The sequence below is a fragment of the Macaca thibetana genome, chromosome 12 (genome assembly GCF_024542745.1).
Source record: "Macaca thibetana thibetana isolate TM-01 chromosome 12, ASM2454274v1, whole genome shotgun sequence".
NCBI classification, from domain to species: Eukaryota; Metazoa; Chordata; class Mammalia; order Primates; family Cercopithecidae; genus Macaca; species Macaca thibetana.
Window position 1 is genome coordinate 55,314,163 of NC_065589.1, and position 144,179 is coordinate 55,458,341.

The window sequence follows — 144,179 nt, forward strand, 5'->3', positions numbered from 1 at the left end:
CAAGCTTTTTCTTCCTAAAGTTAAATATCCCAGCTTGCTTCATATTTCTTTTGAGGTACATATATTTTTAAGGTGTCTAAATGTGTATCCTTTAAATAACATGACTTTTGACTCACTCCCCTGAACACACTGTGATTTGACAAGGCTTTCCTAATGTTTGGTCCACAGATGGAAGCAACAGATTGCAAAGTGCCGTAGGAATATTACTCTTCTTATGCTAGATGATTTTTATCAATTATTGTGACCTAAGAGTCTGTGATACTTTTATAACAGGTATGTCATTTGTACAGGACTTACTTATCAGAGGTAAGCATATAGGAAACCCTTGTTATACACCTTTAAAAAGTCAATCAATTTATGTATATCAATTACCTCTTGATTTACATTTCAGAGATACAGATATACCTATGAGGTTCTCACAGAAAGAGGTAGAGAAATAAATGCATAGTATTAGGAAAAAACTACATTAATATAAGTGATATCTAAATAATATCACCATACTATATAGAAGAATATCTGGTCATAGAAAACCAGAATTTGTTTAATGTAATATCTCACACTAAATATTTTTTTAGTCCACAGAAAAACTTTTTTCTTCTTTGTGAGACATTACATTAAAAAATAAGTAGTAATATTTTATTGTGAAAACCTTAATGCGATTTATGACTAATACTTCCTTGAAAAATTTTCCGTGAGAGCTAAGTAACCCTCAAACCATGACTAGAGTTTTATAGTCCCACATGCTGCAACTACTTCTCAAAAACCATTCTCATTTTCAACTTAGCAAGAAATATCTTATTAATAATAAATATGACATAGATCAAACAAAAATTACAACAATGCTGGCACTCAACCTTTGCATGTATGTATTTATTTTGATATCCATGTGAAAATTTAACCAGTTGAGAAGATGGAATTTTCCTACAGATGGACTCGGCTTGCTTGTGAATAGAAAATTCCTGAAAACCCTTTTGGCACTACTAGGCTGCTTAACAATAATTTACTTTAATCTGCAACATATTTCAAATTGATCCTTGTTTAATTAATTGTTGAAGGCTGCTGCTTACCATAGGTAAATTCAGGAAGGGATTCTCCCCCAAACTACTTCATATGCTGCAAGGAATGTGTAGGAAGAAGATGAGGCGCAGGGAGACGGAAGACGTGGGGTCTAGCAGTCCAATTTAGTCCAGTGGTTCAGGGTTACATAATGTCATTATATGCATGCAGTCGAGATAGTGTATTGTTCATTTCTGCCTAACTTAGGCTTGGTACCAAACTACTCCCAAATGTACAGAGCTTTCACCAACAAAGCATTCATTTTCAGTCACCTTTGTGGGTCATCTATGTTTGTGCTTCTTTTCCTCTTTATTATGATTATGAAAGAATAGTCCTTATCTCAAACATAACAATCATCTGGCAGAAACAATGGAAAAAATATAGAACATAAAACTCATACACTTGTCATGAAGCTCATAAAAATTCTACCCAGCTGTTGTGTACATTTATTTCTGCTCATTGTATTTGCCAAAGCCAGTAATGCAGCAAAATCTGACGTTAGAGAGGAGAGAAATATTCTCTTTTCACTGGTTACCAAAGAGGCACCAAAAGGGAGGGGAAGGAAATACGTATGTTTGAACAAATTATATAATCTACCACATAGAGCAGTAGGAAAAGAAGCTAAGTATGTCCCTTCTCCTTCACGTGTATCTAAATGTCCCTCATTCCCTGTGAGATGGATTTTTTTAAGTTCTTAAGAAATATAAAAAATTGAGATACTTAATGGTTGAAAAAACTATCTAAAGAGAAATTAATCATGCAGATAATGCATGATATGCTTAATATTAGATATCTCAACTATTGTTAAAATGAACATGATATTAAATTTAGCTAAAAATAAGGTGGCTGAACTATAGTTGGTAGTATTTTGATTTGCCACATGATACATTTTTCCATTTATTTTTGTCCTTACCCTTTATCCCTTGCAGATAAAGATAAGAGCAAAAAGAACTTCATGTGACTTGCCGAATGGAGGTTTCAACCCACAGGAAAGAAGATTTTCTTGAAAGACAAGGCTTTAAATTGCAAGAACTATGATCTGAAGTGAGAACATATTTTTAATTTTAAATCTTGCCTGTAATAGACACAACCAAGCTATAAGAGCCCTCTTAGTAGAGGGCAGTCAGGACGGAGAGGAGAAAATGGGGCAGGGTCCTTCCCCAGTCCTCCCAAAGGTTCAGGTGCTCTCCAGAGAAGGGAAGGAGTGAGAGCAGGACACATCTGAATTGCCTAAATTTTCCCCAAAGTGACCACATTTTAACTGATAATTTAGCTAGTAATAAATTACCCGCAAAAAGCAAGATTGCACTTTCCACATCAGTAAACATAGGGACTACAGAGCTAAATACATTTCAGTAATAATTAAATAAATATAGAGGCATGTTTAAAATCATGTTTGCATGTGTCTTACCTATTACATAGAGTTTTAATAAATATAATCTGATATAGCCTAGAGGCCATTCTTTTTTACATCTGAAATCTGAAAATGTCCATTATTTTCATTTGCTGATCCGTTTTCAGAAATCCATTTTCAGAAATCCATTTTCAGAAAAAGTGAACTAAAAACAGTATATGGCTTAGATTCTATATATAAAGATGAAGACTGGAATGAAAAGTAAAGCTCAAGGACTCACCCTTCACCCAATCCAGGTAAACATCTTTGCAGTCACATTTTGTACGAAAAGTAATTGTTTGAAATACGAAATAATGGAATGTCTAATATTTACCCACTTTAAAGTAGACAAAAAAGCATGAAATGAATATTTGATGTGATAAAATTTAATTTTGTTTTGGATATTTATGAAAACCTCTGTTGAATCTGAAGTTTTAATATGTTGGTGTGCTCTGTCCTGCAACCATGTGTGACCTTCTCACCATGATCAGTTAGAATTACCTGAACTTACTGAAACATCAAATATGTTTTAACAGCCAACATTCTTAAAGGTTAGAGTTAGGAAATGTCTCCTGATAGGTAGGGCAAGTAAAGGAAACATGATTATTTTTATATCTTAGTCAAGAAATATTAAACCTTATATTAAAAACTGATAATATTTGACACGTGAGAGTTGGAAAGAAAAAATAACAAAACATGGTGAGAAATGAAAAGATCCAGATACTTACTAGACACAGAGAGGTTTGAGATACAAAGGCAGATAGACAAATTGTTGGTGAGAATATCTGTTTCATCCAAATAAATTAGACTTAGAGTTATACACAATGAAATGGTAAACTAGCAAAAAAAAAAAGAAAAAAAAAAAAGCACAGAAAGGAACTTGCACAAGCCTTTGGGAGGGAGGAGCTGAGTCTACAGAGTCCATAGTTACAACATCAGGCTGATTTTACAATATCATAACATCGAGTTCTCACATTTTCTTTAGCACAAGAATACTGAAGGTTTTGCAAGTTACATTTTTTTTTTTTTAATGATGAGAAGTTTTCAATGATGCCAAGCACAGCTTAACTATGAAATTGATCATCTCTGGTGTTAAAATAAAACCACTCAGTGATGGCTCTTTCAGATAGGGTTCTTAACATTTTAAGAAAAACATTTTTAAATGACTTTAGGACAAAAAGGGGTTTATTGCAAGGATGCATGTTCCTGAGTACTTTGGAAAACTTGAGCTAGGCCTGGGCATGTGCTGCCGCTGTAGAGCTCAGGCATCATGCTCACATCATTTGCTCTTCCTCTTGCTTTCATTCTTTCCCTGGTTCTCTCTTAGAAGTTACCTGTTTTCCTTTATTCTTGTCCTCAATATCCTATCAACCAGCTTTCACCACATAACCATCTTGCTTACAGACACTGTGGCTATCAGCCCTTTCTCTATCCGGCTTTTTAGTTAAGAGCCTGAAATTTACCATTGTTAACCTAAAATAACTAAAAGAGTCAGAATCTAGTTTAAAGAGAGTTTATTCAAGCACAACGTTTGAGGACAAGCTGTTCAGGAAGGACAAGTTCCAAAGAATGGAAGTCAGATTTCAGAAGTACAGAAGTTTGGGATCACGGCCGGGCGCGGTGGCTCACGCCTGTAATCCCAGCACTTTGAGAGGTCGGATCGCGAGGTCAGGAGATCGAGACCATTCTGGCTAACACGGTGAAACCCCGTCTCTACTAAAAATACAAAAGATTAGCCGGATGTGGTGGCGGGCGCCTGTGGTCCCAGCTACTACTCGGGAGGCTGAGACAGGAGAATGGCGTGACCCGGGGAGGCGGAGCTTGCAGTGAGCCGAGATCGCGCCACCGCACTCCAGCCTGGGGGACAGAGCCAGATAGAGGGAGACTCCGCCTCAAAAAAAAAAAAAAAAAAAAAAAAAAAAAAAACCAAAAATTGGTTTGGGATCACTTATAGGGGCAAAGTTTAGGAAAGCTTAACAAAATGTCAGCATCTTTCTTCATAAGCCTTAATGGCATAGTTACAATTGGCTGATCGGTCCAGGTGGTGCTTTGTTTTGAGAAAGGTATATTTAACATTCCACACTGAAGATAATAGTCATGGGGTCTTGGGCGCCATCTGGTCTGAGTTAGGTACCAGACAATAAAGGAGGCAGTTAATCTATAACAAAGAGAAGTAATCGGAAGTAGGGGAAGATCTGATATCTGGTATCTGCTAGTCATTTTTAGAACAAGAACAATCAGGAAAAGAGCCACTCTACCATCTAAGGGGCAGAATTGCAGATATGCTACATGATAGTCCCTAGGGCTTAATTGTTTTCCTTGACATAATAAATTTAGATAGTCCTGACATTTTAATTTATTTTTACACTATGTACTTTTTCTATAGTTCTCATTTTATGCTTTCAAGAAAGAAAATCTGATTGGCTGAGCTTGCCTCTACCTGAGCTATAGATTCATCAAAAGTCTAATCAAGGTCCATTGTTGTACCAAGAAAAAGAGACTTTCCTCTATAGTCTGAGTGAGATGAGAGCTTTGATTGTGGTTGAGGGGCAGGGCATGAGGTAATAGAGATAAGTTATTAACATGATATGAAATCTAGAACATGAGTGTGAAGGTAGCATAGAGGAGGAGTTAAGCATTTTTGCTTTAAAGTCAGACTGCATGACATTAGAATCACAGCTCCACATACGGAACTCAATCTTCCTAGACCTATGAAATGGGCATACAAAGAGGACCTTCTTTATAAGCTAGTTGTGAGAATTAAATAAGATAATTTATGTTCCAGTCACCAAATAATTATTCAATACGTATTAAAAACACACAAGATGAAAGATTACCTTTTACAGAGAGGTCTAAGGAAAGCAAGAAAAATTGAAGGCACAAAGAATCTGAAATGGAGAAGCAAGAAACTCATATATTTTCTGAACAAAGGTCTTCAGCCTTCCTGGCAAAGTAGATTCTGCCAATGTATTAGATCTCTAGTGATCTTAGTTTGATATGACCATAATTCCAATACAGAAACAGTAAGGATAAACCTCAATGGTAGGGACATACAGCAGAGAGACTCTGGTTGGCATCTTTAAATATTTATATATTGTGTAGAATAATAATAGAAATACAGAAAACAGCCATAATGATAGTGAACATTTATTGGAGGTTCCCTACACGCTGGGGCCTGCCTTAAGTGCTTTTTATGTATTAAGCCATTTAGTACTTATATCAAGCCCAGAAATTCTTATTATCAACATTTTAGGAACAAAGGAACTGAGGCATAGTGAATTCAAATAACTTGGCTGAGTAGCCAAGCTAGCAAGTAGCTAAGGTAGGGCTCAAAGCCTGATCTCCTGGAATGGATAATGCATTACATTGTCTCACTAAGAGAAACATCCAATGGTAGCCCTCAGACTTTTTTTAAAAATAAATATATTGACAGTGGGTGAAACAAATGAAATAACTTGAAGAAGAAACAAACTGCAAAAAAGTTTATTTATTAACAATGTAATAATAAATATGTAATTTTTTTTTTAAACCCTAACTCTAGGGGGAGAAAAAGCATTCTTTTTCAACTGATTACAAAAACAATCCTGGAAAGTAAAAGAAATAGTTGTTCAAAATGATCGTATCTGAAATCTTGGTGTAAGCTGTTTCCTTCATCTGTTTCCTCCACTAAAAAAAAAAAAAAAAAAGAGAGAGAGAGAAAGAAAGGAAAAAGAGGTTTAGACTAAACAGAGTCAGAGTTGCAGTGACCTAACAGGAAGTTGGGCTATTCCCAACTGCCAGTGATCTCTGAAGCGACTCTCAGGCTCCCTCTTTGCTCTAACAGACAGCAGAGACTTCAGGCTGGATAACAGTCAAATTCTTACCTCTCTCTTTCACTGCTAGTAAGATCAGACTGCGTTTCTTTCAGTTATTCTTCAATCCCCAGTTTCCTGATCTGTTTCTAAAAGAAGAAGTAGAGAAGATAAATCCTCTCTTCAATACTTGGAAGGAAAAGCAAAATCATCTCAACTCCGTTTTGAAAAAAACAGTCCAAGAACTTTCATCAGAGATTTTACTTGTGAGTACCTGGCAATATACTGTCTAGCCCATGAGAAATAACTTCAATTTTTTCTTTCTCGGGGGGAAAAGCAGCGTGCTGAGAGGCAAAGAACTGATAGGGGAGGATCACTGTTTATTTGCCTAAAATGAAAATCAACCCTTCCCTGTAAACAAAGTAAACAAACTGAAATCCAAACTTGAGTTCTCAGCATTTTGCATTTAATTCTTAAGCAAATTTATGTGCAATGCTTATGATTTTAAACCATAAACATTTTTGTAACGAATTGGTGTATGTAGCTTTTTTATAATTTGAAGATTGTAGTAGAATTCTTTACTAATTGTGCTTAGTTAATTGGAAGTTTTTGGAAGTTTGGTTTACCTTTCCATTTTATTTCATAACATATAATAAAGAGACTGTCAGTCTTCTATTCAAATAATCTTTCAATACCATTAGTTGATATTTAAAATGAGGTATAAACATTAAAATAATCGTAATCTAAATTGAATATTTTATGCCAGCATTAACTAATCTCTCTAAGGAAATATTTTACAAGTCTCCAAAGACCAAAGGTTATATTCTGAGATACCTAAGCGAGAATACTTACAATCAAGTCTATATTGTGCAATTTTGTAAATTAAAACAATAGATAACATGCCTACATGATGTACTGTTATGTTCCTGTTGGTTATAAAATGTTTGCTTCTAGTAAAAAATGAAAGAATATAATACAGCAGTAAACAACCACAGAAATATGAGAGAAACAATTATTTAATTATGAAAAAGCACTCATTGGTTTAAAATAATTACCAAAAATAAGGGTCAAGAGTATTACCATGTGGGAAAAAAGAAAAGATAAGCAACAGCCACACTGTGACTCAGTGCTCTGGAAATTAGTCACAAAATGACTTTGTATAACATGAGATAATGTAACACAAAGGGCAAAACTCAAGCAGGAAACATACTGCACAGAGAGTCACGTTTCATATGTAAAAGTGTAATATTTACATGATGGGGGAAATTTGTGACAATTTTGAGAGATACTGCAAAATTTTTGAACATGACAAAATCTCCATAACACATTTTAAAGATTATTTTAAATTTATCATTCTAGTGCATGATTATTTCAATATACAGTATCCATATCTCATCTAATCCTTAAACTAAAGAGGGAATAGTCCCTGAAATTTAGTTGAGTATGAAATGTTAATTTGTGGCCTACGGCTTAATAAAATTATACAAAATATAAATAGGGATCAATAAAGACTGAAAAATATTAATGTAAATGCAGATAACTAACACAATAAAGTAAAATTTCAAAATAAGAGTAAAGTTTTAAAATATTTATTTTTACCGATTTGAGTAGTTATATTGGAAAACCAAGTTTTTCTACTTCAGGTGACCACAGAATCTTGTTGGAAAAGTTTAATGACATATACTATTATTTGATTTCTGTCTCTATTAGGTATACTGAATTGGACAAGTTTTTGTTTTGTTTTGTTTGCTTGTTTTTAAGATACAGTCTGATATCTTTTGTTTTACGTCCAATGACTAAATCAAAACTCGTTTTGGAAATGTAGTTCCTGTCCAAATGGATTATTTTATCAACTGGTATTTGATGGTCTGATTGATTGCCCATATATCATTTGCTTGTTGATTGTGTAACTATTTTGACTAAAATCTTCTGTCATAAAACTTATTGTTAAATTAATAATACATAAAATGAGAACATATTTTGTAACAAACTAATTTTCAAAACAATTTAATTATGTTAAAAATTCATATTCTAATCTTATTTATTTACATCTTTCAAATTCAAGATATAAGTGGGCAGGATGGCAAACTAACGGAGAAAAAATGCCAACTTTAGAGACTTAATTTAATACCAGAGTGCCTATCCATCTAACCAAATAGTAAATATGCTATCAATTACTTAGGAATGTTTGGTTGATTAAACTCAGTGTCACAAAATTTTAAGGTATCTTTCAACTGATATCTCTACCTAATACAAGAAAAAAATGCAAAGTAAACATCCTTACAAAAATAAAAAGGAAGAGAAAATATGAAAAGTGAAGACATTAATTAATTAGACTAGGATTTTCAAAAAAATCTTACCAGTATAAATTAATTAAATTGAATTACAATATAGGTTAACATGGGTTAATTATATCATCAATTTACTTTTTCTATGTGGACATGATCTAAGAATTGTACTACAATACAACTCATCTATTCACAATAAAGGCCTTCTACAAACAGCCATCCTTTTTTGTTTACCACCTATAGCAATTAACTCATCTGAAGAATTAAATTTGGCAGTTTGCCTTTTTAAAACACAAATATATTTTCATGCATTAGTGTCAAAGGTAGATTCTCCTATCTTTTATAGAAATATAGCAGCACTATAATTCTTTCTGATTGCTATAGTGTGCATTAGGAGAAACTTGAATTCAAAAGACATGTGTTTCTGGATATCAAATCTCACCAGAAACAGGGAAGTGTTCAAGTATTTCCAGCAAGTACTCTTCATAATAGACTATCTCTCCTGGCTTTCTGAGATCCTCACTGACTGCTTTCTTGGTGTTACATATCAATGCCAGGGGCCCAGTCTTCCCAGTACCTTTCTCTCCCTGTCTTCACTTCTTCAAGTGTCAGGTGCCGAGTAGAACCACAGCCTGAGATTCAACTACCAGTAACTACCAGTTGTTGAGGGCAACTTCATCACCTCTACTTTTCTTCTTCCTCAAGCCAACAATAACAGAAAGTATGGGCCCAAGTCAAATCCACTGTCTTCTCTTTAAGCCTCTATTTGCAATGTTGTGTCCTCTCTTAGTTGGAACAGCGAGGTGTTAAAATTATTTCAAAAACAAAAGAATATAAGGACATCATGGCCCATAACAGAAGTCCCAATGCTGCAATACAACTATCCCAGTTGTTCCATATGGAACAATTCTAGGTCTCTGTATAGACTTAGAATTATTGCAAGGAATTGCCCAGTTAATATGTGAGTAAAAAATATTATATGTTGTTGATTAGGGCATAATAAAGCTATTTCAACATCAGAAATGTGAAAGTATTCATCAGTAGGACACTGAAAAAATGTAAATAGTTTTTATTACCAAGCACAATGTGCCTTTGACACCCTCCAACTATACCACACACCTTCAAGTGCTGCCACCACACGGCTGCCAACCTAGTCTATCTCTCCTCCTCATCTTGACCCTTATCTATTTCTATCCAGTCCTTGAATTCTATGATAATTCACCTGAAAGCATCACTTCATTCCTCATTCCTCATTTCCCAAGGCTTAAAAGCAGAATAAATCTCAGAAACAGGGTAAGTCTCCAGAATAATGGTGTTTATTATGAATATTTTGGTAATATTTTAAAGTCCATTTAGGAAGCTTCAAAGATTAATTTTCATATCAGAAAATGAATCACAATGGTTATATTAAAATGTAATACAACTTTTTTCTAGTTTTTTGAACATATGGAAAATACTTTAAATTTTTAATATTTTTGTCTGCTAATTCTGTTTTTTATGTCATTTCTATGTCATTTAGACTTTTCTCATTATGAGTTATATTCTACTGCTCTTTGCATCCCTAGTAATTTTGATGTGGTTGCCTAATATTATGAATTTTACCTTATTGGGTGTTGGTATATGTTGTATTTCTATAAATATCCTTGAGCTCTCTTCTGGGATGTAGTTACATTACTTAGAAACTGTTTCCTATTTTGTTGTCTTGCTATTAAATTTTGTTAGGCAAGACCAGATAATTGTTTATTCTATGGTTAATTATTTCCTACTACTGATGCAAACAGCTGAGTACTATACTTAATGCTTCATGAACTGAGAGTTTTGCAACTTGGGAACAAAAAATATTCCCTGCTTTACATGTGTGGGCCCCTCTAACCCTTTTAGGTGGTGCTTCCCCCAGTCTTCAGACTTTTCTCTTATGAATGCAACAGATCAATATTGAGCTGAAGACTAGAAGTCCATCTGAAGATCTCTGGATCTTTCTTTGTGTATAACTCTGTCCTCTCTGACGTTTGGTACTGTATACCCTAACTACCTCCTGAGACTCTGTCTGCTTTGTCTCCCAAACTGAGAGAGACCACTGGGTTCTTATAGAGTTCCTCCTTCCTGAACTTTCATATAGAAGCTAAACTGAGTCTCCACTCAGTCTGGTGGAACAAATGTACAAATGTGGGGCTAAACACTTGTTTCTTATCGCTATGAAATCACTGCTCTCCACTGACCAATATAATTTATTTTATTTTGCTTTTTTAAAATTTATTTATTTTAGGTGGGTGGAAAAATCCAATCCCTGTTAATACATTGTGGTTAGAAATAGATGGGCTTTTAAAATTGTATTTTCATAACACCTTAAAAAACAAAATACGAATATAAATTTAAAAAATTTAAGGGCACAGAGCCTGCAACTTTTAGTTTGCCTAAATAAGATAAACATACATTTATTGTTTATTGTATCCCAGGAGCTATGTTATATGAGTACATATGTGTTTATACAATGAAGAACATAAGATCACTGTTTCTAGAAAATAGTTATTTCATCTTATATGAGAAGTTTATTGGTTCATTATTTTTTCTAAATAAAAATAGCTATTCAGGAAGCTAATATCTCACTCCCTTCTATATTTTAGATGACAAATGAGCTCCACATGCTTAAAATCAGTCAAGTGGTCACTTGTTCAACAGGCACTTCCCACTTATCAGACAATGAGTGCTCAGGGTTAGGTACCTAGAGTTTTATCAGAAATTACAAATTGCTTTTCCCAATAGTTTCCTATCACAATTTCTTGTAATTGTCTTTCCTTCCCTACTTCTTGGCTACTTTCATATGAAGAAAGCTGGGTAAAGTAAATACAAATTACAACTTTCTCTTGTTGTGAAAGGAAGCTTCAGGTGCTTCCTGCTCAATTTTTTTGCACCACTTGAGGCAAACAGATAATCCCAAATAAATGACAAACGTAGTAGACATCATTTATATTAGCATTGGAATTTGATTTTATAGCTATGTGAACATTATTCGAGATCTTATATATCTCATTTGAGTTATGTGGTTTTAATTTCATTTAGCAAAGCTATTTAGTCAATGAAGAAAGGAAATCGGTATGCATTAAAGAAATGATCTGGTGCTAATGTGAGTTTTCAAAAAAATTAAGATAAGCATGTTTTAAGAGATATCTGGGCTTTCCTCTTAGTGTCAGTAATTTTATTCTAATTCTAGACTTCCCAGAATTAACTTTTCTTAGTATGTTTTTTTCTTAAGGAACAGCGGAAGAATGTGCCAAATGAGGAAAGATGTTTAATCTAGGGGAATGTGGACTAGCCTCAATTCCCATAACAAGAGGTATCTGTTTTTCTATATGTGGTAAGTGCTGGGTAACTCTTTTCAAGCCTTTTTAAAGTTTGCAAATATTAATAAGAGCCCTCAAAAAAGCAAAAAGTTTCTGAAGTGCCAATGTTTGCATATCACTATTCTGTTAGTATTACTCTCCCCACCACCACTTACCTGCATTCGATATTATCATCTAGAACAGAGATAAGGCAGATACAAGCTTCCCTAATAGGTGCCGGAAGCCTCTTCTGTAAAAGACATGGGGAGACCATGGATGATCTCCAAAAATGTAAGTGAAAAAATATCTCTGCAAGTATATACTTGCACTTTAGAAGGGAGCTTATACCTTTTTTCCAGCTCTCTCTGAATCTTATACACCACCACAAAAGCTATATTTGAGACCTACTTTAATATCCAAGGATAACAGTATATATAACTAGAATCAAAAAGAGTGTCAATCAATGATATATGCTGAAGAAGACAACACAAATATTTTAAAGACACAATATTTTATAATATAATAAACACAATATTTTAAAATATTTTTAAAAATTTTAAAAACTTGACATGGGGAGGAAGTTGGGGAGTGGGGAATTAAGATATTCTATGGATAAAGAAATCTCCAATAAAGAAGAAGACTTTATATTTTTGAAAGCCAAGGAAGAGATTAAACCATTTTAAGATTTCTTCAGTTCTATCATTATACTTGAATAAGCAGATTCAATTTTAATATCTTTAAAGCTGAGCATTAGCTATGTACTTTTTATATATTAATCCTTTGAAAGATATGAAAAGTGTACCATGTGACAAATTTTCATCATTTATAAAGTAATGAGGATTTGATGTAACTTACAAAAAATAAAATCTCTGGTCACCATTCCCAGAAAATTACAATCGAATGAGTTAGGTAGGGCATTAAACAAGAAAACACCTGATTTCTGATGATATGATTATGTGTTGGGTAGGATTTTGATAGGAAAGAGATGAATGGCAATTCAGACTAAGTGGTCTTTATAAAAATGTAAAATAATGAGCATTAAACATGTGAAACAAAGAGAACTATTTATTGGATTCTGTAAATAAAGTGGCACCAATTGCCTGTCATTCTCAGGAACCATAGTTCTCATCCTTCGTGGGATTTTTTTTCTGTTTGAATGGAAGTGATTGAAGATCAACTTCTTAATGGCTCCTGGGGGACCATGACTCAGCTGCCCTGACTCTTCGTTCCTTTAGAGTGATTCAGAGCAGTTGATCACGATGTCATCTGGGCAGATGGTTGTAGTCACTAACAGCTGTAGTTCCTCTCTTGAACCAAACTCAGACCCCTCCCACATACTGTCATTAGAAGCAATCATGAATTCTTAGCTTTTTCACATTAAGGCTTATTTTTACTACTAAAAATCCTCTCCTTAATAGGAGTGAAAACATTGATCATTATTTATCATGTTTATTGTACTTAAAGATAAAACTTTTAAATAGTATTTGAAACTATAACATTTTTCTAAGCAGAAAGTTTTCTAATTCATCATAAATCTGAAACCAAAAGGTTCTAGAAATCCAATCTCAGGTATTGTGAGTGTAGATTTTGCCCCCTGTTTTCCCTAAATATAATAAAGTAACATTTTTGTGAGCAATTCCCATACCTGAGTGAACATTTTGCTCTCCTTTTGTCATACCACAAGTTGAGATCATCAGAAGCAGAAAGTTGAGAAGTCTCCAATATTTTTGTCTAGACAGAGATAAAATCTGATGGAAACAGGCCTACAGGAGAAATGAAGAAACTGACTTGATCTTTTTCGCTATTAATCCTTAAAATTTTTAAAAAAGGTAATATCAATCTGAATACCAGAACCCGTTAGGAAAATCTCAACTGTTGTTCCATGTATTTGCAAAGCACATGTACCTCCCACAAGATGTCCCATTCATTATGAATTAATAGATTGATTTTAGCTAACAAATTAATTCATTTACCAAGAGATACATAGACAGGTAGGTAGATACACAATTAAAGGAGCAACTCTTCAGGAAATAGATGTTTTGGTCCTGAAATACCATTTGCTTACTTAACTCAATAACAGGTACCTAGAAGAGCAAATACAAAAAGCAGGTAAAATAGCCAAAAGTAGCCACAGGTCTCTCTATCTCTATATATCATTCCCATTTTTAATATGTGTGGTAATTATAATAGAGAAATACACATTTAATATATTATTCTTTTTTTCTCCTCTCACGCCAAAAATTCATTGTATTATCTTGCATTCATTTTTTATTCCATTTCCTTTCATTTGGAGCTACCAGCTTTCGTAGTTGTGCAGAATTTTATTCTTGAAAACCTTTATTTGGTTCAGACATGTAATACTAACTTTTATTTGTTTTTTTTTCCCCCTTCTGAAGGAAATGACAGTAACATACCATAAAGAGCTTTGCTTTTAAACAAATTGAGTTAGTATGGAAATCAGAGTAATTTTGATGAAGAAAGGTGAATTCATTCAAAGAAAACAATGTAATCTTTCTCTGAAAAAAAAAAAAAAACTTACAAATTTAACTATAAAGTCCAGACAAAATACTTTCATTCATTTTTAGAGAGTTTTAGTAGTTATGGACAACTATACATAGAACAGGCATAATAAAATACTATTCATTACTATAAAAAGAAACATTGGCATTATTTCCTTTATTATGTGTTTCTTTTTTATTTCAATTTGTTCGTTGTATTCTTGGTAGTGGAAATCTATAGTATATCATATTCTCTTCCGATTTCAATTGCAAATTTTAAGAAATGTGTTTACATGTTTACATTTGCCTTGTTCTTAATTTTCTAATGATCTCTTCTCCTCCTTCCCCCTTATTGCCTCCCAGTTTCACTTCTCCACTTCCAGAGCTCACACTCCTCTCTTAACTGGCAATAAATATTAATATTTCCTGTTATTTGATAGGATAAAATTTTTACCTATCAAAAATATAAACATCAAAAATAATTTTGTTTTAATTAAATTTCTTAACTTTGGCTCAAAGCATTACATAAAAATTTGTTCTAATTAATTTATTTTTGTTTTAATTAAGTTTAAATATGTTTCTTAACTTTAGCTCAAACATTAAATAAACATTTCCTAGTTATGGTTTAATGAAATGTTAATTTCTAGAGATTGTAAGTAATCTGAAATTTACTTTAGGTGATAAAAAGGAAAATATTTCTGAGAATAGCGTGTCTTTCTGAAGCTTGCAGTTGCCCTTTCCTTGAATGGTCACAATTCCTGTGTCTGAGTTGAAACATTGCCAATATGCAAATGTAAAACTCTGGGGTGAAAAAATCTATTTCCTGAGCTTCAGTTTTTGTATTTTAAAAACCTGGATATTTCAGATACTTATTTCTATGACCATTTTTAGCTCTAGCACTATATAAATGTGTGACCTCGCCTCCATTTTAGCTTTAAAATTATTTAAATAAATAGTTTGCATATGCTATATGCTATTGGGTTATAACATAAAAATATATACTCGTTTTGCCTGGCATTGCTATTTCCTCCCCATGAGACTTTTTTTTTTAATACTATGAATAACAAAAATATTAATTCTATACAGTGAATAGTTTTATTCTTGGAAGAGACTTCCCTCCTTTAAAAAAAAAACCATGTACAATTACTTTTGTACTTAAAAGAGTGAAACAATTATTTTTCTTTTCTTTTTTTTTTTTTTTTTTTTTTTTTTGAAACAGGGTCTCCCTCTGTCACCCAGGCTGGAGTGCAGTGGCACGATCTCGGCTCACTGCAACCAGCGCCTCCCGGGTTCAAGCGATTCTCCTACCTTAGCCTCCGAGGAGCTGTGATTACAGGCGCAACCACGACCGGCTTATTTTTGTGTTTTTGGTAGAGATGGGGTTTCATCATGTGGGCCAGACTGGTCTTTAACTCCTGACCTGAGGTGATCCGCCCGCCTCGGCCTCCCAAAGTGCTGGTTTTATAGACGTGAGTTACTGCACCTGGCCAAGAGAAACAATTATTTTTTCTTATCAGTGAGATTTTCACAATCTAAAATGTAGAAAGAGTTGTGATTTGATTCATGAAGTAAGGTTAAGAAATTTTTCATCAAGTAATTCTCCAGAAAACTATTACTTCCTGTAAAAAGAGCCAAATCCAAAAAGAAGTTTCCCTTTAGCGAGTCTTTTTTTTTTTTTTTTTTAATGAAGTTTAGCTCTGTTGCCCAGGCTGAAGCTGAAGCGCAGTGGCGCTATCTCGCTATCTCAGCTCACTGAAACCTCCACCTCCTGGGCTCAAGCTAGCCAGTCTTTTAGTCAACATGATTAGTCAGCAAATCTGCAGTTACAATGGAGGTTTGATTTTTGTTTGTTTTTAAGTCTCTCTGTGTTTGTAATATTAATTTACTTTTCAAGTTTAGAATGTTTTGCTTCATTGTTTCCCATATTTTAATCTGTGTAAATATTTTACACTTTAAAATTATAAGTGTAATTTAAGTGTAAATATTTTGTGCTTTAAAATTATAATCTCAAAATTTCGCTCTTATGGTAAAAATTAAGCATTGCTTTAATGTCAGGACAATTTTAATGATAAGAAATGGGGATTTCGCATGGGCTTATATTATTGATATCCTCTCATCCCCTAAGCATCCTTCAATCAAAAAAAAATTTTAAGTTGGTTAATAGCTCGTTTGTGAAAGCAAAAACAGCAAAACAACTGTGAGGTTTATTTGGCTGCTGATGGGAAAACATCACAGCACAGGTAGCATAAATAATTAGCTTAAATTTATTAGCCCGCATTATACAAAATACAGAGGTAAGCGGCTTCAAGACTGGTTCCTTCAACAAGGAACCGGTTTTTTCCTATGTTTTTATTTCCATCATTCACAGCAGATGAATTTTATTTTTAGTTTGTCTGCCTCAATGTTAAAAGGTAGCAGCTTCAGTAACAGGTGTTACTTACAGACAGGACAAATACAAGGAGGAGTTATCTTGTGGTTCTTCCCATATAGCTGCATTCACAGCAAGGAGAATTTTCAAAATCACTCCATCCCCAACCATGCAGCTACATCCCTTCTCAACTTGTTAGCCAGAGTTCATATAGAAATATCTAAACCAAGCACTATAAAGTTAATGGAATCACCATGATCAATGTGGGTTAATGGTGATTTATTCCTTAGGTAGGTGTAGGCTAACCTTCTCTGAGAGCTGGATTTATGAACATATTAAAGAGTCTTCTCACTCTAATGTAGCAGAGAATGTTTCACGAGCAAACGAATCAGATGACTAAACTTTTTTTTAAGTAGAAAAGAAATGATGAAAATGAATTCATAATCTCATTGACCTAAAGTATTTTCTGTTGTACCAAACCATCTTTTTCTCCATGAACACCAAGTTTTACTTGGTTGATCTTAAAGTATGCATCTATTTTTGAGCACAGCATTTCATATCATGTGGATTATTCCCATATTATCTTCTAATCATTATCACTGGCAGTTTAACTTAGTGTATATTAAATTTGGTAGATATATAATAATTTTCATTATGTTGGAACCTACATTGTTTAAAATGTAATTTTATTTTCTCTAGTAAAATAAACATGAACGTGCACATAACCATTTTAGTATTTTTAATTCCAAAGTATGATATTACTAATTTGAAGTATTATCTACATTTCTAAACATTGAAAGAACACATGTAGAAAAAAATGATTAGTTGATGGTTAAGTAATAAACCATTTATATATTTCCTCTTACCAACACCTTTCAAAGTCTTGCTTCTTTTGTTATCTCTGTCCAGTTAATAAAATACAATCATTCAAATATTAAATTCCTGTATCTGGAGGGGAGAAATGCTGAATTTTTAAGGCAGCAGCAGTTACTATTAATTTATAGCTGGGATTCCAGCAGCCCAGAATTTTTTTTTTTTTTTTTTTTTTTTTTTTTTTGAGACTAAGTCTCACCCTGTCACCCAGGCTGGAGTGCAGTGGTGCTATCTCAGCTCACTGCAACCTCCATCTCCCGGGTTCAAGAGATTCTCCTGCCTCAGCCTCCCGGGTAGCTGGGTTTACAGGCACACGCCACCACGCCCAGCTAATTTTTATATTTTTAGTAGAGACGGGGTTTCACCATATTGGTCAGGCTGGTCTCAAACTCCTGACTTTGTGACCAGCCACCTCGGCCTCCCAAAGTGCTGGGATAACAGGCGTGAGCCACAGCGCCTGGCCCCAGAAATCTTTTAACGCTAAATTATTAATGTTCCATTTTATTTTGCCTAGAGAAAACATCAAACCTTCACATTTTTAAAAGTCTACTACTTCTTGTCATTCTGAAAGACAATCTCAATCTCTTTCTCACGTACAAAATTTAATCACAGCAAGAAATTTTTCTCCTTCCTATCAGCTCTTCAGTAACTTTCTCATTTCTCTCTCTCTGTTTCTCTGTTTCTTTGTCCCCCTCCAGCAAAACACACACACACACACACACACACACACACACACATATTCATTACACACACTTTGAAAATGTATTTGTATCTCCCACCAAGAAAACCTATCATTTTAATGGAAAATACAACTTTTCTCCGCCCACAGTTAAACTCTTTTCACCTGTGCCTGGGATCTCATCTGCTATTCATTTTACTTTTCTTACAGCTTTTAACTCTCCCTTTTTAACCACATAAAACTATAACCTTCACAAAATTTTTCCCTTCAAATTCTGTTACTTGTCAGCACAGATTTATAAAATAACATCCTAAATTTCTATTTATGTAGCCTCGGTTCCTGTTCCTACCCCATCTCACTTGCTGCTGCCCCCTCACACTAAAAGATTTTACGAGGTTACTCATGATGCCATTGTCATTAAATCCCATGTTACCCCTTCCCTTCTGGAACACTCTGTGCTTTAGACATCGTTGACTCATGATAATTTGTGGAAATACTCACTTCCCTTAGTGTTTGTGTAACTGCAGCTTCCCAGGTTTTCTCCTGCTTCGCTGGCCGTTTCCTCTGTTTTCTCATACTTGTTTTTCTCCTGGTTGTTCAGAGTTCACCTTCTAGGATATTCCTTCCCAATCTTCACAGTCACCTCATAGCCACGATGAGGATTACATGAGTTAATATTTATAAAAGCATTCAGGAGAGTGCTTGCTTCACATCAAATACTATATATACTTGTTAAATAAATAGATCTCATTCACCCCACGAAACAATGATAGTTTATCTCCTGATTCTCACGTTTTTGTCTCCAGCAGAGACCTCTATTCTGAGCCATATCTATATATGGGGCTTTTTGTTTCATAGTTCCACTGCAGGTTTCAGAAATCCTTCAAACTCAAACTACCTCACCTTGAATTAATCACCTTCCTAGGGCTATGTGCTTTTTTATTTTAGGCTCCCAAGTCAGTGTCAGGAACAATCAATTGACGCCTTTGCTAAAGTCAGACCCTCACTGTAGGTGTCCTTGATGCCTCTCTCTTCCTCACTTGCCTTATCATTTTGATCATAAAAGTCTCTTCAATTTACTCTTGAATTTTCTCACAAATTAGACCACTATTTTCAATATTGCATTACAAATCATAGATAATTCTTATCCCCAAACTTCTGGCTTTCTGATATTCCAGAATATACTTCAAATTGCTCCGTGAAAACTTTCAAGTATACATGTTAGGAAAACTTTTTAGTTTTATGTCTTATAGTTTTTGAGTGTGTGTGATAAGTATTTGTGATGTTATGATATGAAATATGGAGAAGATATATGAAAATGTGTCTGAATATTTTTACATAATATGTTGCTTGTGGTCACTTGTGCTTCAGAATCTGAAGCATCTTGAATGATCTGTCATTACTTAATCCTATCTCTTAAGCTGACTTTTTAATTAAAGGTTTATATTATTTTCTTTTTTTTCTTTCTTTCTTTTTTTTTTTTTTTGTTTGAGATGGAGTCTCACTCTGTCACCCAGGCTGGAGTGCAGTGACACAATCTCAGCTCACTGCAACCTCCACCTCCTGGGATCAAGTTTTTCTCCTGCCTCAGCCTCCCAAGTAGCTGGGACTACAGGTGCATATCACCACACCAGGCTAGTTTTTGTATTTTTAGTAAAGATGGGGTTTCACCGCATTGACCAGCCTGGTCTCAAACTGCTAACCTCAAGTGATCCGCCCACTTCGGGCTCCCAAAGTGTTGGGATTACAAGCGTGAGCCACCCCACCTGGCCGGTTTATTTTTTTTTTTTAAGAAAATTTATTACATAAAAGAAGTCATCTCTTTATTTGACTTACATCTGTAAAATTTCTCACAGATTTTGCTCATTCTTTGTCCCAATTTATCAAGCTTTCTTTCCAAGTTTTCAGAAGTTTTTGATATTTCACTTTACCAAGGATCTACCTTCAAAATACTGTTTCCTTCCAGTTTACAGCTGTCATATTATTAACAGCATTAATCCCCCTATCCTGAATATGCAGTGGGGCCTCTTTGATTTTGATCATACTATGATATGATTTATTAACACACTATTTTTTTCCATCTTATTTTGCAATTTTTTGCAGTGAGGTAAGGATCTTACTCTTTCTGTTTAGTATGAAGCTCAAATAGTTAAGGGTTATAAATGAGGATGATGTGGCCGGGCATGGTGGCTCACGCCTGTTATCCTAGCACTTTGGGAGGCCGAGGCGGGCGGATTGCCTGAGCTCAGGAGTTTGAGACCAGCCTGGGCAATATGGTGAAACCCCGTTTCTACTAAAATACAACAACAACAACAACAAATTAGCCAGGCGTGGTGGTAGATGCCTGTAGTCCCAGCTACTCAGGAGGCTGAGGCAGGAGAATTACTTGAACCCAGGAGGTGGAAGTTGCAGTGAGCCAAGATTGAACCAGTGCCCTCCAGCCTGGTGAAAGAGCGAGGCTCTGTCTCAAAAAAAAAAAAAAAAGAGAACGACATAATGGGTGGTGGTTGTGATGTTAAAGATGTCAGGAATTCTCTCAACAAGCATGTTGAATGCAAAACATGTTTATTCAGTTTGAGGATAAACTAGACTCTGCTTTCCATTAACAATCTCTCCCATCCTCCACCATTTCTTTTTTTCTGTTGTCTGATTTGGAATAAAGCACATCTAGCCTTTTGAAAACAAATGGGCCATTTTTTTTCTAGCTTTCTATCTACTTTCATGAAACTTTATCTGAAGGCATTTTCTACTTCTGGAAAAAATCACAGATGTGGGAGTTTCCAATAGTGGATTAAATTTTGCTGAGGAAAATGCACTAAGGTTACACACTATCTGCTGTGTTATTTACACATTCTCTTCACTCATTATAAACACAAATAGGCTTAATAACCTCATTTAACAAACGGAAAACTGAATCTTATAGATGGTTAGTGTGTTTTTCCACTAAAAAGTTAGTAATCAAACTTAGATCTTTTTTTATGCCTTTCCTATGTCCATTCTATCCATCTCACTTTTTTATACTACTTTGCCCTACATGTAAAATAACATCAATATATTTATTTGCTCCTTCTCATTTTGTTTTAATTCTTATGTTATTTTGAAAGGAAAAAAAAGAGTCTACAAGGGCATACCTAGAACTTTATTATCACTGGTCCTTACTTTACATTCTCACACTCTGTAAAATATTTCTTTAATGTACTCACGGACATTATACTGTCCAAGTAGCAATCACTTAATGTTTACTGAAATCCAAATGAACAACTGATAAAATTTGAAAGAACATACACATACACGCACACACACACACACACACACACACACACTCCATTTAGGCAAAGGTACAAATAAACACTTTCATATGCTCATAAGTGTATGTTGATATTATATCTCTGAATGACAATTTTTAATACATATTAATATTATTAAAATGTTTAAATATTAGACCCAATAATTCTTCTCCTGTGAATTTACCATAAATAAGTAACTTTCAAAGTTTTGAAACATTAAACCACAAAAACACTTTTGCATGAATACTTGTAATTGCAAAAATAGATATTGCCCAAAAATATGAGAATGGTAACATAAATTTTTAAATATCCCCCCAAAAATTATGCAGCCATTAAATGAGGTTATGCAAGTCAGTTTGGAAAGTTATTAATTTTTTTTATTATACTTTAAGTTCTGGGGTACATGTGCAGAACGTGCAGGTTTGTCACATAGGTATACAAGTGCCATAGTGGTTTGCTGCACCCATCAATCCATCATCTACATTAGGTATTTCTCCTAATGCTATCCCTCCCTTAGTCCCACAAACCCCCAACAGGCCAGGGTGTGTGATGTTCCCCTCCTTGTGTCCATGTGTTCTCATTGTTCAACTCCCACTTGTGAGAGAGAATATGTGGTGTTTGGTTTTCTGTTCCTGTGTTAGTTTGTTGAGAATGATGGTTTCCAGCTTCATCCATTTCCCTGCAAAGGACATGAACACATCCTTTTTTATGGCTGCAGAGTATTCCATGGTTTTTATGTGCCACATTTTCTTTATCCAATCTATCATTGTCAAGCATTTGAGTTGGTTCCAAGTCTTTGCAATTGTGAATAGTGCTGCAATAAACATACTTGTGCATATGTCTTTATAGTAGAATGATTTATAATCCTTTGGGTATATACCCAGTAATGGGATTGCTGAGTCAAATGGTATTTTTGGTTATAGATACTTGAGGAATCACCACACTGTCTTCCACAATGGTTGAACTAGTTTACAGTCCCACCAACAGTGCAAAAGCACTCCTATTACTCCACATCCTCTCCAGCATCTGTTGTTTCTTGACTTTTTAATGATTGCTATTCTAATGGGTGTGAGATGGTATCTCATTGTGGATTTGATTTGCATTTCTCTAATGACCAGTGATGATGAGCTTCTCTTCATGTGTTTGTTGGTTGCATAAATGTGTCTTCTTTTGAGAAGTGTTTGTTCATATCTTTCATCCACTTTCTGATGGGTTTTTTTTTTTCTTGTAAATTTGTTTAAGTTCTTTGTAGATTCTGGATATTAGCCCTTTGTCAGATGGATAGATTGCAAAACTTTTCTCCCATTCTGTAGGTTGCCTGTTCACTCTGATGATAGTTTCTTTTGCTGTGCAGAAGCTCTTTGGTTTAATTAGATCCCATTTGTCAATTTTGGCTTTTGTTGCCATTGCTTTTGGTGCTTTAGTGATGAAGTCTTCGGCCATGAGTATGTCCTGAATGGTATTGCCTAGGTTTTCTTCTAGGGTTCTATGTTTTTAGGACTTACATTTAATTTAATGCATCTTGAGTTAATTTTTATATAAGGTATAAGGAAGAGGTCCAGTTTCTGTTTTCTGCATATGGCTAGCCAGTTTTCCCAACACCATTTATTAAATAGGGAATCCTTTCCCCATTGCTGGCTTTTGTCAGGTGTGTCAAACATAAGATGGATGCAGATGTGTGGCATTATCTCTGAGGCCTCTGTTGTGTTCCATTGGTCTTTATATCTGCTTTGGTACCAGTACCATGCTGTTTTGGTTACTGTAGCCTTGTAGTATAGTTAGAAGTCAGGTAGCGTGATGCCTCCAGCTTTGTTCTTTTTGCTTAGGATTGTCTTGGCTATACGGGCTGTTTTTTGGCTCCATATGAAATTTAAAGTAGTTTGATCTTCTAATTCTGTGAAGAAAGTAAATGGTAGCTTGATGGGAATAGCATTGAATCTATAAATTACTTTGGGCAGTGTGACCATTTTCATGATACTGATTCTTCCTATCCATGAGCATGAAATGATTTTCCATTTCTTTGTGTCCTCTCTTATTTCTTTGAGCAGTGGTTTGTAGATCTCTTTGAAGAGGTCCTTCACATCCCTTGTGAGTTGTATTCCTAGATATTTTATTCTCTTTGTAGCAACTGTGAATGGGAGTTCACTCATGATTTGGCTATTTGTCTGTTATTGGTGTATAAGAATACTTGTGATTTTTTCACCTTGATTTTGCATCCTGAGACTTTGCTGAAGTTGCTTTTCAGCTTAAGGAGATTTTGTGCTGATTCAATGGTGTTTTCTAAATATACAATCATGTCATCTGCAAACAGAGACAATTTGACTTCCTGTCTCCCTATTCGAATACACTTTATTTCTTTCACTTGCCTGATTGCCCTGGCCAGAACTTCCAACACTATGTTGAATAGGAGTGGTGAGAGAGCATCCTTGTCTTGTGCCAGTTTTCAAAGAGAATGTGTCTAGGTTTTGCCCATTCAGTATGTTATTGGCTGTGGTTTTGTCATAAATATCTCTTATTATTTTGAGATACACTCCATCAATACCAAGTTTATTGAGAGTATTTAGCATAAAGCCATGTTGAATTTTATTGAAGGTCTTTTCTGCATCTATTGAGATAATCATGCGGTTTTTGTCATTGGTTCTGTTTATGTGATGGATTAAGTTTATTGATTTGTGTATGTTGAACCAGTCTTGCATCCCAGGGATGAAACCGACTTGATCATGGGGGATAAGCTTTTTGATGTGCTGCTAGATTCTGTTTGCCAGTATTTTGTTGAGGATTTTTGCATCAATGTCCATCAGGGATATTGGCCTGAATTTTTCTTTTTGTGTGTGTGTTTCTGCCAGGTTTTGGTATCAGGATGATGCTGGCCTCATAAAATGAGTTAGGGAGGAGTCCCTCTTTTTCTATTGTTTGGAATAGTTTCAGAAGGAATAGTACCAGCTACTCTTTGTACCTCTGGAGAATTAGGCTATGAACTTCTTTGGTCCTGGGCTTTTTATGGTTGTATATGGTACTATACTGCCTCAATTTCAGAACTTGTTATTGGTCTATTCAGGCATTCGTCTTCTTCCTGGTTTAGGCTTGGGAGGTTGTACGTGTCCAGGAATTTATTCATTTCTTCTTGATTTTCTAGTTGATTTGCATAGAGATTTTTATAGTATTCTCTGATGGTAGTTTGTATTTCTGTGGGATCAGTCGTGATATCCCCTTTATCATTTTGTATTGTGTCTATTTGATTCTTCTCTCTTTTCTTCTTCGTTAGTCTGGCTAGCGGTCTATCTACTTTGTTAATCTTTTCAAAAAACCAGCTCCTGAATTCAGTGATTTTTTTGAAGAGATTTTCCTGTCTCTGTCACCTTCATTTCTGCTCTGATCTTAGTTATTTCTTGTCTTCTGCCAGCTTTTGAATTTGTTTGCTCTGGATTCTCTAGTTCTTTTAATTGCAATGTTTGGTTGTCGACTTTAGATCATTCCCACTTTCTCTTATGGGCATATAGTGTTATAAATTTCCCTCTAAACACTGTGTTAGCTGTGTACCAGAAATTTTGGTATGTTGTGTCTTTGTTCTCATTGGTTTCAAATAACTTATTTATTTCTGTCTTAATTTTGTTATTTACTCAGTAGTCCTTCAGGAGCTGGTTGGTCAGTTTCCATATAGTTGTATGGTTTTGAGTGAGTTTCTTAATCCTGAGTTCTAATTTGATTGCACTATGGTCTGAGAGACTGTTATGATTTCCATTCTTTTGCATTTGCTGAGGAGTGTTTTACTTCCAATTATGTGGTGAATTTTAGAGTGAGTGTGATGTGGTGCTGAGAAGAATGTATGTTCTGTTGATTTGGGGTTGAGAGTTCTGTAAATGTCTATTAGGTCTGTTTGTTGCAGAGCTGAGTTCAGGTACTGGATATCCTTGTTAACCTTCTGTCTCATTGATCTGTCTAATATTGACAGTGGGGTGTTAAAGTCTCCCACTATTATTGTGTGGGAGTCTAAATTTCTTTGTGGGTCTCTAAGAACTTGCTTTATGAATCTGGGTGCTCCTGTATCAGGTGCATATATATTTAGGATAGTTTAGCTCTTCTTGTTGCATTGATCCCTTTACCATTATGTAATGCCTGTCTTTGGCTCTTTTGGTCTTTGTTGGTATAAAGTCTGTTTTATCAGAGACTAGCATTGCAACCCCTGATTTTTTTTTTTTTTTCTTTCCATTTGCTTGGTCAATATTCCTCTCTCCCTTTATTTTCAGCCAATGTGTGTTTTTGCACATGACATGGGTCTCTTGAATATAGCACACCAGAGGGTTTTGACTCTATCCAATTGGCCGGTCCGTGTATTTTAACTGGGGCATTTAACCCACTTACATTTACAGTTAATATTGCTATGTGTGAATTTGATCCTGTCATTATGATGTTAGCTGGTTATTTTGCCTATTAATTGATGCAGTCTCTTCATAGTGTCAATGGTCTTTACAATTTGGTATGTTTTTGCAGTGGCGGGTACTGGTTGTTTCTTTCCATATTTAGTGCCTCTTTCAGGAGCTCTTGTAAGGCAGGCCTGGTGGTGACAAAATCTCTCAGCATTTGCTTGTCTGTAAAATATTTTATTTATCCTTCACTTATGAAGCTTAGTTTTGCTTGATCTGAAATTCTGGCTTGAAAATTCTTTTCTTTAAGAATGTGGAATATTGGCCCCCACTCTCTTCTGGCTTGTAGGGTTTCTGCAGAGAGATCCACTGTTAATCTGATGGGCTTCCCTTTATGGGAAACCCAACCTTTCTCTCTGGATGCTCTTAACATTTTTTCCTTCATTTCAACCTTGTTGCATCTGATGATTATGTGTCTTTGGGTTGCTCTTCTAGAGGAGTATCTTTGTGGTGTTCTCTGTATTTCCTGATTTTGAATGTTGGCCTGTCTTGCTAGGTTGGGGAAGTTTTCCTGGATAAGATCTGAAGAGTGGTTTCCAACTTCTTTCCATTCTCCCAGTCACTTTCAGGTACACCAATCAAATGTGGGTTTGGTCTTTTCATATAGTCTCATATTTCTTGGAGTCTTTGTTCATTCCTTTTAGTTCTTTTTTCTCTAATCTTGTCTTCAAGCTTTATTTACTTAAGTTGATTTTCAATCTCTGATATCCTTTCTTCTGCTCAATACTTTCACCTATGATACTTTTGTATGCTTCACAAAGTTCTCATGCTGTGTTTTTCAGCTCCATCAGGTCATTTATGTTCTTCTCTAAACTGGTTATTCTAGTTAGCAATTTCTATAACCTTTTTTTAAGGTTCTTAGCTCCCTTGCATTGGGTTAGAACATGCTCCCTTAGTTTGGAGGAGTTTGTTACTACCCACCTTCTGAAGCCTACTTCTGTCAATTCATCAAACTCATTCTTCATCCAGTTTTGTTCCCTTGCTGGCAAGGAGTTGTGATACTTTGGAGGAGAAGAGGTGTTATGGTTTTTGGAATTTCCGGCCTTTTTGCACTGAGTTTTCCTCATCTTTGTGGATTTATGTACCTTTGGTCTTTGATGTTGGTGACCTTCATATGAGGTTTCTGGGGTTTCTGTGTGGATGTCCTGTTTGTTGATGTTCATGCTATTCCTTTCTGTTAGTTTTCCTTTTTACAGTCAGGCCCCTCTGCTGCAGGTCTGCTGGAGTTTGCTTGCCGTCCACTCCAGACCCTGTTTTCCTGGGTATCACCAGTGGAGGTTGTAGAACAGCTAAGATTGCTGCCTGTTCCTTCGTCTGGAAGCTTCATCCCAGAGGGGCACCCACCATATGCCAGCTGGAGCTTTCCTGTATGAGGTGTCTGCTGACCTTTGCTGGGAGGTGTCTCCCAGTCAGGAGGCACGGGCGTCAGGGACCCACTTGAAGAGGCAGTCTGTCCCTTAGCAGAGCTCGAACACTGTGCTGGGAGATCTTCTGCTCTCTTCCCAGCCAGCAGGCACGAATGTTTAAGTCTGCTGAAGCTGCGCCCACATCCACCCCTTCCCCAGGTGCTCTGTCCCAGGGAAATGGAATTTTGATCTATAAGCCCCTAACTGGGGCTGCTATTTTTCTTTCAGAGATGCCCTGCCCAGAGAGGAAGAATCTAGAGATGCAGTCTGGCTACAGTGGGTTTGCGGAGCTGTGTTGGGCTCCACCCTGTTAGAACTTCCCTGAGGCTTTGTTTGCACTGTAAAGGGAAAACCAGCTACTCAAGCCTGTAATGGTGGATGCCCCTCCCCTAACCATGCTGGAGAATCCCAGGTGGACTTCAGACTGCTGTGCTGGCAGCGAGAATTTCAAGTCAGTGGATCTTAGCTTACTGGGCTTCATGGGGCTGCTATCCACTCAGCTAGACCACTTGGCTCCCTGGTTTAAGACCCCTTTCCAGGGGATGAGGGTTCTGTCCCACTGGCATTCCAGAGTCCCGCAACAGAAAAGAAAACTCCCGCAGCTAGCCAGGTGACTGCCCAAATGGCTGCCCAGTTTTGTTCTTGAAACCCAGGGCCCCAGTGGCATAGGCACGCGGGGGAATCTCCTGGTCTGCTGGTTGCAAAGACCGTGGAGAAAGTGTTGCATCTGGGCCAGAATGCACTGTTCTTCATGGCATAGTCCCTCATGGCTTCTCTTGGCTAGCGGAGGGAGTTCCCTGACCCCTCGTGCTTCCCAGGTGAGGCAGCACCCCACCCTGCTTCAGCTCACCCTCTGTGGGTTACACCCACTGTCTAACCAGTCCCAGTGAGGTGAGCTGGGTACCTCAGTTGGAAATGCAGAAATCACCTGCCTTCTGCATTGATCTCACTGGAAGCTGCAGACCAGAGCAGTTTCTATTCAGCCATCTTGCCTACAACTCAAAAGTTATCAATATTATCTCATTCAATGACAAAGGAGCTTACCAAACAATATATGTGCAATGATCATTCACATATGTTCATATAAATATGATCACATGTATACACACACTTATACATATTAACGTGCATAAGAAATCATATACAACCAAAGGTTGTTTCTGAATAGGTAGATTGATGCTTATTCTGTATTTTCTTTATTCTGCTTTGTTTTATGATTTGGAAAAATACACATATATTACTCTTCCAATTTAAAAAGACAGTTTTAATATTTTAAATACTAAAAGAATAGAACAGTTAAATATGTAGCTAAAAATAAATAGAATACTCCAATTTTGAAAATCATAAAAGCAATTGGTAAGAAATCTTCATTCTCTCAATCCTTTCTACCTTTGGAAGAAAGTATTTAAGTGTATTATAAATGGTCATAGCAAAATTTTATTTGACTATAATGAACACAATTTTAATAATATCAAGTAGAATGTTGTCTTAGACATGTCAATGTATCACTTAGATGAAAAATAAACTATTTTTGTAAATGGCATCAAACATAAATAAAATAGTCAATTTCTAGGTGATTGCATTGGTAAACCTTTTTTAATTTTTCCCATTGCAGAGACGAGGAAAAATAAAATTTTTGGTTGACATAGAACTTGTAAGCTTATCATGGTCATATAAATCATACCAAAAGAGGAATATGCTATAGATGTTTTTAAATAGAAAAATTGATACTATGAAAATTTATTTACAGTGAAATGGTTGCAAAATACACAGAAAAATTTCTGTGAATATTTTTGATATTGACACTTTGGTAATAACTGTAAAAAGAAACTATTACATCAATAAGGTGCTGATAAAATACATCACATTTTAATGATTCATTGTGAGACTGAGTTCATTCAGACACAATAAACATCTTATGTAATAAGGCCTTGAAAGCATAATTTGGAATTCTTTGGTAGAATATAGAGTATTTTAGAGACTCTACAGTCATGAGCTAAGCCAGAAACTAAAATATAAACAGCTAAGTTTACTGTAGCAGCCCCTCTAGTATTGGCCCTCTGTAGAACTCTATACCACACACCTTTCTACAGACAGCAGTTAGCCCAAATCTGTAAAAGTATTGACTCGTTGGCAAGTCAGTTGTGGCTGGATGCTGCTGTGACTCCATTACTGTCCATTTATTAGGAGTTTTGAGAATACATTTTTTGAGTACAGAATATAGACGGGTTTTGTGAGAAACAAAGGTGGAAGAAAGGAAAAAATGATTAGCTAAGTAGTAATTGTCTTTTCTAATGAAGGATTAGTTTATACTTGAGGCCCATTACCCATTATATTCACTTTTATTCATACCATTTAAAATAATTTTAGCTTATGTATTTGTTTTAAATTTCTCCACTGACCTTTTATTTTCTGTAAAAAAAAAAATACAAAATAAAACAATTTTTACTGAATTTTTAATTCATAAAAGATTTATTCCACAAATATCCATTGAGTTCCAGCAGGCACCAGAAAGAACAAACATGATTCCCATATTTAAAGAGCTTACATTTGAGAGAAAAGACAGAGTAAGCAAATAAATATGTAATGTGTAACACAGGAAGAGGTACAGTGGTTTAAAAAGCATAGGAAGGAAGGGAACATAACCGTCAACCTATTTTATGCTCTGAAAGACACGATTTGAGTAGAGATTTTGTAGAGAAGAAATATTTCCATTCCATTCATGTGATTAAGTCAGGGGACGATGCCAAAAGTAAGGAGATAATATTGACAATATGGGTAAGATTTATCAGGTTTTCTCTCTGCTGCCATTGGGAATGTCTTTCCACCTTTTTTCATATTCGTAATAATAACTGATTATTTTCCTAAAATCTTGTGGTAAATATTACATATTTAGATTGGGGCCCTTCGAATGTTTAGTAATGAATTTTATTATGCACAATTCTGAAAAAGATCTCCGATTTCAAAATAAGCCTTCTGGGTACTTTCATAGTTAGTCTGCACAACTAACTGAATCAGAAAACAAATATATTACTCAATTTCAGGTTACAAGAATTGACCTCCAGGGCAATGCCTTCTGCTGTCTTACATGTGATTTGCAATTACAGTTAGGAAATAAGGGTAGAGAAGGAATTCGATGGTGAGAATCTGTTTTCTTTGCCAAGTCTTTCCTTCTTATTGTGAGCAAAAAATACACTTTCTCACTGGAGAATACTTCTAGAAAACAGTCACTTTCCCAGACCAGTTCTTTGCTCCTAAGGAACAACCATAAATGAATAAACAAACACCATAATTTGGGCAAATTATCATAAAATGTACAACATAAGAAGTTGGCGATTGCTATATTTTCAATAGAAATGTGATTGGTATGACCAGTCCTGCCTAAAGGTTAATAATGCCACAAGAAACAGAGAATGAAAGTCTGTAGCTATACGGAAAGGAAAGAATTGAATTGCACATTAGAAAGTACACTCTAGGGCTGATGTATCTTCAGCTCCAGCCTACTGATAGAAAGGCAGTGACCCCCGCTTCCGAGACAAATTTGCAACCAAGTTAGAGACACTTCCTTGAAACACTAGGAATGTTCCTGCTCTGAATTGTGTTTCCCCAAAATGTTGGAGACCTAACCCCCAATGTGACTTTATTTGAAGGTAAGGCTTTAGGGGGTAATTAGCATAAATGAGACAGTAAGTGTTCAATCCTAATCCAATAGGATTGATGGCCTTAAAGAAGGCCTTAGAGAAGAGATATCTCTTTCTTTCTCTCCTGTGCACACAGGACAGGAAAGGCCATGTGAGGACATAGTGAGAAAGAGCCACCATTGGCAAGCCACGAGAGAGCCCTCACCAGGAACCGTTGGGCCAGCACCTTGATCTTGGATTTCCCAGCCTTCAGAACTGTGAGATACAAATTTCTGTTGTTTAAGCCACGCAGTCTGTAATATTTTGTTATAGCAGCCCTAATAGACCAAGATAGCTCCTGAGAGCCCCACTTACCTGGTGAAATCCATTCTAAGACTTGCTGGCTGTTTGGAAGTGATAGCAAATAAAAGCCACCTTGATGCAGCATTCTTGCTAAACTTCAAATCTGGACTAGTTCATCCTTATGCATTGAAGCTTTTTTTATTCGTGTTTGTTTTTACCAGTTAACTATCAACATAAACTTCATTTATAATATTGTATGTTCAGAGTTCCAAAACACTGGTCCTACCAACATAGTTTGGAATATGACTCCATTATAAGATGGTGACTGCCTGTATCAAATCTTTACTGCCTTTTTCAAATTCTTACCATTTTTATTAAAATGAGTCACACTACTCAATCGATGCATCAGTGTTTAAATATGATTTTTACTTTTTTTTTTTTTTTTTTTTTTTTTACCAACACTATCTTAAAATATCTGATAGCATAGAGCAGTGATTAAAGGCATTTGCTTCAAGGTCAGATATACTTACACTGCCATTTCCAAGCTGTTTTTTTGGACAATTTATTTTGTTATTTTGAACCATTGTTTCTTACCTTTATAAAATGAGCATAAGATAACATTCTCTTAAGGTGAGTATGAGATACAAATGAGAAAAGCAAAATAATAATAAAGATTCGACAGTAGAAACTGCTATTTGCCTTATGATTGTTATAATTAGAAGGACAAACTGTAATTTAACCTCCCTATAGTAATAAAATGGCATCTACAGAGCAAATCTAAACAGACTTAATCTACATATAACAATTAATCCCAGATAATTGAACTGACTATAATGACATGTTTGAAAGGAGGCTGAAATAAAACAGGGTTTGCTCTTTTCAACTCTTTAGCCAGGATTTTTTAAAAAAACTGATATTAAATGCTTTGTATTTCCTTTCAAATTTGAAGGGAAAGTAAATATAATACTTAACAGATCTTCAAGTATCTCTTTAGACATTCCCTTGTTTAGGCTTGTACTAATCCATTCATTCAGGGTTTGACTGTTGGGTGAACTTCTGTGCCCTGTTCCCAGCTGTGAGAGGCAATTCTCCAGGTTTCTAAGCTTTGTGACCTATGCCCTTCTCTAATGAGGTTAATCAGGGTTTGGGCTGAAACCCAGATTCCTACATATATGTGGATAGAGTGATGTAGAAGTATTTTATGATAATAAATATAAATGAAATTTAGAATTTAATTTAGAAATAGAAAACATTTAGGCAACTCACTGAATCAAAAATTGTAATAATGATCAAGGTAAAAATATATATTGGTTAATGAGTTCTATTTGTAGAATTAACAAATCAGAGAAACCAGTTTTTATCCTGTAGTTTGCTTTGTGATAGTTCCAAACATCTTCTTCAAGTTGAATTAAGATAATATTTTTAAAAATAAATATAGACAAATGTAAGTAATTAATATATTTATTTATTATATTTTCCTGGGTTGGGGTTTGGCCTCCATTTCATATATTTTGTTTATTTTCAGGATGCTCTGGGGTAATGTAGCCCAGGTTCTAGTTCTGCCTTTGTCACTTACTAGCCATCTAGTCATATCATGCTGAAAAATATATTATGTAGCTCTAAGATAAATTCAATGTACCTGCACAGCACTATTCAACATACTTGCACAGTATTATTGTCAATATGTAGTCTAACAGATAAGAAACCACTGTGAAAATAGTAAATCTTTATAAAAAATGATGTTTTATAATGATACATCTTTGCTCTTCTAATATTATTGCTTTAAATAATATTCACCATGTAGCCAAATTTACAAAATTTTATCTTTTTAATTTTATGTCATATATAAAGAAATTTAATGCCAAAATAATCTTTACAGTGATGACTCGATATCCCAAAAATGTGGGACCCAGCAGGGACGTTAATAAAGAGATAAAGCAGGCTCCGTGCTGACTTGTTAGAATTTGGTATGTGACAAACGTACAGTTACACAGCCTTAGACCTCCCCTGGGAAATTCCCAAATATTTGCATTCCCACAATGTATTTATTCAGGAAATACTGTTCTCCTGCGAAAAATCTGGCTCTCAAACCTCTCCCTGAGATTATGCAAGTTCTCCATTGGGGAAATACAGTTGGAAATCTAGTAATGTTTAGTAACAAAAATCCATTTGCAGATCCTAGTTATTGTCAATATTTTGTTGATTTACAATTGAGAATACTCCTAACAAAAAGTAAACTTCAAGAAAAGGAACTAGAAAACTATCAGAATTCCTGTAAAGTTTGTTGTCCCCCTTCTCCTCCACCATAGTTTTATTCTAATGTTTTCTTTCTTTATTCATTTTCTTCGGTATCAGTGTGCTGTAAACTCACCCAAAATGAAAAACAACAAAAATAAAATAAAACAAAATGAAAGCACATCAGTTAAAGATTAAAAAAAAAAAAAAAAAAAAAAACGACAAAAAAACAGATGCCAAGTTTTAGTGGACAGAAGGGTAGGCCCCCTGGAGATCAGCCAAATTGAGTGGATGGAAGTAATCAACAACAAGAGGGCAACAACATTAGCCACTGCTGAGCAGAAAATTAGAAAGATTCTTCAATTTCTTTTTTTTCTTTTCTGGTTGTCAGGCTTTGTCTCTCCTGTCTTCCACTGGCACACCATAAATCAGCAGTTAAAATGAAATTTCCTTCTTTTAGACGTGGCAAAGTACTCATTGAACTTAGAGATTAATAGTAAAACTTTAAAAAAGAAAAAAAATTCAACAATATGTAACAGAGGAAAATCTGAACTAGAAACTTTAGATAAGTACCACGCTTTCAGTATACATGTTAGCACCATAATTTTTTTTTCTAGATTCACTTAAAGATGATAAAATAATGTGTATACCCCCAAACTGATGATAAAATAGATCGATAACTGCCTCCAAGTTGTATCATGCCTTTCCCAAGATGATGAACTGGAAATTTAATGTTATGATATAATCCTATTAGTCTCTTTAATTCTATGTGAGTTTCTTGCTCTTTTTTTTTTTTTATCCCATAAATTTCATTTTTGTCAATATCTGCTGCTATTCCTTTTGAGGTTTTTTCTTCTGGTCACCAAAGCCAAACTGCCAAAATATTTTAGCTCCAATGGATCTGAATCTTTAGAACATGACTTTTACATTGAGACCTGTAACGTTTCACCTTACCACATGGAGTCTTGCAATTCTTAGCTCCCATGCTTAACCAAATTCAAACAAAAATGTCTCTCGGTTTGACCCTAAGCTCTTTCCAAATCAGTGCTATTTTTCAATTATATTTTTAGACCTTCAAAATGTCTGACGTGACATTCTCAATGCAGAATAAGCTCTATAAATACTGTGCTTCTGTGTCTACCGTGTACCCAAGAGGCTTTCAAGGATTACTTATAAAAATTATAACAGCTAACATTATCAAGTTAGTCACCATTCTAATTCTTTTATATTTAATCCTCATAATACTATGTGGTAGGTTCTAGTAAAATACCCATTTTATAGATAAGTAAATAGAACAAATAGGAAGTAAATATGTCAATATCATATAATTAGTAAGTTACAGAACTGGTATTTGAAGCTTTATAGTCTGTTTTAGTTGGCTAGGGCTGCCATAACAAAGGCTAAAAATGAATAGTTTGTTATTTCCTCATGGTCCTGGAGGCTATAAGTTTGAGACCAAGGTGATCAGTAAGATTGGTGTCTTCTGAGCCTTCTGTCCTTGATTTATAGATGTTCAGTCTTTCCTCTATGTGTTCTAATCTCCTGTTTTTATAAGGATACCAGTCATATTGGATTAGGACCCAACACCAGTGACATCATTTATTCTTAGTAACCTCTTTAAAGGCCTTGTTTTCAAATACAGTTGCATTCTGAGGTACTGGGAGTTAAAACTTTAACATATAAATTTGAAAGGGGACACAATTCAGCCCCTAAAACAGTCTTACTACAAACCCCCTCTTCTTAACCACTGAAACGAACTTAAAAAAGAAAGGAAGAGCTAGAGAGAGAGAGAGGGAAAGAGGGAGGAAGGAGAAAAAGGAGGAAGGACGGAAGGAAGAAAGAAAGGAGCTGCTTGCCAAGCAAACCAGAATAATTACGAAGACAACTGGAGGCAGAATGCTTTCCAGATGATGCTGGAGACAAAGTAATTCTTGGGAAGGCAGCTTTGTATGGTGAAGTGTCCATGAATTCTGGAGTCACAGAGTTATGAGTGCAAATATTACTCTGTTTTATTCTATTTGGAAAGGTTATATTCCCTTTATGAATCTCAGTTTTCTTAAGATGCACATCATACTTCTTATAGTTTAGGACTATTAGGGGGATTATAGTTCATATGAAGTTCATAGAAGAGTTCATAAAAAGTGAAAGTCTCAAGGGCCTTCCTTTTTTCTTTCCTTTCCTTTCTTGGGTCCTCTCTTAGTAGATTCAATACAGAACACTTACCTCTCTTTCACATATTCTCTCATAAATATTAATATTAATATTAATATTACAAAGAAAGAGTAAAATAGCAAATTATGCATTTCTTCTACCTAATTACCTCTTTTCTAAGTCCACCTTTCTTTAGTCACCTTCCCACAGACTCACATTTCCCTTTTGCTTGGATTTCAGCAATCACTCTTATCTGTCTTCTTTGACTTGAAAAATACCTATCACTTCAGTAAAATTTTAAAAATGTTAAATCTGTGTCATTTGTGTTCCATTTTCATAACAAATTCCTTTAAACAATTTTAATTGAAGTATTTCTTACCTTTAAAAAATGAAAGAAGTATTTCTTACCTTTAAAAAATGAAAGAAGCAATACAAGACACAATTTTAAAAATATTTATGGCATCATTTAACAATACTTGTTTCTGATCTCTTTATTTTTTGGTGAAATTTGTAGAAATAAAACACCATGCATATATTCAAAGATCTATACTGCAGCCTAATTTTAACTCACAGAGTTTATTCTAATTTATTAATTATTCATCAAGTGTTACTTGTATCAGTCATTTTTAGGGTAATAAACATAGAGTTGTGAATTCTATGTAAAGTGCCTGCGCTAAGAATAGAAAACATTCTAGTGGTGGAGACAGCACACATAAATATATAAATGCACATAAATATATAAATGGTGATGAGTGTCATTCAAAAGAGAAAGGAAGACATTACTGTTATGAATGGAAAATGGTGCAGCTACTTTGGAAAGCAGTCTGGAAATTCCTCAAATGGTTAATCATAGAATTGCCATGTGATTCGAGAATTTTACCCCTAGTTATATACCCAAAAGAAATGCAAACATATGTTCACACCAAAACTTGTATACAAATGTTCATAGCAGCATTATTTATAATAAGCAAAAAGCAGAAACGGCACAAATTTTCATTAACTTATGAATAAATAAATTTTGGTATATTTATACTATAACATATTTTCAGCAATAGAAAGAAAACAATCATATATGCTACAGCATGAATGGAGCCTGAAAACATTATGCTAAGTGAAAGAAGCCAGACATAGTAGGCCACATATTATATTATTCCATTTAACTAAAGCTTTCAGAATAGGCAATACATAGAGACAGAAGCTGAATAATTGTTTCCTACTGATGTAGAGATGGAGAACTTTAAGGGAAGAGGGTGAAGCATAAAGAGTGGAGAATTTCCTTATGGGGGAATGAAAATTTTCTAAAATTGACTGTAATAATATTTGTACAAAACTGTGAATGATTGAATTACTTAAAAAATCAAATTTATCAAAACCAAAAATTAGTGCTTATTAAAAGACACTTGTAAGAAAATAGATAAGCCAAGAACTGAGAAAATATATAAAATATATATGACAAAGAATTTATATTCATTATATATAAAGATTTCCTACAACTCAATAATGAAAAGATAAGTAATACTTAAAAAGTTTTAAAGGACAAGTAATATTTTTAAAAGGCAGGTTATAGGGATACAGAGTGACAAAGAAACTGATGGTAGTTTCTTAAATATGGTACTTGATGAACATCCTTTGGAGGAGAGCATATCTGACCTGAATATCTGACCAGAGGTCCTGAATAAGAAGGAAGTTTGTCATTTCAATGTCTTGTAGGGGAGTGTTCCCAGCATAGGAAATAGCAGTTTAAAAATACTAAACCAAGAATGACTTTGGTTTATTCAAGAATCAGCAGTTTGAATGGAACCGAAGGATTGATAGGCAGTGATAATGTAGCTGAGTGATTGCTGGAAAGAATTATAGGAAATTAAGTTGAAGAAGTATTTTCAAATGACGTATTGAAAAACTTCCTTTTGGTGAAATGTTCCTGCCTCATAATGATGAGGATGATAATGATACAGTTAAACATTTCCCAGCTTCTGTTTCATGTCTCCAATTGCACTTGTACAGGTTCACTTTAAAAAGTTGTAATATCAGGTGCTATCAGTCTAGGACTGAATTTATCCATAATAGGCACACCAGTCAATACTTATTTTAATTTTTTCTGGTTGTGTGACTAGCACAACAACTCATTCAGGATATCCTTGAATCCTGTCTTTCATATCCTTTATCTACTCAATTACTCAATTTTACCAATACTTAAAAAGTCTCTCATATCTTTTTTTCTCTGTGGTTCCGCTGATAGCACCCGTTCTTAATTTTAATCTAATCTTCTTCAAAACTCTAGCTGTTAATTCTACTTATAATATTTTCTTCTCAATATCTTTCCATGTATTATTGATTTCAACAAAACAGCAAGCACATTATATATTATTATATTTTTATGGTCCAGAAAATTTACTGACTTTTTCTTATCTGTAGCATTATTTCTCAAGATGTATTGAGCATAAATTCCATAAGAGTTCCAGGCTTGCCTATATTTCCATATCTCCCTTAGTGTCTAATGTGTCATCATGTACAACTAATCACTAACACATTTGCATAAAGTATCCTTGCTTTAACAACATTTGATAACAAATTAAAAATTAAGGGAGATTTGTCAAGGTACTCTGAAGCTAATATATCTAAAAGAGGAGCCCAATGTAAGAATCAGTATGCCTGACTAATTATAATGCTGCAAAAATCACACTTGATTTTTAAATATTATGAAAAAATATATTTTGACTTCTATTTTCAAATATACTAAGTCTACTTCCCTCTGTAAAGTTTTCATTGAAACAGAATGTTTTTCTATGCTTGATATATTTAAATAAATTCCCAAAGCATTATTGACTGAACTGTCACAACAAATCTTGATGAATCACACATAACAAATGATATCTGAAGAAAATTTTTAAAAACACCAGGTGTAAGATTGCACCTGTGATAGGTTTAACTAATTCAGAAACCTGTTGTTATAAATGTATCCAGCCACTGACTCATCAAGAGTCTTGTTTATCTGTGAACTCAATTTAGCTGGCTTCCATACCAAGAACGTTTAAATAAATCATAAATAAGGGAATATTTAATAGATAGAAGAAAGAATGCACAATTTAAAAGATATTCCTTTAAAATGATGCTACAGTTGTCTGGACAATGAAATATCCAAATAGAAAGAAAGTAAAATAGTAAAATTATTATGACTCTGTAGAAAAAAGTAAATACTTTTTTTTTTGCTTTATTATTTTTATTTTATCAATACGACAAATGCCACACTCACCACAACTCAGAGGGTAGGATATATTGTCTTCCTTAGTCACATTCTCCTACACTCTACAATTCTCCCTCAGAACCTGCTTAAAATATATGGTGACTCTCAATTTTATAAAAGCCAAAACCAGCTTTTACAGATAGTCCTAGACTTTATACTGAAAAGCACTTGGATATGTTATACAAATTGAGTTTCATGTACAATGTACAACTAGAAAGTGTTAAATATATGTGGATATCACCATTAATGAATTTCTAAATTTTTATTATTATTATTATTATTATACTTTAAGTTCTAGGGTACAGGTGCACAACGTGCAGGTTTGTTATGTATGTATACCTGTGCCATGTTGGTGTGCTGCACCCATCAACTCATCAGCACCCATCAACTCGTCATTTACATCAGGTATAACTCCCAATGCCATCCTTCCCCCCTCCCCCCTCCCCATAATAGACCCTGGTGTGTGATGTTCCCCTTCCCGAGTCCAAGTGATCTCATTGTTCAATTCCCACCTATGAGTGAGAACATGCAGTGTTTGGTTTTCTGTTCTTGCGATAGTTTATTGAAAATGATGGTTTCCAGCTGCATCCATGTCCCTACAAAGGACACAAACTCATCCTTTTTTATGGCTGCATAGTATTCCATGGTGTATATGTGCCACATTTTCTTAATCCAGTCTGTCACTGAGGGACATTTGGGTTGATTCCAAGTCTTTGCTATTGTGAATAGTGCCACAATAAACATACGTGTGCATGTGTTTTATAGCAGCATGATTTATAATCCTTTGGGTATATACTCAGTAATGGGATGGCTGGGTCATATGGTATTTCTAGTTCTAGATCCTTGAGGAATCGCCATGCTGTTTTCCATAATGGTTGAACTAGTTTACAATCCCACCAACAGTGTAAAATTCATGTGTTAAACACATATGTAAGAACTCATGTGTCTCTTAAATAGACAAAAATGGTTCCTTACTTATTTATGTATTTATTTATTTCACTAAAGTTTTTAAACAACTTCATTGAGATATAATGACTATTAAAAAACTGCATAAACTCATCAAATTTTAGACAATAATATGTGCAGTTCCTTGTATAGTGATTATAACTCAGTGAAACATATGCACATTTTTTGTTATGTAAAATTTGATGAGTTTGTACATATGTAAACACCCATCAACACAATCAAAATAATAGACATATTCAACACCTTCCAAAGTTGCATTGTGTCTCTGTTTTTTTATATTTATTTATTTATTTGTTTATTTTTTGAGCAGTCTTGCTCTGTCACCTAGGCTGGAGTGCAGTGGTGTGATCTCGGGTCACTGCAACCTCCACCTCCCGGGTTCACGCCGTTCTCCTGCCTCAGCCTCCTGAGTAGCTGGGACTACAGGCGCACACAACCACACCTGGGTTTTTTTTTTTTGTATTTTTAGTAGAGACGGAGTTTCACTGTGTTAGCCAGGGTGGTCTCAAACTCCTGACCTTGTGATCCGCCCGCCTCAGCCTCCCAAAGTGCTGGGATTACAGGCGTGAGTCACCACACCCGGCCTTTTTATTTTGTTTTTGTTTTCTGTTTATTTTGTGGTAAGAACACAAAATAGATCTGCCCTCTTATTGAAACACAAATACCATGTTGTTAACAATAAACAATATGTTGTACAGCAGATCTAGAATTTACTATTTTAGCATAACTAAAACTTTGTACCCATTGAACAACAAGCACTCTATTTTCCCTCTCTCCAGCCCCTAACAACCACTATTTTATTCTCTTCTTCCATGAGTTTGACTATTATAGTTACTATCTGAAAATGTAAAACTTCTAGACAAAGACATAGAGGAAAATCTTCTTGACATTTGTCTTGGCAATGATTTTTTGAATACAAGACCAAAAGTACAAGCAACGAAAGCAAAAATAGGCAAGTAAGATGACATCGAATTAAAATCTCTGCATGGCAAAAGAAACAATCAACAGAATAAAAAGACAAACTGAAATGAAAGAACATATTTTCAAATCATATATCTGATAATTTCCAAGATATTTAAGGAACTCCTTTAACTTAACAGCAGAATTTTTTTTAAAAATGGGCAAAGGAGTTAAACACATTGTTCTCCAAAGAAGGCATACAAATCAGATATATAAAGATGCTCAGCAGCATTATTTACCAAGGAAATGAAAATCAAATAATAATGAGATATCAGTTTATGCCTGTTAAAATGGCTATTTTTTTAAAAACTTGAAATGTAACATGTTGGTAAGGATGTGTAGAAATTGGAATGCTGGGCCGGGTGCAGTGGCTCACACCTATAATCCCAGCACTTTGGAAGGCCGAGGCGGGTGGATCATGAGGTCAGCAGTTCGAGACCAGCCTGGCCAACATGGTGAAACCCTGTCTCTACTAAAAATACAAAAATTAGCCAGGCATGTTTGCAGGTGCCTGTAATCCCAGCTACTCAGGATGCTGAGGCAGGAGAATCACTTGAACCCGGGAGATGGAGGTTGCAGTGAGCCAAGACTGCGCCATTGCACTCTAGCCTGGGTGACAGAGCAAGACTCTGTCTCAAAAAATAGAAATTGGAATGCTGGCAGATTGTTGGCAGGGATGTAAAGTGGTACAGTAGCTATGGGTAATAATATGAAGGTTTCTCAAAAATTAAAAATAAAACTGTCATACAACCCAGCAATTCGACCTCTGGGTGCATATGAAAAAGAATTAAAATCAGAGTCTTGGAAAGATATCTGTATTCCCATGTCCATTGAGGTATTACAATAACCAAGATATGGAAACAATTCAAGCATTTTTTAAAAAATTGATGTATAAAGAAATGTGGCATATACATATATACAGTGAAATATTTTTCTGCCTTAAAATAGGAGATTCTGCTATTTGTGACAACATGGATGGTATACTAAGTAAAATAAGCCAGTCACAGAACATATTGATGTATTTAAAGGTAGTATACCTTTACAGATAGGGTAGAATACACACATATATTCCTTTAATCTGCCAAAAAGAGGGCCTAAAAGAAATGACATCCCAGTAACAGTAAGCATGCCTAGATTTCTAATCTGGGTTTCTAATACCAGTCTCTAATAGAAGGAACCAGGGCTTCTTGGAGAAATGGCTGTGATTCTAAGAGTGGGGCATAAAATATACAATATGAGCCTGTGGCATCTAGTAGTGACAAAAAGTAAGGCACTCAGAAAAAATTAAAAACTCATATTGATGGAGCTATCTCAAAGAAGTACAGGAGCCAACTGAATCCTCTCTCATATTTGCCAAAGCCAGGAGAGTATTGGAGCACCAATATAAGTAAAGTCATATTGCATTATAACCCAAATTATAGAATAAATATCCATGAGTCCATACTGATATAAATAAAGGATTAAATAATTTAATACAGAGAGACAAATATCTGTTGCAAAAGTATTCCAAACAATTTATATAGATACTCTCACCTTAAGGAGAGGGACGATAATTCTCCATTCTTTTAAAGTGTTGGCTCTACGTAGTGACTTTCTTTCAAAGTACAGTATGGGTGGCTGGCAATATGGCTGAACAGGAAGCACTCCAGTCTACAGCTGCCACAGAGATCAATGCAGAAGGTGGGTGATTTCTGCATTTCCAACTGAGGTACCCGGCTCATCTCATTGGGACTGGTTAGACAGGGGGTGCAGCCCATAGAGGGCAAGCCAAAGCAGGGTGGGACATTGTTTCACCCGGGAAGCACCAGGGATTGGGAAACTCCCTCCCCTAGCCAGGGGAAGCCAAGAGGGACTGTGCCCTGAGGAACAGTGCGCTCTAGCCCAGATACAATGCATTTCCCGTGGTCTTCACAACCCACAGACCCAGAGATTTCCTCGGGTGCCTACCCCGCCAGGGCCCTGGGTTTCAAGCACAAAAAACAGGTGGTGGTTTGGGCAGACACCAAGTCAGCTGTAGGCGTGTTTTTTCATACCCCCGTGGTGCTTGGAATGCCAGTGAGACAGAACTGTTCACTCCCCTTGAAAGGGGGCTGAAGCCAGGGAGCCAAGTGGTCTAGCTCAGCGGATTCCACCCCCTACAGAGCCCAGCAAACTAACATTCATTGGCTTGAAATTCTTGCTGCCAGCATAGCAGTTTGAAGTCGACCTGGGATGCACTAGCTTGGTGCGGGGATGGGCATCTGCCATTACTGAGACCTGGTTTTCCCCTCACAGTGTAAACAAAGCCTCAGGGGAGTTCCAACTGGGCGGAGCCCACTGCAGCTCAGCAAAGCCTCTGTAAACAGACTGCCTCTCTAGATTCCTCGTCTCTGGGCAGGGCATCTCTGAAAAAAAGGCAGCAGCCCCAGTCAGGGGCTTATAGATCAAACTCCCATCTCCCTGGGACAGAACACCTGGGGGAAGGGGCAGCTGTGGGCTCAGCTTCAGCCGACTTAAACATCTCTGCTGACCAGCTCTGAAGAGAGCAGAGGATCTCCCAGCACACCACTCGAGCTCTGATAAGGGACAGACCTCCTCCTCAAGTGGGTCACTGACCCCTGTGTCTCCCGACTGGGAGACACGTCCCAGCAGGGGCCAAGGGACACCTAATACAGGACAATTCCAGCTGGCATCTGCCAGGTGCCCCTCTGGGATAAAGCTTCCAGAGGAAGTAACAAGCAGCAATCTTTGCTATTCTGCAGCCTCTGCTGCTGATACCCAGGCAAACAGGGTCTGGAGTAGACCTCAAACAAACTCCAGCAGACGTGCACTGCAGCAGAGGGGCCTGACTTTCAGAAGGAAAACTAACAAACAGAAAGGAATAGCATCAATATCAACAAAAAGGATGTCCAGACAGAAACCCCATCTGAAGGTCACCAATATCAAAGACCAGACGTAGGTAAATCCAAGAAGATGAGGAAAAGCCAGCGCAAAAAAGCTGAAAATTACAAGAACAAGAATACCTCTTCTCCTCCAACAGATCACACTCCTTGCCAGCAAGGGAAAAAAACTGGACAGAGAATGAGTTTGATGAATTGACAGAAGTAGGCTTCAGCAGGTGGATAATAGCAAACTCCTCCAAGCTAAGGGAGCGTGTTCTAACCAAATGCAAGGAAGCAAAGAACCTTAAAAAAAAGTTGTAGAAATTTCTAACTAGAATAACCAGTTTAGAGAAGAACATAAATGACCTGATGGAGCTGAAAAACACAGCATGAGAACTTCGTGAAGCATACACAAGTATCATTAGGTGAATGTATTGAACAGAAGAAAGGATATCAGAGATTGAAGATCAACTTAAGGAAATAAAGCACGAAGGCAAAATTAGAGAAAAAAGAATGAAAAAGGAGAATGAACAAAGCCTCTAAGAAATATGAGACTGTATGAAAAGACCAAATCTATGTTTGATTGGTGTACCTGAAAGTGACTGGGAGAATGGAAAGTAGTTGGAAAGCACTCTTCAGGATATTATCCAGTAGAACTTCCCCAACCTAGCAAGACAGGCCAACATTCAAATTCAGGAAATACAGAGAATGCCACAAAGATGCTCCTTGAGAAGAGCAACCCAAAGACACATAATCATCAGGTTGAAATAAAGGAAAAAATGTTAAGGGCAGCCAGAGGGAAAGGTTGGGTTACCCACAAAGCAAAGCCCATCAGAGTAACAGCGGATTTCTGCAGAAACCGTACGGGCCAGAAGAGAGTGGGGCCAATATTCAACATTCATAAGGAAAAGAATTTTCAACCTAGAATTTCGTATCCAGCCAAACTAAGCTTCATAAGGGAAAGAGAAATAAACTCCTTTACAGACAAGCAAATGCTGAGAAATTTTGTCACCACCAGGCCTGCCTTAAAAGAGCTCCTCTAGGAGCACTAAACATGGAAAGGACAATCGGTACCAGCCACTGCAAGAACATAGCAAATTGTAAAAACCAACAACACTCTGAAGAAACTGCATCAACTAATAGTAAGGATACCCAGCTAGCATTATAATGACAGGCTCAGTTTCACACATAGCAGTATTAACCTTAAATGTAAATAGGCTAAATGCCCCAATTAAAAGGCACAGACTGGCAAATTGGATAGAGAGTCAAGACCCATTGGTATGCTGTATTCAGGAAACCCATGTCAAGCACAAAGTACACATAGGCTCAAAATAAAAGGATGGAAGAATATTGACCAAGCAAATGGAAACCAAAACAAAGCAGGGGTTGCATTCCCAGTCTCTGACAAAACAGACTTTAAATCAAAAAAGATCAAAAGAGTCAAAGAAAGGCATTACATAATGGTAAAGGGATCAATGAAACAAGAAGAGCTAATTATCCTAAATACATATGCACCCAATACAGGAGCACCCAGATTCATAAAGCAAGTTCTTAGAGACCTACAAAGAGATTTAGACTCCCAAACAATAATAGTAGGAGACTTAAACACCCCATTTTCAATATTAGATCAACAAGACAGAAAATTAACAAGGATATTTAGCACTTGAACTCAGCTCTGGACCAAGTGGATCTAATAGACATCTACAGAACTCTCAACCCCAAATCAACAGAATATACGTTCTTCTCAGCACCACATTACACTTATTTTTAAATTAGCCACATAATTGAATGTAAAACACTCCTCAGCAAATGCAAAAGAATGGAAATCATAACAAACAGTCTCTCAGACCACAGTGCAATCAAATTAGAACTCAGGATTAAGAAACTCAAAACCGCACAACTACATGGAAACTGAACAATCTTCTCCTAAATGACTGTTGGGTAAATATCAAAATTAAGGCAGAAATAAATAAGTTCTTTCAAACCAATGAGAGCAAAGACACAACATACAAGAATCTCTTGGACACAGCTAAAGCAGTGTTTAGTGGGAAATTTATATCACTAAATGCCCACAAGAGAAAGCAGGAAAGTTCTAAAATCGACACCCTGACATCACAATTAAAAGAACTAGAGAAGCAAGAGCAAACAAATTCAAAAGCTAGCAGAAGACAAGAAATAACTAATGTTAGAAACAAGTGCTTGGTGCTGTGAAGAAAATTGGCACTCAGTAAAAGATTATTTAGTAAGGCAATTTTACTTTTGTAGTGTAGCAGGACAAGCCACAGACAAAACTCCTCATACATCGGGTTAAAGAAGGAAGGAGCTTTATTTGGCCAGGAACTTCAGCAGACTTGCATCTCAAAAGCTGAGCTCCCCAAGTGAGCAATTCCTGTCCCTTTTAAGGGCTTACAACTCTAAGAGGGTCCAAGTGAGATGGTTGTGATAAATTGAGCAAGCAGTGGGTACGTGACTGGGGGCTGCATGCACCGGTAATCAGAATGGAACGGAACAGGACAGGGATTTTCACAACACTTTTCCATACAATGTCTGGAATCTATAGATAACATGACCGGTTTGGCCAGGGGTCAACCTTTAACTCCCAGGCCCAGGGCGTGGCACTGGGCTGTCTGCCCGTGGATTTCATTTCTGTCTTTTAGTTTTTACTTCTTCTTTCTTTGGAGACAGAAATTGGGCAGAAGACAATATGAGGTGTGGTCTCTTCCCTTATTCCCCCCCATTTGGAGAACCTCATTCATTAGTGGGAGTTCTCACTTTCATCCTCACTACCCATGTCTTCTTGCAAGACAGATCAATAGTGATTCATATAGTACACTTGTGCTGAAGCATTTTGGTAAACTAAGGTAGTGATGAAGCTTTTTATTACTTGTAGGAGTACAGGTAGCAAACAAGGGAGTAGTAAACAGGTTCCTATTACTATTATAATTTTTATTATAAGAGTTTTAAATCCTCCTAGTGCTGGAAACCATTTTCCAAACATGACCTCAGGATTAAATCCATGCCACACTTGCACGGACACGTGCCAGTTTTGTCATTTCTTCAACTGTGTCTTCAACTACCTGCCTTGATCATTTATGAGCAAACAGCATTGGTTAGGTTAGACTTTCCACAGACTACTCCTTCAGCTGCTAGCAAGTAGTCTAGGGCTAGTCTATTTTGATAGAGCATTTCTCATCTAGGTTTTTGCTGGGCTAAAACAGTTAAAGCTCTGTCAGTTTTATTAATTATTTCTAAGACAGCTTGTAACCATATGATTCATTTGAGCATATAAATGGGGGTTCGGTATCCCCACAAGCCATCTTGTGCCTAAGTGGCAGGCCCATAGTACTGCATGATTTTTTCAGGGGGCCACTCATCATCTTTCCAATCATCTATAGCTATGTTTCTCTTTTCTCGGAAAGCATAGACTGGGAAGCCTAGAAGTGCACCTGTTTTTATGGGCAGTAGGAAAAAGGATGGGCTATAGCACACATCAGGCTGGTCACTTCCAGGGCTATATACCTTGTATAGAATAGCATTATACAAACAACTTCCTTTGAGAGTCCTGGTACACTTATAATAACCATAAAATAATAGGACTGTAGCCACCTTTTGTCGTACTGCAGTGACTTGATGTATATACTGGGAAGAGTCCTCCATCTGGGGAAGGTCAGTTGAAGTCCTTACTGTACAAGTCCAAATTTTAAGGAAAATGAGTCCCACGATGAGTTTCTGCATGCTTCGGCCATGCATTGACCAGTCAGCTTCCAGATGTGACTGGAGCAGGGCTTGTCATCTTCTTCAGAGTCACTTTGCAGAGGTTGGCGAAGCTGCTCCCGTCCACGTGCAGCTCCCAATCTACCGATGTTCAAGGATGGTCTCAGAGGTTGGGCCTGCTAGAATAAACTGAGTCCAACACCTCTACACAGTTATGTTTAACTGGGCTCTCTGATATCGGGAGCAAGGTGGCAGGGTTTAGGGTGTTGCAAACTTCAATGGTCATACGGGGATTTTCACAGAGCAAGCTTCGGTATCTAGTTAGTCTAGTATTCATTAGTCAATGATGTCCTTTGGTATTTATTAAAGTCACCACAGCATGGGGGCCCTTTATCTTTAGGTTTTGCCCAAGAGTTAGCTTATCTGCTTCTTGTGCCAGCAGGGCTGTTTCTGCCAAGGCCCTCAAACATGAGGGCCAACTCTTAAAAATGCCATCTAGTTGTTTATAGAGGTAGGCCACTAGCCTCAGCCAGGGCCCCATGATCTGGGTCAAAACTCTAACTGCCATTTTTTTTCCCTCTGTTTGACATATATAGTGTAAAAGGTTTTGTCTGGTCAGGTAGCCCCAGGGTTGGGGCCAACATGAGTTTTTCTTTTAACTCATGAAAAGTTCATTGCTGTTGGTTGTAATAGATGTAGTTTATCCAATCTACATTTTTATTAACTGTCACCCACCAAAATATTGACTCACATCCTGCAGCTATTTGATTTTGGGCTTTAAATTGATCTGGTATTCCCCATGGGACTCCAATTGCATCTAAACAGATGTGAGAATCGAAAGACCCATAAGGGGCTACTCTCGCTTTGTGATGTCTTATTTTTCCTCCCTCTGGTTGATGAAATGCCAGGGTGAAAGGGATAACCAATTGGACTAAAGCACAAATGCCACTCCAGTTATTCAGCAGAGTGCCCAGTAAAGGTCCACCACAATACCACCACACATCAGCTCAGGGATGAACAAGGGCTGACCGATTGATACGCTCTTAAAAATTCTTAAGCTCACTGCATCCCTTCAGGTCTCCAAGGAATGCTAAGTTTTCTCCCTGTTGTGAGAGACAAGAAGTGAACCTAGTATTGGGAAGTGGAAGCTGGATGGCCTTTGAGGGCTGACTTGCAGAGTGCTGGACTTCAGGATACAGCAGCAAGAGCTTGGCATGACTTATTACTCCAGGCTGTAGAATCCTGGAAAAGAGCTACCATGCAGCCTACGCCTGGTTGACTGGAGGACCACCTTGGTGGAACGGGGACAATCTGGGCCTCTAATTTGCCATGTGCACAAGCCTAACAATTGCCTATGTTTAACGTGTGGACGGAATATTTGATCCCTTCCAACCAGGCATTTGTATCTTGGTAACCTGCTTAATAGCCAAAGTTTGTTTTAAGTCTTTAACTTCTATGATCCTCTAGTAAAATGAATGTATGATTTTAGGAAATTACAAAAACCAGTTGGGACAGTCCATCCTTGCTCTTTAGTGGTCCACAGAGTGTTGGACCAACTATGGCATAAAAGCTCTACATCGGGGGGCAAGACTCCTGGTTGTCACTGGGGTCTTTATGGAAATCTCCCTGGATTAAATGGTCCTAATTTACTAATGCCCAGTCTGAGGAGAGTCAGGAAGGACAGAGGTACTTTTCTGAAGTAGAAAGCTGTCTTTGACTTGGCAAGTCCCCACAGGGTATAACAAGGCAAGCATTAAATGCAATAGTTTGAGGCAAAATTGACTTGGTTATGTTAATAACTAGATGGTCAGCAATAGAGTGAGAAAAGAAGAAAGAGTAATAGAATAAATGAAAGAGTTAAATTTTTCTTACCTTAGTTTAGTAGGGTTTCCCCTGGGACTGTGGTCCACGACTCTGGAGGGTGTGGCACTTTCTTGACTCGAGTGTGATGAATACATCCCCTTTCCACTGCATGAACAGCAGTCTCAGTGGTTAGCAGCACAAGGTAACCTCCTTCCCAGGCTGGTTCGAGTTTTCCCTCTTTCCATCCTTTGATGAGAACATGATCTTCAGGCTGGTGCTAGTTTACTGGAAATTCTAGAAGTGGTACATGTGCTAAAAGACTTTTAGTTTTGAGGGAAAGGAAAGTGGAAGATAAACCAAGTACATAATTTTTAAGAAATTAACCTTTTGTTTTAAATGTGGGGACATCTACAGTAGACTTTATAGTCCTTGGTGCCTTTCTGCTGAGAAATTTCCTTTAGCACCTATTTTTATTAGTTTTTAGACCAAAGAAAGTCAAACACCATCTTATATTTGAGAATGCTTCCTGTATGATTTTATACCAGATAAGCTAAATTTCACCTTTATATTAGTGTGTTACTAATGTTAAACTTAGTTTTAATAAAACTTTGTAGACATACATATTCAAATTTTAATGTTGGACCATAAGGTAAGATTTTTATAGACTCTTTTTAACCTTTTATAATTTTTGTTAAAGAGCAGGTTAGTGATTTAAGAAAAACCCGTTGTGTTTATATTTTAATGTTCAGTTCACAGAAAAACTGGATGATACCTCTTTAACTATAACTAATATGTTTACACACAGAATTTTCTTTACGATTAATGCTTTAAAACTTGCTTAAACCCTCAAAACAAAACTTTTTTTAACCTTTTAAATGTAGGTAAAAATCCACATTCTTATGCCTCCTTATAATCCCTTTACCAAAGGTATATTTTACTTTCCTTATACACCTTGCACATAAACTGTTTATTCAATAGTTTTACATTCAGGAGGCCTAATTACTTTTAAATTTTACAACATTTCTGGCATAAATTCTTTTTTATAAGTTTTTTTTCTCTTTCATGACTTTCACAGACAATTCTTCAACATGCCTTAATTTTCTGACTTACTACAAACATTTCTTTCTTTAAACAACCAGTTAATTTATTTCAGGACAAGAATTTACCATATAACATTCTTTTTACATAAATTGATAACCATTCTTTTCCAAAGTGAACTTCCTTTATGTCTGTGGACTAGACTGTCTAAGGCCACAAGATTACAAGTTACTGTAATACATGTTACACTGTTAACTTTTAGCAAACTTTACTTTTGTTGAAAACCTTGTAAGTTTGGTATTTCAATTATCCTTTGCTATTAATAAGATCTTGTTTAGTTCAAATTAACTTAGAATTGGTATAGATGGCTTTGTCTTTTTTTTTTTCTTTCAATTACCCAGGAGGAGCCATCTTTCATTCTATCCTGAAGGGACTTCCTTGTAGGTCTGGTCAGACCTTTGTATGGTAATTAAGATTTAAATCCCCTGTTAGGAAACCTGCTGGGTTAAGGGAATTTTCAGTGATTAATGTTAAATCATCATTTTTTTTTTTAACAGAATACCCCTATACTTTAAGATTTTTAAGTTAGTAAGCTACCTTTTTGCACCCACCCCCCTTTTTTTTCCCTAGGATACTTCTGAACTGGTGAGGTATGCTCACAATGAGGTTTCCCCTAAGAGTTATTTTTCTACTTTCTTCTGTTAGAAAAGTAGGTGCTGCTATAGATGGAATGCATTTGGGCCATCCACTGGTTACTGGGTTAATGATTTTTCACAGGAAGGCTAGGGGTTATCAGTGGCCTCAGTGCTTTCCAGGTATTCCCTTGTTTACACTGACAACAAAGTGTTATTGGAGTGTTATAGGGGTTAAGGAGAATACCTTTAATTATCAATTATAGGTTTTAAATTTACCTTGGCTTTTAAAGGAATAGGGTACCCTGTTTTGTTTTTTTTCTTAACTACTTGTACATCTCTCTCTTTCTCTCTTTCCTTGACTCCTTCTTTGTCTTTCTGTCTTTTCCTCTCTGTCTCTTTCTCTCTCTCTTTGCCTCTTTTCCTCTCTGTCTCTTTCCTCTCTCTCTCTCTGTCTCTCTCTGCTGGTCTTTCCCTGCCTCTGCCAGTCACTTATGCTTCTGTTCTCTCAACCACTGTGGGAGGGATCTAAAACCAGCTGTAACCAAGTGTCTACCTAAGGGAACTGATCTGCATGCCCTGGCTTACAGGTTACCTTGTGCCATACCTTTGAAACAAGGGACCTGTCTAGGCTTGCTTCTGATGGCCAGCCCACCTCTAATGCTGGCCAGTCTATTTCACTCAAAGTTCTAACTTTTCCTGGTGTCAGAGTAACACCATAATCTCCCTTAAATCCTTTCTGGAAATTTGTCAACATAATTGGTAGGGTGGGCTTACTTTGTGCCTCGCCCATGCTTCCTCAAGACAAAACACCATGCTTACACCACACGCACACCACAAAACGAAGAATGGGGGAAAAGGGCACACAGACACTTTTACAGTTTACACCAAACCAGAATCAAAACCAAACTCAGAGTATCAAGAAATCCAAGCCAGGGCAAAAGCAAAACCAAAGTATCAGGCAATCCAAGTCAAGTCAAAAACAAAAACCACAGTGCCGGTACAGACATGCCATGGGTGATCAGGCCACGCTTCCACTCAAATGGAGTGGGCAAGTTCCAAAGACTAGTCTTACCAAGTTTCAGATGTCCAGACTGCAAGTGCCAGTTCTTTCCCGGTGTTCAGCCACTGCGTTGATTCTCCACGGGGGCCTGCCATGCACCGCTCTGACAAGGCATTCCACTGGGGAAAGTGCCTACCTGGGAGTGCTCCCAGGATCCACAGCACTCAAGCTGGCCAGAATCCCCTGCAGAGATGCTCCACAGGGCAGGCCTAAGCTGCCTAAGGGGGTGCCTCGGCCATCTGTTAATCACCTCACTTTCTGGTCAGGGAACCAAGAAATGTAGCAGGACAGGCAGCAGACAAAACTCCTTAGACACAGGGTTAAAGAAGGAAGGAGCTTTATTCAACTGGGAACTTCAGCAGACTTGCATCTCAAAAGCCAAGCTCCCCAAGTGAGCAATTCCTGTCCCTTTTAAGGGCTTATGACTCTAAGGGGGTCCATGTGAGAGGGTCGTGATCAATTGAGCAAGCAGGGGGTACGTGTCTGGGGGCTGCATGCACCAGTAATCAGAATGGAACAGAACAGGACAGGGATTTTCACAATGCTTTTCCATACAATGTCTGGAATCTATAGATAACATAACCGGTTAGGTCAGGGATCAATCTTTAACTACCAGGCCTAGGGCACTACGCTGGACTGTCTGCCTGTGGATTTCATTTCTGGCTTTTAGTTTCTACTTCTTCTGTCTTTGGAGGCAGAAGTTGGGCATAAGACAATATGAGGAGTGGTCTCCTCCCTTAGGAGAAGGGTGTTATTTGTACTTGCCATTTTGAGAGCACACCAAGAGGGGAGGGCAGGGGTTTTTATTTTTAACACAAGGGGCTTTTACTGTTGTGTCTTTTTTTTACTGACTGAATTGGACTGTATAATCTAAGCTAATCTTGATTGGCTAATTTGAATAGAGCAAGGATGTGGGTTACAGTGGTAGAACAAGTAGTTTCAGCGGGAAGAATAGTTGTAGAGTGCGTAACTAAGGGAACAGAACAGACGTAAGTTATAAATTAGGACTGGTGGAAAGGGTTGTTTATAGCACAGTTAACTAAAGAAACTGGAGAAACAAAGAACAGGAAGAACAGGGAACTAAAACATTTGAAGAGGAATTTATCATTTCTGGCATGTGTCTAGTCTCTGTTAGCTGGAGTTGGACTGTACAATCGCAACTGAACTTGATTGGCTAACTTGAAAGGGGCAGGGGTGTGATTACACTGGTGGACAACGGGAGGGGTAATTTACAGAGTGACTAGCAGATGTGAGCTCTGTAGATAAGGAATGATGGGAAAGTTGTTTACTGAAACTAAAACAGGGAGGCATAAAGGATAAGGAATGTAGTTTGGCTTTGGGAATATGGAACAAAGAGCAAGGATGCTAAACAAGGCAAACTTTTAAAGAGGAATTCTTTTTATATCTGACAACTAAGATCAAAGCAGAACTGAAGGACATAGAAACAGGAAAAACCCTTCAAAAATAAATGAATATAGAAGCTTGTTATTTGAAAAGATCAGCAAATAGCTGGATTGCTAGCCAGACTAATGAAGAAGAAAAAAGAGAAAAAGCAAATAGACACAATAAAAAATGATAAAGGGGCTATCACCACTGATCCCACAGAAACACAGACTACCATCAGAGAATACTATAAACACCTCTACACAAAGAAACTAGAAAATTTAGAAGAAATGGATAAATTCCTGGACACATACACCCTCTCAAATCTAAACCAGGAAGAAGTCAAATCCCTGAATAGACCAATAACAAGTTCTGAAATTGAGGCAGTAACTAATAGCCTATCAACCAAAAAAAGCCCAGGAGCAGACAGATTCACTGCCAAACTCTACCGGAGGTGCAAAGAGGAGATGGTACCACTCCTTCTGAAACTATTCCAAACAATAGAAAAAGAGGGAATCCTCTTTAACTCATTTTATGAGGCCAGCATCATCCTGATACCAAAACCTGGCAGAGACACAACAACAACAAAAAGAACATTTCAGGCCAATATCCCTGAGGAACATTGATGTGAAAATCCTCAATAAAATACTGGTAAACCAAATCCAGCAGCACATCAAAAAGCTTATCCACCACCATCTAGTCGGCTTCATCCCTGGAATACAAGGCTCGTACAACATACACAAATCAATAAACATAATCTATCACATAAACAGAACCAATGACAAAAACCACATGAGTATCTCAATAGATGCAGAAAAGGCCCTCGATAAAATTCAACACCTCTTCATGCTAAAAATTCTCAATAAACTAGGTATTGATGGAACGTATCTCAAAATAATAATAGCTATTTATGACAAACTCACAGTCAATATCATACCGAATGGGCAAAAGCTGGAAGCATTCCCTCTGAAAGCCAGTACAAGACAAAGATGCCCTCTCTCACCACTCCTACTCAACATAGTATTGGAAGTTCTGGCGGGGGCAATCAGGCAAGAGAAAGTAATAAAGTTTATTCAAATAGGAAGAGAGGAAGTCAAATTGTCTCTGTTTGCAGATGACATGATTTTATATTTAGAAAACACCATCATCTCATCCCCAAATCTCCTTAAGCTGATAAGCAACTTCAGCAAAATCTGAGGATACAAAATCAATGTGCAATCACAAGCATTCCTATACACCAATAATAGACAAACAGAGAGCCAAATCATGAGTGAACTCCCATTCACAATTGCTGCAAAGGGAATAAAATACCTAGGAATACAACTCACAAGGGATGTGAGGGACCTCTTCAAGGAGATCTACCAACCATTGCTCAAGGAAATAAGAGAGGACACAAGCAAATGGAAAAACATTTCATCCTCACGGATAAGAAGAATCAATATTGAAAAATGGCCATATTGCCCAATTTATAGATTTAGTGCTATCCCCATTAAGCTACCATTGACTTTCTTTACAAAATTAGAAAAAACAAACTACTTTAAACTTCATATGGAACCAAAAAACAGCCTATATAGCCAAGACAATCCTAAGCAAAAAGAACAAAGCTGGAGGCATCACGCTACCTGACTTCAAACTATACTATGAGCCTACAGTAACCAAAAGAGCATGGTACTGGTACCAAAACAGATATGTAGACCAATGGAACAGAACAGAGGCCTCAGAAATAACAGCGTACATCTACAATCATCTTATCTTTGACAAACCTGACAAATATAAGCAGTGGGGAAATGATTTCCTATTTAATAAATGATGTTGGGAAAACTGGCTAGCCATATGCAGAAAACAGACACTGGACCTCTTCCTTACACCTTATATAAAAATTAACTCAAGATGGATTAAAGACTTAAACATAAGACCTAAAACCATAAAAACCCTAGAAGAAAACCCAGGCAATACCATTCGGGACATAGGTGTGGGCAAAGACTTCATGACTAAATCACCAAAAGCAATGGCAACAAAAGCCAAAATTGACAAATGGGATCTAATTAAACTAAAGAGCTTCTGCAGAGCAAAAGAAACTGTCATCAGAGTGTACAGGCAACCTACAGAATGGGAGAAAATTTTTGCAATCTATCCATCTGACAGAAGGCTAATATCTAGAATCTACAAAGAACATAAACAAATTTACAAGAAAAAAACAACCCCATCAAAAAGTGGATGAAGGATATGAACAGGCACTTCTCAAAAGAAGACATTTATGCAGCCAACAAAGATATGAAAAAAAGCCCATCATCACTGGTCAGTTAGAGTGGTGATCATTAAAAAGTCAGGAAACAACAGATGCTGGAGAAACTCTTTTATACTACTGTTGGGAGTGTAAATTAGTTCAATCATTGTGGAAGATGATGTGGCAATTCCTCAAGGATCTAGAACCAGAAATAACATTTGACCCAGTACAAATCATTCTACGATAAAGACGCTTGCACCCATATGATTGTTGTGACACTATTCACAATAACAAAGACTTGGAACCAACCCAAATGCCTATCAATGATAGAATGTATAAAGAAAATGCGGCACATATACACCATGGAATACTATGCAGCCATAAAAAAGGATGTGTTCATGTCCTTTGCAGAGACAGGGATGAAGCTGGAAGCCATCATTCTCAGCAAACTAACACAGGAACAGAAAACCAAACACCGCATGTTCTCACTCATAAGTGAAAGTTGAGCAATGAGAACACATGGACACAGGGAAGGGAACATCACATACCAGGGTCTGTCAGGGTGTGGGGGGTTAGGGAAGGGATAGCATTAGGAGAAATACCTAATGTAGATGATGGGTTGATGGGTGCAGCAAATCAACATGGCACGTGTATATCTATGTAACAAACTTGCATGTTCTGCACATACATCCCCGAACTTAAAGTATAAAAAATAAATAAATAAACACTATGGAAAGGTAGGGGTAGAAAGTAACTTCATAGTGGAGAAACCTAACAATCATTACCCTAGTCAGGTGTTTAAGATCAATATCATCAGTCATAAATTATGTTGGTAGTATGTATCCTTGTCATAATGTGACAAAAATGGCACTTTAACTCTGTTATCTTCTTTCCCAAACCCCATAACCCTGGTCTAATTATGAGTAAAAACATCAGATAAATTCTAATAAGGGGATACTCTGCAAAATACCTGACCAGTATTACTGAAAACTGTCAAGATCATCAAAAATAAGAAAAATCTGAGAAACTGTCACAGCCAAGGGGAACCTAAGGAGAGATGACAACTGGAGCAATTCGGTATTCTGGATGGGTTGCTAGAACAGAAAAATGCTAGGGAAAAACTAAGGATATTTGATTAACATATGGACTTTAGTTAGTAACAATGTATCAATTTTGGTATATTAATGATAAGTGCGCCATACTAATGTAACATGTTAACAGGGAAACGAGGTGTGAGGTGTATGAGAAGTCTCTGTACACTCTTCTCAATTTTTGTTTTTTGTAAATCTAAAACTATTTTAAATAATAGAGTCAATTTTTTTAAAGGAGATGTTTCTATTAGAAAGACAAGATTATGGGCTTATCAAGCAGATCTTTACAGCAAATTCTCTGCTGGTCTATGCGAGGAGGAGATCCACAAATGGTGTTTCATAAACCTCTGTTTTCCAATTTCAAGAAAGTTGGATTTTTCCAAAAGGAAAAAGTTTGTGCATGGTATATAGAAGTTGGTGCATGGATTCATCCCTACATTAAATCTGTTATCACTCAGAACCAGACAGAATTTTTGAGTAAAAATTTAGGTATTTGATTCCTCTTGCAATTGTTGTACTTTATTTGCCTTTTGCTTATTTTTCTCTTTGTTTTTAATTACATACGCTACTATTTAGCTATGGCTTGCTGTGGTATATTGTCGTAGTTTTATCTGTCCAACATGCTTCCCTTCTGAAAGAAACAATTTCCTCCTTCTGGGAGTTACACTTGTCCTCTTTCCACCACCCAAACCATTAGGTTCCATTAATATTTGCAATGCTATTACATTTTGTTATTCCTGACCCCAGACTGGTTTTGGGTCCACCAAATCTATGATGGTCTCCCACAATTCCCAACTCAAATGGATTGGTCCAAAATGTGGCCCTTGTTTCATGCTGAAACAATCAGAGCTAGTCTCAAGTTGTTTAAGCCTGGAACATAAAGATAAGTAGTCACACTATTTTGATTGAAAAACTTTTAAGGTTTAAAAATCGGGACAGACCATTGTTCATGCATCATGCTATGCAGAGAAGATTGGCTCACACTGAGAAAATAAAGCTGTCTAAGAAGTGTAGCCACAATGAGAGATACCTGGTGGTGCTCAGCTCACCAGCTCTAGCTGTTTCTGAGAACCAATGCAAGCCTGCCCTTGTCGTCTCAGATTGTTCCACATATTCTAGAATAAATAAACTGATGATCCAAATTTGTCAGAGTTGGTTTCTAATCCTAGCACCCAAGGAAAGTCGAAAATACTAAGTTTAGGCAATATCTCAGGCCACCATTTTTTAAGAGAGGAACTTGCTGAATTTAGATCCCTGGCTCTCAGGGGCCTCAGCAGGCCGCCAACCTCAGCCTGCTTCCTGAACTGTGTGATGCAGAGCATATTCTGTATTTTATACTCAAAGTATAGCAGGATTGTATATTTCAAAGAATCAAATGGAAATAAATGAATCTCTGAAAAATATGTGTTCAAAAATGTGATAAGGATTAGAGGTTTAGTTTAAAGCTTCTTCAAAAATCATGTATCTATATCAATATGTATATATATTTGTGAATTCAAATTGTTTATGGTATGATTTACAAGATATATGATATCTCTACTGACTAAAAATCAAATGTATGTTAACACTCGCAAAGTGTTGTAAGAAAAAAAGGTTGTATATCTCACTAGTGATTTTTAATGAAACTTAAAGCATAATGACATTTATTACTTCATTATTATATGACTACCCACAATGATGTATATTGCAGCTATGATCTGCCACAAACAAAAGCAGATAATTTTCTAGATTGTTTTTGATGAAGTATCTGTCCCTGCATTTGTGAATGTTTGCTGATAAGATCTCGCTTTCCTTCCTGACTGGAATGGCACTGGTGGCTGAAAAAAGGAAGGAAGCAAGTGTTCCCTTCTTTTATTTTCCTGTGTTGCATGATCATTACACTTTTCCTTCCCTTTAAATCCAAAGAAGTCGTCTTTAAAAAAATAGAGGTGATTCCTTCCTTCCTTCCTTCCTTCCTTCCTTCCTTCCTTCCTTCCTTCCTTCCTTCCTTCCTTCCTTCCTTCCCTCCTTCCTTCCTTCCTCTTTCTTTCCTTCCTTCTTTTCTTTCTTTCTTTCTTTTCTTTCTTTCTTTCTTTCTTTCTTTCTTTCTTTCTTTCTTTCTTTCTTTCTTTCTGTCTGTCTGTCTGTCTGTCTGTCTGTCTCTCTTTCTTTCTTTTTTGCTTTTTTGGCTATAGATCTTTAAACAATGTTGAAACAGATAAAGTCTCACTCTCCTATTGAAATCTGTTTCCCTTAGAGTGTAAATTGATGGCTTATCACTTAGAATCACTTTTCTGTGAAACTCTTTTGAATCAGATAACGCCCTAAACTGGGGAATAATGAACTGGGAAAAAGGACTAACTCAATGTCAGACACTTCTTTTGTCTGCTGTTTTGGCTGTCTGCTGTCTCATAGAAAACCTGGTTAGGAAATTGATGTAAATAATGTATTTTTTAAAGGAAACAAAGATGAAAATTCTGAAAATGTGTTTCCTTTTTAAAAGAAGAACTAGAGCAGAGGTAAAGATAAGCCAGGAATTAAAAGTTGCATTAAAGAAGTAATAGAAAAATGCCTAAATAATTATTGGTTCCGACTGAGAAAGAATAGCTGTGTGAAAGATGTGGAAAGTAAGATTGCACATGGAAATGGACTTTAATATATACTTCGCCATATTGATCAGCATTTACCCATGTCTCTCAATTACTGTCCTTTTTATTTATATTTTCAAAGTTGAAATATGACCTGTTTGCTTGAATATTAATAAATATATGCACTGAATGTGTTTGCCGATAATTCTGAATACTACATACATATTTTAAGTATGACTCATTGAGTATGCACAGAGAAATGTATGTGTATACACATAAAATGTCATAGGCATATGAAGTACGAATACGATGTTTACTGGTCTGTAAATGAGTCCATATGAACACTTTATTTATTTGATATGTATGGGTTCTGCATTTCAGAGATGATTTACACAATGAAGAAAGTACATGCACTTTGGGTTTCCATATGCCTGATGCTTAATCTTGCCCCTGCTCCTCTTAATGCTGATTCTGAGGAAGATGAAGAATACACAATTATCACAGGTAAAATATTAGAAGCATTTATTTTTTTAAGCTAGTTAAAGCTCTCAATTTTAATCTAAAAAATCTACCATATTTTTCCATTGTAGAGGGAAATTAGTTTTTATTGAAGTGATATTTTTCTTTGGAAATTTATTATACCTAGTGCATGTGTGTGTGTGTGTGTGTGTGTGTGTGTGTGTGTGTGTGTGTTAAACAGTCCAAAACCAAGTAACTTTAGCTGAAAGACTTCTCTCTTTTTTTCAGCACACAATATTAAACACTGGAGTACCTCTGGGCTATTGCAAGGAGCAAAATGTTGTAAAAACAACTCCCTATGACATTTGATGCTACCCTTTGGCTAGGAAAAGTGTGAGGAGGAAAGGGAACTTCAGACATCTGAGTTTTCAGCTATTCTCTTTCTTCCCCATATTTCCAAAATAAAAACTTCCCAGTCAAGACTAATATAAAAATCTAGTCAATCAGGACACCAAAGGATCTAGTAATATGAGTTAGATCTAATCCCATAAAATTCTGTGTCTAAAAATGAGAATATTAAAAAAAAAATTAGAGCATGGAGAAGACTGTATGGTGATGGTTACTGTGGATATATACCTTTATTAAAGTAACATTTTGTGGCAAATTAGTAACTGTTGACAGAAATCTCAAGCATTGGTATTAATGAGAGAATATTAAACAAAATGATAGCTTATTTTTGTATAGCGGTTTAAGATGTAAAAAAGATTTCCATAAATGTATTCTTATTTGATACCTCTAATAGCTCTTTAAAATGACCGTGTTCAGGGTACTTTAATAAAGTGTGAATAAATACATCTTCTGGGCCTGAAACTGAGGAAGGTGCTAGAGAAACAGGTATGGCTGAGATGAGGTGCTCAAGAATCTCGCTGCTTCCTAGGGGAGTCTGATCGGTGGACAGTTTATTTCCGTATAATGTAGTAAACAAAGTGACAGAAGCATGGAGAGTGCTGCTGTTGATGGGAAAAGGAACGAGATTCATTCAAGCTTGGTTTTCTGAGGGCTCTGCAAAGGGAATTCATGTTATAAAAATTTCCTAGAGGCCGGGCGTGGTGGCTCACGCCTGTAACCCCAGTACTTTACGAGGCCGAGGTGGGCAGATCACGAGGTGAGGAGATCGAGACCATCCTGGAGAACACGGTGAAACCTCGTCTCTACTGAAAATACAAAAAAAATTAGCCAGGCGTGGTGGCGGGCACCTGTGGTCCCAGCTGCTGGGGAGGCTGAGGCAGGAGAATGGCGTGAACCCGGAGGAGGCGGAGCTTGCAGTGAGCTGAGATCCCGCCACTGCACTCCAGCCTGGGCGACAGAGCGAGACTCCGTCTCAAAAAAAAAAAAAAAAAAAAAAAAAAAAAAAAAAAAAAAAAAAAAAAAATTCCTAGAGATGAAACATTACTTAGTAAAAACCCTCATGTGCCTTTTTGAAAATACGAATTTGGACATTATGAGTTTCAATTCCTCATTCAGCTTTTTCCTCAAAAGTTGGTGGGTTAAAATTCGAACATTCCGGAGGTTACAGAAACAAGGAAGGTGGAGGATAAAATAAGTCCTAACAGGAAAAAAACAGGCAACCTCACTTGTGGCAAGTGAGAAGCAAATCGATCCAAGTGTTCCCTGTATTGTTCCAGTCCAATTCTCCTCAATTGGACTGAGAAAATGAATATTGGATAACCAGGAAGTTCCTGAAATTGTTGCGGCTGCTGCCATAGTCAATCAATAATCCAGAATTAAGTCATCAGTAATTAAGCCAGAATTTAAAATTACTATAAGGTAGCTTCCAAACCTAGGTGGATAACAAATAATTTTGATATTTAAGCTAGACTTAAAGACCTCTTCACCAGCTAGTTGCAGTTTTATCTAGTTTTGTTTTGTTTTTGTTTAAAATAAATTTTTAAAATAACCCAAACTCACATCTAAAAAATTCTATTTTGGAGATACAATTTATCCCATGATGCTAAGGTCATAACATCATTTTATAGAAGTATATTATTTAATTGAAATAAGGTACTCATCATTAATAGAAAAATGCATCAAATTTTATTGCTTCTCTCACAAGTAAATAGTAGGTGATTTTTTATCAGTCCAATCAACAGGGAGGATAATCTATAATTAACTTCTATATAAGACAAAAATGATAACAAAAATAGTGGTGATAAGCTTTTTAAAACAATTCCATTGGGCTAGGAGAGAGAAAATTAAGAGTGGACATTTAGTGAAAAGCAAGTATCTTTTGTAGGATTTAGAATCAGACAGACCTGAGTTTGCAGGTGCAGTTTGCCACCTAGTACCTTTGTGAGACTGAATAAGTTATTTAAACTTTCTGACTCCCAGTGTCCTAAGCTGTAAATGAATAATTTAAATAACTGATTTATGTAAAAAGTAAAAAAGCGTCTGGCACATTTTCTGACACGGAGAAGGTAAAGTGTACATGTTTGTTCTTGCCTGCCAGAAAAAAAAAAAAAAAAAGTCTAATTCTTTAATTAGAGGCAAGCAGCATGTAGATTCTTAGTTGGTAAGTTACCTGAAAGCCCTAGATTCGCAAACAAGTTCCAAGAGGATGAGTATTCTTACAGTCAAGGCCATGACATCTTTTCAGGAAGCAAATACTATAGTAAGCCCTCTATCCAACATCCCAGGACATGGGGCAGGGGGCGAGGAGGGGAAGGCAGGATTGTAACGTTTAGACTACGAGACATAAAATTCACGACATCGAATGCGAATGATTTCATGTAAACCATAATTCTATTTATACGGCTGGATCAGATTAAATTCCTTTTACATTGCCCTGTATGTGTTTTGCTTTCTCATGACTGCTGGAAGTTAATGATTACCTCTGTGAACATTTCCCTCAAGTCTCAATTTCAAGTCTCAGGAAAGTTATCGCTGACCCCTTCAGGCTAATTTAGGTATCCTACTATTCACCCGCACAACACCCAGGACTTTCTGAATATTTGCGTAAGTCCTTAGTGTCTGTGTGCTCCATGAACAAGGGGTTGCTGTCATCTAATTTACTGTCATATCTGTAGTGACAGTACAGTGCCTGACACATGGCCAATACACAATTATTCACATTCAAAAGGGTTTTTTCAAAATAAGAAATGAAAATCAAGGCAGATTTCCATCCCTTTTGGGTGGAGTGGCATGGCACTGTGGGTCACACAGCACACCTCGCCATTGCTTGAATCCAGGGATGCTGTGCTTAGGTGTGGGCTGCAAGATCACTACACAAAGAATATTCTAACACAGGATTTCTATAAGAAATACATTAAAGCATGAATAAAGACAAATAATCACCTAGTAATTAACAAAATATAATTCATAGAAGTTAATATTTAGTGTTACTCCTAGAAAATTTCTATAAAATTATCACCTACTTCTATTATTGAAACCATTTTTAGTTTCATAAAGGTGAATGTTTGAAAATAAAGGTTGTTAATTGAGTGGAAATTATATAATTAAAACTGTATGCTTGATCCAAATGCTAGTTTAGGAATCTCAGTCACATATCTGTGACAATATCGTGCAGTTATTAAGAATGTGTGAGATAACTGTTGTAAACCATATGAGGATCAATTTTAAACCCATCATTTATGGTATGAATTTAAGTCATTTACTTAATTTCTGCAATGCTATTTTATAATTTATAAAACGAAGATAATAATGCTTAACTCAGTAGGTGGTTATGATCATTCAAGGGTACAATTACAAAAATGTCAAGAGTATTGTAATTACTCAGTGAGCAACATTAGCTATTATTGCTAGGTACTGCTACGGCGTTTATCAGCTTTTGCCTTTGTGGTGCACTGCCACCACCTGCTGGCGAAATTACTAAATAGCAGATTGAACTTAGGGTGACTGTATTTTTAATGCAGAAAATGGAAAAAAGATTTAGCTTGATGATAAACCCTATCAAATATATAAATAATTTTATCAAAGTGAGTTAAGAAATATTGGTGAACACTGACAAGTTTAAATGTCATTTCTTTTTTTTTCAAATCCTTTATCTAACATTTTATGTTGATGAATTTATCTAAAATATGATAATGTGCTTTAGAAGGTCTCTCAGGCATATAGAAAGATACTTATTGGATTTAGTCACACTGTTATTGGTTTAAAATTATTTTCAAAATCATGTCGTAAACACAAACATTACATTTTGTCAATTGAAAATAACTCCAGAGAAATTTGAAGACACACAACTACATATGTGCATAAAACTCAACTTTAGTTAAAGGTTTGATCAACATTCTTACTTGCTAATTAGCTATTTTATGACAACTGTGTTTGGTGCTGAAACTATCCTTCTTTCATAATAGTTATCTGTCATATGTTATTCTAACTTAACAAATTCTGGACCTGAAAAACATACTCTTCTATCAGTTCTGTCAGCTCAATTTATTTCAATTGAAAAAAAAATCAATTAACTTACCAAATAGATCAAAGTAATGATATGGTATTATGTAAATTTAACTAGAATTTTTAAAAATTGAAAGCAGTGTTAGTAGTTGAGATAAAATTTACATGTTCAAAACTAATTAGTGTCACGTGAATCAAACAGCATGAAAATGCCAACTTACGTATAGAAAACTGTATTTTTAACCCTTCCAAGACTGTAAATACTACCTACAATTTTATGACTCATATAAAAAATTAACAATATCATTTCAATCATTTTGTTACAAAGAGTTTTATCATTACTAAAATAAAACTAATACTTGCTATGAATTCAAAACTGATGATTAGAATAATAATATATTATGGGCGGAATGTGAGTAATAAAATTATCTAATTTAACTTTTGTTATATGCATATTTTCTCTTTCAAAAAATTCACATTTTGAAATTACAGGAAATTTAAAACAGATTTCTTTTGAGACAATCATACTCCAAAAACTTATCCTGTATTTTATGCCTTAAAAATATTTTATGTGAAAATGTTAAAGTCTCATCCATTCATTTTGTTGTTGTTGTTCAAAGTAAACTATTTTAGAATGCATGAAAACACTTTTTTTCAAGATATTTATACTCATCTGTTTAATTTAATATAATATTGCTGCCCCCTAGAGGAAAAATTGGTTTAGGTCATTTATTGGTTTCAATATTCCCCATAAGAGATTAATAATAAATTGCCAAAGACATAGAAAATACATAGACTCAATATGCAGAAAATATTCAAGAAGTATTATATGGCATTTTTGTCATTATTCTTTTGGTTGCACCACCCACAATTTTCAGTGTCTATCTTTACTGGTAAACAAATAGAACTTATTTAATATTAGGCTCCTATTAATTTTATTGGACTTGAAAAAAATAAAATATTTAAAAAATCTAGTTGAGTTTCCTCTATTTGTATGCCCATTCCCAGGACAGAAAATTCTGTTATGAAAATTAGTAGCTAAGTATTTAAAGAAAAGATTTATAATTTGAAGTCAAAAGAATTGCCTCATTCTATTTAAAACATAGCATGATTTACATTATTTCAGCATTATTAAAACCCAAGGATGGTATGGTAAGTTAAAAAAAAAAAAAGCACCATGAAGTATATTTTTCATAACATCAAACACATAAATTTTCATAATTAGGGAATGGTTTAATATAGTGTTATATACATATGTGTGTGTGTGTGTGTATCTATATATATATGAATGTGAATATGCTGTTGCTTTTAAAGAGTTGTTTTATGTGTAAAAATTGACACAAGTGTGGGTTAAGGAGAGAAATTCAAAGAACTGTCCACTAGCTGAGTTAAAAGAAGAGGTCTATTGGGGACACATCCACTTGAATGAAGTTGCCTTACAACTACTACTCAATTCCCTCCCAGTTCGGTTGGTATGATTTAAGCAATACCTCTCTAACAAGAGTCTAGAAGTTGTGTCTCATTTGGTGAATTTATTAACTTTATCTACAATTTTGGTAACTTTCTTATCAGTGTGTTTTATTGCACTTTTCCTTAAAATCAGGATATATTAAAAAGGAAATAAAGAACATTATTATAGTGTTGATGGAGATTACATGTTATATCTTTTATTTTTACCTTATAGATACTGAGTTGCCACCACTGAAACTTATGCATTCATTTTGTGCATTCAAGCCAGATGATGGCCCATGTAAAGCAATCATGAAGAGATTTTTCTTCAATATTTTCACTCGACAGTGTGAAGAATTTATATATGGGGGATGTGGAGGAAATCAGAATCGATTTGAAAGTATGGAAGAGTGCAAAAAAGTGTGTACAAGAGGTAGGTTTCTGGGAACCCTTATTAGTCAAGACCCTTTAGGGCTATTGAGTCTAATTATGGATTTGATAATTTAGGGGGAAGAGTAATTTCATGCCATTTTAATATTTCCAAGGAATCTTTTAGTTCCACATTTTTAGACTTTCAGGGAAGTCTAAAAACATTTAAGGAAAATGATCATTCTGAATTGTTCCGTGAAATACCCATATTTATAGGTACCAGAAACTCTCCATATGCCTCAGAGACATTTTAAAGCAAATTATCAAATTTTAGATAAGGTCAGCTTGCACATTCAACTATCATTTTTCATTTTTTCATATCAGTGAATTACTAAATATATGAGGCCTCATTTATTGTCTTATACTCTTCTCCATAATAAAGACCCAAGAAAAAATCCTCAACTCACGTTCACAGAATTGTGACGTATTTTTGAAATAAAGTGGGTGTAATTCAGTCTCCCAGACTCGTAATCTCAGTTGGCAGAAGAAAAACTCTTAGTCACAGTGACTTAGTCTTTCCTTTGTCAACACGATAGTCTCATCTCTATCTTCTCTCAAGATCATGAATCTGGAAACTGAATCTCTATGGCTCTTATTAGAAAATTCTAAGCTGCATAAAATAGTAGAACTATATATGAAATTTAAGGTTTTTTTTTTTATTATTGGAACCTTGAAATATTACAGGAAATAAAAATAGAATACCATAGAAAAGAAAAATCATCCCTGATGACCCTTGTGGGCTTTACTAAACCCAATGTTTTATATTAATATTACTAAGTTACAAATTTCAAAAGGATATCATATTATATTAAACTTTTATTCTACATTAATCCTACTAAAATTTAACTTTTTTTGCAAATTTTGCTAATTACCTTATTGTATGTGATTTTGTATCGTCTCACTAAGATAAATTACAAATAATTACTGACAAAAATTTTGAATTTTTTAAAAATCTCAGGTTATTCTTCCAAATTGTAAGTTACTCAAGGGATAGAATAAGCTGAGTTGCTTTTATTTCCCTAGTTTCTAGCACAATATTCTACCATAGCATGTTTGGAGAGCTGGATGGACACATTTGAGGTGATACGGAAATGATATTTCTGGTTAGTAACACTAGATGTCTTGTTTTTTGCAAATCAGGCAGCTCTGCATTCACACTCTGTTACTGCTTTCTAAATACCTTTTACTAAACAGCCTTGGCATCATGGTGCTCTTGGCCTGTGCGAAAACCTCAATGTGGTGAAAAGAGTGAATTTCTCTCCTCTGTGACTCTGTAAGATGTTTTGTTGTATGCTCCAGAGCTAAAAGAAGAGAATAGACATGAATATATTTCCTTAACCTCACAGCACTGATTTGTGTTTCCTCTCCATAGACACCTTAGGAATGTTACTAACACAGTTTAGGCAGCTCAGTGGTCCTCAGTGGTGCCTTTGGTTTTTGTGATTGCTTGGTCTTTTTCCATTCATCACAGATTTCTATACCCCATTTTCTTCCATACATATTGGGCCAAGTATCCTTTTGTGTTGAGTTGATAATCATTCTTAGTTGTCAGTACCTTGGCTAGAAGCCTGGTTGCCTCATTCTTTTTAATCCCCACTCTTCCATTTAGCAGGCGATTTATTTTCATTAACTGGCCTCTTCTTTGAAATATATACCTGTTCTTTTTATATATGTGTATAGTTCAACTCTTATGGTTTATCACTGTGCAAAAGTTACTCTTTTCTTTAAAGGTTAATCAATGTAATCATTTTGCTCACCAGTGATAGCCTTGCTTATCATCATTTAAAATATAATTTCTGGCTAGCATGTAAATGTAACTCTCTTACCTCCATCTCCACATTATCTATCAAAAGTCACTTGAGGCTGGGTGCAGTGGCTCACACCTGTAATCTAAGCATTCTGGGAGGCCGAGGAGGGTGGATTACCTAAGGTCAGGAGTTTTAGACCAGCCTGATCAATATGGTGAAACTCCATCTCTACTAAAAATACAAACATTGGCTGGGCATGGTTGCATGTGCCTGTAGTCCCAGCTACTCAGGAGGCTGACACAGGAGAATTGTTTAAAACCAGGAGGTGGATGCTGCAGTGAGCTGAGATTGCACCACTGCACTCCAGCTGTGCAACAAAGAAAGACTCCATTAAAAAAAAATCACTTGCTATTATAGTATGAATGTCTGAGTGTTTTATACAGCAGACTACTGATAAGGATATAGCTGGTATATAGAAAAAATATGGCTAGACTTTTAAAAATGCACCTAGGGAGAGAATTTAATCTGCAGCCATGATGGACAAATAGAACAAGACTTTCTCTGCCAACATAAAGAACTATAAAACTGGGCAAAATGTAAAAAACTACTGTTTGCAAACATTGAACAAAAGGCAGTGTAGGATTGTAACCTCTGGGAGAAGGTAAATACATATGATGAGCCCTGCAATCTCCCCTGCTTCCGGTATGAAGGCATTCAAAACCGCCATTATAGGAAGGAAACCCAAGTACAGCATGGTGGTCTCTCTGAAGACAGGAGATGGCTATTAGAGATTAGAAAGTGGAAGTGGTTGTGGTTTTCTAACAATGTGTGTTATATGGTTTCGCTCTGTATCCCTACCCAAATATCATCTTGTAGCTCCCATAATTCCCATGTGTTGTGAGAGAGACTGCTGGGAAACGATTGAATCATGGGGGACAGGGCGGGGGGCAGGTGGTCTTTCCCACGCTATTCTCGTGGTAGTGAATGGGCCTCACATGATCTTATGGTTTTAACAAACAGGAGTCTCTGCATAAGCTCTCTCTTTGTCTGCTGCTATCCATGTAAAATGTGACTTGCTCACAGTAAGTTGGTACCAGTAGAACGGGGTGTTGCTGAAAAGATACCTGAAAATGTGGAAGTGACTTTGGAACTGGGTAACAGGCAGAGTTTGGAACAGTTTGCAGGGCTCAGAAGAAGACAGGAAAATGTGGGAAAGATCCGAACTTCCAAGAGACTTATTGAAAGGCTTTGACAAAAGTGCTGAGAGTGATATGAATGATAAGGTTCAGCCTGAGGTGGTCTCAGATAGAGATGAGGAACTTGTTGAGAACTGGAGCAAAGCTGACTCTCACGTTTTAGCAAAGAGACTGGCAGCATTTTGCCCCTGCCCTAGAGATTTGTGGAACATTGAACTTGAAGAAATGATGTAGAGTATTTGACAGAAGAAATTTCTCAGCACCAAAACATTCAAGAGGGGACTTGGGTGCTGTTAAAGGCATTCAGTTTCAAAAGGGAAACAGAAAATAAAATTGTGGGAAATTTGCAGCTTGACAATACAAGTGAAAAGGAAATTACATTCTCGAAATGTCCCTGTCTGACAGCTTTGAAGAGAGTAGTGGTTCTCCCAGCACACAGTTTGAGATCTGAGAACGGACAGACTGCCTCCTCAAGTGGGTCCCTGACCGATGAGTAGCTTAATTGGGAGGCACCCCCCAGTAGGGGCAGACTCACACCTCACAAGGCCAGGTACCTCTCTGAGATGAAGCTTCCAGAGGAATGATCAGGCGGCAAATTTACTCTTCAGCAATATTCGCTGTTCTGCAGCCTCTGCTGCTGATACCCAGGCAAACAGGGTCTGGAGTGGACCTCCAGCAAACTCCAACAGACCTGCAGCTGAGGGTCCTGACTGTTAGAAGGAAAAATAAAAAACAGAAAGGACATCCACACCAAAACCCCATCTGTAGGTCACCAACATCAAAGACCAAAGGTAGATAAAACCACAAACATGGGGAAAAAAGCAGAGCAGAAAAGCTGAAAATTCTAAAAACAGGAGCGCCTCTCCCCCTTCAAAGGAATGCAGTTCCTTGCAAGCAATGGAAAAAAGCTGGATGGAGAATGACTTTGACGAGTTAAGAGAAGAAGGCTTCAGATGATCAAACATCTCCGAGCTAAAGAAGGAGGTTTGAACCCATCGCAAAGAAGCTAAAAACCTTGAAAAAAGATTACACGAATGGCTCGCTAGAATAACCATTGTAGAGAAGTCCTTAAACGACCTGATGGAGCTGAAAACCATGGCACGAGAACTGTGACAAATGCACAAGCTTCAGTAACCGATTCGATCATCTGGAAGAAAGGGTATCAGTGATTGAAGATCAACTGAATGAAATGAAGGGAGAAGAGAAGTTTAGAGAAAAAAGAGTAAAAAGAAACAAAGAAAGCCTCCAAGAGATATGGGACTATGTGAAAAGACCAACTCTATGTCTGATTGGTGTACCTGAAAGTGACAGGGAGAATGGAACCAAGTTGGAAAACACTCTGCAGGATATTATCCAGGAGAACTTCCCCAACCTAGCAGGGAGGCCAACATTCCAATTCAGGAAATACAGAGAACACCACAAAGATACTCCTTCAGAAGAGCAACTCCAACACACATAATTGTCAGATTCACCAAAGTTGAAATGAAGGAAAAAATGTTAAGGGCAGCCAGAGAGAAAGGTTGGGTTACCCACAAAGGGAAGCCCAACAGACTAATAGCGAATCTCTCAGCAGAAACTCTACAAGCCAGAAAAGAGCAGGGGCAATATTCAACATTCTTAAAGAAAAGAATTTTCAACCCAGAATTTCATATCCAGCCAAACTAAGATTCATAAGTGAAGGAGAAATAAAATCCTTTGCAGACAAGCAAATGCTGGGAGATTTTGTCACCACCAGGCCTGCCCTACAAGAGCTCCTGAAGGAAGCACTAAACATGGAAAGGAACAACTGGTACCAGCCACTGCAAAAACATGCTAAATTGTAAAGACCATTGATGCTAGGAAGAAACTGCATGAACTAATGAGCAAAATAACCAGCTAACATCATAATGACAGGATCAAATTCACACATAACAATATTAACCTTAAATGTAAATGGTCTAAATGCTCCAACTAAAAGACACAGACTGGCAAATTGGATAGAGTCAAGACCCATCAGTGTGCTGTATTCAGGAGACCCATCACACACACAGAGACACACATAGGCTCAAAATAAAGGGATGGAGGAAGATCTACCAAGCAAATGGAAAACAAAAAAAGGCAGGAGTTGCAATCCTAGTCTCTGATAAAACAGACTTTAAACCAACAAAGATCAAAAGAGACAAAGAAGGCCATTACATAATGGTAAAGGGATCAATTCAACAAGAAGAGCTAACTATCCTGAATATATATGCACCCAATACAGGAGCACCCAGATTCATAAAGCAAGTCCCTAGAGACCCAAAAAAGAGACTTAGACTCCCAGACAATAATAATGGGAGATTTTAACACCCCACTGTCAACATTAGACAGATCAATGAGACAGAAGGTTAAAAAGGATATCCAGGAATTGAACTCAGCTCTCCACCAAGAGGACCTAATAGACATCTACAGAACTCTCCACCCGAAATCAACAGAATATGCATTCTTCTCAGCACCACATAGCACTTATTCCAAAATTGACCACATAGTTGGAAGTAAAGCACTCCTCAGCAAATGTAAAAGAACAGAAATTATAACAAACCACCTCTCATATCACAGTACAATCAAACTAGAACTCAGGATTAAGAAACTCACTCAAAACCACACAACTACGTGGAAACTGAACAACCTGCTCCTAAATGACTACTGGGTACATAACTAAATGAAGGCAGAAATAAAGATGTTCTTTGAAACCAATGAGAACAAAGACACAACATCCCAGAATCCCTGGGAAACATTTAAAGCAGTGTGTGGAGGAAAATTTATAGCACTAAATGCCCACAAGAGAAAGCAGGAAAGATCTAAAATTGACACCCTAATATCACAATTAAAATAAATAGAGAAGCAAGAGCAAACACATTCAAAAGCTAGCAGGAGGCAAGAAATAACTAAGATCAGAGCAGAACTGAAGGAGATAGAGACACAAAAAACCTTGCAAAAAATCAATGAATCCACGAGCTGGTTTTTTGAAAAGATCAACAAAATTGATAGACTGTTAGCAAGACTAATAAAGAAAAAAAGAGAGAAGAAAATAGATGCAATACAAAATGATAAAGGGGACATCACCACTGATCCCACAGAAATACAAACTACCATCAGAGAATACTATAGACACCCCTACGCAAACAAACTAGAAAATCTAGAAGAAATGGATAAATTCCGGGACACATACACCCACCCAAGACCAAACCAGGAAGAAGTTGAATCCCTGTATAGACCAATAACAGACTTTGAAATTAAGACAATAATTAAGAGCCTACCAACCAAAAAAAGTACAAGACCAGACAAATTCACAGCCGAATTCTACCAGAGGTACAAGGAGGAGATGGTACCATTCCTCCTGAAACTATTCCAATCAATAGAAAAAGAGGGAATCCTCCCTAACTCATTTTATGAGGCCAGCATCATCCTGATACCAAAGCCTGGCAGAGACACAACAAAAATAAAGAATTTTAGACCAATATCCCTGATGAACATTGATGCAAAAATCCTCAATAAAATCCTGGCAAACCGGATCCAGCAGCACATCAAAAAGCTTATCCACTGTGATCAAGTGGGCTTCATCCCTGGGATGCAAGGCTGGTTCAACATACGCAAATCAATAAACGTAATCCACCATATAAACAGAACCAAAGACAAAAACCACATGATTATCTCAATAGATGCAGAAAAGGCCTTTGACAAAATTCAACAGGCCTTCATGCTAAAAACTCAATAAATTAGGTATTGATGGGACATGTTTCAAAATAATAAGAGCTATTTATGACAAACCCACAGCCAATAACGTACCAAATGGGCAAAAACTGGAAGCATTCCCTTTGAAAACTGCCACAAGAAAGGGATGCCCACTCTCACCACTTCTATTCACCACAATGTTGGAAGTTCTGGCCAGGGCAATCAGGCAAGAGAAAGAAATAAAGGGTATTCAATTAGGAAAAGAGGAAGTCAAATTGTCCCTGTTTGCAGATGACATGATTATATATCTGGAAAACCCCATCATCTCAGCCCCAAATCTCCTTAAGCTGATAAGCAATTTCAGCAAAGTCTCAGGATACAAAATCAATGTGCAAAAATCACAAGCATTCTTATACACCAATAACAGATAAACAGAGAGCCAAATCATGAGTGAACTCCCATTCACAGTTGCTTCAAAGAAAATAAAATACCTAGGAATCCAACTTAAAGGGATGTGAAGGACCTCCTCAAGGAGAACTACAAATCACAGATCAATGAAATAAAAAAGGACACAAACAAATGGATGATCATTCCATGCTCATGGATAGGAAGAATCAATATTGTGAAAATGGTCATACTGCACAACGTAATTTATAGATTCAATGCCATCCCCATCAAGCTACCAATGACTTTCTTCACAGAATTGGAAAAAACTACTTTAAAGTTCATATGGAACCAAAAAAGAGCCCACATTGCCAAGACAATCCTAAGCCAAAAGAACAAAGCTGGAGGCATCACACTACCTGATTTCAAACTTACTAAAAGGCTACAGTAACCAAAACAGCATGGTACTGGTACCAAAACAGAGATATAGACCAATGGAACAGAACAGAGTCCTCAGAAACAATACCACACATCTACAGCCATCTGATCTTTGACAAACCTGACAAAAACAAGAAATGGGGAAAGGATTCCCTATTTAATAAATGGTGCTGGGAAAACTGGCTAGCCATATGTAGGAAGTTGAAACTGGATCTCTTCCTTATACCTTATTCAAAAATTAATTCAAGAGGGATTGAAGACTTAAATGCTAGACCTAAAACCATAAAAACGCTAGAAGAAAACCTAGGCAATACCATTGGGACACAGGCATGGGCACGGACTTCATGTCTAAAACACCAAAAGCAATGGCAACAAAAGCCAAAATAGACAAATGGGATCTAATTAAACTAAAGAGTTTCTGCACAGCAAAAGAAATAACCATCAGAGTGAACAGGCAACCTACAGAATGGGAGAAACCTTTTGCAATCTACTCATCTGACAAAGGGCTAATATCCAGAATCTACAAAGAACTCAAACAAATTTACAAGAAAAAAACAAACAACCCCATCAAAAAGTGCACGAAGGATATGAACAGACAATTCTCAAAAGAAGACATTTATGCAGCCAACAGACACATGAAAAAATGCTTATCATCACTGGCCATCAGAGAAATGCAAATCAAAACCACAATGAGATACCATCTCACACCAGTTAGACTGGCGATCATTAAAAAGTCAGGAAACAACAGGTGCTGGAGAGGATGTGGAGAAACAGGAACACTTTTACACTGTTGGTGGGATTGTAAACTAGTTCAACCATTGTGGAAGACAGTATGGTGACTCCTCAAGGATCTAGAACTAGAAATACTATTTGACCCAGTCATCCCATTACTGGGTATAAACCCAAAGGATTATAAATCATGCTGCCATAAAGACACATGCACACGTATATTTATTGCAGCACTATTCACAATAGCAAAGACTTGCAACCAACCCAAATGTCCATCAGTGATAGACTGGATTAAGAAAATGTGGCACATATACACCATGGAATACTATGCAGCCATAAAAAGGGATGAGTTCATGTACTTTGTATGGACATGGGTGAAGTTGGAAGCCATCATTCTCAGCAAACTATCACAAGGACAAAAAAACAAACACCGCATGCTCTCACTCATAGGTGTGAATTGAACAATAAGAACACTTTGACACAGGTTGGGGAACAACACACACTGGAGCCTGTCATGGGGTGGGGGGAGTGGGGAGGGATAGCATTAGGAGATATACCTAATGTAAATGATGAGTTAATGGGTGCAGCACACCAATATGGCACATATATACATATGCAACAAACCAGCACGTTGTGCACACGTACCCTAGAACTTAAAGTATAATAAAATAAATAAATAAATAAACAAACAAGATAGAAAAAGAAAAAAAAAGAAAAACAAAATTATATTCTCTGAGGAAAAATTCAAGCTAGCTGCAGAAATTTGCATAAGTAACAAGGACCTGAACGTTAATCACCAGGACAATGGGGAAAATGTCTCTAGGGCATGTGAGACCTTTGTGCCAGCTCTTCCCATCACAGGCCTGGAGGCTTATGAGGAAAAAGTGGTTTCCTGGACTGGGGCCCAGGGTCCCTGTGCTGTGTGCAGTCTAGCGACTTGGTGCCCTGTGTCCCAGCCACTCCAGCTGTGATTGAAAGGGGCCAATGTAGAGTTAGGGCCAGAGCTTCAGAGGGTGCAGGCCTCAAGCTTTGGCGACTTCCACATGGTATTGAGCCTGAGAGTGTGCAGAAGTCAATAATTGAGGTTTGGGAACCTACATCTAGATTTCAGAAGATGTATGGAAATGCCTGGATACCCAGATAGAAGTTTGTTGCTTAGGTGGGGCTCTCATGGAGAGCCTCTGCTAGAGCAGTGCAGAAGAGAAATGTGGAGTCAGACCCCCCTACACAGATTCCCTACTGGGGCACTGCCTAGTGGAGCTGTGAGAAGAAAGTGACTGTCCTCCAGGCCACAGAATGGTAGATCCATTGACAGCTTACACGATGCGCCTGCACATTTCAAAACTGATCATGCCTTCCCAATAGTCCCCCAAATTCTTAACTCATTTCAGCATTAACTCAGAAGTCCACAGTCCAATGTCTCATCTGATACAAGGCAAGTGCCTTCTGCCTATGAGCTTGTAAAATCAAAAGCAAGTTAGTTATTTCCTAGATACAATGGGGGCACAGGCATTGGGTAAACACAGCTGTTCCAAATGGGACAAACTGGCCAAAACAAAGAGTCTACAGGCCCCATGCAAGTCCAAAATCCAGCGGGCAGTCCAATCTTAAAGCTCCAAAATGACCTCCTTTGACTCCAAGTCTCCCATCAGGGTCACGCTGATGCAAGAGGTAGGCTTCCATGGTCTTGGGCAGCTCTGCCTCTGTGGCTTTGCAGGGTACAGCCTCCCTCCTGGCTGTAACATTTATTTACAGCCAACTGTTCTTTGACAAAGTCAACAAAAACACACAGTGATGAATGGGCACTCTATTCAATAAATGGTGTTGGGAAATTGGATGGCCATATGCAGAAGAATAAAACTGGAACAATGTCTCTTGCCTTATGCAAAAATTAACTCAAAATGGATTGATGACTTAAATGAAAGACCTGAAACTGTAATAATTCTAGAGGAAAATATGGGAAAAACTCTCCTACGTATTGACCTAGGCAAAGAATTTATGACTGAATCCTCATAAGCAAATACAAGAGAAACCAAAATTGACAAATGAGAGTTAAACTTGACCACAGGTAACTTAAATTAAAAATATACTGCACAGACAAAGAAATATCAGAGTGAACAGATAGCCTAAGGAATGAGAAAAATTTTTGCAAACTGTGTATTGAACAAAAGACTAATATCTGAAATCTACAAGTAACTCAAACAATTCAACAAGAAAATAACAAACCATTTAAAAAATAGACAAAGGACACAAAAAGATATTTTTCAACAGAAGCATATACACAGCCAACAAACATACGAATAAAGGCTGAAAATCACTAATCATCAGACAAATGCAAATTAAAACCACAATGAGATACCATATTACACCAGTCAAAATGGCTATTAGTAAAAGGCAAAAAATAACAGATGTTGAAGATTAGGAGAAAAGGGAATGCTTATACATTGTTGCTGGAAATGTAAATTAGTATAACCTCTATGGAAAACAGTATAGAGATTTCCTAAAGACCCAAAAAATAGAACTACCATTTGTTCCAGCAATCCCACTACTGGATATCTACCCCAAAACAAATAAATCATTATATCAAAAAGATAACTGTACTTGTATGTTTAGCACAGCACTATTTACAATAGCAAAGATATAAAATCAACATAAGTGTCTATTAGCAGATGATTGGGTATAGAAAATGTGATATTTATATATATACATATACCCCATGGAATACTACTCAGCCCTTAAAAATAAAATCACGTCTTTTATAGCAGCATGGATGGAATTGGAGGCTATTACCTTAAGTGAAATAACTAGAAACAGAAATTCAAATACCACGTGTTCTAATTTATAAGTGGGGAGTAAATAGTGTGTACATGTGGGCATAGTAGAATAATAGGCAAATAGACAATGGACACTCAGAAAAATAGGAGGAAGAAAGTGGACTAGGGAATGAGAAACTATCTAATGGGTACAATGGATACTATTTGGGTTACGGTTACACTAAAATCCACGTCACCACTATGCAATATAACCACGTAACAAAATTGTACTTCTATCCCCTAAATCTATGAAAATAAAAAAGAAATAAATTTTTAGAAAGAAAAAATAAAGAACCGAAAGAGAAAAAAAAAGTGCCAATCAGTAATCTACTTCTTAAAATAAGTGCTTTTCAAATCAACATGATCTGGGGAAATTTATTCCTGGTAGAGTGGCAGTACAATTAGTATTAAAGGATTTAGAATTAAAGCACACAGGAAGGAAGGAGAAAAATATGAGATTATTGTTGTAAAGCTCTGCGGTTTCTACAGGTGACAATGGCATATATTACTTGACACTAGACTATAATGGATTAGTACATTCTAATCTTTAAGACAACCATTAAAAACATGAAACAAGCAGAAATAACAAATAGGTCCATAATGAAGATGAAATTATTATTAAAATACCCAATTACAGGAATTCTAAAGAAGACATGAACAGAGGGAAACAGAAACAAAGAAGAAATGAGAAACAGAAATCAAATAGTGATATTTGTATTCAACTCTAACGATAATTAGATTAAATTAAAATTTAATGGTCCAATCACTCCAGCTAAAAGGTAGATATTATCACACTGTATGCAAAAATACATCAAGAACTAACTAACTGCATGTTGTCTATAGGAAAGGCCCTTTAAAAATAAGGACAGAGTGATTAAAAGTGAAAGGATGGAAAAAGATATAATATGTAAGCACTAATCATAAGAATGATTAGTAAAAATAGACTACAGAATAAGATATACTACCAGGTAGAAAGAAAGGTATTTATAATAGGGTCCATTAATAAAAAAGACACAACAATCCTTAATGTCTATGCACATGGTCCTAAGTATAAAACTTCAAAATTTTTAAAGAAAAAATTGACAGAAGTGAGAGTGTACAATTCCTCAGTTCAGTTTACATACTCCAAGACACCTTTTTTTCAGTAATTGATGCAAAAAGTAAACAACAATCACTAAGGATATAAAAGATTTGAACAACACTCTCTACCAACTTCACATAAGTGGTATTTGTCTAACACTCTCCTTGCACACCCAGATGAACATATCATTATTTACATCTGGCACACTTTTGAATGGATTTAGAAGCAAAAATCAGTAAGTCAGTTTGAGGTATAAATATCATATGCCAATGTGTGTCAACCAAATGCAAATTTTGGGATGTTTTTGTTGTCAATCTTACGTCTTAATATTCATAATGAAATATTAAAACAAATTCATATAAGTTGAAATTCAAAAGAGTACTAGAATGGAAATTAGTTTAACATTCTCTCATTGCTCCTTAAAAAGCGTTGTTAAATGGTTTGTCCTGCCTAAATCTAAGAAAACTTGATAATTTGCTAGAAATCTTTTCTAACTATTAATTGCTTTCATACTGTTATTGCCATACAAATTATCGTGTCCAAGGTTATTATTATTAGATTCCTCAAAGATAATTATCGGTAATATAAATACACTTAAAATTCTAGTGTGCTAAACCACATTGAGTTAGTTGGCATGTATATTACCTGAATTAATCCTATTTAGAATGTAATAGCAAACAAAATAGACGTTCTTTCAAAAATTGTATTAATCAAGCATTTATATATTCCCACCCTATGACTATTGTCAATAGGTAAATCAGGAACGAAAATTGTTTAGTGTTCTAGTCTTGTGTACTCATTATATGTATGCATTTCTTTCTTCTCCTTATCAATTAAATCATAACATATTAGTTTTATATCTAAATATTTTAATGTCAGATTATATGACAGTCTACAATCTAGTTGAAAACATTAATAGGAAGTTGGTTAGTTGCAGTGAAAGCAAAGTAAAGGAAACAACTTACTTCAACAGATACGGCTATACATATACACACACACACACCTGTTTTTCTTAAAAAGCTATTGAATAAAACATAGTACAATTCTAAAAGAAGTTTGGGTCCATTAGTTTCCCTTTCACAGACATTTTACTCTCCATAGAAGAATTAACTATTTCAAGAAAAAAAGGATGATCCTGTTGCTAAAAGAGGCTTATAACCCAATTCATATCATTTCTCTCATTCTTTCTTCCCTCCTCTCTCTCGCTCCCTTTCTATCTCTCTGGTCATGTAACTAACGGTAACCTGCTTTGACCAAAGATTCTCTCTGTAAAACAAATGATTCCACAACAAAATAAATATCACTCAACTTTCCTAATGTCTATGCGAGCAAATTAAAACTTCATAGACTTATTTTTGTCAATTTAAATTTCATTACCTATCATTTAAATTAGAACATAGAATTCATATTTGGAATATGGTAGGACAAAGACAACTAACATTCTAGTTTTAGAGGGAAATGATTTCGTTAATTCAAATGTTAAGCCAAACAACGTGTCCCAGATGCCTTTTGTTTCATTTCTTCTCTACATTGGTAATAATAATGAAACGTGCGATTGGGTTGAGACAATGAAGCAAGGGAAAGAATAAGGAAAGGAAATAATTCTGGTTAATTTCACTTTTATTCCCAGGTATCTAACAAATTATTTTTATATGTAATGTAGGTTGCTTGAATTACTTTCGTATTTCACATTTTTTAAATAATTGCTTTTAGTACAGATCTCCTGAATGGTAAACATAGTCACTATGAATTCTCAGCTTTGTAAATGTTAGAAAGTTTTATCACAGTTTCTAAAACATTACTCTATTGAAATGAAGTGGCTTCATGGTTACAATAAATAGAAAAGATTAATTTTTAGAGAAAAGAAAAAGAAATTCAATTTTTATTAAGACATGCTATATAGGAATAATTTTAATCGTAATAAATACATCATTCTTGTTTGTTAAATTCGAATTCATAGTATGACATCATAAATTGTGGCAATTGATATTCATATATTCTTTTGATTACAGATAATGTAAACAGGATTATACAGACGGCATTGCAACAAGGTGAATATTTATTTGTCTGTAAATTTGGAACATTTATGTAAGGCATTTGGATATTCAACTTTTTTTTTTTTGTTTCCTTGTTTGTTTTTTCTGGTTCTTGATTCAGTATAGATATTCAATTCTTAAGTTTCTCTGAGATTGATTTTAAAAACCCATAAAAGAGATTGATCATAAACACATACGAGAAATTGATCATGTCATTTTTGAAATGATTTATTACGTGTTTCAAGGACATAATCAAAAATTAGGAAAATATATGCATTATATTTGTCAGAGGAGGCTCCAAACACTATATTTACTCTAATTCTAATGTAGTATGATATTTAGTTTTAGTTCAATCATAGTCCAGAGCCACACATGCTATTTTAATATCTTCCAGATAGAGATTTAGATGTTTTGAGTCTTACTTTATTTCTCTGATCTCTAATCACTTGTTAATCTCAGCATTGTGTGGCTTTAGCAAGTTTCACCAAATATTCCCTGGAATGGATGTATGTCTCTTGAGTTGCCAACAGTTATACATGCAAAAGTAAGTGGAGATATTTAAAAATAAATATCTAGCATGTATGTGTATGTTTAATTGTGTAATTTAAATCATATTATTTATTGTTTTTAGCGAAAAATAATTACTTTTCACAAGCATATCAGCACAAGAAAGAATGGTATCAATGGATCAGGGAAACCAAACCTCCTTTTAATAAAGGTCTAGAAACTGATTTGGTTCAATTGTCAGTTATGGCATTTGCACTTCAATGAGAAAATATTGAACAAAGAGATAAAATAGTTTAACTCAGGACATGAAAGACCACAAAATTCAAAGTGCATTTAAATTTTATTTGTTTTGATTTATTTATGTGGGAAAGATTTGAAAATGTCTGTGACACATCGATAATCTTTAGGCCCAAATCACTGACCAGAATTGGAATCAGAATGTATAAAATAAAGATAATAGCAAAGTTTGTACAAGAAACATAAGTAAATGTATGTACTTACAATTTTAAAAAATAGGTTCCTATAAATATTAAAATAATCTTGACAAAAATGTTTAGAACTTTAATTAAATGAAGGCTTTATCTGTAATATCAAATAAAATAGCATATTTATAATAAAGAAGTTTTTGTCTACAAAGGGAAATAAATATTTTTGTGAAAGAAGATACCAAGCTTTAAATATTAGGACCTTTTCCCAAAAACATAAAATTAGAAAAAAATTAAATAAAGGTAATATTTTAATGTAAAATTATGCTATAAAGCATATATTTATAACTCAGAATTCAATCATTCTTAACTCATATTTTATATGAAAGTTAGAGAATAAAGCTGTGTTCACATGAATGTTAAAAATGCTTACATGCTAACACCTATTCATAACAAAGACTTGATCAATTTTGAGTTAGCTTTATATTATGCTTCCTAACATTGGACCATTATAGATTTGAGATTTAATACAATCCCTTAGAAATAAAGTTTGGTCCAAGACAATTCCCAAGTGTTGAGACTCAAACAAAAGTTGACAGTAATAATGCTGTAGCTTATCCAGTCTGCATTCTGTGTTACTCAATTTCAACTGAGCACCAACTTAGAGCAAGGGCTATGTACGCAAATTCAATAAGAAGGTTAATTTATTTACCTGAAGAAAATGGGAAATTAATTTCTTGATTTACAACTGTAGTTTAAACTGCAGGTCAAAAAAGAATTATTTTACATGTGTCTATTTTCAACTTTGTCTTCAAATAAGTTCATGTTTCCCAATGTGGTTTCATATAAAAAATAGCAACTTTCAGTTGTACAGTTTATTGTTTGTTGTTATTTTGTTTGTTTATTTTTAATTTTTGTGGGTACATATCAGGTGTATATATTTATGTACATGTACAGTGTCTTAATTATACTTATCAGCATAATTTGTTGTACTTTTATGTTTTTATATGTAATATTTTTCCCCAATCCACTTTTGGCAAACAAAGTTTTTGCATCCTCTGTTCAGATTATTTAAAATTTCATTAAAAGTACACATTAAAACTAAAACAAATCATATGATAGTAATTCAATGTATTTTTTACCTTATAAAATGTTATAAAATTTTAAAGAATTGTTTTATTCATTTCCCCCACATATTATTACACTTAACTAAACATCATAAAAACATTCATTTGAAAAAACAAGAGGCAAAACAGAAGAAACAATGTTAACTTTCAAATTAATATATTGAAAAGTTATAGAAAATAGACTTTTAAAACTATATTATAGTAGGAAGTTTTATTTAATAAAATAACTTTTTAATAAGGTGTTGGTTCTTTTATAGATCTGCAACGGTTGCAGAAATCATTAACATCATTAATACATGTTCTTTTTTATAGTAAAATACTTGTGGGTATTGCTTCCCTGACATAGAAGAACAAGTTGCTTTAAGATGAAAAAGGTTACCACAGTTCAATTTTGCCAATATGGTAATATACTTGCAGGAAAAAAATTGAGAAATTGGAATTTTGTTCTAAAAATTCAAGCCAAATATGCCGGTGCACATAATAATTTTGAAAATTAGCTCACTTCTTTTCACAGTGCATGCATGTAGACAGAGCTGGTGATGTAGATCACAGTGGCACAACTTCTATGACAGCTGTGTTTAGCCTGCTTTGGAGCACTATCAAAGAAGAAGTATTAGTCTTTTGCAAAAGCCTCTCCAATCCTTGAACATGTATTTCCTTTCTGCCTCTGCATTATTGAAGTCATTCCAATGACAAGAAGAAGGAAAAAATAAAAATGACACAGCAGTAGAGGATGTGCTACCTAGTACGGATATTAATTCCCGCATAAGAATTCAGGAACTTCTAAGGCTAGCCATGAAAACTTCCATCCCCTCAAATCTTCTTTTTCAACTTTTAAAAATTTAAACCATTCTTTTTTTTTTTAAATTGTACTTTATGTTCTAGGGTACATGTGCACAACGTGTAGGTTTGTTAAGCAACGCACTAAACTGCTTTTCCTGAGCAGCCACCCTCAATACCTTGAAATGTTCATAGACCTTTCCTAAATGTTAATACACATAAACATATTAAAAATAATTAAACCACATTTTTGCCATAAAGTTTTGTAATTTCAAAGCAAGAGTGGTAAATGGTAAAATAATATTTTATTCCTTAAATTTGTTAATAAAATGATAGTTAACTCCCTATTAATTTACAATGAGAAATTTAGAATTTGAAATGACAATCCCAAAATAACGATAGATAATTTTAATAGTGTATAGCTGTGGATAAAGTTGGATTTTTTACTTTTTAATTTTTATGCTTACTCCTTAAATAACTTAGCCAGTTATTTATAAATTTTATTAAAATCAGTAATTTATTTACACAAAAGAATATTGCCTTCTGACATTTTTATAATTTCTAGAAAAGCCAGATTTCTGCTTTTTGGAAGAAGATCCTGGAATATGTCGAGGTTATATTACCAGGTATTTTTATAACAATCAGTCAAAACAGTGTGAACGTTTCAAGTATGGTGGATGCCTGGGCAATATGAACAATTTTGAGACACTGGAAGAATGCAAGAACACCTGTGAAGATGGTTGTAAGTTTATTTCTCATTTCATTTTAGTACATTTATAGGCATTCTTTTAAAACTAAGGCATCTCAGATGATATTCAAGCCTACTCAGATTTTGTTTTAGCCATGCAAATGAAGATATGTATTCATTAAATGTGACATTTGTGACTATAGTTTTTTAAAAAGCATAGAAAATTAAGAAATTATTTTCATAGATCTATTTCTTTTTATGTTGCATTATTTAATTTTTCTTCCTGAGAATACTGCAGTACAATTTTGGCGCAATAGAGTTGTTGAAATCTTTCACATTTATACAAATATAAGAGCAAACCGTTAATGAAAACTACCACCTAAAATCAATTAGTTTTATCTGCCTGTAACATTGATTAAAGGGATGACTTAAACATTAACTGTCATGCTTTTTTGACCAAGAACTACAGTTACTCATGGAAATATTACCTTACAATATATTTAAAGATTCACTGTTTGCTAATTTAACATAGCAATGTGAATTAAATTGCCAGAAGTCTTCTTTATTAACTGTTGTATGCTTCATGAGTCCAAATATGAGATTGTGACAATGTTTATCTATTTTAATTGGCTGTATTTTTTTCCAGTGAATGGTTTCCAGGTGGATAATTATGGAACCCAGCTCAATGCTGTGAATAACTCCCAGACTCCACAATCAACCAAGGTTCCCAGCTTTTTTGGTAAGAATCTTGTGGATTTTATAGCTTCCAGGAAACTATTATCCCGGTAACAATGAAGTGGATTGTGTATTAGAAGTATGTCTTTAAATATACGTATACCTGTGTTGTTGCTTAATAATGTGTTTGTTGAAATACTGAGATTCAAATTGTTCAAGAGATTTAATCTCATAAAAGCAACAATTTTCCTAATCTATTTTAAAATATGCTTTGAAGTAGGCTTTTGATTATGTATCACATGAAAAACTTTCACATGATATTTAGCTCTATGCCAAATTTATTTTGTAAAACAACACTAGGAATTATCAGCCTCGGTGTAAGATGGTAAATCATTTTACTGGCACAGCAGTGCATCAAAGGCAGTTTAAAGTGCTTTTAAAGTCAGTGTAGCGCTAGGCAAGGTCTCTGGTGTTACTCAGAGGACAGATTAGAAATGGACTGAATAACCATGCCTAAATGTTTATGTCACTCTGGAGGGAATTTCCTTTTGAATTCTTCAGGACTCTTTTTTATGTTCTTGTCTGTTAACTTATTTATCAGATTTAAATGAATATACAGAAAATATTTCCACAAAATGCAGAGCTGAGAAAATAGTGAAAATACTGGAAAATATAATCAGGAACCACAAATATCTGGGCAGTTAGAAATAACCTAAAAAGCTAAAAATTACCAGTGTAAAAATATTAGATCTTAGCTAAATTATAAAAATCACATGTTCTTATTCAGATGTTTAAGATTTTGCTTAGAAGTAGTCCATGTGAACATGTCAAATGTAAACTTGGCATGTTTATATATAAACTTAGCCTGAGTGTAAGGAATTCTGTAACTATTAAAATTGCAATCTTAGGATTAAAATAATTTAAAAAAAAAAAAAGAAAGAAACATAGTGTTTGGCCCAGGAATTATCTACCTTGACCATTTATCAGAATCAGATTGGCTTTGAGCTACTCCTCTTTATAGCAGACAAACAAACGAGCAACTAAGCAAGCAAGCCAACAGAATGCAAACAAAACTCTTGCCCAGGTGGATTTGAAGCATTAAAATGTTGACTCCGACTTATCTAGAAAGAGTGTGTGAATGTTCAGCTGAGTCCCACAGTGATCTAATCATTTGTGGATCTTGCTTCAGCACTGAATGTCACACCTTGGAAATCACAAGGAGGATTTGAAACATGATTAAAGAGGAAATGGAAAGTGTAAAGAGACGTGAGATCTACGAGGGAGCATAATATGTGCTTTTAATAATTGAAACACTATTATGTGAAAGGAGAAGTTGTCTGCATGCCTTACCCTTTAGTCCTGCCTATTTCAGACCCTCCCCAGACCCCCATCCCCATTCTCCCTTATCCCCCTCAACCCAGCCTAAGCATGAGGATTAGTGTGTGAGAGCTGAAGTATAAATACCTTTCTATAATATGCTTCTTTCTTATGTGAGATCTTAAAAAAATTGATGACTGTCTCAGGGATTAATAAATTCCCTAAATTGTAGGCATTCGGTAAGTGTTCAATTAGTACTTAAGAGGTCATTAAGGGAATGCAAGCTTTCAGTGGGAGTAGGAAAGTACGATATATTCAAAATGACTTCAGGCCCTTTACATTCAATAGGTAGAGCAGTGAATTGAATGCCAGATGAACTTGAGTCTAATTTTTAAATACTACTTCATTTGTAAAAATTAATACCTTTGTGATTCTGATTTTTTATCTGAAAAATTAAGTACTATCATTTCATTGTTTCTTCATGTCTTTCCAGCTTTATATTTTTCACTCATATTTTGTTTTATTCAGTTAAGTATTATATTTTCAAAAGCACACTAAATCTTACTGCTGTAAAAGAAAATTTAGAATGACAAAATTATTAACAGATTTAAATATACATGTGACACAGTATATCAACAAGTACAAGAAATGTATGAAATCAGTTTGCAACATATTTGAATATTTTTGTTTGAATTATTTTACCAATTCAAGTGGAGATCTGCAGTCATTTATCTTTAAAGTGAGTAGAGTAGGCTACGGAATAGTTTCAACTTAAATTTTTTGAAGCATAAAATTTAAAATTTTGGTAAGCGTACTACCAAATTAGAAAGGGCAAAATGAAAATAAGTGTGAGAAAGTAATATTAATGAGTTTTAAATGCCCTCTGATATGTGTCTTCTTTAGTTTATTATGTAGCTCCACATTGAAAATTGTAACAAATAAATAAATGCTTGTAAAAGCAAATTACTAACTAAGTAAGCAGTAAGAATTGACAACATGAATTTAAAAGAAAACAATATTAACAATAATTTATTCAGAATAATAGACATTTAAGGAATAATATTATCATAACTGCACTTAAAATTAGGGCAAATGTCTCCTTTATTTGTCTAGAAAACTTTTATTTTTTTATTGTGTATATTGGCCTCAAAATCAACATTCCTCCAGCCAATTTGATCAATTTTCCTCTTTTTCTAGGAGCATAATGTATTTCTTTCTCCTTCCTTCCTTCCTTCCTTCCTTCCTTCCTTCCTTCCTTCCTTCCTTCCTTCTTCCTTCCTTCCTTCCTTTCCTCTTTCCTTCTTTCTTTCTTTCCTTCCTTCCTTCCCTTTCTTTCTTTCCTTCCTTCTTTTTCTTTCCTTCTTTCCTTCGCTTTCTTTCCTTCTTTCCTTCCTTCCTTCCCTTTCTTTCCTTCTTTCCTTCCTTCCTTCCCTTTCTTTCCTTCTTTCCTTCCTTCCTTCCCTCCCTCCCTCCCTCCCTCCCTCCCTCCCTCCCTCCCTCCTTCCTTCCTTCCTTCCTTCCTTCCTTCCTTCCTTCCTTCCTTCCCTCCCTCCCTCCCTCCCTCCCTCCCTCCTCCCTTCCCTTCCCTTCCCTTTCCTTTCCTTCCTTCCTTCTTTCCTAACTTAAAACATGAAACAATGTTGCAATAACTAGGAGACATTTGATATTAAGGATGGCATAACATGGATTGTCGATGAAACTATGTTGCCATTCTTCTTAAAACCTACATGATTTCTAATCTGCCCCAGCCAAGATGCAGAAGTGGGAAGGCAGATGTCCCTGTACTCTGTCTAAAACCTAGAGGACCCCTTGTCACTTCTGTCTGAGGGATTTGCTGAGATCTATAGACACCTCTTAATTTCCCCAATCAAATATAATTACATCTGTCACTGCTTACAATTATATTGATACATTCTATTGTCGCTTAAGAAAATGCAATTCTTTGTATACATAAAACTTTGTTTTTCAAGAGTTTTATCAAATATGTAAGGTTCTCTGTGGTATCAGATTATTTTGAAAAGCTGTAAATCCTTTAAAGTTTCAATTCAATGTACAGGAATAATAATCTGCCCCACAACATAAATGGAACACCATAAATGTAACACCATTCTTTTAAAATTCTTTCCACTAAATAACAATTTTTAAGTAGAGTATTTGAATATTCTAAAATTCAATTATTATTAAGTGAAATATTTATAAGTATAATTTTAATGTTTTTCTTCATGATATTATGGAAACATTTTAGAAGTTTAAACATTATTAGAATGCGACTTTTTAAAAATTGCTATTTATTTTTAATTACTAGAATGTTGTAAACAACTTTCAAGATATGTTTTCCAGTAAGCTTTCTTGATTCAAGATACTTGAATACTTACTAAGCACAATTCAGGTGTAATTTTTCTTTTTATTTCCACATTTCAATATTAACAAGTTATTTAGGTAATCTCAAAGACAGTCTTATGCTTCCTTAAGAGATTTTAAATAATGATTTGTAAGCATATCCCTGAGTGTGAGTGCATTATTTCAGTTTGATAGGCTGTGTTGAGTATATCCATGTAGTTCAAATAAATGTGTTCTCTCCACATGTATAAAAGAAATATTTCTAAAGCAATTTCCCTAAATGTGTGCGATTTTGTGCATAAACTCTAGAATTGAAAACCATCAAAATTGGTTCTTCTTGATTTCCCACATGATTGAAATGATATAGCAAATAAAAAACCTTTCAGCCTGAAGACATGAGTTAAATTCCCAACTCTTCAACTAATAGCTGTGTGACCCGCAGATATTTCTTAAACTGAGTTTCGTCTTTCCAGTGTAAAATGAGGATGGTAATACTATAGTACTAACTTGATAGGTTGTGTTATGAGGTTAAATCAGTCAAAATATATAACTTTCTTAGGACAGTGCCTGATATCTAGTCAGTTGGTGTAGGGTTCCTCATTATTATTATCCATGTGATTCAGAGTAGTACGCTTAACTCACCAGGCTTTAGATTCTCATTTGTAAAACAACTCCTTTGTAAGTTCCTATTTGCAGAACAAATTTTTATTTCAGACACTCAAAAAGTCTCTAGTTATTCAGATAAATGCATCAGTAAATATACAGTCTCAAAATCATGACTAATATTTTAAGAAGAATTAATACTAGAACTAAATTAATGCATATATGGAAACTCAAAGAATTTGAATGTGTTTATTAGAAACAAGATGAGATTATTGTCACAGAGAAGTATCATGGGGCTTCAAGGTCAAAAGATGTTTATTTGTATAATTGTTCTTTATCTTTTCGACATTCCCAAGTTTCCAAAGTTTTTGAGTTTTTCCACTGTTTTTCTGATTATTCCAATTTGAATGATTAGTAATTTTCTTTGTATCACTTCAATTCTTCCAGTCATTCATTAAATTTCATTGCTTTTTATGAAATGTTTATTTCTGTCTCTTCCATTTTCACTCATATTTATTTTGTTCATATCATCAATCCTTCATGGTTAGATTACCTAAACAATCATGTCATCCAATTTGGAACACTAATGATAGTTAAAGAGGGTGTTAAAAAATTAAGGTATATGTCTATTTTAAATATATGTATGCATTGACATACAATTGGAATTGTCATTTTGGTGACTCTACAAAAAATAGTTTTATATTTAAAAGTATTTTAGTATTTTTAAATTATATACATATAATTTACATATATATTTATATATATTTATATATATTTTTATATATTATTTATATATATTATATAAATTTATATATATTATATATTTATATATATTAACATATATATTTATATATATTTATATATATATTTATATATATATATATGAACGTGATATCCTCCCAAAATAAGTATAAACTAATAGGGGCTTAGGCAAACCAGGCTGTATAGACATGAGACAAATAGATAAACAGAAAGCTCAGATATAACTCAGATATTGTATATATACATTACACATAGTATAATTATATATCTAACATAAGTAAACTAAAGCATATTAGAGAGAGAGAGAGCAAGAGAGAGAGAGAGAGACAAAAAGGAGCAGTCAGATGTAACAAATTATACATGACCTTTTTGACATCACTGTCCTATTTCTATTCATTGATCATGTGAGTAATTTAGCTTTGTCCACTTGCCTAAAATCTGTCTGCATTGTCCATTAGTCTTCTATCTATTGCAGATATTTTCTGTCCCTTAAGTACAACTTTTTTCCATCCATTCAAATTGGCCTCTTCATTACCATTAAACACAAATTATTCACTTTCATTCTAAAGGATGTTTTATGTGATTTTCCCCATCTAAAATTGACGGACCCTCCTCATCTTCTTAACCAATCTGCCTTTTCACTACCATAAGGAGGCCTTCTTTCTGTCTCTCTCCCCTGGCTTCTTACTATGATTCCTTTAATATCTGTATTATTAGATATTGCGTTTGCTCTACCTCACTGTCTAGATTACAAGATTTTTTGAAGAAAAAGTTAATGTGCTATACAGTTTATAGACTTCTCCCACCCTCAGCATTGATCACAGTGTTAAACATGTAAAGATGACTCACATTTTTTATTTATTAATTTTGTGATCCACAGTTACAAAAGAAGGAACAAATGATGGTTGGAAGAATGCGGCTCATATTTACCAAGTCTTTCTGAACGCCTTCTGCATTCATGCATCCATGTTCTTTCTAGGATTGGATAGTATTTTATGCCTATGTTAATATTTGTGCTTTTGGCATTTCCTTAATATTTATATGTATAAATGATGCCTTCGGTAGCCTACTGCTAATAAAGTTTTAATATTTACATGCATAGTAAACATAGTGTTCTCACAGCACCTCGCTGGTAAATGTCTAACTAGCAAAGAAATATGAATGTTCTCAGGAGTTCATGCTAGTTGTGAGCCTTTTGACTGGACCTAACTATTCATGAAAAAAAAAAAAAGTCATTTTTTTTTTCTGAGTTTTATATATCCCTTTGCTTCCATACATCAACTCTTTGGTTTTTTGTTTTGTTTTTTGTTGTTGTTTTTGAGAGGGAGTTTCACTCTTATTGCCCAGGCTGGAGTGCAATGGCGTGATCTCGGCTCACTGCAACCTCCGCCTCCCAGGTTCAAGGGATTCTCCTGCCTCTGCCTCCCAAGTAGCTCAGATTACAGGCGCTCGCCACCACACTGGGCTAATTTTTTGTATTTTTAGTAGAGACAAGGTTTCACCATTTTAGTCAGGCTGGTCTTGAACTCCTGACCTCAGGTGATTGCCTTGGCCTCCCAAAGTGCTGGGATTACAGGCATGAGCTACTGTGCCTGGCCCCATACATCAACTCTTGAGAGCTAACTGGGAACAACATCAGCTTTATGATATTCTGGGGGGAAAAAAATTCAGGTAGACTTAAAAAGCTACTGCCAACCCAATTCTAGTTGGCCACTAACTGGGAAAGGGAACACCTATATACCTGACCCAGTTCTACATTGCTTCCTGCCAGCCTCCAGGTCCAGGGAAAGTAATTGGATGACATCCTGAAGATCCTTTTGCTACTTGAAACTCTATCCCTCTCCTAAATGTATTCAATGTATGACCTCCAGACATACTTTCCATTTATGTGGAAAAAATAGAAAATAAAATCTACGCATATATAAATACATTTTTAAAAATATTTTTGTTATCACTAGCCTTCTGAAACAGGTGTTATGTTCACAAAGGGCCTAATGGACAGTCAAACACAATCACTGATATAGTCAACTTATAAATCTGCATGGGATTGTTATTATCTCCTTGGCCTCTTGTTGAAGGTGTGATTGCATGTAGAGGAATACTGCAAGCATGAGAACTTTCTGGAGAGAAACTATCCCTCACCAGCTAAAGAGCTCCACATCCAGCTGCATACCACAGGTCACCACAAGCACTGTTTACAGTTCTTAAAAAACGAACAAACAAACAAAAACCCACTTCATCCACAGTCCACTTTCATAGTTCTAAAGAAGTATCTTGCCTTTCATTATGTGTTCTAAGACCAAGAAGCACAGGAACATCCCTCATAATCTAAAGGCGCCTGCATAGTAAATCTGGAGCCTCATATTCTGATTTTCTGACAAGCTGGCTTTCCAAAAATAGATAACAAGTTTTGGACAGCACCCAGCAAGTTTTCTACTTCCTGACAGGAATGCTGATGAGAAACAAAAATGTGGCACTTCATCTCTGCCAAAATCACTGCCATCAAAATGCAGTCACCCTAGATGACCACTGTCTACTTTTCTAATCCCTTTCTTCCTGGACCATCTTTAGTCTTAACACAGATAATTTGTTGCCCAAGTCATGAGTCCTCCAGAGAAGTGTTTCTCAAGCTTGAATAATCTATAGATGTCTTTAAAAGGAAAAAATCACAGACTTCCAATTTGTAAGCCAAATTGCTTAAAATAACATTCATTTTGTATGAACCAGTAACATAGTAGGAATAAATTCATTATGATTATTATACAACTATAAACCAAAAATTGTGTACAAATTAATACCATGCAAACTACAAACTAATAAATTAATAATACTAATTTGATAAGACTTATTTTGCTTAAAAAAGAAAAAGCCTTATTGTAATATGAATTTAATAGTAACTGGTATAGGGCAGGTTAGTAATGTGGTAAGAATAGCTCAGACAAACTTGAGCTACTCTATGTCGTGTGTAATTCTCTTCCTTTTTTCTATTTGAGTAATAGAAAATCTTTGCAGAAATGAAGTTAAGAAGTATTAATACAAAATGGTGGCTGGGTGCAGTGGCTCACTCCTGTAATACCAGCACTTTGGGAGGCTGGGGTGGGAAGATAGCTTGAGCCCAGGAGTTCAAGACCAGCCTGAGCGACATGCAGAGATCCTGTCTCTCCAAAAAAATAAAATAATTAGCCCAGTGTGGTGGCCTGTGATTGTAAACCCACCTACTCTGGAGGCTGAGGTGGGAGGATTGCTTGAGCTGGGGAGGTTGAGCCTGCAGTGAGCTGTAATTGTGCCACTGCACTCCAGCCTGGATGACAGCAAGACTCTCTCAAAATAAATAAATAAAATTTGTTGATCAGGAAAATTCCAACTCTGCCTCTTCTAAGGATGTAGTGGAGAGGGGTTTCCAGCTTTTAATTGTATGTAATACCATTACATGGATCTGAGTGACCAGTGCAGATATGATCACATGGATGCAAGACTGTAACTTTGGTGTGGTTGTTTCTAGAATCAGTCCGTGTTGACCATCTCAACTCAATACTTGTTGCCTTCAAATGTTCAAGCTCTCTAAATACTGTTTGAATCAGCATTGTTGCCCCAAGACTTGTGTGGTGACTTATTTTGATTAGAACTCTTTCAAACTTAGAAAACTTCAACTTCATGCTTATAACTGTGGACTATAGTATACTTAACATGTTCTGAACCTGAGCTTCAGAAAAGAGGGAATTTGGACATCAGTTCTAAATGAGAAGTTGTGACAATTTTCTTTTTATCTGATAAAATTATTAAAATATTTTTGCTCAGGTACTACTATTTTCTTAATTTTCTAATTAGTTTTCAGAATGACATATGTTAGTGGTTTAGAGCATTGACGTTGTAGAAAGATGTGGTTTTTAATTCCAGTTCTGCTATTTTCTGACTCAGTCTGTGGCCTTGAAAAAAGATTACAAAACTTCTCTCAGCTTCAGGTTCCTCATTTATTTTATGTGGCAAGAAATATCTCAAAACTTTTGTAAAACTGTAATGAGACATAAAATTCTTAACCCAGTGTTGAGCACACAATTAGAGTACGAAGTATTAATTTTTGAGGTTGTTTTCAATGATGATGATGATGACCTATTTTCATCTGAGGTTTATAGCCCAAAAAATGAGTGCTATTTGTATACATTTTATTATTGATCATTTTTAATGCAGCTGAAGTCTGTAAACTTGATCTGATGTATCTTTATTTAACATATTTTATGCTAAGATTATTTGAAATAATATATATAGCACTTGAAAATTCAAATATAGTTATAAATACAAATTTTTTTTGTCTTTGGATCTTATAAGTAATTGAAAGACATATAGACCTATATTTTCAACTTTATCTTATGACCTAAGGTACAGATCTGTGTACTTCCTAATTTCAGTTCATTTCAGCAAACATTGAGTATCTCCTACATGGCAATAACTACCATAGGTACTAGGAATATGAGAATAAGAAGAGTGTAATTTTGTCCTTTATAGGTGTGTTTGTCAAATAGGGAAAAAGATAAATAAATAGATGACTTCAATGCCTGTGTTACATGCTAAGACAGAGACTTGCACAAGGGTTACAGGAGAACAGAGTCACAATAACATTTTACATTCATTAAACAATGTCAACATTAAAATATTCTATGTTTTCAAAACTTGAGCTCTATCTTCATCTTCCACTTCAAATTCATTTGCCTGGATGCTGGCTAATCCATGGACATAGTCTACAATTTCATCTTTATATTCATATATTTTTCTAGGTAAAGCCACAACGAAAAAAAGCCACCAAAAGTTACAAAAAATACAACATTCTAAGTAGAATTTATTCTATAATGTTTCATAACATATTGGAAAAATATTACATCTTCTGAATGCAGAAACACTAGAATTATTTCATCTCTAGCTCTCTACCTGCCCAAATTCAATCTGGTGCTTAATTTTAGCTACTCCCATGGTAACTGCTTCGGTTATGGTAATTTTATATTATTCTCTATTGAAAGTTACTGGATTCAAGCTAAATATGCCTGGTTGAGTTTCCTTCATGTATTCAACGAGATCAGAACTTGTCTTTTCCTTCTTCAATAATTTCAGTGGCTCATTATTGTCTGCATTGTAAAATCCAAATATAGTAGTATTCAAGAACCTTCTTAATTTGACCTAAATGTATTTTTCCAGCCCTGTATCCCACTATAGTCTTTTTTGTGTTGTGTTCTCCAGACAGCCTGGAGTTTGCAAAGTACCGCCAAGCAAACTAGAAACCTTCTGACCTTTGTGTTTTTACTTTCCTTCACCCATATGCTTCTCTGTATCCTCTGCTTACTAAAATCCCATTCTTTCTAAAAAACTGATCAACAGACTAAATGCTAATTTTTACTTTTACTAAAATTTTGTAGGGTTTAAAATTTTACGTATATGTCATGAAGAAAGTTTTTCTCATGCATTATTAGACATAATTATCTTAGAAGAAAGTATACTCAATAGCTGTATAATCTAGAATTATACTATGGCTTTCTTTCTTTGTGGCTTTGCTTAGACAAATCCCTGAAGGAACCTGACTTTATGAACTCTGTCCATGGATTAGGCAGTATCTAGGCAAAGAAATCCAACCCAGAGAACATCTACCCAATTTATTTCCTTCCCTTTTAATATGCGGAGGGAGTTTCTGTCTGGGCAAGGTTTCACTCAGTCTATTCTTCATCACCTTTCAATTTCAAGTTCACTGGCAACCCTCCTTCTATTATCCTCAGGTAAGTGGCCCAGTATACACATAGGGGAGAAAAAAAAGGTCCACAGTGCTCGTTTTTCCATTCCCTGCCCTGTTTTTTTTTTTTTTGTTTCTTTATAGATTATTGGTTTCCACCAATTTAATACCACTTCTCCTGATTAATGAGTAGAGATACATACTCTTTCTTTTTTACAGAGAGAGGGACAGGTTTACCACACATTCCTACTCAGAAACAGATTCCAATCTCTAATCTCTAGCCTTTTATCTATTACCTCAGGACACTGGACTCACTCTAATGTATTTTTTCTGTCATATATCTTGAGCATTATAATTGCAGATAATTTGAATAAGAAAGAAAATAAAAGAAGACACACTGGCCATATCCACATTATGCAGAAACAATCATTGTTGGCATTATAGCATATTTCATTTTACTATTTCCTTGTGTATTTCAACTTATCACAAAGTAAATAAAGTTCAAGACTGGAAGTAGCTGCTGGAGGAGATGTAACAATATAGAATAAGCTCAGCATAAAAGTATCTTTTTGTAAAATTTAACCTAGCAAATGTCTAAGCTCCCTACCTAATAAAGCTATCTCTATAGTAGTCATCCTCCCAACTGATTGTAAGTCCTTTTACATATTTGCCCAATGCATACGTATATAAATTCTATTCTCATTTATATGTGTTTGTATATGTATGTGTATGTATTTGTGTGTTGGCACAAAATATAAATTATTACATTTTATTGATTCTAACATGCAGGTTTTTGTACATTCTAACAATTCTAATCATGATGAAACTTATAACTGATAGTGTATAATAGTGTAATTATATATATTTTTTTTTCTTTCTGTTTTTTTTTTTGAGATGGAGTCTTGTTCTGTCACCCAGGCTGAAGTGCAGTGGTGCAATCTTGACTCACTTGCAACATTCGCCTCTGGAGTTCAAGTGACTCTCCTGCCTCAGCCTCCCTAGTAGCTGGGACCACAGCTGTGTGCCACCACGCCCAACTAATTTGTGTATTCTTAGTAGAGACAGGGTTTCACCTAGTCGGCCAGGCTGGTCTCAAACTCTGGACCTCAGGTGATCCACCCACCTCGGCCTCCCAAAGTGCTGGAATTACAGGTGTGAGCCACCGCACCCGGCCGTGTTTTTCTTTCTTCATGAGTAGTACATAAAATAATAGTGCATCTTCAAATTAATGACATTTAGATTTTATGTAAATGATATTTCATATAACATTTGGCAAGCTATAAGCAGTTTCTCGTCCCACATAGTACCTTTCTACTTTTGTTGGCATGGGGAAGAAAAAAGTGTTGAATAGTAGATAAATTCATATCTGTAAGGTCCATGTTTTGCTAAATGGTTTAGGCACTTTAAATGTCATCGTAGGTACATAAATTTGTGAAAAGTTTCAGTGGAAAATTCAGCAACATCTACCAAGTTATACATTGAATATAGATTTTGCATAATTCTAATTTTAGAAGCTTGTCCTCTGGAAGTACCTGAACCAATGTACATGGGTATTCATGAGCTATTGTCTGGAACTGAAAAAAAAAATTATAATAATCTATATGTTCATTTGACTAAATATACTGTAGTTAACTCATAAAATGAAATACTGTACCTACATTAAAAAGAATGAGGTCTATATAAAAATACAGAGACACAGCCACAAAATATTATCAAGTATAGTAATAAATATAGAATATTATACTAATACATTTGCATATGCAAACAATTTGAAGATATGTAAACCATCGGTAGTGGTTAAAGGGTAAGAATCAAATTATGGATAAATTTTGTTTTACATTTGTTATACTTTTATATTATTTCAAATTTTACAAAGATAATTTGAAGTAAATAATTTATATTTCTCTTTACTACAAAATTATAAACAAAAAATCTTTTAAAAAGATTTCTTATTTGATTCCCTAAAAAGTCTCAGAAGACAAAAATAAATGTACTTAACAAGTTGTAAGATATAAAACCTAGTTTGTTTAGTAAAACAAAAGCCTAAGTAGGCAAGCCAAATGAGAGTCATAAAAAAGATACCACAGTAAAGATTCCAAGTGAATATATGATTCAAAATTTACTGTATAAATCTCAAAGCAAATTTACATTAACAACTTTACCTGTAAAACTGAGTTTAGAGCACCGTCTTACAGTTTAGCAGTCACACTACATCATGATAGTTACTGACTTAAAAAAAAAAAAAAAGTGGATCCTGAATTCTGAAACCTATCAAAACCCTGTAGACAGAAGGTACCCAACTTGTTATTAATGGTAGAATCAAGACAGAATGCATTTGATTAATAAATTCCCTTTGGAAAAAAGAACAAAAGTCAGGTTAGTGTCTTTTTTATTCTATCTTAAATTTCTGTGAATAATTATAATCTCAACTAAAAAATCACATTTTGCCAAACCTTTGTATTTTCTTTCATTGTAGATAGCAAACTCTTGATTTTGAATAGGTGAGTGCTGGTCTATATGTAGAATAAATTTGCTATTTGGAAACAAGTTTTTCTCTTCAAGAAGTGAAAAAAATTCAAATGGAGCTAAAATGATTTTAAGAAACCATTTGCTTCATTACTTTAATTTTACTGTGATTTATGCTACAGTAACCCAATTATAGTCTTACTGCTCAGAGTTAAAATGATCTTAAGAGAAATGAATTAGTTTACATATCAGGTAAAATTTATGTTCCGAAGAATACTCGCCTTACAATTATTCCTTAACTGACAATAATTTATTACATCTTTAAAAACTTCTAAAAGTTAATTACATATAATGCAATATCCTTAGTGATTAACTTCACATTTTAATGCACTATCGAAATATTGTCATTTCTAGTGTTGGGAACCTCACTGTTCATCTGGGTCAAAATTCTGTTGTGTTGAATGATCTATGTAAGCAGTGGTTGAAATCAGGGCGATGTAAGATAGATAAACAACTGACATTGCATCAATCATGGACAAATAGGAGCAAGTATCTGATAATAGGGGCATCTACATACCAAATCCCAGGCTGTCAGAAGCAGCATGCCAGACACTCTCTGATTCAGAAGTCATAAAGAGTGTTAGTAGAGGCAATCTGATGCCTTGGATAATTTAGTGAAATTTTCTCTGCTGGCATCTATGCTGGTCAACTGGCTGTTTGCTCTCAAACCAACCCCCTGCTTTCAACCTGCCTTGTGTGGTTTTTATGGGGAACTTTCTCCTCTGGCTTCTGAAAAGATTTGGTAAATGGCAGCCGTTGTTGGATGACTGGATGGTCAAAGGAAGACAGAAGCTAGCGTATGTATCTCCACCACATCTGTGGTATATCTTCCACGGTTTCAGCTTTGATGGAAAGGCCCGAATGGTTCTAGGGTTTACCTGCTGTTCTTGGTCTATGACAACAGAGGCTCCTCTTCTCATACCTCCAATCTAGGGACTGTAGCCCCATATGTACTAGGCTAGCTTTTTCTCATTTTGAAATAACCTTGATTTTATGATTGCGCCATGTTTACTGTAGGTTCTATGTGGGAAAAGAGAAGAAGTTTGCTCCTTGTCAACAAAAAATTTTCTCCATTCTGGAATAAGGGGGCTTGATGTCTGGCATTGCTATTAAGATGTAACAACTAACATTTGCAAAGAAGGATACAATTTACAACCACATTCAACACATTATCTGCAACTTACTATGGGCAGATATATCTTACACACAAAATGCTAAAGTGAAATTGATGTATAAGTTGCATATCATTTTATCATACACATCTATTTCGAAGTTACTGTGGGTGTTTAAACAGGAAAAAAAAGGGATAGCAATTTCCTCTGTTTTCTCTGTTTCTCAAATTAGGCTAATTGCATCTAGTGCATCTCTTTTGTTTCTGAACATAGGTGATAACTGGAAGCTCATGAGTTCAAAGTGGTGGCAATTAATCATTTTATATTCTACACTGTGCAAGAATGATAATACACATCAGACACATTGGAAAAGTTTGTACAATAGTACAACTCAATTACAATATAACTCTCCTAGACTGCTAGAAAATTCCTCTAATATAAATGATTCTTAGTGACAGGAAATGTCAACATTTTCTAGAATGTCTAGCACACATTCTAACCATTCAACTTTGATTTATGATGGCATATCATCATGTCAAAGGATACAAAATACAGGCATGTAGGACAAATAAGCCTAGAGATCTAATGTACAACACGAAGACGACAGTTAGTGAAAAAGTATTGTGTTAGGGATTTTTGTTATGTAAGTAGACTTTAGCTACTCTTGTCACACACACAAAAATGTAGCTGTGAGAAGATGGATATGTTAATCTGCTTCGCTATAGCAACTATTTTAGTATCTATATATATCCCATAACATCATTTTGTAAACCTCACACATACACAATAAAAATTATTTTAAAAATCATGCACTATAATCCCCACATAGGATAAGGTAAAACATAAAGGGCTACGTATGATTTAAAATGATATTTTCATTTTACAAATCCTAGAAGGTCTTCTTAAAATCACTGCATATATACCTAGTCAAAGACTTAAGTATGTGTGTATATATATAGTTTATATATATATAAATGTTATATAAACTATATAAATATATATATACACTGTATATATATATACAGTGTATATATATAGTTTGGCACAAGAATATCACCTGTCTCAAATTTCTTCTCATAAATGATTCTCACAGTATTCATTCCCTCTCATATTTCCTAGAATATTTTTTGTTACCTGAGTTACTATATGAAGACACTCTAGTCCTTATTTAAATATCTAGAAGGCAGGAGGTGGTAAAAAATGTTCATATCAATTTGAGATTTTTTCTCATTTTTTCTCACTTTGTTTTATTTCTTTTCTTTGCTTTTACAGTCTGTTCATCTCGGGGGATTATTTGCCAAAAGACTGCTTCTTGTTTAAGGCACAATCTATTCACCTTCATTAACTACTGGATTCCTCGAAGTTCTATTTTCTGCTAGTATTGGACATTTAGCAAATCTTCCTCATCTGTATTTGCTTGTATCACATCTCACCATTTGGCAAAGCCATTAAAGTTTTCTTGTATTGATTCCTTGCCATACAACAACTTACCTGTAGTACTGGTTTATTAACATCAAGCAGCTTAGCTGTGCTACCGAAGAGCACCAGGTGCCCCTCACTGACAGTAATTCCAAAAGAGCTAAAAACTAACGTTGAGCTGAAACTAATTTTCTCCTCTGATTTAGCAAATGAGTGCTGCTTTTATTACCCTAATTGTATTTTACTCTTGTGTTTTTGAAAACCATTGATTGATCCCATTGACAAACCAGCTTATCTGTCTGATCCAAAATCAATGTTTCATTTCACTGGCTTTAGCAATATTGCTTCCTTTGCAAAAAACATTTAACTCATCTAGAACTAAGCTTCAATTTATGATAAAAAAAAAAATGCTACCGAGACAAACATCTCATCTGGACTCATTCCTTGAAACTTAAAGCTTGCTATTCCTGAATTCCTCCACTTTAAACTGTGATTGTATTACATCATTCAGCATGTGTTTAGTCAAGAGAGGTAACTTCCTCAGCTTCAGTGTTTTTGTTACATCACAAATAAAAACTTTGCTCTTTAGAATTTTTTTAAAGCTAAATATTTGTGAACAAATGATATGTAAATGAATATGTGTGTGTGTGTCTGTAAGAAATTTTCAGCAGTTACATTGTTGAAGAGTGGTTTTTATTATGTACAAATTGTTCATATAAAGAGTAATCATAACACTTCTCTTTAGCAAATGAGATATTTTTTAATTCATTGGAGAAAGATCTCAATATAGTGGACATAGGGCCTTGTTAAGCCTTTTTCTAGAATTGATATGCACCAATTTTATTAACTATTCCTTTATTCATTCATTCAGATTACTGTTTTACATACACATGCAACAACATTAATCTATAAACAACATACAATATGAAAGCCTGAAATTCACTATCACATATGGCTTACCATGTTTTCCTGATGTTTTCAGAATTTCACGGTCCCTCATGGTGTCTCGCTCCAGCAGACAGAGGATTGTGTCGTGCCAATGAGAACAGATTCTACTACAATTCAGTCATTGGGAAATGCCGCCCATTTAAGTACAGTGGATGTGGGGGAAATGAAAACAATTTTACTTCTAAAAGAGAATGTCTGAGGGCATGTAAAAAAGGTATAGAAGATACTCCTCCCATTAATTAACTAGTGTTTAAGATAGCAATTGAATTTAAATGATAACCTATTAAATATGAAATTAATTATCTTTATTATAAGAAAGTATGATCTAGCTAACAAATGTCCTCTTCAATTACATTTAGATAATATTGCTAGATATATAACTGTAATTTCCTTTAATGTCTTCATAGAAAAAGAATCAATTTAAAACAAATTAAACATTTTATTCTTTTAATGTTCAAATACTAAGCATTCACTTTCAAAGACTATACCAAAATGGCTTTAAGTTTTCTTGTAAGACACAAAATTTTAACATATTTATTAATGTCTTCTGAATATAAAAGTAATGCATGTTTATAAAATACTAAGAAGAGTATAAAAATGCAAATACAAACTACCTGTAATTTAATCAACCAGATACAGCCACATATCTACTTTTTAAAAATAAAGCAAGCATGCATTTGTAACAGAAGATGAATGAATAATAAAAATGAACGGCATGCTTATCCATTTTTATTAACTCATATATGCAAAGTAACTTCCTTAAAAATAGATCGTTCTACACGAATACATGGACAAATTAAAGGCTTTTAAATCAATAACATCTTTTGGATTTAAATATTGAAAGATACTTTGAGAGGATTTTAGATAAAATGTTTCATTGTGTTATTTTATCACACATTAACTTATTCCTCTTCCTCTTATAGGTTTCATCCAAAGAATATCAAAAGGAGGCCTAATTAAAACCAAAAGAAAAAGAAAGAAGCAGAGAGTGAAAATAGCATATGAAGAAGTTTTTGTTAAAAATATGTGAATTCGTTATAGCAATATAACATTAATTCTACTAAATATTTTATACGAAATGTTTTGCTATGATTTTCTATTTTTTCTTCTACTAAAATGCTTTTAATTAATATGTTCATTAAATTTTCTATGCTTATTGTACTTGTTATCAACACATTTGTATCAGAGCTGCTTTTCTAATCTTGTTAAATTGCTTATTCTATGTCTGTAATTTATCAACTGGCTACTGGGAAATTACATATTCTCTGGATCCTTCTGTATTTGCATTTTACTACAGATTATCATACTACTGGCTACATCAAATCAGTCCTTTGTTTCCATTTGGTGACCATTTGTTTGAGGATACGATCATGTAAATGATTATCTCCTTTATAGTCTGTAAGCAGATTAAGGAATATAGCTCTCAAAAAATCAAGAACTTCTTGAGTTTCACATATAAAATGGTGACAAACACCTGCTTCTGATAAAGATTATTCAATTATGTATTTGAAAAGACTGGTAATAACAAAATTCTATTATGTGCTTCCCTCCTTAGACATAGCTTTTCTCCTTTTGTACTAACCAGTACTTCCATCAATATTGAGCTAAATTGTCTTTGAACAGTCAACTCTGCATCATGTGCCTGCCTGATTTGGATTGGTTTCACTTTCTTTTTGTTTGACCGTAGCCCATTCTATCAGTCAAGATGATTGAATAATTGTGTATCAAATACAACTCATGATAAGGAGAAACTTTATGGAAACAATAAGTTTTATGGCAATCGAAAGGGAATTATTTATATGTACTTCCTAATACTATGCTTCCCAATATTTTCTCTTACTAAAAATAACAAAAATATTTAAACCTTCTGAAATCTATTCCGTTATCATTAGGATTTGCACACAATGCAACTAACAATTCATGCTTTAAAAAAGTAGGTTATTTCTGTTGAAGAGAAAATTATCAGCAAGGAAGAGTCTACTAGAAAATTCATGTGCTAGTCACTCTTGGGTATTTAATATTTCACTGGAGTTAATTCACTATATCCAGACCTATATCTTTCATTTATTGCTGAGCCATGTGCAGTCTGGTATCTCAACAACCTCAACAACCTCCAAGACATGTCAGTTTCTGTAGTGTTCACCTCAAATTTGACATTTGAATCGGAACTGATTTAGAAACAACCACTTCATTCATCTAGTATAGATTCATGACTTCTCACTAACAATGATAGTATAATTCTGCCTGTTCTTCAGGATTGAAATTTTGAACTCAGTTTAGATTTCTTGTTTTCCCTCATATACCACATCTAAACAGTCTCCAAATCCTTATGCTTTTTTTTCAAAAAAATTCACCCAATCCCTAGGCTTTTTTCTTTACTTTTTTTTTCTTTTTCCTTTTGTTTTGTTATGTTTTCTTAGACAGGGTCCCACTCTGTCACCCAGGCTGGAGTGCAGTGGTGCAATCACGGGTCACTGAAACCTCCCACCTAGCTGGGACTACAGGTGCAGGCCACCACACCAGCTAATTTATGTAATTTTTGTAGAGATGAGCTTCCCTATGTTACCCAGGCTTCTCTTGAACACCTGGGCTCAAGCAATCTTCCAGCCCCAGCCTCCCAAAGTGCTGGATTACAGATATAAACCACAATGCCCCCATTTTTACTCTTTACTGAATCCTTCCCATCAGTATTAATTCCTCAGAAATTTAGTACATTCCTCCACCCTTTCAAAATGCTCCCAGAACTCACACTAGTTGGTACTTAACTACAACCTTCAACCTCACCATTTAATTTTGATGTATATTTTTGGGTTTACCTACAGTACTTTCTTTCATGACTACTTTGATTTAGTTAAGAATGCTCACTGTACACTGAATGTTAATTACTCAGCTAATTCACACTGATTTCCTGTTTAAAAATATGATCCCCTCCAGGTCATTCATGTGAAGTCAGGGTACAGCTGATGCCAGCTACAGACTTACTGTGTTTCAATATGGAATATCAAAAGTACTAACATATAATTACAAATCCTTTTCTACTGTGGTATACAAATTTTATCATTACAAAATAGTATCAGCTTTTTTCACTTAAGGAAAATATTACATCTTGATTCAAATGTTCAGTACATAAATAATTGCCTTAAAGTGAGTCTTTGTTGTGGAATTTGAGAGTTTTGGAAATCAAAGGCCCTTGTGAAACATTTCCTGTTGCCGTTTATTTATAGATAGCAGTAGCTTCAAATAAGTGGGAAAGTCTGCTTGGGTGAAGTGGTAGATAGTCACTAAGATTGTATAAATAGCGCATTTGTGAGGTGCGTAATTGTTTTCTCCAACAATAACCACTGGTCCATTGGTTCACTACTTACTCAAGAAAGACATGTACTGAGATGGCTTGAAATGTTTAATGCATGTGAACGTTATTTTTACCATGTTTTGAAATAAGACCTTTATGGTATTGTCTTCCTTTGTTTTCCACAATCAAATGCATCTAACTGTGAATTGTATATGGAATTATATTATTCAGCATATACATATATTTACCTGCTTTGTTCATTCTGTGTATTCAAAATTAACAGATCATGCTGAAAACCACTCAAATGATTATATTTTTTACATTATAAGAAGTAAAATATATTATTCTGAATAATGAAACTTGGCTGTTGGACTCGCAACGATTTTAGTACATAAAAAAGAATTCAATGTTCATTACTTATCATAAAGGTACAGAATCTTAAGATCAAAAAAAAATTGTTTCCACACTCTGCTTTTATTTCCTTTAACTGGAATTGTTAATAGTTGCCTTTTAATTACAAGTACTCATCCATATATTATAATTTATTTGTCAAACAAATTAGTACACTATGTCCTAACAATCTATACATTTTAAATTTACTCTGCTACATATGTATTTTCATCACTCATTTCATACATAATTGTACAAATATAGACATGTATATTTAAATATATGTTATATAACTATACATTACATAACTTCTTATCCTGACTATTGTATTTGGCCTAGCCCATCTCTATACCGGAAGAAAAAAGACAATGACACTAAACTAGCTAACTATTTAGGTCTTTTGTTGATTCTTCCATCAGCTGCTCCTCCTCTTATCTGTTTTTTAGCAAATTAGCATTTTTATTTAGTGTTTCCAACTTCTGACTTTAAGTGTTTTCTCAGGCACTTTGGCTGGGATGTACTTTAATCACTTTCCCCACATTTTGCTAGGTAGAACAGAAAACCTTGCTTTTGTTGGTCCTGCAGGTCCAGTTTCTGAACTACTTTCAACTACATAGCTAGTTTCTTGGTTAGAATTACTCAGAGTACTTATAAATATAAGAAAGATTTAGATAGTCGGTGCATGGTAATTTATTGTACCAGGAAAAGAGAGAGACAGAGAGAGAGAGAGAGAGAGAGAGAGAGAGAGAGACTTTAATCTTATAATAAAATGGAGCATTAGGACAATGAATATAATTTCCTCATCAATTTAGCCACAGATTATAAAATTTCTAGCCCAGTCAGTTTGGAATACAACAGATATATTTGAATCACAAAACTGAAAAGACCAGAGGAATTTGACTTGAGTATAGATAGATTCAGGGTAGCATATTAGGCCAATAAAACTCAGGCTATCTTTGGCTCATGATTCTGCTGCCCAGTATATTTTGCTTTTGTTTTCTAGTTGCACAAGGTTTCAATATGACTTTCAGAATTTAGGGTGCACATCTTTTCAGGGTAAAGTCTTCTAAAAAACTGTGGATTATCCTACCTCAAATAATTGAGTTAAAGTCCTGGCTTCACGCTCATTGACCCAAATGTCTTAGGTCACCCTTGAAGCTAACATCATGTGTAGAGAAATATGACTGTCTGATTGAACAACGTTGATTCACAAGTCCACTCCTAAATATCTTTCTGGTGTAAACACTATCTGAAACTTGTAATCTGACTAGCAGGGCTGGGACTAGAGTAAGGCAAATGAGGTAATCTCTTCAGGCACAACATTTAAGGGAACATTAAAAAATCTCAGTAACCAAGATAAATAATATGGTAATGCAACATGTTTAAAAAATTAAAATTACAGCAAACATCCATGATAAATAAAATACCAGAATTTTTAAAAAGACAGGATTAATAACCAAGTCATATTGGAATCTAAGACAAAAGGAAAAACTAGTAATACTAATAATTTTTAGTAAATGTAAAATATTTCAAATTTAATTATTGTTTAATATAATAAAAATACTAACATGTATAAGCTAAATTATTATTATCAATAGAGAAAGACAAATCATTTAATGAAAGTTAATGCTTGTTTCATGATTAAAACTTTTAGCAAACTAAAAAAGAGACATGATAATATGAGGATGGATAGCAACTAAAAACATGCAATAACATGATGCTAAGTGTTAAAATTTTAAGAACATTTCCACTAAAGTCCACTATCTGTGCTATACAACATATTCAAGCAATCTTAATTTGTAACTAACGCAAAAACGCAAGGAACAGAAATTAGATATAAGTATTACATTATATTTTAGTTATATAATATGCTTATCATAATTGAAAATTCAAGATAATCTGAAGCATAACAATTAGAAATAAATAATACTGGAGTTTAGCAAGATTGCTATATGAAAGTTCAACATACGAAATTGAAACCGGAAAAGTACCCTTGTCCGGATAGGGGCATGTGACGGGTGAGGGGCTTGCTTCTTCAGTGCCCGGCTGCGCAAACCTCTATGAGAGCATACAGACAAGCAGGCCATGGGGCTCCAACCCCACGGCAGTGACTAGGGGTGGATGTTCAGAGCTCCTGAAGCCCCAGTGGGCGTGTGTTACAGGATGCTCTTTTAGTTCTGCTCTTTTAGTTTTGCCGTCTGTAGGCTTGTGTTAACCAGCTCATAGCCCTCCTTACTTATCACAAGGACGGAAGGATTTCTGTATTCCAGGGTTTCTTGCCTTGGTATACCGGAAGAATCAGATCACGCGCGGGCTTGGAGAATGAGTCCAAGGTTTTATTGAGTAGAAGTAGTTAGCAGATGTGGGAGCCAGACGGGAGATGGACCAGGGGTCTGGCTGCTTAGCGGCCCGTGCTCTTCTCCTCCTGATCTCGCCAAACTGCCAAACTCCACATCATTCCTCCAGTCAATGGCCTGCTGTCCTGCCAGTGTCTGTCATGTGCTCTTCCACCGGCATGCTCGCCTGAGGTCCTGCCGATGTCCAGCTGCTTGTGTCTTCTTCCGCTGATCCCCTCCTCTGAACGTCCCGAAGCTTGTGTATCTGCCTGCTAGGGTCTCAGTTTTTATAGGCCTAGGATGGGGGCGTGGTGGGCCAGAGTGGTTTTGGAAAATGCAACATTTGGGAGCAAAGGCAGGAGTGCCTGTCCTCACCTAGGTTCATGGGCACAAGTCAGAGGGTGAAGCCCTAGCCAGGGACCGGCCTTGCTCAACCCAGCACTGTCTCCCGTTCGGTATCATTTAAAGGGACCATGCTCTTCCCTTCCCAGCACTCCTGTATCAAAATCAATAGCATTTCTGTACACTAGGGAAAATGTACTAGCCACAATAGAACAGGAACCCTAATGTGCCCAACAGTAAATCCCACAAAAGATGATTTTTAAGACTTTTAGATAAAAAAATCCCATATTGAAAATTCAAATATGTTATTGAAGTACATAAATGGAGCTAATTTTTTTCCTATTTATTGTAACTTCTATAATTAGTATTCACAAAGAAATAAGCCAATGATAACACTAGATTATAAGAAACTCTTCGTAATTAAAATGAAATAAACGTTTTTTAAAATCAAAAAAATGGAAGATAAAGTTAAAAAAATCTCTAAGCTATGGAAAGAAGAAGTCATAAGAATGAAAAAGAAGATAGAAAAGGTAAAATTTCACAATTAGTTCAGGTGCCCTACCTTGAAGTGTCAAAAGGATCTGGAAAATAGCAGAGATAAATAGAGGGGAGAGACGTCTTACAGAAAAAGAATAACGGAGATTCCCTTCACTGAAATTGTGTGTTGTACCCAACAAAGGGTAACCACCTAACATACCCCCTCTGCACACACATGAAATTTCAAATACTAGCAATGAAGAGAAAAGTCCTAGGGACAGGAGACTGTGGAGGGATAAGTCACATACAAAGAAATAGAAATAAAAAGGAATTGTACATTTCAATGACAGTAATGGAAGGAAGCCACAAGACAGTTGGATGTAGAAGTCTGAGGGATGACAAATGGCTATTTACTTGCTTGAAGTCTGTCTGTACTAACTGATTTTTCAATTGTGTGTGTGTAGTGCTTTGCTGAAAGATGGGAAAGAGGCTTTGGGAAAAAGTTTTAGAATATAAACTAAGAGATACTGTTTCTAGTACCAATACTAACCTAGTGGATGAATTTTTTTGACCATCTAATTTCTCTGGCCCCATATTTACTTATATTTAGAATGAATGTTTTGGACTAGACTGGCTGTAAAAACAAGTTTTTTGGTTTGGGTAATTTTAAGATTTTTATGGCAATACCCTCTATTTAAAAGTATCTGATACCGACATATGTTAAGCCAAAAAGAATGGAGCAATGTTCTGTGATTGAAAAACAAAAATCAACATTGGCCAAATTCTACAGTTAGCAATATCCATAACCCCCCTAGCATAAGGTTGTTATATACAGTAGTCTTCTATATTCTTCAAAAATAGCCTATGCTGATGGAGCTTGACATCTTCAAACTGACTATACCTACAATTTCCTTTTTCAGTGCCTGATTAATTCCCAAACATCAAAAGATTTTATGAGAAGCTTCCAAGTAATTACTTTACAGGAGGTCCCACATACTGCGGGATTTCCTGAATGCCTTAATAATGGGTTTTATAATCAAAAAACATTTTCTGAATCCATAAATTTTTTCTTTCTCAATATTATATATATTGTAGGGAAAATAATATATGTGGATCTGATTTATACTAACTCATCAAGGCATTTCAAGCTCATGAGAAGTTTTGACATAATTTTTAGACCATTTAGTCTCTTAATTAATCTAAAAAAGTAAGCCAAATTTAATTAAGAATAATTAACTAGAATTAGATTTTTCTAGTACCAAAATGTTTTATGTCAATCGACAATTTATTCTAATAAGTTTTAGACAAATCCTAATTGTAGCCAAAATCAACTCATTCCTGTCAACGTTACTGATGATTTGCTATTCTTTTTCATTATAAGATAAAATCAGCCAACTCAATTATGAACTTGAATGTCTTTAGGGACTTAATCCATATTTAATCTGTATTTGCACAAGGGGCATAATTCTAATTTATTGAACTCTTTTTCTAAGCTGCAGGTGCTCTCAAATTAGAAGCCAGAGGAAACTGCTACTTCCTTCTTGTTAGTCAGTTTTTGGAATCAGAAAGCAAGAACTTTGACTTTCCAACAGTCTTTTTTTTTAAAACATATTCCCCACTCTCAACAGAATGTTCCACAAAATTTGTACATCACTCTAGGGAAATTTCCAGAGTTTCAAGATGTGAACAGCTGTGAGCTACCTAAATGATCCATCTTGCCAAGAAATTGTTACTCCAGAGACGACGAAATAAACAATTACCATTTTTTTATTGAAAATATCTGCCACTGTTCAATGAGAAAGTATTTAAAATTCTAAAGCTAATGACTGTATATGTTAGGAAATTTCTTATTTATCTCTTTACATAGTCTTTATTAACTATTTTCCTTCTTCACAAGCTACACACACACAATCATTTAATTAGGGAGAAAATATTTAAAACCACTGCATTCCACAGTTTCTCTCATCTCCACTGGTTGTTAATAAACTGGCAGATGCACAGGAAGACTATTTAAAGACTATAGTTGGAGAAAAGTCTAATGCCAAATCAAATATAATGATAAAGAACACAGGGTTTGGATTCAAAACAACTTAGATTTGAATTCAGTAGGACTTCATATCATTAATCATCTTGCTTTGTCTGTAAAATGATTGTGAGGGTAAATGAGATCATACATACAAGAGGGCTTAGTACAGTACTACATTGTAAAGATTCAATAAAATGGTACCATTTGGTATATACAATTTACTATTTAATATTTCAATGGTTTAGAATACAGTCTCTGAGCTGTAATAACAGTTATTCAAATAAGCTAGGCAATTACAAGTCAAAGTAGGAAAATTTGAGGTAAGTTTTGTCTACAAAGGTTATCCTGTATATGAGAAATGAACATAAATATGATGTAGTTGTACTTTTAACAAGATCAATTAAGGGACAGGTAAAAATATGAATTAGATAACTTTTAATTTTTTTAATAGTTTGTTTTTGACATAATTGTCTAAGAAGTGCTAACAGATTTTTAATATGAAAATTTTTCTAACATGGATTTTAAAAGGGCAAAAATCAGTAAATTGTTCTTTTTATTTACAAATTTATATAAAACTCATCTTAAAATATTTGCATATGTCTTATGTTTCTAAGAAGTTTTAAAAGTTTATAAAATGATCATCACTATTGCTTGTGTCATCCTCCCAAATATTCAGAACCTACATCATTATTCCTACGTAAATAATAGTGGAAATGTATGATCTGAATAGACATTAGAATTAAAAATAGAAAAATGACTAAGTAAGTTGTTAATGTTAAAACTATTATGTTTTTCTATTTTGCTAGTGTTCACTATTTTCTTTTTCTCAATGTGGAATTATCTAACTGAAGACCCAATAACCCATATAATTTGGCATATAGTTTATATAATTATCTTCCAAAGTATGTGAAATAGTTTACCAAATTAGATGTTTTTCAAATAATGAAAAATTGGTGGTAACATGCTGTAAAGAAGGAAGACACATTCAATAATGCAACACCTAGAGTGTCAAGTTTCGTTCTACCAATTTCCAGTTAACTACTAAGATTCCATCCCCTTACCTAAAAAGTGGAAATAAAATCTCCACAGAATTAAATAAAGAAAATATCTAAAAAGTATAGCATATATTTGGAAGCAATCCTGGTTTTCAACAGTGCTACTTTCCTGTCCCAACTTTCCCTAAAATAAAGCAGAAACCTATCAGTGTTACTAGATATTAAATACTTGAAAATATTGTCATGAGCTGCATTTCAGTCAATAACGAACCACACATATGACAGTGGGCCCGTAAGTTTATAATGGAGCTAAAAAATTCCTATCCCCTAATGATTTCCTAGCTGTTGTAATGTCATAGCATGACAGATTACTCCCGTGTTTGTGGTGAAGCTGATTAAACCTACTGTGCTGCCAGTCGCATAAAGGAATAGTGCACATAATTTTGTGCAGTACACAATACTTGATAATGGTAATAAAATTAAATTATGGGTTTATATATTTACTATACTATACATTTTACTGTTACTGTATTTCAATTTTACTTATTCAATTTGGAGTTGTTTTGAGACAGAGTCTTGCTCTGTTTCCCAGGCTGTAGTGCAGTGGTACAATCATGACTCATGGCAACCTCGAACTCCTGGGCTCAAGCAATCCTCCCACTTCAGCCTTCCGAGTAGCTGGGACTACAGATGTGCACCATCAATTTTTAAAAAATTTTTTGTAGAGACAGAGTCCCACTACTGCCTCGAACTCCAGGCCTCAAGCAATCCTCCTGCCTCAGTCTTCCAAAGTGCTAGGATTATAGGGGTAAGTCACTAAATCACAGCTTATTATTATTTTAGAGTGTCTTCCTTCTACTTATTAAAAAATAAGTTAAGGGTAAAAAATCCTCAGGCTGTTCAGAAGAAGGACAGTTTGGAAGAAGGAATTGTGTATCATCAGAGATGACAGCTCCATGTATATTATTGCCCCTGAAGACCTTCCAGTAGGACAGGATGTGGAGATAGAAGAAAGTGATACTGATGATCCTGACCCTGTGTAGGCCTAGACTAATGCATGTGTTCATGTCTCCATTCTTAACAAAAACTTTAAAAAGTAAAAACAAATAAATTTTAAAAACAGAAAAAAGCTTATGGAGAAAAAATATTTTGTATAGCTGTACGTGTTTGTGTTTTGCTAAGTTTGTGTTTTGCTAAGTTGTATTAAGCTAAGTGTTATTACAAAAGAGTTCAAAAAATTTAAATTAAAACTTTTAAAATCAAATTCAATTTTTTATAAATTAAAAAGTACATTGAGTAAAAGACATACAATAAGCTAAGGTTAGCTTATTGTTTCAAAATATATATATATATATTTTACAAATGTATTGTTGCCTGAGAGAACACTGTTCATAAAGTCTACAGTAGTATGGAGCAATGTCCTAGGCCTTCACATTCACTCTCCACTCACTCAGAACAGCTTCTAGTCCTGCAAGCTTCATTTGTGATAAGTGCCCTATTCAGTATTCAGTATTCAGTACAGCAACATGCTGTACAGGTTTGTAGCCTAGAAGCAATAGGCTGCCCCATATAGCCTAGGTGTGTAGTAGGCTATACCATCTAGGTTTGTGTAAGTACACACTATGAGGTTCACACAATGATGAATTCCCCTAACAACCCATTTCTCAAAATGTGTCCTGATTATTTAGTGACATATGACTGTAGAATAGTTGACATAATCCAAAATCAAATTCATTTTTATGCTTCCTTACAATTAATCCAAAAAAGAGAGTATTTTAATTATAGCATTTTTATTTTCTGAATCTAAAAATGCCATGAGAAATGAATTTTAGGAGTATCATATATAAGGGACTATGATTAAAACTGAGGATATTAACTTCAAGTAATACTTTGTAGAAAGTCATAAAAAATTTCTTTAAAAAGGTTTTGTATTTTTCTCCTTACCCAAACCTCATCCAGACCCACCAGCATGTTCCTAAAACATGCTTTGTATTATATGACCCCTCGCACATGGAGTAAAATACGAATTCCTTACCCCAATCAACATGGCCCTACATTCTGTGTCCTCATGTACGCACTTGGGTCTCTCTTCTTGCTCACTGGTCTCCAAGCTCCAGGAGCAATCCAAGTATAGCACCTGAGCAAGTTTTGTCTACCTGCAACAGCCTCTTAGTAGACTCTGTTTTTATGCCTCTCCCACATAGTTAAAATATTGATATATAATAGTCCCACATTTTATGGGGTACATGTGGTCTTCTGTTACATGCACAGAATGTGTAACAATCAAGTCAGGGTATTTAAAGTATCTACCACCTGAGTAGTTACCATTTTCCTATGTTGGCAACATTTCAAGTCCTCTCTTGTAGCCATTTAAAAATATATGACACATTGTTCTTAACTCTCGTCACTCTACTTTGCCCTTGAACACTGGAACCTATTCCTTCTATTTAAGTGTATGTTTGTAATCCTTACCCAACCCTTTGTTTTTTTTAATCTCCCACCTTCCCTTCCCAGATTCTGGTAACTATCATTCTAGTCTCTATCACTAGAAAATCATATTTTTAACCTTTCACATATGAGAGAGAACAGGCAATATTTGACTTTTTGTGCCTGGCTTATTTTACTTAACATAATGATTTCCGTTTCCATTCATGTTGCTACAAGTGACAAGATTTCATTCTTTTTATGGCCAAGTAGTATTCCATTGTGTAGGTAAAACAAACTTTCTTTATCTAGTCACCCATTGATGGACACTTATGATGATTAAATATCTTGGCTATTATGAATTGTGCTGCAATAAACATAGGGTGCAGGTATCTCTTTGATATACTAATTTACTTTCCTGTGAATACTGTGGGATTGCTGGATCATATGGTAGTTCTGTTTTTAAGTTTTTTGATAAATGTCCATACTGTTTTTTCTCATGGCTATGCTAATTTACATTCCCACCAACAATATATAAGCTTTTTTCTCCTCCACATTCTCACCGACATCTATTGTGTTTTGTCTTTTTCATAGTTACCATTCTAACTGGAGTAAGATGATATCCCATTGTGGTTTTGATTTTCATTTCCCTGATGATTAGTGATAATAAGAATTTAAAAAATATATCTGTTGACTATTTGTATGTCATCTATTGAAAATGTCTATTCATTTGCCTACTTGCCAACAAGTTCTTTACCTACTTGTTAATTGAATTATTATTTTTGCTATTGAGTTGTTTTATTATTCCCTTGTCAGATGAAAAGGTAGCAAATATTTTCTCCCATTCAACAGGTGATTTCTTTATTCTGTTGATTGTTTCCTTTGCTATACAGAAGTTTTTTTTATTTAGTGTAGTATCATTTGTTTATTTTTGTTTTATTGCCTGTGCCTTCTTAGACATAAAATCTTTAACTAGATCAATGTGTCTCCTATATTTTTTTCTAGTAGTTTTACAGTTTTGAGACTTATATTTTGGTCTCTAATCCATTTTGAGTTGACTTTTGTATATGATGTGAGATAGGGGTCTAGTTTCATTCTTCTGCATATGGTTATCCAGTTTTCTGGATACTGGTACTATTTACTGAATTGGTTGTCCACTCCAAATGTAGGTGCTTGGTGCCTTGGTTGAAAACCAGATGGTAGTTTAATATGTAAATATATTTCCGGGTTCTCTATTTTTGTCCATTGAACTGGCTTTCAGAGGGGAAGACTTTTTCCTGAAGACACATCTATGGTATTGGTTGGATAGGACACTTCAGCTTTGATTTTGAGAATGTAGTCTCTGTGTAATATCTTCAGCTACAAATAACATCAGTGGTGTTTGTGATTTCCTCAGTGGCTTAGGCTGCAGTTGTTATTGCAGGCTGTAGTGAGATTTTGCTGGGAACAGGGACTCTACTTGGGCCAGTCCTCAGGACTCAGTGGATGCAGTGGTGGGCCAAGTGTTCCTGTCCTTAGGTCTCTGGTTAGCATACATGGACATCAATGTTAGCAGGTGCAAACAGGCTAATTTGGGGGCTTTCCAGCAACTTGCTCAGGTACTGGCAGAGATAATATTGGGCAAGGCAAGTGGGTGGGCTTTTAGTCTCCTGGGAATCATGTGTGGCATGGGCAATGGCAGTAGCAGTAGTGAGACAACCCTTAGGCTTCAGAATAGTATGCATTGGTGTTAGCAGGGGCTACATCATACTAGGTGGGCCAGTTCCCATGCCCCCAGGTGGCAAATGCAAGTTGGTACTGGCTATGGCAATGTTAGCGGGGTGGGAGTCATTAAGCCAGAGCAGGATCATAGTGAATTAATGATTGATTTTGTTTCCAACAGATAGTGGTAGAACAAATGCTTTCCATGCTTTAACATAGCGAGAGCCTTGTTTATCAGACGTGAGAGAGATTTATCACTCTGTTGTTAGTTTTCAGTGATTTGATTTGTATTCCTGATCAGCTACGTAGGAGTTAGTCTTCTTTGGCCTAGCCATCTCTAGCTTTGAATCATGAAAACAGATGGAGTGATAACTACATAGAAAGATGAAAGAAGGTATGACATCTTATTTTATAATTTTAAAATTACATTGTGATTTAATGCCTATTACATCATTGTTTTCCTCTGCACTTAAAATTTGATGAAATACATATTCTCCATCGACTATATGGGCTTTAATTTGTATAGTCTACATTAAGTACCCACCCCTTGTAACTATATTTATCAAGTACATTAGGATGTTTTCTTAGAAATCTTCCCTAGTTGTTGAGATTTTTTTCATTACAGAAAAAGCAATAGAATTTCATTTTTATTCTGGTCACAGAACTTTTTGTAATTTGAGAATGTCTAACACTAGATGGCAGGATGACACTATAGATTCCGCAAAACTCTAAAAGGAAAGATGTGACACTTTCTCAAAGGTGTTAAGGGTTCCTAGGCAAATCCAGCATATATTTCAATATATGCATTACATACAGTTCCAGAGTCGTTAATATTTAAAGTCTCACTGTACATTATTGACTGATATTAAATATGAATAAGCTTTTAAAGAAAATAAACAAAAACATAAGTTGTTAATGTTTTTATATGTTACATAAATATGATGATAGCTGAAGAAAATAGTTTGTTAATACTGGAAAGATATGAATACTATTTGTCATCTTTAGAACTTAATGATTAAATTATTTATGTAAAATATAGGGATTTGTCATTTAATCAAATACTACTTAAGTCAAAATGCCTGAATACAAATATAAATAAACCTTTTATTTTCACAGTCAAGATTGATATTTAGCAAATAAGAGGCATTTAGGAGTAAATCCACGTGAAATGCATATCCAGAATTAAAAAGGGCATCTTTTTTGATGCCAACTAAAACCATCCTAGAAATAGTAAGAACTATTTTAAACTCTTCTGGGAAAGAAGATTTGGGTTTCCCAAATAAATTACTCACACAATCTTAGTATTTATGTGCTACTTGTCATTGCTCTATTGATAAGTATGGCTAGGTTCACCATATACCATATAATATTTTTTTCTTCAAACCAGAGCACTTTTGAGCCTGAAATTATGAATTGGGACTGCTCCAGAAAATGAGGACATATGATTACCCTATTGAAGGTATTTCCCCTCAGAAAGTTCATTGTATACTCCCATTTAAGTAAGCATTTATAATTTTGTTGTATTTAAAAATCCATTGAATTAGTCCATAACTCACTAGCCAGTACTAGCACTTTATTCTAGCAATAGCCACCCCTCCAACACTCATAAATATCTGTAAGAAAATACTAAGTTCCCCGGAAGATCTAAATCCATCAGGGTATAAGAATTTTTAAAATAGGCAAATGTTTCGCCAATTATTTTTTATGTTACTTGACTTTCTTGAGAAAATACATTATTAAATACTAAAAGAAACTCTACATATAGGCTATAAAATAGTTTTATTTATCTGTATATTAACCTGGTATACATTTCTGCATATCTGACCTGATATATATACTGTTCATTTCAAACGTAGTTTTCTGCATCTTCCAAATTCTCATTCATAGTACCTATTTTTAAAAGAATATTGTAATCTTCTTTAAAATGATAGCTATGTGCACAATTAAAGTGAAAAACAGCCCTTTGGTTTTAGTAATAGATAATAGCATATTCACTCTCATGTCCCAGACATTGTATCCAGATTCTTTTACTAAATGCAATTTATTTTTGTTTTGAAAAGCAGCTTGAAAAATGCTAACAGCAACTGCTAAGTAAAATAATAAAAGGTCGGGTCAACTTATTTCCTTGCTAGAAGTAGTTTTTTAATGCAAAGCTTGTAAACACATAGGCTTCTGATGTAAAGTTTATGTGTTTCTCTTCAAATTATTGGTGCATTTATCATAAGTCAAGTTATATATAATACTGCTGACTGCATAAATTATCACCAAGTATAAGTAATTACTTTCAGACAAGAACACAGAAGAATTATTAACATAAAAAAATAACTTTTAAAACTTCATAATAGGCCGGGCGCAGTGGCTCAAGCCTGTAATCCCAGCACTTTGGGAGGCCGAGACGGGCGGATCACGAGGTCAGGAGATCGAGACCATCCTGGCTAACACGGTGAAACCCCGTCTCTACTAAAAAATACAAAAAACTAGCCAGGCGCGGTGGCGGGCGCCTGTAGTCCCAGCTACTCGGGAGGCTGAGGCAGGAGAATGGCGTGAACCCGGGAGGCGGAGCTTGCAGTGAGCCGAGATCCGGCCACTGCACTCCAGCCTGGGCGGCAGAGGAGACTGCGTCTCAAAAAAAAAAAAAAAACAAAACTTCATAATAATTATTTAAAAAGTCTTTCTTTTGACTTATACTTGCAGTCTCACTAGGGAAAGTCTGTCCTTAGTGTATTTCCTGTAAAAGTGCTCTGTTTTATTTTGTTTGTTCTTGTGGCAGAACTATGCTCCAAGGCAGTATCCATACAAATTCAAAATAAGTGGTCAGCTCAGTCAGTAGAAAACTAAATTTGCCAAACCACATTTTGGACCGGTTTAACTAACATATTCAATATGAACAGTAGCCCAGAAACTTAGCCTCCTCCTAATTTTGAGTCGACGTGCATTTCACATGGTAACCAGCACTCCCTATTGGAAGAAAATGGTGCTTGTGAGCCTTATGTGTGAGCGCAAATAAAAGCACAAATACTGCATGTAGGATTCTAAAATGAAAATGTGTGACTGTCCATCATTATATGTATATATTTCTACACTTATACACCATTCCTCACTTCTACAGAAAACCTTATTGCAGTGCTCTGGATCATTACATCTAGACTCTATGTTAGCAGCATCAGTTGCTAATTTCACAGAATTTGGCCCTTGACTTCTCAGGTGCTAGTCAATCTGTTCACTAAAGGACTAGATAGCAGGTAACATTCTATTTTTACTTATCTCACTAAAACACAGTTAGCACATTACCTAGCTAAAAATACAAATTGGTCAGTACTAATTAAATTATTGCAAGTGGTTTTAATGTCTTCTGAAAAAAGATTATAATACATAAATCCATATAATGCCATGTTGGCTCAAAATGGCTTCATTGATTATTGAAATGTTTTCTTTTAGTTCTGCTACAATTTTCCAAACATTTGCCTTCATGTTTCAGTAGGTATTAGAGAAGTTTTTATGATCTATCTTATCACTTGCTCCTTTATAACTTAGAATACCCTGAATGCTTTCCTGGAAGTCCTTGTACCATTTATTTTTTCTGAAGTTTATAAAATGGCAGCTCTTAAGGATTACTAGGATGCAATTTTCCTGTTAGGTCTAAATGATAATTAGAGATGATATTAATAAAATTTATCAAGGAGTCTTCATGGACTACAACCATGGGCCCATATGTCCATCAACTTAAATATAAATAATACAACTTCCGTTAAGACACCCCATAAAGTATAGCACTTGATATAGAGTAGAAGAGAAAGAGCATTGGATTAAGGTTATAAGCTCAAAATATGAATTTTTTTCCTTCAGTAGACCTTACTAGTATTGGGCAAATGAAATCAATGAATCTAGCCGGATGCAGTGGCTCACGTCTGTAATCCCAGCACTTTGGGAGGCTAAGGTGGGTGAATCACCTGAGGTCAGGAGTTTGAGACCAGTCTGGCCAACGTGGTGAAACCCTGTCTCTACAAAAAAATACAAAAAGTTAGCTGGGTGTGGTGGCAGGCGCCTGTAATCCCAGCTACTCGGGAGGCTGAGGCAGGAGAATTGCTTGAACCCTGGAAGCAGAGGTTGCAGTGAGCTGAGATTGCATCATTGCACTCCAGCCTGTGCAACAAGAGCAAAAACTCCATCGAGAAAGAAAGAGAAGAAAGAGAAGAAAGAAGGAAGGAAGGAAGGAAGGAAGGAAGGAAGGAAGGAAGGAAGGAAGGAAAAAAAGAAAGAAAGAAAGAAAGAAAGAGAGAGAGAAAGAAAGAAAGAGGGAGGAAGGAAGGAAGGAATCTTTGGAAAGACAAAAATATTAATGCTTTTATAAACACATTGGGAAAAGTTTTAGTTTTCAATGATTTAATTAAATTCAAAAACTATATATTAATATCTTTATAGGATTCATATATTATACTTAGCATGGAAGATGAGAAGACATGACCCATTATTACTTTCATATTAAACCTAGTATTTGTTTTGCGCTGAATTTCAAGATGGGAACACCAAGCCTAAAAAGCTTTGTCGAGATCACACCAGACAGTATCAGAACCAGTTCACCAGTGTAACTCAAGATCTTACAAGTCTTTTCTATTAACCATAATTACAGAGATTAAGGTATATCTTATTTTTATATGTCTGTAATTTTTTATCAATATTGATCTTACTTGTCTTAAACTCAAAGAGCGTATACACATTTTCTTCCACTAATTCAGACAAAAAAAATATGAACGTGAGCACCCTGCTTTAAAAACATGATATTCCTGAATCTATTTTGCCTTTACCTCCTTTGTTTGCCTACAAGGTGTATGGGCACCTCATTTTATCCTGGAATTACACTAACAATTTACTAAGAATTGAATGATCCTCACCATATCTTATCTATTTCTAAATGTTATGAAATCTGGCAATTCAAAGCTTTAGAGATAAAAGCTATCTCTTCTAGTTTATAGATGAGAAAATTTATGCCCTGATAAATTAAGTGACTTTTAGTGCTGTTTAGGTTACAGGGGTTATAATTATTGTTTCATATCATACATTTACCAAATTATAAAAATGACAAAAGCATTTCAAATTTACAACATTTTCCCCTGATCATATCCAATGATGTATTAAACATATTCAGGAAAAATTATGCTTTGAGATGAAATTTTGTCTAAGAAATAAAGTATGCTTTGTATTTATATTATTTTATAATATTATGTTTATAACATATCTACATTTTCTTTAAGATTGTATTGATTTACAAATATTGTGGTATAAATTATTTTTATATTATAAATAACATAATTATACCAAATATTTGTAAATGTGTGCAGTAATTTTAAAATTATGAATTATTCCAAAGGCTATTTTGACAAATATAATACTGATATATTATATATTATAAAAGAAATACTCTATACACACACATACACAAGTTGAATTTATAACACATACACTCATGTTCTTATGTTATGAAGAAGGTAAAGGAAAAAATAAAAGATTTTAAAACTGCAGGATAAAGTTTCTTGATCTGAGTAACTGATTAGGAACTGCACTTAGGAACTGATGGAGGAATAGCACCCAATTAGCAGAGCTCCAAATTAATAAGAGCCAAATCACAAAACCAATTATGATGAATGCAGTTAATTTTTTTTCTGTGTTGTGCTATGAACACAGATTTGTTAGATATTTTTTTCCTGGATACTTTGTAAGCTATAATTCAACACACACACACACACACACACACGCACACACGCCTAACTCTTTGATTCTTTGAGCAGAATACTATATTCAGATTTCCTTCAAATCACAAGTAGCTTGTTTGGCAAGTTCTAACAGAACTCAGTCAAGGTGAAAGCCAGCCAGCTTTTTACTGGTAACAATGCATTCACACAGCCTATGATCTCTCCCTGTTCAGGCTGCTTCTTGCTCTTGTCTCACAATAAGAAAGGAGTGCTGCTTTCCTGGGGTATGCTATTTGAGAAAGAAAGTAACCTAACACTAACTGCAGGCGGGGTCAGAGTGATGTAACAGGAAGCTCTGATGTTTCCCTTCTGCTGCTGATCACTTACAATCTGACAACACTTACAATCTACTCAGAACAACCTCTCTCTCTCCAGCAGAGTGTCACCTCCTGCTTTAGGACCATCAAGCTCTGCTAACTGAATCTCATCCTGATTGCAGGATCACATTGCAAAGCTTTCGCTCTTTCCCACCTTGCCTCTTCTGCGGAATCTCAGAAAGTAAAGTTTCATCCTAAGAATATTTCACAAAGAATTTCCTTAAGAGCTGGACTGGGTAAGTGCACATTCAAAATAAATATATTTATTCTAAGTAGTATTCTCATATAGTTTGGCAATGTTTCTATTATAGAATTTAGTAGGTAGCATTGAAATAATGTTGAAACATACTCTCATTTATTTCACATGCTAGAGAAAATACAGCCTATTACCCCAAAGTTAATACAAAATCTAATACTACTAGATAATATTGTTTACCATGGTATTCTAGAAAATAAATTTAGCAAGTATTAAAAATCTAAATGGATTAAAAGACATATTTCTGAACAAATACCTTAATCAGAGAACAATGCCTTTTAAAATTAGCTCTACTATTAGCTAAGCTTGAATCTTGACAGCTGGAAAACATTTTTCCCCCAGGAAGGGTCTTTAAACTTTCCATGTTATCAGCTCTAAGAAAGAGGTGAAAGAATAGCTACTTAATGGGTCTCGGAGTCTCACTTACTCTGTGGTTGAACACAATGCAGAGTTTTGAAAAGTAATCACTTTGCATTTGTTACATTTGCTTTTATTTGCCTTTCACCTTTATTTACACATATATCTGTAACTACTGAACTAATTTTTGTTGTTCATTGTTGCCAGATGTGTTTAAATCTGTTTTCTGCTAACCCTGAACTGTTTCCTCTTTATGTGGATCATGGTGTCAGCTACAAAGAAAAGACCTAGAGTTTAGGAAATGTAGATTGTTAAAACAATTCTTAATTTTGAAATTTTTAAGAGAATACTTCAACTTGACTGGTTCCCCTCTGCAAGCTTTTGGAGGAGGGTGTGATACCAAGATATCTGTGGATAAAGAAATGTGACAGCTTTCCTAAACAAGTATATTAGATGATTAAATGAAGAAATTAAAGTACTTATTAAAAAAGAATTTCCAGGATGGAACTTACTGAAATGTTGAGATAAAACATCTGTTAATGCTCATTCCGATGGTACAGACTGTCCTGAACAATTTAAGAAACTAGTGTCTGCTTAACAAATTGTTTGTATAGATATAGCACAAATTTGTTGCTGGAGAAAGTTTGATGTCAAATTTTAAATGACATTGATAGATATAATTTTTAAGTTATACAGTTTCTTACGTAAATGAAATTATACTTTCCAAGATGTCCTGCATTGGAAGCATCCTGTACTTAATCACTCATATCTGGCACATTAATAGTAGGCTACAAACATCCTGAGTAACTCCTCAGTAATTTACAACTCAATTTTTCCACAAATTCCTCAACATAATGAAGATTTAAATTAATTCTTAGATTTGTGATTCTTTAAAGGTATCATGGCTGATTTCTCTCTCTTTTCAATCTTCAATTGTACTGAGTTCCCTGACACATGTGTAGAAATGGGAAGAGTGTTTTTAGAATGTGACTTTCGCCATTATATAAATGGGGGAGAAAGTGGAAACAACACATTTACTAACCCAATGCGATGGCTTAGTAACAAAAATTAAAACAACATTCTTTTTAATTCAGATTATTTTCTTAGGAGGTATTATGTTACAATCATATTTTATAATGAGAAACTCTCCAAACTTCCTTAATTTTTGTTTAATTGCCAGCCCCAAACCCATAATTCTCTTATATAATTTGATTAAATTTTTATGAGTTTACTAACAGTATGGGTTATAATCTTTGTTTTCCAAAAATACTTTTGAAAAACACTAGACGATGAACATTGAAGGTCATTCGCCAAAGGAAATCTTTGAGGACATAACTGGAAGTTTGAAATAAAAATTCAGATTATTGTGTTCAAAATGTGCTTTCTTTAATGATAAGAGAATGTCAGAGTATCAATGCATGCTTTTAGCCATAAAGAAATGAATTTACTTTGCTAGATGATGTTTCCTTGTAGCATCATAAAATCAATGCATTGAGCCTTCAGTCAATTCTAAATAAGTAAAATTAAACACAGAATTGAAACATTATGTGAATAACGTGAGCTAAAATATGTTTTACCTGAAATATTCTATTTCTTAAAGAGATAATGTTTTCAGTTATTGTTACAAGAATTTTTCTATCTTACATACCAAAGCATTATACTAAAAGTTAAAATATGTAGATTTTTATAATATATGAAACTGTTCATTCACTTTGAAAAACTGGAATAACAAAAACATTTTTAAAAATAATACTGGGTCTGTAACTTTGAAAATTGTTTTAAATGAATGGGCAAGATGTATATGCTTTTCTCACTGGTAACTCCGAACATGTATGAATTTTAAGTGAAGTCAATACTTAGCATATTTGTAAGAACATTTACGTTCACTTGCACATATTACACTATTTTTTCATGCATAACAGAAATAAAATTTAATAAAAAAATATTGAAAATAATATAAAGGTAAAACGATTATGTTATTTGCTTTACAGATTAATGTGGACAAGTTATTTGATAAACACATAAAGACTAACTGAATTTCAGTTAATAGCATCACTACATATTTCTAACTAGATCATATTTGGAAACATTGTAAAAATATTTTGTTACCAATTTTATCTACATGGCAGAAGTTTGATAGTAACTTAATTTTAAAAGATTATTCTAGATCTTTATAGAAAACAATAATAATCTTTAAAGGATCAAAAATGTATTCAGTAAACCAAATTTATTTCATACTCTACATATGACCTTGAATACAGCTTTAACAAATAATTCTGGTTTTGGAGATATGATTACAGTACCAACTTTTCAGAATACAAATATGTTCAAGAAAGGTTATTTAAAATCTTTTGCTTTATTGCGTATCTTATGCTTGGCATTCAGAGAAGCTATTAAACCATAAACACAAGCTCTATCATTGCAATGGTGTTAATGAAAGACACTCTTATGAGAGTCAAGTGTGTAATGTATCTTAGTTTTGACTTACTCACAATTTTGGAGAATACGCTTAAGATAGACAAATGGTACACAGCTATTTAAAACATTTATCTGTATCTGGTTTTCAAATCTATGGGTAAACTATACCCATTCACAATTTCTCAGGTATGTTCTATTTTTCTGACAAAGTACATGTACCATACTGGATTACATATTATTTCAAGACATCTTCTCATTTAATATACAAAAATATTATGATGCAAATAGGTGGAAAATAAAAACTTACCAGAAATACAAGATAAACTCTGCATTCTAACCAGATGGATCTATCCTTTTCCCATTTATTCACATGGACCATGTGAATTAGATTAAGTCAATTAATCTCTGCATTTTTCCTTATTTGAATAATCTTAAACTCAAATTAATTTAATTGTAGTAAGCTATATTACAAAAAAGAGAAGAAATGTGTTCCATTTTTAAGGACACAATCAGGTCTTACTTCTTACAAAAATATAAAATAGTATCACTGCCTGTAAACTGAGTTAGGGTCTCTGTTTCCTAGGTTACTAGAATTATTATCAGGTAATAAGTTGCAAATATTTTCCGAAAACACAATTCTTCCATTTTTTTCTTCAATTAGTCTGTTTACTTAAGAGACAGTATTATTCAAAACTAACACACCAAAATATTATTGTTTGCAAAGATGGCCCAACTAGTGTATTTACTTTTGAAATGTTAAAATGTTTTATTTTTTAATTTTTTCATGGTTCAAATTAAATGTGTTATACACTTTTTCCATCACTAAAGATTAAAAAGACAAAAATCCCAACCCAGTTCAACCTAGCATAAGCCAAAATGAATACATAAATAACCCCTATGGTATTGAGGCTATAGTTTTATATTTTATTAACATTGCTGAATGAAGCCCAATTTTCAGACAAATCTTATTTCCCTTAACACAGAACATATCTTTTTGAATTAAAAAATGTTAATATGGCCACTGCACTCCAGCCTGGGAGACAGAGCGAGACTCCATCTCAAAAAAAAAAAAAGTTAATATGCCATGAACTTTTGCATAAAACTGTAGTTATTTCTCTATTCAGACTTAGGCTAACTTAAGCTCATTTATGTTTCTCATAAAATTATAGTGAATTTTGAGCATATCATTTGGTATATTAAATTGCAATGATTTAGTTACGTACCAACTAGATGGTTTATAAGTGCCCATCTCCTTACAGCCTAGTCACATGGAGGATCAATACATATTCATGAGCACACAGGTTTGGTTTTATTAACCAAAATGAAGATAAGTTTTTCTTGTATCCAACTACTGAATTCATAAATTTTACAAATGAGTGTTAATTTGAACGGTGTTCACTAATTAACCTGAGACCAATGATTATGCAGATCTTTTGCATATGCACCTCGATTTTGCCTTTCTTCCAAGGATAATTTGAAGGAAAAATAGAAATTTTGGTAAGTATCAGAGAGCAATAAATAACATTATAATAGAAAAAGAGGGTTAAAATCATGGGAAAAGAATGTCATCAATACAAAACTGATTTTTATTTTGTACTTAGTAATGGAAACAATATTATAGTAACATGTTTAATGTTTTATTAGTCAATGTGAATATGTCTTTAAAATATTACTTTTAATGATATATTTGTTTCTGTCTTTTCTACAAATATACAAATATACTTTATAAATTAAGAAAAAATTTCTGCATTTATTTTAGAAATTTAAGTATATGGTATTTATAGAAGTACACTGTGATGCACTTTGGATTTAGACTATCCACATATGAACCCCAAATTTACCACTTATCAGTTCCTCTTTCTCATCTATAAAGTGTAAGTGATAATCATACTGCTTTATAAGGTTTTGTAAGTAATCCGTGAATTAACACGTGGAAATTTTTTAGTACTTGGCATTTAGTACATATTTAATAAATTTTTATGTTCACCTTAAGTCTGTTGTGAATGAGACTGAGGACATAATTTGTTTCTATGCAAATTTCATTCCAAACAATCAACATCCATATGGATAGACAGAATGCAATCTATCTGTAAGACAGGAAGAGTGAACAAGTGTGATTTGTAATTACAGTGTTAGAGTGACCATCCTTTTGCCATCGTACAATACATGCCAGAACCTAATAAAATTGATATTGACAATTACTATCTCCATAGAACTTGAACACTTAAAAATACCTGCATATGAACAATTTAAAAAGGTATATTAAACAAAAATTGTTGTGTTTCTTTACACATGAAACTCAATGAAACCCAAAGCTGCACAATCCTCATTGACAAAACTCTGGTTTTATCCTAAATATATTATGAATCTAAATCCTAAATATTTCATTATACTATTGTGTATTATCTATTATTAGACCTCTCATTACCAAAGTTGTGCAAAGTTGAATAGTGATATGATTCACCAAATCCAAACTGAATCTATTCTAACACAGGATAATAAAAGTAAACTTATTTATACAAATTTATTTGCTACTTGTGTGACTATACTACAGTAGAATAAATGTAGACATCTGTCAGAAAATTTTAGTTTTGATTATTATAGCAGCTCCACAATCTCAAAATGAGAACATTAAGAAGGATCCAATAAATTCAGTTTTTAGGATTCCAAGTTGTTTTTGACTATTTTTTTTAAAGTTCTTATTATAGGAACTTATTACTGCCACCTAATGGGAGACACTTGTATTTTCTTATTTATTATATTTCAAAAATAGAAAGAGTGCCTGTGCAATAGGAGGGCAAAAAAAAATTTAGGTTTTGGTTTAACATAATTCATTTTAAGAATTTATCATTCAATATTTTATAAATTAAGACCCACATTGAGGATGTAATGAAACCAAAAACTTTTTTTCCATAAATAACAAACAAACAAACTACTTTCAAAGGGACTCACGTTTTCCATACAGTTGCATGAGTTTCATAGGATCTCTTTTTTGATAGCTATGTTAAGAGTTCTTCAACTCTCAGTTTAAAAACCCATGTTTCAGGTAATTCACATGACAGTTACTCTTATAAAATAAGGTAAAAAATATATATGTATGTATATATGTGTGTGTATATATGTGTGTGTGTGTGTGTGTGTGTGTGTGTGTGTGTGTGTGTGTGTAATGTTTTTAAGCCACTTCAGATACTTTTATAGATCAGAGAGTAAGGGACAGAATTCAAAAGACAGACATGGACATCAGAAACAAATGGCCAAGAGTTTTCCCAGGAAATAGAAGGCATGACTTTCAGGGCTTTAGGAAAAACTATACAGTAAGTACAATCTGCAGCTGGCAATAGACTTCCATCTCTCTTTTGGTATCCCTCTCCTTCCACTAAGTTTTCTCACTTAGCCTAACATTGACTTTTTTTCCAAACCATATGCCCAATAGCTACATTCTGACCTCAGGTGGTCAAGAGTAGCATATTTTCCTGTATGCCAAAATTGCTCTTTCTCTAAACAAATTAAAATCTGGTAATATTGCAGTATATTTCATTTGGGGGAAGAAAGCAGACTGATTTTTCATCCCATAGTTTATTTCTGTCAAAGAATATTTATATTTTAACTCATATGACTATACATTTATTTCTATTAGGGGATACTAGGATTAAACAATATGGTCCATAAAAGTACCTCATAATAAGTACTTATGAGGTGCCTGGCCCTATGCTAGATGTCAAAGGCCAGCAAGACAGGTCTCCTACTCTGGACAACAACACCACCACTTCCATGTTTTGTAAAGACAGTTCCAATCAAAGTGTAAAGTCTTAATCCATACTGCTGGCTGTCACTCTATTTTTCATCTTGTCACAAGATCAAGACTCAATATCTTAACTAGAGTGTTTTCTAAAATGACAAAACCTGATAAATCAGATCTTTTAATGTCTGATAAATCAGATAAATCAAATACATATAATAAATATGTATATATTTATTATCATAGCAAACCTTCAGTTATTGACAAAACATCAAAAAACTTGAAATAAATAACAACCAGATTCACTGTGTTTGCAATTTTATGTTTTCTTTGGTTAAGATATTCTGAAATATCTCCCTTTCAATTGCTTCTAATATAATTTTTACCTTTCCTACTTTGAAAAAAAAATTTTTTATGTCTAATTCCATTGCAAATACCATGGTTAAAGAAAGTGATATTCCTAAGAATAAAGATTTGATGAATATTTGTCTTCATTAATTTGAATAGGAAGGCCTTCAAATGAGATATGAGCAAATATTAAGGCCTGGAACAACCTGGCAGGAGTGAAATTCATATAATGATTTTCCTAAATATTGTTTAATTTTTTAATTAATTGAATTTCTCACAATAGCTAACTTCCTTAATTATGCACTTTCCAAAAGGATTTCCTGTTCTATGTTCCATGTTATCAGTGTGAAAGTCATTTTGATCATAAAATTAATATATGTTTATATTTAACGAACCAAATTCCAGTCTACTTCCTTCAAAGTAAATACACACCAAAATTAACAAAGACTTTATATTTGAGTTTAGATATAATGCAAGCATTCTTCAAAAACATCCATTAAATGTGTAACTTTTCATACTAATCCTGAAAGCTAAGTTCGTTCAGCAAGTTCTCAACTGTCCTGACTCCAGTACCGTAAAAGACTGCATATGTTCAAAACCTTAAATATGACATGTGGCTTCCTAAACTAGAGGCCTGGATAAGTTAAATAAATTTAGTTAATGGATTCCTAACTTAGAAAAGAGAGACTCCATCTCAATGTTTCATTAAATCTAACTATGGTGTAGGTCTTGAAATGGCATGTGCTGTTTTAAAAGAAATAAAAGATGTTAGATGTTTACACTCTGACAACGTTCTACCCCCTTACTCAAAATAGTTTAGACTCAAAGGCTTGTCCTACATTCTGGTCTACATTTTCCTTACAGAAATAGTTGCGTGATGTTATCATCATGGAAGGGAAACAGTCTTTATAACAGACATGCTTTTTTATTTGTCTGGACATTTTAGTTCAACCTAATATGTATAGGGACATCAGTTATAACAGTATATCCATTCCAGTTTAACAACTGTTTGCAATGAAATTAAATTTTTGGTAAGGAACAAAGATCATTGTGCATCATATAATTTCATTGATATAAGATTATAATAGTAATACAATGATCTCATAATAGTATGAAGGAGTATTTATTTTAATAATTTCTAGGTTTATTTGTCTTTTGCTCTACATTACATAAGCATCACATTAGCATCTGAATATGAAAAGAGTGCTATCTTCCTTACTTATGGACCTATAGATCTTGTATTCCAGATTTAAATGTCTCTTCTTCCATTTATCAAGTCCTTCACCTCTAGACAAGTTTACTTATTGCCAGTACTTCTGATTTCAATTGGCACAGATTTAAAGAAGGATATACACATTTTCTAAAGGAGAATTAAGAATTACTTGTAGGTTTCTTTCAATTAGCATAAAATGTTCTTCTCTCACATATCCATATACCTAAGTCCCTCACCACCCTGCAATCTTGCTCCAATGTGAACTCTTCTAAAGAGCTTACATCGATAATTATTTAAAATCAACCTACGTCTATACCACCACAGACCTCTTTTCTTCTTCATCTAGTTTAGTTTGTCCTTTTTTCTTGTAATACTAATCATCTTGCACCAATCTACTATAATTTACATATTTACTGTTTTTTTGTTTTGTTTTGTTTTGTTTTGTATTTATTTACTTATTTGAATAGTCTTGCTCTCTTGCCCAGGCTGGAGTGCAGGGGTATGATCTTGGCTCACTGCAACCTCTGCCTCCCGGGTTTGAGTGATTCTCCTACCTCAGCATGACCACACCCAGCTAATTTTTGTATTTTTAGTAGAGGCGGGGTTTCGCCATGTTGGCCAGGCTGGTCTCAAATTTCTGGCCTCAAGTGATCCGCCCACCTTGGCCTCCCAAAGTGCTGGTATTACAGGCGTGAGCCACCATACCCAACCTTGCTGTTATTTTTTATTTTCCATCCACTCACTAACATGTAAGCTCCAGTGCAAGGATTTCTGCCTGATTTTCATTTCACTAATATATATGAAGCACCTAGATAAGTGCTGTATATTAGGTGCCCTAAAACTGTTTACTAAATATTTAAATGAATAAATGAATAAATTAATGAATGTTTCTTTATGCTAGAGTCTAATTCACAGAAAACTGGATATTGGCTTCATGTGAGTTTATATATTATTCAAGAGGTGCTGGGGTAAAAATACTGAAGGTGTTAGAATCACTGTATATTTCCAAAAAGAAAATATTCAAAAATTAATTTTCATTTTTTAATTCTTACTTCAACCTAATATGTATTCCTTCACTGACTTTGAAAGGAAAAAAGTTAGAAGATGCTTCCTGTAATATACTTAATGTTCAGATTTTACTAAATTCCAGGGAATGACCTTTCAAATTAGGGTAAATGAGAAGATCACGCAGTATTTTAACATAAAATGTTGAAGCCTTTCCCCAAATGGCCACACAATGGCTAAAACTGGCAGAATTCTTGTTGAAACTGGCTGATTTGCCAACTCTTGCCTCCCAACAAAAGCCTTATTCCGTTACTTATTGCCTTTCTGGACAATAGCACTAAAGAGCCTATACAAGGAGGAGAAAAAAAAATAAAAAAACACACACGCGCACACAAAAACTTAGCAATGAAATTGAAGGAAAGAAAAGTAATCTTTTCTGAAAACATCTATAGCATAATACAAATTCTGTTTAATTGCCAAAAAGTTTTACATCTGTTTGGTAAACAGTAAGTTACATGTTTGTTGGTCTGTAATTTATTAACCTTTTCAGTGTTGATGTGTAAATACAGATAACTCAAAAACAATGCCAACTGTCAATGACCTTACATCATTGTATGGTTACGGAAGTTTTCTAAACTTACAGTCAAAGGACTATTTTATAAATTGAAATACATATTTGTGATTAAATAAATCATAATTTGTTTGAAAGCCTCATTATGAATCTTTACACAAGTTATCTTCTGAATGGACACAACTCATATTATAAGAATACACCTTTTATTTTCTCATTTAGATTCCTCATTTGTTTGAGATTCAGTGTTAACTTTATTGTTTTCTTTTTAAGCAGAATTCTAATTATTAATTTATCTAGAAATACCACTATTAAGGTTTTCTTTCTTCTGAGTTCAAATATGTATGTCATTCAGTAAAACAATAACTTTACTTTGAGAAAAATACTAATTACCAACATACATCCACAGTATTCAGATAAAATATGTATACAAAATGTGTCAAAGTTGTAATTTTACTGTTCTTCTACATATTCTCTTATCACACTACTGACTGGATTTTAAACCATAAGCAACACACTGGTTTGGATTAAATAACTCTCTGTCTTAGATGAACTATCACACAAAACATTTTTTAAAATTGTCAAATTGCTTCTTCTTACAACCAACCTTTCCTGTTTCTTAACTCTTATCCCTAAACTTTCTGACTTTATTTGATATAGTCATTATCAAACAGCATATTTTTGATAAAGTTATTATTATAAAACATACAGATAAGCATGTCCTTTGAAAAGCTATATTTTGTTTTTAAAATTAGTCAGTTTGTTTCTGGTAAGTTTATATATGACAAGATAATTCAGTATTCTACAACACATTTTCTTTATCCTAAGGAGCTTAAAATAGAAAAAAATAATAAAATAGGGCTGTCTTTAAAAAGACAAGACAGTGGAAATTTCTAATCTGAAGAGGCTTGATGAAATAATGTAAAAGGCACTTAAGACAAACTCTACATAAATAAAAGCCTTGAAAGAAATTTGGATTTGTATACTTTGCCCTTAAAGTTTGAGTGCAAAGATGACTAATTTTTCACAGTGAGCAGGCATGTCACACTTTCTCAAGCTAGTACCAGTCCCTGCAATAACAAATGGTTATTCCCAATATTCTCGTTTAGAAAAAGCCTGTGCCAAAATGCTTGTTCACTCTCACCTAGATTCAGTGGGGACACCAAATATCCTTGAGAGCCTTTTCTGACAAAATACTACTTGTAGATTGACTTAAGGTTATTTTGAAGTCTGAAAAATTGATCCTAAACTAGATGTAAAAACATTTCTATAAATTTTAAATAGTTTTGCTAATTATTACAACGTACTCTGTATTGCAGAGTGGATTTTAGGGTATGTGTAAAAATCAAACTTTTTTAGTAGTTTTTTTTTTTTTTTTAGCTCTCTGTATGTTGGATTGCCTTGACTGTGTTAAGTATGTCTATTCCAGAGATTGATGGTAACACCAGTGACATAACCGACTAGTCTACAGCATGAAATATAACCTTAAATCAATTTTATAACTCATGATGTTATTTACAAACAAATGTTATTAAGATTTCTCTGATAAGTCCTGTTTTAATTAATTCCTATTGCTAACTAATTATTCACTTCAGATGTTTCTAAAGTAGATGTGCTCTCCAGGTTTATATGTATCTCAGTGTTTTTTGTTGTTGATTTTTGATTTTTGAGATGGAGTCTCGCTCTGTTGCCCAGGCTGGAGTGCAGTCTGCAAGCTCCGCCTCCCAGGTTCATGCCATTCTCCTGTCTCAGCCTCCTGAGTAGCTGGGACTACAGGCACCTGTCACCACGACCACCTAATTTTTTGTATTTTCAGTAGAGACTGGGTTTCACTGTATTAGCCAGGATGGTCTTGTTCTCCTGACCTCGTGATCCACCCGCCTTGGCATCCCAAAGTGCTCGGATTACAGGTGTGAGCCACGATGCCCAGCCTATATGTATCTCAGTTTTAAATAATATATATTTAAAATTGAATTGAACATTTAAAAATGTTGCACATCCTAAACTTTGCTCTTTTTGGGTAAATCCAGAGCAATGCATTTTGTTTCAGGTCTGATGACAGTGGCTTTTACAAATGGCAGTGTGAAGTCTTGGGAGATTGACCCAAAAGCTGATGAAATTTGAAATGGAAGGAACAAGATTAAAGAGTGAAAAGCCAACCAGAACAGACTGTAACGAAAAAACTTCGCATCTAAAGAATAGAAATATATGACTGTAAAGACAATATTAACTTAGTAATTATTGCTCACCAAGTTAAAAGATCAGAGGGAGGTTTGAAATTTGAAAGCAAGAGAAACCTTAAAAGAAAAGGGGAGCAAACAGAATAAAGACAGGAAAAGAAAGAGAAGATAAAAGGAGAGGCTGTAAAGGAAGATAAATTAGTCCAATAAGACATTTGATTAGCTAGAATTGTAATTTGTTACATTATAAACATCCAGTGCCGAATCACATAAATTAAGATGAGATGCTTTGTCTACATGGCCATGGACAATGGGCACTTCAATGGGTACCATTTTTAGTTGACATGCAAATGTCTTCCAGATACTTGGTCTAAAATTTTGGATGGTAAACCTTTAATCTGCCTTTTCGATTGGGGCATGGTGAGTGTTAAGCCTCAGGGTTATTACTTCTGATAAGAGCTGAAAAGTATTTATTTAAAAAATTGTGAAAAGTAAATACCACTTCCTGGGTGGTAATAACTGACTTGCGTTTCAGGATTGAACCCAATTGGTCAAGATAATTACTCTGCTTTTAAGTGTAGGGGTCATAAAATCTGTCTCAGTCTCTCAGGACCTCAACAGGTTGGGCTACATTGGTCATATCACATTTAAAGCAGCAGTGCTGTTTGGTAAAGTGAAAATCTCTCTGCTTATTCTGAACCTACCAAATTAGTCTGGGATGGCTCAACAGACAGATGGAGATGATGCTTAAGTGATGCATGTGTGTCCTGAGATAGTGTTCTCTTTTCTGTATTTTGGATGTTGTGTAAGTAAGGCATAATAACCCAATAGAGTCAAACTTACAATAACAAAATAAGTCAGTAAATAGGACACATGTTTAAATCAAGTGATTGTCTTCACAAATGACTAAACAATAACTATAAATGTATACTGAGCTACCCATAAATAACAAAATGTATGTAATACTTCCTATTTTAATTCTGGGCTGAGAATGATTAGTTCTGTGACTTGGTGGCACATTTTTCCTGTCTGAATCATTCTAACTTAAAAATCTTAGGAACTTGGTAATAATCCAAATTACAAATTTGTAGACCCTTTTCACCTTCATCAGATTCAGGGGTAAATACACACACACACACACACACACACACACACACACACACACACACCTTGATTTAAGGGTTAGAAATTATTGCTGTTCCAAAATTCCTTGGTATATATAAGAATTAACTTGAAATCAGGCTGGGCGCGGTGGCTCAAGCCTGTAATCCCAGCACTTTGGGAGGCCGAGACGGGCGGATCACGAGGTCAGGAAATCGAGACCATCCTGGCTAACACGGTGAAACCCCGTCTCTACTAAAAAAAATACAAAAAAAAAAAAAACTAGCCGGGCGAGGTGGTGGGCACCTGTAGTCCCAGCTACTCGGGAGGCTGAGGCAGGAGAATGGCGTAAACCTGGGAGGCGGAGCTTGCAGTGAGCTGAGATCCGGCCACTGCACTCCAGCCTGGGCGACAGAGCGAGACTCCGTCTCAAAAAAAAAAAAAAAAAGAAAAAAGAAAAAGAAAAAAAAGAATTAACTTGAAATCAAATGGAATTTGTACATTTAAATCACATAATAAACTTTCAAATAGGATCAGTACTGTATAAGGCAGCTCCATCTCCCACTCAGATCCCTTGACCTTTCCCTAATAAATTGCATTTCATATATGTTGATCCATAGATTCATTACAAATACATCATTCTGTAGGAGGGAATTATGCTCTGCATACTTTTCTACAAAAACCTTTATAATTAAGAAATTTTCTTAATTTTCTTATGTAGAAATGTTAGATGTAGAATGTAGAATGTAGTTTCGTATGTAGAATGTTATGTATACCATACTGATATAGATTGGATGTTTGTCCCCTCCAAATCTCATATGAAGGTTGAATGTTGAAATGTGATTCCCAGTGTTGGAGGTGGGGCCTGGTGGAAGGAGATTGTATCGTGAATGACCTAGCACCATCCCCTTGGTAATAAGTGAGTTCTCACTATGTTAGTTCACACAAAGTCTGGTTGTTTAAAAGAGTATAGGACCTTTCTGCTCCCTCTCTTGCTCCGTCTGTCTCCACGAGATATGAGGATATGTCAGCTCCCCTTTTGTCATGAATGTAGACTTCCTGAGGCTCTGCCAGAAACAGATGCTGGAGCCATGCTTCTACAGCCTGCAGAACCGTGAGCCAATTAAACCTATTTTCTTTATAAATTACCCAGCCTCAGGCATTTCTTTATAGCAAACAAGGACAGTCTAACTCATACACATATACTGTTTAAATAAATAAACTCCTGTATACTTAGACCCAAGATTGTCCATCATGTTCTTCCCTGATTGACTCACATGGACTTTACCCTAAGCTTGTACTAATCATTTCCTTGTTTTACTTTACGACTTTACCACATATGGTTTCTGGGCAAACTTTTACGTTATTTTTCTGTTTTTATTTTTACTTTAATGAAACTGGAATTATCTTGAATACATTCTTTGAAGACTTGCTTCTTCCTTTCGGCATTATGTTCTTGAGATAAATCATTGTTAATGGGTATAGCTGTGGCTCTTTCCTTTCACTATTACAGTGTTCCATTGTATGAATGTAACACAATGTATTTATCCTTTTTCCTGCTGCGGAACATCTGGATTGCTTCCACAGTTTTGCTATTACAAACAATGAGGCTATGAACATTTTGTTAACATATCTCCTGGTACACATATGTCCATGTTTTTTTGAGGATATATTTTTCAGTGAGATTTCAGGATCCTAGCAATTTAAAATGCTTATGCCAATTTATACTCCCACCAAGAGTGTATGAGGTTTCCATTGCATCATATCTTTTCTAATGCTGTGTATTACTGTCAAACTTTTTAATTGTTGCTAGTCGGTTGAGTGTAGCATAGTATCTCATTGTGGTTTTAATCTCCATTTTCCTTATTATGAGTCACAATGAATTTGTAAGCTAAATGAATTAAAATTTTCCTCTGAAACATTTGTTTCTAATTGAATGGCAGTGACTTAATGTTGCAGGGTTATAATTAAGTCACTTTTTGCTTTTAACTATTTAAGAGAAGGATTAACTATCTCTCTTTGGTTAGATGGTCCAGGGAAAGGAAAAATATGTTTTATTGCTTTTAAAATTGGATATGCATGAATAACATTTCTCATCATGAACAAGAACACAGATAGAAAATGTCTTGAATCATAGCTCTAACTTTCTATTTCTCTTTATTCAAAAACTAATATCTATCAAAATCTCCTTTGAAAAATAAAGAGAGGAGGAAAATGAATAATTCTATTCAGGGGTGTTTATGTGTTATTTTTTAAAAACTGGTTGCACATTTACAATAATTTATGAAGCTTGCATATCTCCTGAGAGTGATTGTGTCTCTACCTATTGTAAAAAATTATTTCTTACATGTCAAAACATCATAGAAAGCATTGAAGTTTGTGTTTTTCACATAATTCCTCATTTTTTAATTCACTTGATTGCCTTTATAGCCATCAGCTGAATTTAACCAGTATATTTCTTCAAGGTTCTGATTTTCTCTTCATAAATATACTTAGGTTTATATATTTTTTTCTTCAGCTAAGTTGTTATATTTCACCATGGCAACATCATATCAAGAAAGTCTAGGTATTATTCCTATTTGCTGTATTACTTTTCTGTGTTTTCCAGATTTAGTTGATTAGGATTTTATTGTCCAACCATTTCACCAGTTCTGCTACTTGAACAAAATTAGCTCTTTCTTTTGAGTTTTCTCTAGGTATTTTTATCTTTTACATTGGGGCTTAATAATGTTTTGTTTTTATCCTTTCTTCTTGAATTTTAACCTATTTTAGTACTTAGTTTGATATCACAGATAACTGATATTTTTCAGAAGAAAGAGGTAGTAAGTACATGTTCACACATACATTGTAATTTTATTAATGTATGCAACCTGTTTATTAACCCAAGTTAACTCATCAATAAATTTGCTGATAGCCAGAAGTGACCATTTACATGTCCCAAACACCAAAAAGCTGGAAAGGTTCTTTCATAGCATTTTCGACCGGGATGAAAAAAGAAACCATGCAGAAAAAAAAATAATGCTTCTGAGTATTTCTACTTCTAGTGGTATTTTCTAGCAAGTTGGGAAAATACTAAAAATAAACTTCAACCTTGAACCTGCTGAATTCCATATGTATGCCAATAAAGGCTGAATTTATGAAGCTTGCGTATCTTCATAAATTAATAAGAACTTAAGAACATAAAAAAATAAGAACTTTTATTTTTTCTGAAATAGCTTTTAGAAATCCAGATTCTAAATATAGTCAGGTGTCACTTAAGGATTGGGATATGTCCTGAGAAATATGTCATTAGGTGAGTTTGTCACTGTGTGAACATTACAGAGGGTACTTACAGAAACCTAGATAGGATAGCCTGCTACACACCTGGGCTGTGTGGTGAAGCTTATTGCTCCTAGACTGCAAATCTATATTATTATACTAAATATTGTAGGCAACGGAGACACACTGGTAAGTCTTTGTGTACTTAAACACACCAAAATATAGAAAGTACAGTAAAAAATACTGTATGAAAATCTATGGCACCACAGTCATATATGTGGACCGTCTTTGACTGAAACATCTTTATGCAATGTGTTAACTGTATATGCAGACTTTTTGATAATGTACAAATACACATCTAATTAATACGACTACATGATTCTAATTATAGTAGTCAATTTTTAGTGATATATAATATGTTATTAAAACACATGAAGGTGTAAACATTTACAACGTAATTTTTCAAAATAATTGGAAGTGTTTTTTGGTTTACAAAAGATTCAATTGCAGAGATTACTTTTAATAATAAGCTTTCTGAATATTTTTGAGGGTTTACATAAACGTCTCTATTGACTTTAAAGAAATTATTGCAATAGATCTGATTATTGTTAGGTCTAGTAGAAAATTGATGCCCCATAAGCACAAGGTCATTAAAAGCCTTTCAAATGTCAATATGAGTTAATTGAGATAAATAATTCACAAAATGCAATTCTGACATTTTTCAAGTTCTTGAAATTCAAACAGTGTATAAACGCAAAGCAAGGTAAACTAGCTGTGTCTTGCTTTCAACATTAGTTTGAGCCTGAAAGGATGTATGTAAACTACATTTATGTAACTTCAATATTTGTTTGACAAGGAATGAATTTAACTTGTTAGTAACATTTTATGTTTATAGAGAGTTAAAACTTATTACTGACAAGATCTGGCCTCTGGTTCCCTCTTTGACCAAGTTCTTGAATGCTCTTTGCCCTCATTCACTCCACTATGACTATATTGACTCTCTTTCTGTACTTTGAACTAGCCAAGTCATTCCTGCCTTAGAACGATTGACTCAGTCATCTTTTCTTCTAAAAGCAACTGTTCTCCCGAACGTTAAGGGTAGTGTGCTCCCTTACTACAGGTCTACTGCTCAAATACCACTTCTTCACAGACGCTTCTTATGACTATTCTATCTGGTATACCACCATCATACGTTTCTCCCTATTCTCCCTTAGCTTGCTTTACTGTCCTTCATGCCACTTATCAACACTGGACATTTTTATATTTATTTGTTTCTTTTTTTTTCTCCTTATAATATAAGCTCCATAAGAGCAGGGACTACCATATCCCCAGCCCGTAGACCAGAGCCATGCAAACATAGATTACACATCTTCCTAGGGCCAAGACCTTAAACAACAGGCACTATCTGCCTCCATGTTTGTGCCCATTGGAGTTCCCATTCTTAGGACATACGATACCAAGAACAAAGTTACTGATTACTTTCAGGTTAGCATGGTGACAACCTCAATATACCTGGTATGTCTCCTCCCAACTTTCCATTGAAAAGTACCATTTGAAATATGTACGTTTATGGTTTTAACAAAGAAACACACTAGTATTTAACTTGAAGTTAAATTCTGAGAAATCCCACTATCCACTCATAATATTACCAAATTCACAGGAATGTTCTCTTGTCATCTAGGGTCCTACGATGATACACCAACCACTTGTGCTACCACCTGTCAAAACTTTGGATGGCCCTACTTTCAGGTATTGCATATATTACAAAAGAACATCCATGACCTAATGAAAGTACATGTAGGATTTCCAGTTGAGGATAATAAGACCATGTTAACAATAGTAAGAAGTATTTCACAGAAAGGTATATGGTTAACTTTAGAATAAAAGAGAATCTTGAAAGGCAATCTAACAAAATACTGATAAAGATGGAATCATGGACATCTGTCACACTTACAAAATTATTTCCTTGGGACCTTGGCAGTGGACTTAGTCTCCATATTGCCGTTCTCTTGGCCAGACTACCGGGAGTGTCAAATTAATTTGAATGTGTCCTAGTAGATTTATTAATATTAGTTATTTTGTAAAATTAGCCACAGACATCATATATGTATATATACTATATAAAACATATTATAACCATAATTATATGGATATATACCAAAAATTATGTTTAACATGATAAAATAGGGCTAAATTGCTCATTTGAACTAAATTCCTTTTCTCTATAGAGTTCTTTATTTTCTATTCACATTGTTACTGTTATAGTCCTATGAATGGATGTAAAACTTTCTTATATTTGGAATATAAGATGATACCTTATTTATAAGCAAAGGAAAAAACTTTAAATGACTCTAAATATTATTTTTAGAACTCCCTGGCCACTCTGAGGTCTTATTTTCAATCCTGGGCATTAACTACAGGCTTTTGGGGCATTGGTGCTTCCAGAAAGACTACTGTTCCAGATGTGTTTGTCTTGTTATTTATGTTTGGCGTTATAGTACCATGGCAAATAAAATATTAATTATGCAATTAATATTACACCTCACAGTTGCCTGTCCTACAAAATTAAATGTCCTGCATTAACTTGTTTTTAGACTGCAGAAATTTGACAATTCAATAATGTATCATCATAATAAATGGTAATAACCTAAATTAAAACTAAAGGCTACTAATTATTTTCTCTTAAATTTAAAACTGGGTGACATCATTCCTCCTTCTGTACTTAAGCTGTGATTTTTAAATTCCCAGTTCATACTGCTGGGCCCAAAAATAGATCCTCTATAATTGTTCTTTCTCCCACAGCATGTCTTTGGGAACTCATCATTGTTGTGCTGTCCTTTCATGTGTCAGCTTCCTTTGCACATTACATTTCACATGACTCACTGTTCCTTAGAGCAAGGTTTGAATGCTCAAAATGCCTACTTCTATCTGACAGCTGGATTTTTCTTGCTGATGGTTTTTATGTGAAGTAATACCAGATCAACTTTCAAAAGGCCCAAAGTTTGCTTAATAAAGAAACATAGGAAAGAGAGCACGATGGGAGAAAATTCACTTACCAGTGAAGAATTGGATTTGGCCTCCCACTATCTGTGTGTATCAGTCATGTCTTCCTGTGAACGCTGAGAGGAATACACTATATTTTTTCCAAGTATGTTTTTCAACTTATAAATTATAACATCTCTTTGAGAGTTTAAAGAAGATACATTGGAAGTAACTGAAAATGAAAGGTCCAAGTTTAAAGGTGCATTCTCTTCATTAGCCTGGTCTCACAGAACTCGTAGAGCATTGGAAAGATTTTCTGTGAGAAGTTAATGGCTGCCATTTGAGTTGCTTTTTGTTCTAATAGTGCAGTTTAAGGTGTAAATTCACTTCAATCCCAGCAAGACAGAGGTAGACAAAAATTTTCTTTATGGAAATTAAAAATTTAAATGAGAACTATGATTGCAGTTTGCCATCATATTAGTTTGAATTATATATGTTTCTATTTTAACATAATAAAAGAAGTACAGAACAGAGACTTAGGAGAAGGGGTTCCCAGTCTTAGCTCTTCTACCACTGCCGTGGAATATAAAGCAAATCACAAAACCCTCTTGAGCTCCTAATTTGTGTCTCTAAAATGAGAAGATTTTTCTATAAGATTTCTCAGGTCCATTTCGGCTCTAAGATTCTGAAATAGCTGCCTATAACTCTCTGACCTAAAGATAAGAGCTAAAAATAAAATATCATCTGAAGTTCTTTGTAACCAGCTATGTGATTTGTTCAATTCCTCTAACTACAAGGGTTTTTTTTTTTTTTTGCATGGTTTTATTTATATAATCATACAGCTGACTGAAACTTGACAGATGGGTAAGAAGTGGGAAATACACAAATATAAGGGGAAATGTCTCTGGCTAGTTTGAATTTTGGCAACAGAAGCATCTATTTCTAGTTATCGGTAAAGTTTAGTAATCTTGTGGAAAGTTCTTTCAGAGTCCAAAATAGTAAAGATATTAACTTATAAATTTCTAATCATTTAATAGGTCCATTTTTGCATTTAAATTTTAATCCAGCTAAAATTGAAGCAATATTTAACATATTATATAAACTAAAAAATATATTTGTAAATTATATGAAAATACTCCAGAAAAGTTATGCTTATAGTGTTTTGAAGTGTGCTTAATAAATCAATTTTATGAATGATTATTTTATTTTATTTTATTTTATTTTTGAGATGGAGTCTCGCTCTGTCGCTCAGGCTGGAGTGCAGTGGCTGGATCTCAGCTCACTGCAAGCTCTGCCTCCCAGGTTTATGCCATTCTCCTGCCTCAGCCTCCCGAGTAGCTGGGACTACAGGCGCCCGCCACCTCGCCCGGCTAGTTTTTTGTATTTTTTAGTAGAGATGGGGTTTCACCGTGTTAGCCAGGATGGTCTCGATCTCCTGACCTTGTGATCCGCCCATCTCGGCCTCCCAAAGTGCTGGGATTACAGGCTTGAGCCACCACGCCCGGCCATGAATGATTATTTTATCATCTCTTTAAAATTTTAAAGCACACTGTCCTATTGCTCAGAGTTCAAATTAGGTATACTCCCATGTGTATGAGAGACACAGTTAATGACTTGCAGGTCATAATTAAAGATTCAAAACATTCATTTTTATAACAGAATGTTTACAAAATACTCATTCTCATTTTGTTGTGTAATGAGCAGTGTTTCCAATTAAAGTAGTTAAAATTCAAACAAATGAGGTCAGCGTGGCTTGTCATTTATGTTAACTTACATGTACCACAGCAAAATAAAGCTGGGACCTAAATATGGCACTGGCTTAAATAAGTAAGTATTGGTAAACGTACTTGATCATGTGCCTTGAGGGTCTCATCTTAAGTGCCATGAAAGCCTACCAGTAACTCCTTCAACACTAAAAGATTATCATATTATTATTCTTTCTGTAAAATGGTGGAACCCCTCATGAATATGCTTCCCTGCAATGTCCTTGTTAATTTGCCCTTAATCAGACTCTTCTTTAGTGAATAAAGTTGTTCTGCTTTGCATTGATCCCTGAAACAGCCCTGGTGTTGATCTTTGTAAAAAATTTCACTCACACAGATAGTAGGCTTCATTAAAGATTTACACAGTAGCAGATATGGGAGAGGTTCACATACCACCAACACAAACAACTTCAAATCAATAGTATAAATGACCATTTTTAGAATCACTTATTTCTCCCAATAATCTATTCTGACCTCTCTCTATCTCTTTGACTTTATTCTGTCTTTACCCATTCTTTCCTTTTGTCACTCATTTTCCAGCTTCTGTTGCACGAGTAAAAGTAACGCATTTTCTAATTTGGTTCATGGAGAAGAGACTTCTTCCCCTGACATTTGAGCACCTGATAACATTTATGACCAAGAGTCTGCTCTACTCTAAGTGGATTTTTAATTTATCAGAAAGAACAGTTCCTCTCATAAGAGGAATTATGATGCCAATGTAATAGCAATTATTTAATATGTAAGTAGGTAAACATAAACTGCCACTGAAATTTAGTAGAAAGCATATTATATGCAGTGACAATAATACCTTCATGAAATTCTTTAGTTATCATTTTTTTACTTTCAAATTTGTTTTACATTAAAGTAGGATGAGTGTCTTATTTATCTTTTTTACTACATTGCCCGCCATAATGGTTCTCAAATGCAACAACATTTTCATTTTTGGTAGAATTGAGTTTCCCCATTTACTATGTGTTATACATTTCCCTAGACCAAGGATCTACGAAGTGAGTTATCCATACTCTTACCACATAGGCAGAAACAGCTTGTTTTACAGAAATCAATTTCCTGATCCTCAGACTCGATTTGATCTCCTTCCTAAAACTGATCTGCCAGTGAAAACTTCGAAGGTACAAGTTTCCAGCTAGTTATCCTTTTCCACTTCTCTCTTCACAATCTTCCTTCTTCTCTTTTACCTACGTCTCCCTCCCCACACCAAAAAACACAAGTGTTGTATTACCCATTCTGAATCTTACTAGAGAGCATTTTTGCAAAGCATAACAATCTCCTAGGTCACAAACAAGGGGACGAGGATGGTGGGTACATTGATGTTTGCCAAGCCTCCTTTCAAAAGGACGTGTCAGCTTCCCTCTTCTTCGTCTCATTAAATAATATAGGGCAAATAAAATTTTACTTGTGTTTAACATGGATTAAGAATTAAATTATATCTCAAAGTCTATAATAATGCATTTTGATCTTGAGTGTAAACTTTAAAGCCAGACTGCCTGATTCAATCCTTGAATTAATCAATTTTTAATCATGTGTTAAAGTTAATAAACTGACTGAGCTTCAGGTCCCTCATTGGTAAAGCTGGGTTAATCATAGTACCTACTTTACATGATTGTTGTAAGGTGACCGTAAAGTCTAGAAAATCAAGTATTACTTTTTAAAAGTATTACAATCTAATATATATAAGTGAATCATTTATTATATATCATTTGTATTTCCAGATTTGGTGGACACTCTATATAAATAGATAGCTACAAGTAGAGGTATAAATAGGTAATGTATAGATTAGTGCTTGAAACTTAGTAAGCCTTCCAGACGTGTTAGCTACTATTATTATCAACATGATAATTATTGCCATTATTTTTGATAAAAGTTATA

At 34.8% G+C, this 144,179-nt stretch overlaps 2 protein-coding genes across 6 annotated transcripts in view; both read left to right on the forward strand.

The window, feature by feature from the left end:
- Nucleotides 1–6,198: 6,198 nt before the first annotated feature.
- TFPI (tissue factor pathway inhibitor) lies at nucleotides 6,199–104,702 on the forward strand. 4 transcript variants are annotated; one of them, XM_050751839.1, is made up of 9 exons: nucleotides 6,206–6,506; nucleotides 11,782–11,883; nucleotides 59,623–59,745; nucleotides 65,798–65,995; nucleotides 80,086–80,124; nucleotides 83,514–83,690; nucleotides 84,283–84,375; nucleotides 101,086–101,265; nucleotides 101,975–104,702. In XM_050751839.1, the coding sequence occupies exons 2-9, from the start codon at nucleotides 11,814–11,816 to the stop codon at nucleotides 102,079–102,081; spliced, it is 987 nt and encodes a 328-aa protein (XP_050607796.1). In that variant the 5' UTR covers nucleotides 6,206–6,506; nucleotides 11,782–11,813; the 3' UTR covers nucleotides 102,082–104,702. The 4 variants fall into 4 exon arrangements, with proteins under 4 accessions (XP_050607799.1, XP_050607796.1, XP_050607798.1 ...); XM_050751841.1 differs by lacking the exon at nucleotides 11,782–11,883 and adding an exon at nucleotides 31,161–31,281; XM_050751842.1 differs by lacking the exons at nucleotides 101,086–101,265; nucleotides 101,975–104,702 and adding an exon at nucleotides 90,214–90,439 and having other exon boundaries at nucleotides 6,199–6,506.
- A 16,232-nt stretch (nucleotides 104,703–120,934) lies between these two features.
- The window catches only part of CALCRL (calcitonin receptor like receptor), a 106,936-nt gene continuing 83,691 nt past the window's right edge, over nucleotides 120,935–144,179 (forward strand). The window contains exons 1-2 of one of the 2 annotated variants that reach the window (XM_050752805.1): nucleotides 121,083–121,337; nucleotides 139,229–139,296. The gene's annotated coding sequence lies outside the window, so the exon portion shown is untranslated. Of the gene's footprint in view, nucleotides 121,338–139,228; nucleotides 139,297–144,179 lie in introns of both variants that reach the window. The other variant, XM_050752806.1, reaches the window with a different exon arrangement.

Bases quoted from the DNA above. Each gene is read 5' to 3' on its own strand.
- TFPI (XM_050751839.1), top strand. From the start codon at position 11,814: ATGTTTAATCTAGGGGAATGTGGACTAGCCTCAATTCCCATAACAAGA. The intron at 59,746-65,797 runs GTAAAATATTAG...TTTACCTTATAG, and splicing joins AGAATACACAATTATCACAG to ATACTGAGTTGCCACCACTG. The intron at 80,125-83,513 runs GTGAATATTTAT...TATAATTTCTAG, and splicing joins ACAGACGGCATTGCAACAAG to AAAAGCCAGATTTCTGCTTT.